This window comes from Rhea pennata, chromosome 2, assembly GCF_028389875.1.
Source record: "Rhea pennata isolate bPtePen1 chromosome 2, bPtePen1.pri, whole genome shotgun sequence".
NCBI lineage: Eukaryota > Metazoa > Chordata > Aves > Rheiformes > Rheidae > Rhea > Rhea pennata.
Genome location: NC_084664.1, coordinates 99,198,791 through 99,342,969, shown reverse-complemented (window position 1 = coordinate 99,342,969; position 144,179 = coordinate 99,198,791). Strand labels below are relative to the sequence as shown.

At 38.7% G+C, this 144,179-nt stretch overlaps 3 protein-coding genes and 1 long non-coding RNA gene across 8 annotated transcripts in view; 1 reads left to right on the top strand and 3 right to left on the bottom strand.

The window, feature by feature from the left end:
• Positions 1-1,926, bottom strand: part of PXDC1 (PX domain containing 1) — a 21,217-nt gene extending 19,291 nt beyond the window's left edge. Inside the window, exon 1 of the mRNA XM_062570019.1 lies at positions 1,562-1,926. Coding sequence (XP_062426003.1) covers positions 1,562-1,817 — 256 coding nt within the window. The 5' untranslated portion in view covers positions 1,818-1,926. The remainder of the gene's footprint in view (positions 1-1,561) is intronic.
• A 48,042-nt stretch (positions 1,927-49,968) lies between these two features.
• LOC134136289 (zinc finger protein 235-like) lies at positions 49,969-94,748 on the bottom strand. Its single transcript, XM_062568073.1, is given in 6 exon segments — positions 49,969-50,002; positions 50,568-50,673; positions 86,303-86,426; positions 89,213-89,346; positions 94,534-94,561; positions 94,564-94,748. Coding segments are annotated over 5 exon segments (492 nt in total). The 5' UTR covers positions 94,745-94,748; the 3' UTR covers positions 49,969-50,002; positions 50,568-50,648.
• Positions 94,749-95,026: 278 nt separating this feature from the next.
• Positions 95,027-104,400, bottom strand: LOC134137254 (uncharacterized). The gene is made up of 3 exons (XR_009957652.1): positions 104,155-104,400; positions 102,619-103,720; positions 95,027-96,584 (listed from the first exon to the last, which is right to left on the bottom strand). It is a non-coding gene; the product is annotated as an uncharacterized LOC134137254 (long non-coding RNA).
• Positions 104,401-104,527: 127 nt separating this feature from the next.
• Positions 104,528-130,147, top strand: PRP4K (pre-mRNA processing factor kinase PRP4K). Of its 5 annotated transcripts, XM_062570015.1 has the most exons (20): positions 105,571-105,663; positions 108,349-109,539; positions 112,473-112,646; positions 112,881-113,036; positions 113,708-113,789; positions 114,001-114,211; positions 116,539-116,612; positions 118,079-118,169; positions 118,630-118,777; positions 120,024-120,161; positions 121,225-121,378; positions 124,011-124,125; positions 124,625-124,776; positions 125,241-125,327; positions 126,033-126,310; positions 126,647-126,781; positions 127,291-127,336; positions 127,854-127,939; positions 128,759-128,804; positions 129,966-130,147. In XM_062570015.1, exons 1-15 carry the CDS (start codon positions 105,620-105,622, stop codon positions 126,234-126,236), a joined length of 3,021 nt encoding a protein of 1,006 aa, XP_062425999.1. In that variant the 5' UTR covers positions 105,571-105,619; the 3' UTR covers positions 126,237-126,310; positions 126,647-126,781; positions 127,291-127,336; positions 127,854-127,939; positions 128,759-128,804; positions 129,966-130,147. The 5 variants fall into 5 exon arrangements, with proteins under 5 accessions (XP_062426002.1, XP_062425999.1, XP_062425997.1 ...); XM_062570018.1 differs by lacking the exon at positions 105,571-105,663 and adding an exon at positions 104,528-104,698 and having other exon boundaries at positions 126,033-126,781; XM_062570013.1 differs by having other exon boundaries at positions 126,033-126,781.
• Positions 130,148-144,179: the final 14,032 nt, after the last annotated feature.

Genomic DNA, 144,179 nt, shown 5'->3' with positions numbered 1-144,179 from the left:
AGCTGAGAAGAGATGCCACATCCAAGGAATGAGAATGAGCAAGAGCAACCCGAATGAGTCATTTTCCATTACCAGCGGGTGAAAGGACAGCGACTCCTACGACCACGGAGCACAGCAGAAAGAAGGTTAGGAGAGGAAAAGATATAAATATGTTTAAACCAAACAAAAAAGAGACACCATCAGAGGTTAGTGATGTGGTAGGAGAAAAGAAGCAACTGCAAGTGACAGAGCCCACAAAACATGTCTCACTTTAAATACCTGTCAGAAAACACACTTGGCTACTTAACCTGGGAAACACCCTCTCAATGCTACCTTCTGTCTCAAGCAACAGAAGCTGCTTCCATAAAAGTAAGTCTCAGAAATAAATCCGGTGGATTTATATCGGTATCAGCCCCTAAAATTTCAAAACTCAGTTGCTTTGCAAAGGGGTTCACGTTTGCAAGGTTTAAAGAGAAACTGAGAGCAGCAGAGAATTTCCCCATTCTCCCAGAGGAAAAAAAAAATGTACACAACATATTGGCTTCTCCCTGTTCCCGTTTAATCAAATCATTTAAATGGTTACTCAGACAAGTGGAGAGACTGGAAATGATAAGCACACATCAGGTTTTAGATAAGCAGATCCTCCACACCATCTTATATGCTTGAAATATTTCAGAACAAAACCCATGAGATGAACCTAAAAGAAAGATCCCCAAAGCACCAAGCAAATTAAAACCAAATCCCACAAAGATTAACAGGTACATTTTGCCTCTGCACCCATGGGCCTGAGCATGAGTGATATCCCTTGAACTTGGTTCTTTGGAAGCTAATACAGAAGAGGAATATGGCTTTAACTGCTGGTGCAATTCCTCTGTTTTCAAGAAAGTTATGTGAGGAATTATTTTAGCTCCCTGAGTTGCTCCATCCACTGGCAAGCGCTGCAGCTTTTTTTTTTTTTCCTCCTTGTGGCAAACAACATACATACCAATGCGCAGAGATTTTTCAGCTCCAGCCCTGCTCCCGCCACCAAAATCCCCCCTCACACATCCCTGGGGAAACGTCGGGGAGATGCTGACAGCAAGGAGGGCAGCAACAAGGCCCCCTTTGACCCCCCAAAACACAGCCCACGCCACCACATCCCCTCGCAGATGGGGACACCCGGGGGGGGGGGTGTCTGGGCCACCTTCCTGCGGGAACCCCGACTTCCCCTCTTCTGTGGGGGCTCACCCCCGGGACTGCAGGGCAGCCTTTCACCTCCGCTTTGCATTTATTAAAAAAAAATAGTAAAATAAAGCCCCAAGAGGGACTTCCAAGCCCAAAACGCCTCCGTGGCTTTCCTGCCCCCCGCCCCGCGCGCCCGGTGCCGTCCCACAGGCGGAGGCTATTCGGGCCCCGCTCTCCCCACGCGGGGTGGGGGGCAGCCGCCCGGCCGCCTCCACCCGCCCCGGGCAGAGGCAGCGGCCGAAAGCAAGCACGCAAAAGGGGAAAGAAAGAAAGCAAAGAAGAAAGAAAGAAAGAAAAAGAAATAAAAAAAAAAGGAGAAGAAGAAGAAGCGGGGCTCGGCCCCCGGGGGTGCTCAAACCTTGGAGCAAGGGGGACCGGGACAGCTCGGGCCGGTCCTCGGGGAAGGAGTCCAGGAGGCGCTTGAAGAGGCGGCCCAGGTCGGAGTAGCTGCGGTGCAGGTAGAGGACGTTGCGGTCCGACCACTCCGTGCGGATCTCGTAAAACTCCTCCTCGTCGCCCCGCCGGCTGATGATGAGCCGCCGGATGCCGTTCACCCAGCAGCCCCGCACGTACATGTTCACCAGCGAGGTGCCCTCAAACACGGCCGAGGCCATCCCGCCGCCGCCGCCGGCGGAGGGCGAAGCGCACCGCCCCGCGCTGCCGGGGCGCTCCCAAGTTAAGAGGAGGAGGAGGAGGAGGAGGAGGAGGAGGAAGGCGGGACGGCGGTGCCACCCCCCTGCCGCTGCCACTGCCCGCCGCGGCCGAGCCGCCTCCCGGCGCTGGAGGCAGGGCCCGGCGGCGGCGGCCCGCAGACGGCGGCGGCCCCGCGGCCGCCCCCTCTCCCCCGGCGGGGCCCGGGCGCCCCCGCCGCCGCCGCCCCCGGGAAGGCGGAGCCCCGACGGGGCTGCGCCCCCCGCCCCGCCGAGGGGCCGCGGGACCCTCCTCTTCCTCCTCGGGACCACTTCGCCGACGCCACGCACACGACGAGGTCCCCCCCCCCCCCAGTGACCTTAGAAGTTGTTTCTTTTTCTTTCTTTTTTTTTTTTTAAAAAAAAAAAAAAAAAAAAAAAAAAAAAAAACTTCCAGCTCGGCCAGCTGAGGAAGGAAGGGAGGGAGAAAAACAAAACAGTTTATGCTGCCTCTAGCTTCTTCATGGGAGACTGTCAGCCCCCAGCACTCTACGCAGTCTAAAGGCAGTTCTCTGTGCTGTGAGGTTCCTACAGGGAGACCCCAGCAGCAGAGCCAGCACCTCCCGAGAAAGCGGGCTTAGGGGGGGCTGCAGCAGGGGCAGAGCCTTGGAGCAGGGCTGTCCCGGGACTGGAAGCTCATCCGTCACCTACCGGAAAAGCAAGCGGAAGAGCAGAAGTTGCTGATGGCTGGGATATGCTTGGCCTTTTCTGAACAGGCCTGTGGGACAACATCCCCGAGGAAGACTGCAGCTGTGTCGCTTTCGAGCGGGAGGCCTGCGCTCGCAAGCACTTGCCCTCCTTCCAACGCAGACTCCAAGCAGGGTCTTAACAGATACGGGGTGTGCGGAGAGCTCGCCAGGGCTGCCACCGGCTGGCTGCACCTGAAGCAGTCAAAGCCAGTCATCTGTCAAAGCTAGAGAGAGGGGGGCATTTTACAGCAAGGAAGTGTGGAGGAGACACCTGGATGTCTGAAAACCTCTAAAAGTTGCAAAGTTAAGATACAATTACTGAACATGAAGTAAATGACAGCACAGAGCTGTAGGATGCATCCCCCAGGACTGGCCTCCACTTGCAGGTTGGGGCCTCTGGCACTGAGCTTTGCGCTTTGCTGGGGCTTGGCCGTGCTGGCGGCGACTTTCCTGGCTTATTCATTCAGTGGTTGAGGACGGAAGAGATCCTTCCTGTTGGGGTGTTTTTGAGAGGCTGGAGGTTGTTGTACTCACACTCTGCGTTATCGAAATAAAGCTGGTTTGCCAGCGTGACATCTGCAGGTCCTGAGGCCAGGAATTCACACGGTAATGGTTCAGTTACTGTTTAACAACTCAGAAAAATCAGCAGAGCCCACAGACAAGAGCCCTGTTACAGATACCAACCAGCCAAGTGGTACTGGGAAAACACCCCAGCTGGATCAGCTTGGGACAGTACAAATAAGCACAAGCTGCGTGAGGCAGGGGATATACAGAGGGGAAAGATGTTTAACAGCTTTTGGAAAGTGCAGGGAATAGCTGAATCATACACTTTTCATTGTATAGGATATTGCTGATAATTGGCTAAATCATTCTGAAGCCTCATGACATGATGATAAATCAATGCCAAACCAAAGAATAGTAACATGCCCCAGTCTCCCTATTCAAATAATTGCATTTTAGTTCACTTTGAAGCGTAATCATATGGTAAGAAAACAAACAACTGAGCCATACTATTCCAAACAGAAATGCACTTGTCTGTTTACTATTTTCCCACTCTACAACATTGGCAGACTTTTCATTAGAAGAGAAATCTAAATTTTTTAAAACAGGTTCAGTGATACTGAAGCTGTTGAACCGGGACCTGAAGCATGCTGAGCCGATTCCCACCAAACTGACTTCACTGAAAACAGGATTGGGCCTGTAGCTACTACATAGAAGTAAACTAAATAGACGACCTAAAGGCATATGCAGAGCAGAATAATATACTCTGGCATGGAGTAAAACGTGGGTAAGTGCTCACCCACTTCACCTTGGCTCACCACAAAAGGGTTTGCACAACACCAGCAGGCTAGACACCTCTTGTGTACTGGGTATTAGCTGTTCAGGGTATTCAGTGTGGTTTCACAGGAGAGGAATTGCTTTGCAGCGTAAGAAGATCTCAACACAGTTCTTTTTGTTCGAGAGAGGCCTTGGTAATCTCTCCTCTTGTTCCAGTACATGGTGGTCTCCCTGGTTCTTCCATGTAAAAACAAAACAAGAAAATAAGATGCCTTCTCTTCTAACAGTCACTGTGGTAGCCCAAAATAACCACACGTCCTAAGGAAGTGAAACTTCTCGGAAGAGAACTGCAAGACTAACTCCCCCCCTTTTTTTGGTTTTGTTTTGTTTAAGATGCCAGCCTTGTGTTACTTATAACTGTTTAAGCAGCGAAAACACTTGACTTGTGAGCGTTATTCACTCCTACTGGTATTTTTCTCCTTCACAATAGAATGAATTTTGCCATTGTCAGTCTGCCCATGTGTAACTCAGCAGACCTCAAAGGCTCTCAGCAGCTTGGAAGAGCTCATGCTACGGCCTGATTCTGCAAGATCTTGGTCAGGGGTCCTCAGCTTCGGCTGGGTTATGGGTGGCATCCACCATCCTATAAGCTTAGGCCAGCTCCAGTATTAAATATTTGATTCTGTTTTTCAGTATTGGTGCTGCCCTTCCAACTGAATTAAAATATTCAAATCACACAGATCCTATGTGCCTGTCACTGCCTGCTCCTGGAAAATGAGCCTGTGCCAAAAATTTTGCATCTAAAGTGCTTGACGCTGACAAACTGACGCCAGCTCCTGATTTTTAGAAGTACAAAAGGTAGAAGTACTCACATGCCTAATGCCTCACAGGTACACAAGCATTTGCTGGATGGGTTCCTTATTCCCCAGTGACTACGGTATTGCTGCAGAAAAAGGAATCTTAATCCAGTAAGTGCATGAAGCATGAGATACCCTTTTCAGAGTGCAAGGATAAACTGTGGCAGAGCTGTAAAACCTATCACAGACCACTTCTGCCATGGCCACCTTGTTGCCTGCGGCCTGGTTGATGACCACTGTAATTTAATCTTGTTCTCAGCTCAAGCAGCTGGATACATCCTTCTACCTACCAGGTACACTCTTGAGCCTCTCTATCACAGCATTGTGGTCCAAGCCAGCCACTGAATCTGGGTAAAACTGCTGTACCTGAAGGCTGGCTTAGTAATAACTCTGTTACTGATTGGCTGCATAAAAGTTCTGCTGGAAAATGTTCACACACAGAAAATAAATATTTGCAGTAGAGCACTGGTCCAAAGAGCAAGGCAGGTCTCACAAGATTATCTGCACCATGGGATGGAAAATGGATATTTGCAAGGATGGATAATCACAAGGGACACAAACATTTTGCAAATAAAAATATCTCTTACTATCAGCACCTTCTATTGTTGCTATTCAAATTGTATTTGTTGTGCACTTTTAAAAGTAAATAGAGAGTGGTCATTTGCATTGGGCTAGTCTTTCATGTATATGCAGCATGGGCAGAGACACTACATCTGCTCTTCATCAGAAAATGGGAAACATATTTGTCTTTTCTTTAAAAATGGCTTTTATTAGAAGACATGCATATTCCTTTGTGTGTGACATGTAGGTTACTATTTTCAATTTTAACTGTAGAGACAAAAATAATTAATAGCAATTGCACCTTAGAGATTAAAGATGGCAGCTAAGTATGCATTTTATCCCCTGTATTGTTGCGATCTTATTTGCTTGTTACATTCAAAAAATACTACTGGAATATATGTATTTTCTTGGCCAGTTATTATTTTAATTTCTACCCAAAATGTTTCCAGTTTTGCATTTTACTATCACATACTGGTAATCAGTTTCATGCATTTAAAACACATGCACCATACCTACCACCCATAATGTTAATTTGTTAAATGGGTTGCTAAAATGATCCAGGCCCTGCGAAGATTACTCTAGCCACAAATTGACTTTCAAATCTTCAAATGATGAAAACAAAAAGTGGTGCAGCAAAATTACCTAAATTGCAGAAAAGACTTGGGCCAAATCTCCATCTTTGGCCTGGGTTACAGAGGTGAGAGGTGTTGCAGAGTGTCTCTGGAGATAGTTCTCATGGAAGAGCCAAGACTGAGCTCAAGAACAGAGAAAGGCTGTGACTTGAAAGCAGCCTGATTTTGGCAGCACTATTAGGAGATCCTTCTGCACCACAGTAACTGCTCCGGTGCATATGGCTGCTGGGATCTGGGTAAAAACCACAGTGTTGTGGCATGGAGCAGAAGTGAGGAGCCAGGGGCAGATAGGTACTCCTTCAGCTGCTACTGCCACCTCAGCTGGACTTTGGGGAAAAGCTGACTTGAGGAAGGAGTCTAAATAGCTGAGATGCATGACCCTGGGAACAGGCTAGAGGTGAGGTGAGGATAATGCCTGTGATGGGGAAAAGAGGTTTTTCTGGTTGTTAAAGTTTTCATTTGCTCAAGGAAGCCGACTTTACACATTCTTGAAAATAACCAAAAATTGCATCCAGGGAGTCTGGCTCCATCACTAATTTCTCATTCTAACTGGAATGGACATTCAAGACTCAAATATTTTAGCAAGCCACTTAAGTCAAAAAGCAGTAGCAGCTCCTGTGCCTGGAGTCACCAGAGATCTTCTGCCTCTCCTGCGGTTTTGGAAGATCATTCCTGCTGTGAAAAAATGCACAGTGAAGAATATTTCTAGGACTCCCTCCTCCAGCAGATTTGTAAACACAGGAGACCTGAACCTTTGCAAAGAGAGTCAGTTAATCTCATTCTGCTCTGCTGTCACTGCAGTACTGAAACAATTGAAAAAAAATTCACCTATTCCTCATGTTCTACAGTACCAAAAGATCATTTGGAAAGCCACAGGGACTGAAGCTTTATCCACTTACACAAATAGTGAAAAGAAGATAATGAGCTTTAAAAGGCAGTGCATGTAATACCTGCAAACAAGTGGGTGCTCATATTCAGTTCTCCCATGATGGGCACCCTTTTATTATTATTATTATTATTATTATTATTATTTACATGCAATCCCAAGGCAAGGCAGCCTCCGTTTTAGTCTTAAGTTCGTATGTCAAGATCTTCCCTCCTGAATGCCTCTGGTGAAAGGGAGCCCTGGATTAAACAAGCTAGTGACTGAAAAATCCTTTCACACTCCTGTGGGGTGGTTTGACTGCGAAAGGTTTGAATGCACCGTCAGAGCACATTCTCACTTTGTTCTCTTCCTCACTCCTCCAGGCTGATTCTGTGAAGTACTGAGTCCTCAGGAGCCAATGGGAGTTTAAAAAGTGCTCAATATCCTTCTAACTCTGGCTACCTCATAATGTAGCCATTAATGTAAGCACAACCTATTTTTAGAATCCATAACATGTTTTCTGGGTAAAAAAAAATGCTTGAAATACTCTTTTCTCTCCCTCAGAGTTGACATTGATTTTGATTTAATAGAAGAGCCTGAAATTCTTTCCATTAAAAAGTGTATTATAAATGCTCAAGGAGCTGTAACTGTATTTGAAGCTAGGTATATTCCTGCCAAAGGGGTAAACTAGCTTCGTCTAACAGGAAAATATTTCTAGTTCAACAATTTACCCTTTATGAACCTTTTTCCTTGAGACAACACAGAACATATATCTTCACTATGTTTCTGGCAGAGAAAATAAATTAAATCTACCTACAGATTACTAAAAATCAGTGGCATAAAAACTATCTACATATTTGAACTCTTAGCCTAATATAGTCTACCAACTGGGTGCTGAAAGGTCCACAGTACTGAGTTTCAGTACTGTTTGAAAAGATCCCTCATACAGCTTGACACTGCCAATTCGTACTACACATTAGAATAGGAAGCCCTGAAGTGTACTACAGAGACAAGCATCGGTATCTGGAGTCTACAGAAGGGGAGGCAGAGCCACAGAGCAGAGAAAGCAACTTGCCTAAGACTGCAAAAAGATGCTGTCCTAAAGGTCATATTCTCAGCATTTGGCATATGGACATGTATACAACCTCCAGAAAACATACTTTTTCACAGGGGAAAAAAATCACATTGCATATGTCCCTTAGCTCCTTAAATATGCAACAAAGCAACATGCACACACTGTGTTTTGAAAATCATGATGCTGCTCTGATGTTCTTCCATTTTTTTTTTCTCATTAGTGTGAAGAAAAATCACTCAGTTTAAAAATAGTAGGCTGAAAATAATAACTTCAGATAAGGTATTTTGTTGCTACTGTTGTTAATAACTGGCAGTGCTTCCTTTTCTCTCCGTACATGACCCTGGAATAAGCAGTTGGCCTTATTTTAGACCTTCAGAAAACTGGCTCCATCCTAATCAATGATCGTCTCACATAAAGTACACAAGCAGTCCAGCTGAACTGCAGTAGGCTATTCTTGCACATCAAATCAAGGGCACATGTTAAATGCTTTACTGTGTGAATATGGAGCCCTTCAGCATCTGCACATGGTGAGGAAAAGTTCTCAGTGAAAGAAATACATGAAGAAGCCACAGCAACAGGAATGTGGAGTATGAAAGAAATGCACGATCGCACCCTGAGCCTGAAGAACAAGTATTACTTAGTTGCATTCATTCACATAGCTGCATCCATACGATACAGCTCAACTATGTTTGCTGCTTCAAATTCTTTAAGTCAAAACAAGCATGAGTGATTTGATGTGTCTACATGGCATAATTAAAGATGTAAACAATGACTGCCATAGGAGAAACTGGAGCAATATGCTAAGTAATTACCTGAGTTATTTCAGTCTAGCTATATTCTGCATCATTAGTAATAATTACAGGAATTAAATTCAGGCCGAGCGTACCTTTCATAGTTCAACTTGTGCATAACAACCTGTCCTCAGTTTTTAGGATGTTTCCTCCATCGGCAGGGTGGCCCTTGCTCTCTCCCATTTTTAATTATCTGAGCCATAAAGGAAAGACCCATTAACCAAAACAAGGTTAATTATACTTTTATCAGAAAAGTTTCAGAAAAGATTTCTTCTAAAAAACAGCAGGGTGAGGAGTCCATTCATTCTATCCCCTCTTCCTCTAAAAAATAAAATAAAACCAGACACTGAATGTCTCTATTTACATTTCAGAGTTCTTTTCATCCCTGGTATGTCTATGTGAATGTATCAGATACGAATGAAGCGTGAATAATATGCAACTACTTTTTCCTTTTTTTCCTATTTTGCTCAGAGCTCTATTTTTCTAACTCTTCCCAAAAGCAAGAAGGAAACCATTTCCCTGCCCCCTTCTTCTTTGTTTCTTTTCCTTCTTTTTCAGGAAGAGGCTTGTAGTGAATCTGTTAGAACTACTGTGCTATACTCATCAGTTCTACTTAGCGCAGCTCCTGTGTGAATCCAGGCTCTTTTCTCTGTGAGAAAAGATATTTCCCTTTATACTGTTCTAAGTCAATTACTATGTTGGCTTTATGTACTTTTTCTCCAAGCCAGACATATGATAAGTATTTTCCCTACAGCTCTTCTTATTATTTGTCATATTATAAAGATGGGAGTACCTTAAACATACATATGGTTTGGTTCATATACACATTACACAAATTGAGTGAGAAAGGTCACAAAAGGTAACATAGCACCTTCTCCTTATGAATAAAGATCAAGATCTGGTGGGCAAGTCTTACTGCACTCGATATAAGGAGGTTATTAAAGCATCTACAATTTTTTTTGTGTTTGCATGGGATAGAGATGATTTCTGCCTTAACAAAGTCAGTTACTTCAACCAACAGTTGAATCTTACTCAGATATGCTGCGAAGCCTCAGAGGAACATGAACAATGAAGCAAGAGACATGCGATGGTTTCAGTACGGATGAATGTTGGAAAGACAACCTCTAAGTACAGTAAAAGCCGTTGGTCTTGATTGTTCAGCAGCTCCAAACACAAACATACACAGGGTTTCAACATTAGCGATTTGCTGTGGATTTCTTTTGGAAGAAAGTGGGACACAAAGTCAGTGGGAACTGCCATGCTTTTGTTTCTGTACGATTCAGGTCTAAAGCTCATTATATGCTTCTGATAATCCCACTATCCACCAGCTTAAGTTTCAAGTGCAGTGAGGCCCCTGTTAGACCAACTAAAAGAACCTACAGAAGCCACCTGGTATCAGTGTCTTCACATCCCCTGGAGCAAACCAACAAAAATTACAGCACCAATCCAAATCATCTTGTGAGAGAGCGAGGGTCTTTACAGTCAGTGTTAGAAGTATAAGCCCTCAAAATCTTCTGCACACAAAGGCTATGCTAATGCAGAATCCTACTGCACAGTTACTCTAAGCTATTTTTCTTAGGCCTCCCCAGCACTGTTTAACCATTACTCATCACTACACAAGCCTAATGCAGTCCTCCATTCAAGACCATGACGTCTTTTGTTCCATTGAAACAAATAGAAATTAATTGTATTAGAAGATTCCAGTTGTGCATATGATTGTTGACCCCAGAAAATAGCTGGAAATCGAGAGAGTTCAAGGAGCCCTCCCGCAAAGAGATGTTTTAATGGTAATAGTTAAAATAAATTTGACTTAAAAGTTTTAAAGATGCAATGCAATAAGTACGGAATGATGCAATACGTATCACATCATGGGAAATTCATGTTATGAATAGCTACCAAATGAGAACAAAAATTAATTTAAGAAGAAATAATAGCTATTTGAAGATAAAGCAAAAGCTATTATGAAGTACTCAGGTAGTGGATTTATCAGCTAGAGTTGAAAACCTTAAATTTGAAGACTAAGTGTCAAAGAGATCACAACATCCATAGATGGGAATCTCTGCATAAACAGAGAGTCATGCGGAAGAAACACCATTTTGCTGCTGGGCACTTCTTTCAGCTAGACACTAATAGTTTAATCGTTTAACATAAAATGATTTACTTATATAAAGCAAAGGGATAAAACAATACAATTGTATCTTAATCTAAATATGGTAAAAATGTATCTACTGGTTAGTTTGTTGGTCAAGCTGGTTCTCTCAGTTGTTGTCTGGAAAAAACTTCAGCTTGTTTTTCTCTCCTGATGCTTAGGTTTCTTGGTAATCAAATTTCCCGTTAGTCTAACTCAAGCTAAGTTGACAAAAACTGCCTAGAACAGTTACTTGTAGATGCTAAACTAGAATTCTGATTTTTTCACTTCCTATGGCTGATGAACATCATATCCTAGTTCTTATGTTATTTCATGGTAACTGCTACACATAGGCCTAAAAAGTTAAGATTAAATGAGAGTCATAGGCAATGAGCTGGATGTTTCTTCACTGAACAAGAGATGTAAATTCCACTGTCATGTGCAAGTCTCCTTAAGATGTATTTATTTCTGGAAAGCTGACAAACAGTGAAGAAACAGCCTTAGAAAAGCATGTGCTCTGGTTCAAAAAATTATAGTACTGCTTTCACAAGAATAAGTTCTTACTGAGTTTCAGTTGCCTTCATATAGCATTTGTGAACCAAAAAGCACAAGGCTGTGCTTGTGTAGCAAAGCTCCCCGACAAAATGGATCTGGAAATATAAGCACCATTAATATTAGTTTACTCAGAGGATCCCAAATGCAAAGTAAGATTCATTAGTTGCTGCAAGAATTTTCTTGTCATTCAGCTTGCAGGAGCGGATGGGAATAGAGGGATAACAATCTTTGTGAGGACAAATGGCAGCAGAAGCTGCCTTCTCCCCCAGCTCTAGTAATGCCCTCCATAAGCACTGGAAGGTTCACTGCATCTGAGAGCTTTATCAGTGCAAATCACTAAGGAGCTCTGGCTGCACCCATGTCAAACCCCTCTGCCAACATAGCTAAATAAAGGTGCCAATAAGGCACACGAAGAAGTAGGCATAGATTCAGAGCATTATACTAAAATCCTTCAATAGGGCAAAGATTTGAAATTTCCTTTCTAGAGAGGAGGAACCAGGAAGAATCTAGGGAAGACAGAGGCATCTGCATAGCTGAAAAGGAAATGAGAGACTTAGGGAAGACCTACGGGGAATAAGAAGACTGACAGCCCAAAGCTTCAAAAGCACAGCAGCATTCTTGTCTTTTTTAGCTGCACAGAAAAATCAATGCTAGGGCTCTGTAGCATCCTATTCTGAAAGGAAGCAAGAAACACAAAGGCAAAAGGCATAAATATCAGCCATCTGCTTGCAGGGAGCTGTCAGTTGCATGGTTTCCAATCAGTGCTGGACTGAAGCAAGCCCTTCCTTCTGGCAGGTGGGGTAGGGACTAGCTTTTGTTCTTGCCTTGGCTTGATTCAGAAGTGCTATGCTCTCTTGAACAAGAAGTTCAGCAACTTCTCTCTTTAGAGTGGCTGAATTCTTATCACATGCCATAAAAAAGTTTTTATATATATTCAGGCCTATACACAGCAGCTCAGTAAAACAAGGGAAACTAAATTTTGACTTCCTCTCCTCCACAGTTTTAATTTCAAAAAGTGGGTGTCAAGGGGAGATTCATCTGCCTCCTAATTGTTCCCCAGCTTCCTGTCAAAAAAATCCAGACCTAAATCCCAGGAAACTTCTCACTCCCTGTCTGAGTCAGAACTCAGCAGAACAATAGCTGGCTACAATCAATCGTGCTGCAGCAGAGATTTGCTAAAATAGACATTTGCATTCCTACGTGCTACTGAGAAGTTTCAACATATAATAGCAGCACACAACAGTTACAGCACAAATGTATTAGTAATTCTAAGTGCTGAAAATCACCAACTAATTTATCTTTTAGCTTCTCTGATGCCTGCTAACAAGAATTATCTCCCTTTAATAAGAAAACCAGATGGATGAAATAAAAAGATCTCCAAAGAAATTTGCTACAGTACAGAGCAAAACCATGGCATAGTCTTGTTTAAAATGTAAGAGTTCATTTTCCCCAACAGCATTATTTTTCATCTTGATGTCAGTTCCCAAGACTGATGATTCCATAATGCCTGGGATGGTGAAATTGGTTGGCCCTAAAGTCATTATTTTTCAGATCCTTCTTGATGCTGTATCACAACTTTCCAAATTGATTAGCAGTTTCTTTCAGTGCAAGCTCAAAAATTGCGTATCTCAAAACCCTAAAAGTACTTTTGCAAAGCCATAATTGATACCCAAATAAACTGGCTGAATTTCCCAGCAAAAGCAGCACTTCTTTCCTTTCTGGAGTAATGACAAACCTGTCTAGCATGGAAGACAGAGCATGTGCTGCTAACTCCTTCACATGGTTGCCAGGATCAGACAAGAGATCCCGCCATGACTGAGGGAAAAAAAATTAGGATACATAACAGACTGTCCTTCTATAAAGTCTCAGTCTTATTACCTACCATTGTCAGCATAAAACTAGTAAAAATTACATATTTTATTCCAGGTTGCTTCAGTAAACCTGAAAAGATTTCCCCTCTAAATGTCTCCCTCTTCAAATCCTGCTAAGGCTTCCTCTAATAGCAGGGGACACAAAAAGAAAAGCAAATTTGAGGCTGACTTCTTTGAGAAGGTGAAGTGTCACCCCTTATATTTCTCTTGCATTGCTGACAGTCATTGAGTCTCATGCTCAACACTGGGAACATCCAAAGTATCAGCTCTTCCAATTGATCTAGAAACTTGAAAAATCAATTCTGAAAACAATGAACTGGACTGGAGACCCAAATTGTGCTTGTCTGGCATTAAGAGAGAGCAACACCATGAATCAGTCCTTCTGGTCCTACAGTCTGAAAAAGAAAAAAAGGCAAAAAAGCAGCGCAGATGCGATTGTATAAACATCAGTGGCTTGCTTAGGGAGATCCAGTCAGACCACAGCACATCAGGTAAATTAAGAGGCCAAGTACAGCACAACTTTTTCTGTCCTTTTGAGGACTGGGAATATCAATGATCAAACTCTCTGAAAATCAGACTACTTAGTAAGAGCATCTCTGCATATGCGTCTGTTGCCTACCCACGGGCAATCAGGCTTGACCAACTCATACAGCCTAAAAATGCCAAGTTCACCTAGGAATTCTGTGAAAAAACAGGAATAAAACCCTTATTGTCCTATCACAACAAGGCTTTCTTTCTTCCTTTGTTAGAGTAATGCATTTTGTACAGATTTAACAAGCTAAATCTTAAAGTCCTTCCTAAAACATCATTTGCAGTCCTTCCTAAAACATTTGCATCCAAGCTATACTGCCTGTTAACTAGTATAACCAAAATAAGAATCTGGACTTCCATTCTTCTTCATCCCTTACTAGATAGCCTCCTGTCTCCTTCAAAATAAAGTGTATTTCTCAATTACAGAATTAAGTTTGTCTCTACATGAGTAATTAAGAGGATATGTTTGCAATACTTTTTGCTTTAATAATAGCAGTATGGTATGTTTGAAAAGTAGTGGTGGCTGTTACTACTAACGACCATTTTAGTAATGGCAGTATCGCTTCATTTGGCTTTTCCTATTAGAATCCTGCGTATGCAGTAGAAGCCCCTGAGCACATCTCAGTCTCCTGTGGAGATCATTACCAGCACGCACGTTTTTCATGGACGCATCATCACCACCTTACTACTTCAGTGGACAGAAAAGACTGCTGTAATGCAGTCATAACAATTACTAGACCACAGGTTGCATGTACTGAGAAAGGATCATTGAGATCTTACCTCCTTAAAGAGATGATCATCAGAAAGCTCAAGGGCCTGCTTCTAACCTGGAGAGGATAACCTCTGGTCACAGTATAGGCTGGGGGCAGTCCAGCCAGGGAGTAGCACTGCTGAGAGGGTACTGGAGTGGTGGTGGGCAGCGAGCTGGGGAGGAGCCAGCAGTGAGCCCTGGCAGCCAGGCAGGACAACAGCCTGGCTTGTCATCCTGGAGGCTTTGGAGGGATTTAATAGAGGTCCAGCACCTCCGGGAAGATTACAGAAAAGGTGGAGACAGGCACTTTATGGAGGTGCACAGCAGAAGAACAAAAGATGATGGTTGCAAATTGAAGCAGGGGAGGTTCCAAGTAGATATAAGGGTTTAAAAATAAATAAATAAATAAATAAATAAATAAATAAATAAATAAATAAATAACGCATGAGGACAGTTAAGCAATGAAGCAAGTTGCCCAGAGACTGTGCAGTCCCTGTACTTGAAGGTTTTCAAGACCTGACTGGACAAAGCCCTGAGCAACCTGGTCTGATCTCATTACTAACCCTGCTTTGAGCAGAGCATTGGGACTAGAGACCTACTGAAGCCACTTCTAACCTGAACGAGTCTATAAAAAACTCTGAGGCAATAAAAGATGCAAGATACCTATACATACAGAAAACATTCACCCCTTGTCACAGTAGAGCTGCAAAATTTTAGGAAGCTGGATTCTTCAGATGTGATGTAAAAACCAAAAACAATAACCCCTTTCTTCCTCAAAAACATGTAATATTGAGCCATTATACTACAATCTACTGCAGATATCACTCTCTGATCAATCTTTTTGGAGATTTGTTCTGATCAGTCTCTTTGGAGATAATGAGTATGAGATTCAGAAGAAAGAATTCCTTTCCTTTCTTCTGGCAGATATTCAATGGTAAAGCAAAGAAGGGAGTGTACTATTAAAGCTTAGCTGCTGTTTAAGCTTTTGAAATAAGTCTTCTGCCTGTCTCTTCCAAGAAAATCCCTCTTACCTGCTCTACAAACATAAAACCAAACTAAATCCACTAGTGTTGTCCAGGGGGATTCTTACCTTGTTTACATTGGGCTAAGCCTGAACAACTCCCCAAGAAAGAAATTCCACTTGATACACACCACAGGGTCTGAGAAATAAAATACTAAACTCATACAATGCCTTTTCAAAAACCAGTCCTTCAAAAAGTGACATTTTCATCTGTTCAGGTGGTAGAAAGCCCTGTCCATGAATTTTCCCTGCTTTGAAGTCGCAGCATTTCTGCAAAATAGGAAAAATTGAATCTGGAACATAGGGACTCTAATCATACTCCATCATTCAAAGTAAGAGGGAATAAAAAGCACATGCTTTCTTGAATCTTAAAGCTATAATGGCCATGACCATGGAGGAGATAGTAGAGTCTCAGGACAGAATTCCAGCTTTACTGAAGCTGACAAGGGCTCTCCACAAGACTTCACTCTGAGAGCTTGAATGTGGCCTTGTGCTGGTGCAGCTCTGCTAGTTTTAATGACAGTGTGCAATGACACACGATTCTCAAATTTCAAAAGGAAAACATCTGGACCAAAACTCTTCCTCTGCCTCACACACAGATGAAAAAGCATCCAAGTCTTTTGTTCAGTAAATGATATATAGAATTTTGAATAAATAAAAAAGATTTTTGTGTGTTCAAGAACAAATTTCAGTTCTAGGTAATATTTAGCAGCCTGTAATTACAAGAAATTTATGAAGCTTTTCTTCAAAAACGTGAGGGAGATTTTTTTCTTCCTTCAGAGAAAATGTGGTATCATTCAGACCAAACCAAATTTACGTATGTGGCTGAAGAAGAATTTTATTACATGTATGGATATACAAATTCTTTTCAGAAAGGTGCTGTGTATATTTAATATGCCCCTGTGTACAGGGAAATACCACCTTCCAGGAAGGGGTATAGTGTTTATAATGGGGGAAGGTAAATTATCACGAAAGATTGCATAAAACAAAGACTAAAAATAGGTACTTTTACATGGTATAATGTCAGAGAAAATGTAAGAAGGAACTATTAGAACGCAGAGGGTTAAGTTCTTCTCTGTGTTACGTTCCTAGTGAGAATTTTTGGAGTTCCTACTAATAATCAGTGTCAGAAAGAAGATTAGAAAGGAAAACCCATTCCTCAATTTTGCTTGTCTATGGAGGAAACAAAGGAAGACAGAGGTGGCTGAAAGAGCAAGAGAGTGCTTCTCTACTAGTGGTGGGAACCTGAAGAGAACTTGCGAGGTTCTTGCTGGCAACCTCCTGGGCGCAGTCCCGGAGCACTACGCAGCAGCAGTCCTAAGCTGGCTTTCTCTGTTAGGGGCAATTTCACCTTCACTGTGCTGATCCACGATAAGTGAAACCTTTAATAAACTGTGCCTCATTGCAACACGCTGTTGTGCCCAAGCAGCATCATGTGTGATAATATACTAAAGATCAGTGAATCAGATCAGACGTGATAAATACTTACCACTCAGTTCATACCTGTCATCATCATCCAGTAACTAAAGGAAGCACATTTTAACACTCCTGCTATGTAGTCTTATTATAAACTTCTTGTTAGTCATTCATTCCTTTCTTGCAAATTTTGTTTTGCATCATGTTTGTAACCCTGTTATTCTGGTTGGATTAGATCCCCTGCCATGGATTGTTACCAAGACCTGCTCAGAAGTCCTACAGTCATAAAGCTGTTATAGAAGTTTCACAAATTGTTCCTAGTTACCTCTTCTTAGTTCTGTTACAGGACTATAACTACAACCCAAAAGCATCTACTGGCATATGGCATGTCATATAATACAATATATTCCATCTGGCACATAATTTACTTACTGCTTTGCAACAGGTAATAGTTCTATTATGTCTTGGGTAAACTTTGGCAAGATACTACAAACATTTCAATATTAGATTTATCCTTAAAGACATTCTCCTTGGGAAGTTCTCATGCCCCATAATTTACCTTCATTTTAATCTATTTTTAAGGATGAAATCCCAGGTGTCTTTGTTGTACCCAGAGAGAATTAAATATAATGGAAATGCTAAAGCCTGTAATATCATCTTCTCTTTTGCCATGTTTATGGTCATTCCCCGTCCTTCGATATATGAAGCAGTCATTTCTCTTAAAGCCTAATTAGGAAAGTATAAAAGGAAACAGACTTTCTTAAACCATTGTTTTGCCTTAAATGATGCAAAACACTTATGGTCATTGACTATGAGTAACCAAGTTGTCATTTAAGTGGCCGTAAGCCCTATTTTGGGACTAGGTTAACTTTTATGTGCTTAGACTAATAAATGAAGTAAGACCTTTCCCTCGTTTCTATTCTCAATAAGGAGAGATCAAATTATTTTAGAAAGGTACAATTTAATATTATTACAGAATGTAATAATGCTTCCAAACTCATGTTGACCTCTCCCTTTGCTGCTCTAGTGCTCTTAGGGGAGATATCTAGGACAAAAGCTTTGGCATAAAATCTTCTACCATATAGAATACATCCACATAGTCTTACAAAGAATCTCACAAAGTCTGACAATGAGTTCAAGCACTTCAAAATTTTACAGTAGTTTGAAATTAAATAGTCCTTATACCAGATAGTCCTGCTACTATGCTGGCAGAACAAATGTAGTCCAAAAGAAATTAGGAGAAGATAATCATCTACTGAATGTTCCATGTTGTTGTTTTCATTCAGAGGACTTATTATTTGTCTCACTGTAGGGCTTAGACACTCCAGGAGGGAAAAAAAAAAAAAATTAGGGTCTAAAGAAAGACAGAAGAAGATAGTTCTTTTTCTGTGTGCCTATTAGAAGATAAAAGATTTTGGTTCATGTTTTTTTTAAATTCTGCCTGAAGAAAGATACTCTGCTGACCAGGATCTAAACTGTTCAGAAGGCAACACTGAGGGCCTAACAATAATAGAATTATCACTATTTTGTAATTAAGGAAATGAAAACAGCAAGGCTGAAGGTGCTATGGAACCCCAAAGCCACCTTGGTATCACCTCAGACATCCACTGTTGTGTGCTTCAGGCAAATACAACTAGAAAAACTCTCTGCCCCAAAAAGTTTACTTGTCCAGTACTGTGCTATGTAAGATTTTAAGTTATTGCTATTCATCTATTTCTAGAGTGTAAACTCTCTAGTGCAGTAATATTATTCCTTAGGTGGTACGCTGCTTATTACGTACACTTAGGACATAAATCACGCACTTATTTTCTGCTTAGGATTTATAGTTTTCCTCAAATTTCTCCATGATAATTTCACATGGTTCAGTTGTACTCTGTCCAAGAACACAATTTCAGCAATTTTTTTAGATCATTGGAGTAGGAAAGCGTTCTGCTTTTCTTCACCGTAAGTATGGAGTCTAATTAGCCTGTTTCTCCAACTTAATTTAGTCAATCATAACTACTGGAGAGGAATATGACATCTGACTCACTTCCACAGTAATTAATTGTGATTTCATAAAAGCATCATTATGTTATTGATTCAGATAGAAGGAAGTCAAAATAGATAAATAATAGTTAACAATTACACATGTACTATAATCATGCTGTGTACTTGTAAAACCCTTCAGTCAAGGAATTCAGTTACACAACCTCTGATTAAATGCAATAGAAGAAGATACATAGAAAGCATACACAACTGCTCTGGAGCAGGGGCAAGTGTTCGTACTTGCAAGTATACCACAGACAGGCTGTCAAAAAGCTTCATTCAGAATGAAACACTGAACTAGGGTCAAGGAGATCCATCTCTAACTCAACACCAAAATTCTGAAACTTTGAACAAGTCTCTTCTAATTAACATTTAGTGGGAAATTGTTTTCTTTGGTCTAAGAAACTCTAGTATTTTAGCAATTTTCCCTATTTTGTGTCACCATCAAAGGCTCTTTTCTGAGTTAGCAGAGACCAGACTTGAAGGCCTTGATACAGATGAAGAACTTGAATCTCATCTTGGTGGGCTTACGCACACCACCATGAAGTACACATTTAGCTGTACTGAGGCAAAACCCTCCGTAAACCAGCATGTTCAGGATCCCAAGAATACAGCACCATTTACGCTGCCTCCAGAACAAAGCCAAGTTTAGTATGTTATGGTCCTTTCTTACCCACAAAAAGCAATTAATTACCCTGTAAGTTGTCCTAATGAAACTATTGTGGGACCAGTCCACACTGCAAACTGGATGAGGTAAAAGAAGCCTCATGTTTGTAAAAAGGTGGTTTCATCTTTCTCATTCCATAGCATGGCCCCACAAGTAATTGTTCTGATGAAAATAGGAAGGCAGTAGAAAGAAACCACATTCTAATTTAGTAGCTCCATTATTGAGACTATTTCCATACTCTAGTTCAATTTTAGACAGTAGCAAATCTTGAATTTACTGTATCTTAGGTCTATGCATGTTTGCTTCTATTTGTCACTTCAAAAGCTCAGTTTGTCATAGCAGGTTCTTACGCTGAGTTTCCCTACAGCATTTTAAATGATGTCTGTCTAGACACTACTTCTGTATATTAGGTCAAAATTATTATCCCAGTTGTGCTTAGTTCTGGGCAATAACTCCCTCCTATGTGTTAGATGCTACAAAGACCTTCCCCTTCAAAAACTGAAGGGAGGATAAAAGGGGTATTTTACTCACACAGAAGTAGGCCACTCCTTATTAAGCCCAAAGAAAAGTGTTTAAAAATGAATTTTCATTGCATTTTTTCCACATTCATTTATCTACATTTTCATGTGGAGATATCTTACAGAAAGAAGCAGAAGAACAAGTTCTTGTATTTGGGTGTTTGTTTTGAAATCCATCAATTTTTTTTTCCTCCTCAGTTTCACATCCAAATAGATTTTCCAGGAAAATAACATAAAAAGTAATAGACTAAAACCACTGTTTCTCTCCCTTCCACTATGGGGAAAAAAAATCTAAGAGGAAATTATGGGCTCTCTACACACATATATACACTAACTCTTTCATCTTCTCCATTAGAAATCTAGCATATTTAAGAGTTTTTTACTACCTGAACTACATTTCCCTTCATTATTGTATTGATGTTTGCAGAAAATGGAGTCTATTTTCAGTCAGCATTCCATAAGAGCATAAACATTTTAAAGGCTGGTTTGGTAGAACACCTTATCAGAACTTGTTCCTGTTCCATAGGAGTCAAACAAAAAATTCCCAGGCACAGAACTAGCTTGTCCTGTAAACAGCTAAGTAAAGAAAGTGAGTTACGACTTTGTCCATGAGCTCTCCTTAAAATATAATTAACTGAAGAGTTGAAATTTCAAGAGCTGGTATGCGTTCAGCAAAGATTAATGGGTTATGTTCTGCCTTAGGCAGCAATGAGTTAACTCCACCCTAGATGAGCATGATAGTTATTGACAGTATAAAGGAGCCTGGAACACCTTCAAAGGCAGATTCAGCCCTTGGCTCACTGATGCAAATGCAGAGAAATTCCTTGTATCTATGGAATCGCATTAATGTCATTAATGTCCCATGCTAGAGGACCAGATTTGGCCCGCGTATTTCAGTGAAACAGTTCTCAAGTCCAAACTTTGCTAGTTGGGACTGTAAAGCTATTTGGGTAGATCAGGAAGCCAGCACAGCACCAGCCTGTGCATGACTGAGATGTAATGAATGCCTCTGTGAGGGGGAGAGGAAAAGTAAATTCTTTGCCCGTATACAAATGGAATTTTTGTCATTTGAAAAGAGTTCTTTTAAGGACATTCAGTGAGGACAGGTTCTGTGGGTTTTTGATAGCTGCTATGTCACTTCCTTCTTTTCTAGAAAGATGAATTGATGCTTTTTGACATACTCATGCTCACAGCTCAGATAATTCCTAGCCAGCCATCACATACCATACCATTTAAAACAGCACAAAATAAAGTAAAGTCAAAGGTTTAGGGGTTTTAAGAACAACCTTTTATAATTTCAGCTAAAACTTGCTGCCACCAAAAAGGGTTGGTGCTCTGGGGCTTGCAACAGTAACACACTTAGCTTACAGTTCTGGACGCTTGATCCAAAAAGAGCTAACACACAGGTCAGTTCTTTGAAAGTCTAAGAGGAATGGTAGAGGACACTATTACCTATACTCTCTTGTATTTGCAGTTATAAGCTATTTTTTTGCTAGGGAATACTGGAAAATATCCTCACTGGGCTTGCTTGGAGAATGCTGAAAATCTGAATGAGGAAAAAAGATAAAAAAGATCTCTTTGTACAACTGCAAATTGTCCTGCTGCTTTGGGTGTGTTCTGCAGACTGCAGAACTGCAAACCCCATCAACTGCAAACCTGGACTTAATGGACTCAGTAATGGAAGGCAGCAACAGAGAGTTGCACTGTAAGAAAGAAGATCTATAGAAAAAAAAAGACATAGAGGTCTAAGCACAACCCAACAAAAAGTCATTCTTGGTACCTGAACATTCCATGGGAGAGTTTAATTAGAGGCTGCAAGAAAAAGACCATGCCTTCTCTGAAAATCCTTACTTTACTAAAAGTGAAGCATTTATTTTAACGTGTTCAGCATATCCTTTTGAGATCCTATTCTCCACATGCATTACATTGTTACTGCTGTGTTAAAACCATCAATACCCCAGATATATCAAGTGCTGTAGCCTGAATAAAATGAGAGCTATTGATACAGAAAGGGCCACAGAAACAAACTTCATATGTTCAACCTGACGGTTTGTGGCATTTTGTCTTCTGACAGGGCTGAATATCATCACTTCTGACATCTTACGGAAAGTTAGAGATGTCCATGGGCAGAAATCTATTGATCTGGGTTGGCACAGGTATCGTTCCCTCCCCAACAAGTACAAGATATGGAATCACTAGTACCTGGTTAGCAGGCTCAGACAGATTTGCAGTGGTACACAGATCATGGAACGGCAGGCGTTAATACTCCACTCTGCCACCGCTCCCTCCCTTAACCTCAGCTCTGCTTATCTCCTGGCACATACCCTGAAATGTCAAATGAGGTAGGGAAAAACTGGGCAGTCTGGGGCTCACCAGAAACTCCTGGCAGAAAGGAGCAGGGTAGTGAGGAAAGAGGCAGTCAGACAGAAAACACACGCACCCCAGAGAGCAAAGAGGAAGTTGCTCCACAGCAAAGGACAGTACTCGCGCAGCCCCTGCCAAGCAGCTGAAGGACACATGCTCTGAAAAGGAGGGTGGTGAGATACACATGAAGTTTGTAGTCACAGGAAGCACTGGAATGCAAAAGTCCTCACAAATGCAATCAAATACAGCCCATGGCAGCAACAAAGCGGGTAACATTGTAGTTCAAATTCAAGCCAAGTTATGCCACTTCTCACTAGGCGACCACTTAGATGTGTGTACACATGCATAACAAGATGAGACAGTTGTGTGCAAAGGAAAAGCCAGCGCCACTGATCCAATATAAAGAGACAAGTATTTTCAAAATAATGGTATTGTTTCAGATGAGATTAACAGGCTTTTAGGGCAAACTGTTGCAGTCCCTCTGATTGCACAATGGCCATAGAGGTGTAGAGCTGGAAACTATGAATTAAATCTGAATATGGCTCTAGCTCAATTTTAACAAAAGTTTCCAGAAAATACTTCAAAGTGACAACAGCCACTCTGAGAAGAGTTCCAGGGTTGTACAAGGTTCTTCCCAGTTCCCACCCCACCTGATAAAATACATGCATATATGCAGCAGGGAGAAGCACAGTGCACAACTCCAACTTCTCTCCAGGGGAAAGGAAAATAGCAAGAGGCAAGACAAGTAAGAGATTCCATGTAAAATCATGAGGAGGTGGTTGCAATAAGTGTATCTGCCCATGAACAACACTTCCCAGCTTGGAAGCAATAGGACTGCTATTGCTTTAGCAGTGTTAGCAAGATCTAAGGAGTGAGAAAGTCAGAAAGGTTAACTGCCAAGAGGAAAAACACCAGATGTGAAGCCTCTGCTCATGAAATCACATGAGTTCTGCCATTGATTTCATGAGCAGCTAAGCTTTTGCTGTAGGATCCTTTAAGGAGAGCTATGGTAATTTCCTTAAGCTGTAAAGGAAAGTGTGGAATTCCTTCCCCTTTCCCTCCCTTGAGGCATTTTCAAGTTTACTGAATAAGGTATCATGAGGCCTGTGCATAAGCCAGGGTAAAACAGCCTTTACGAAACTTCCTCTGAATCTGCTGGAATCCCATTCACACCAGAGTTAACTTTGGCCCATAATCCCAACAGATGTCTCGCTAATGTTGGCAGTCCCTAGCAGTGTTTGTTCCTGTTGCAATGCATTATCTAGAAATCTCAGGTCTCTGTTAAAGCCTGACTTCCAAACATCTCTTACGTCAAATTCGTTATTCTGCAGAGTACAGCCACATCATTTTAAAACTGTCCTTTCCATGATAAATGATCTGTCCGGATAAAGAGTGAAGTGCCGCAACCCCTATTTTTCATAATTTCTCCACTTGTTACATCTTTATCAGGGCACTTTCCCCACAGTTCTGGTTTCAAACTGGAAATCCTATATTTTCTTCATAGGAAAATCAAAAATAATTCTTTGCTCTTGAACAGCTCACAGGAGCCTGAACATAGCTTCTCCAACAGAGAGAGATCAATACTTTAACAGAGAAGGAAAATAATGGTCAGATTAACACTGTGACTAGTACTCAAAGATACTGATCAGTGAATAACATCCAACATTCTTCTAGACAGAAATGAAATCTAAATGAATCTCTTGTTTTATCTCCCCAAAATTCATAATCCATGCACAACAATGAAGGCACAGATCTAGAAAGAATTCTCATGGCCACTTTCTGTAGGGAAATCACATTATTTTCCCTGCAGGTTCTCAGAAGACCTGTAAATTGCCTGTTTGTACTATAGCAAAGGATAGTAAGTGCTACATTTGGGACTGTTGTCTTAGTTGAATCTTTATTGTACTGATTCTACTTTCTTACTTAATGTGCTTGTTTGTTCAAAACATGAACTTGTGAGAAGAGAAGCTTGCTGGCTACTATTATATTATTTCCTGCAGTGTCTACAGAGCATATTACAATGTTGATAATTATAATTTTAGATTATAACAGCAGCAATTCTGGTAATTGAAAAAGAGACAGAGGGGAGTACTACAACAAAAACTAGCAGCAGAAATTCCTGATTAAGCCAAGCTGAATTTTCTCAACTTCATAAGGACTTTGAAGAACACTGCAGAAAGGATTTTGAGAGATACTTGGTTTTAAATTGTTTACATTGACCTGAAATCAGCTAAATCACTGTTTATACTATTAGAAAATTCACCTGACGCATAGACAATTTTTTCAGCCTGATAATTTCAAACCTTTTTTGCCTTTTTTATACTTGCTATGTCTCTCACCTGGAGTTCATATAAGTTTTAAAGAATTCCATCCCTCACTTGAAGCTTTCAGGTGAAGAGAAAACGTCATGATCACATTACTCTTCTTTGGGTTGCAGCTGCCAAGTAAAGAAAAATGGCTTCTGTTTTAAAATATTTTCCTTTCCCAGATGTTCTCAATGAATATCAGTAACTCAGTGCTAAGTAGTTACTCTAGAAGGCTCATCAGGATGCAGCACTCACATGACAAATTCTTAGGGGACAAAAAGAAAAAAGAAATTATGAAAGACTATCTCCAGTGGGCGTTACTGCTACTCAGTCAACAGTGGGGAATCAAAGTGTCTTCTTCTTACCTGGAGGCTTAAATAATTGTATTGTGCCATCTTCTTTGCCTCTGCCAGCTCACAGAAATAATAACCCAGAGCTGCTCCTGCACTCTGCCATGATCTCAGGCTTGCTCAGGATCCCAAGCAAGCTCCTGTTTTGACTCACGTGGCATAGTGTTAAGCACCAGTCTTCATCCTCTGCACTGACTGTGAAGCAGATGGAAAACAACAAAAACTCATCACTTATTAAAGGGTTCCCTTTCACTTTAGATTGCAACGCTTGGAGTTAAGTTTTATTGCTATCATATCAACATGGGAAGCCTTTGGTCTATTAAATCATTTATCCTCCCAGCATTTTCCCTCTTGGATTTATGTCCTTTAGCCAAGCCAATCTTACAAGTATTTCACAATGCTGCAATTATCAGTGTCTCCTAACATCAAAGCAAATGCACAGTGAAGAAGCCTGTGTTGCTAACCACAGGAATAGCTTAGGAGAGTTGGGAGAGTCAAATTTGGCAAGCAGCACTGAATGACATTACCTCCTGCTTCTTGGAGGGGTTCAGCTGGCTTCCCAGCCTGCACACCTTTCCTTCAGGCAAAAAGGAGGAGTCATCAGTAAGTGCTATCTACTCCTGCTACTATTTATGATCCTAATACACACTTTGAGGTAGTTTCATAATTTACACAGAGAACTTATATTAAGTTCCAGTGTATCTACTTACAGGAAAGAGCACTGGGCACAAAAGTAGAAAAAAGCACCACAGTCTAGATTTTTAAAGGTAATTAGATGATATTCATTAGCACTGAGAGGCCTAAATGTCACTTTCAGGAGTAACTTTGGTCTGTGGAACAAAGTCTCAAGGACATTCAAGGGCCACTGAGTCAAAGATTGAACTGAACTTTAGCTGCCCACATACGCTTTGCAAAAAGTGGAATGACACCCCATTACCTGTAAAATATGAGTCTAGGCCCTTCATTCATTTCCAGCACTACCAATCTTAGCAATCTACCGTTTAGTTCTTTTCAAAGAAAGAGATTCACTCATTTACTCTTCATAGTACTGGGAACAAATTACTGATTAATGGATGAGCCTACTAGATGACACGCCTGGCTAATCATCTGATGATCTATCAGATTCAATTTGTTTTAAAATATACAGGCATTCTGTTCTTTTCAAATTATGAGCCAATTAGTAATAATACAAAATATCTATTTTGGAGCTATGGGTATTTGGAAGGGGAATGGGATTTATCTACAGATCTTTACTCTATTGTCTCCAAAGACCCCTCAGAAAGCATTCCTTTATGTGTCTGGATCAAAGGAAAAAAAGGGTGCATAAAAAATCATTTAGTCACTTGGGTGAATAGAGGCCATTCAATAGTACATGAAACATTAATGACACAAGTTCTGCAACATAAAGAAAGTCTGAATGTTTAAGAAAAACTGTAAGTAAAAAACTGTTCTTGGGAGCATCAAAAATGGCTGAAGCATGTGATTTGTAGTAACAGATTCTCAAAATTGTTTTCAGACTGCATCTCATTAAAAAACTCAGATTACAGAACAGTTTGCTACCTCTGTGGACAAACTAGGTCCTGATTTCCAGAAGCATTGCTTTCACTAGAGTCACAACTTCATGGCTGTTCTACTGTAGATCATACAGAAAGAGCAAGAAATAAGATGAAATGTTCCCTTCAAGTTTCCCAAGAATGTTATGAAATACTTGAAAACTGCCCACAGTTTGTCAGTGGAAGCCTGGGCCCCTGGCAGTCTTTTATATGAAAAGCCTGCTAAAACAGACTATAAAAAAGCACTCATGCTTTACAAAAGGCCTGGCCCTGTCAGATACAAGCTATCACCTAAGAGGAACACTCCTAGGCAAGGACATCCAGCAGGGTACAGGAGCAACCCATAAGCAGGAAAACATTGGACTGTAATGAAGTACAAGAACCAGATAATACGCTTTTGCTACAGTTTCTCATAAAGGCCCTAGGCCCTTTCCAAAACACCCTGTTCCTTTAAGCATATGCCCAAAGCCTTTTCCTGAATTAAGGCCATCTGAGGCAATGAAGTAGATCCTGGTAATGGAAGCGACATGAGGAGAAGGAAACAGAAAAACCAAACAATACCCATGAAAACTGAAACCACTAGAATACCATTTATTTCCCCCCAAAAGTAAATTCTGTGCATGCTCCGAAGATTCTGTGCATCTCCCCAGCCCAAAGACAGCCAGTTCCTATATGGCACAAGGGCCAGATCAAAATAATCACACTCACAAAACTGCTCTGGTCCTGCAAGTTCTGCCAATGTTAATCTGGGTATAGACTTTCCTATAAAATACACTCCTTCCACACATAGTTGGGTTCATTTGCAGGCTAGCAAGCATTTCCAGGGGGTCAGATAAGACCTATGGGATAAGGCTCACAACCTAGAGCCAGCCCCATAATGCTAGTAACTTGGATCACATGCATTTTCTCTTGAAGACAGACTTCTGGCTACAGGCAGTGATTATGTAGACCAGTGCATCCAAGCAAATGTCACATCTGAGGTAGGAACTGGGAACTGTTGTAGGTAACAAGAAGGGATGGAGCTGATCTGTGACGCATCTACCCATTATGGAGGTTATTTCTGCAGCTGGTGAAAAAGCTCTTGGATACACTGAAGAACAACAATGATGCCACACTCCTCCTTCGCAGGGGCATCAGTATATCATGGTCACTTAGTGATAAAAAACGACTTTAGAACTTAGACAGCTGCAAAACATTTCTAGAAAGGTCTGTATTGTTGTAATAGTCATAACTGCATTGGGGACACAGGTTCTGTAGGCTCACAAGGCCTCCAGTGTATTTTTATAGGAAGTGCTGAATGTTTCACAGATGCCTGGAGAGAAAATAAATGGTTCTGAGCCAAAGATAGTACACAGGAGTCAGGAGCTTCAGTGAAGTTTCCAACTCATTGCCTTTCAGATCCCTTTTCTGTAAACTAAGAGTGAAGTTTCTCTAATTCACGTGTGTTTTGAGAACAAGCTAATGTTTATGAAATGCTTTGAAAGCAGAATAGTCTAAGTATTATTTTATTAAATTCATCTTCTCAGTTCCCGGGAATCATTGCGTTGTAACAAGCTCTCTCACTTACTTTCATTCTCTGAACAACTGTTGCTTTACTACTGCCTAACTGTTCAAAACAGACGCATATGTGAATTCTTGCTAATCAAGAAAGATCAAAGGTTGTGGCCAGATCTTCATCTAGACCATTAAATGGCAACTATTTCAGGCAAAAATCTTGATGCACCCATAGCCCTCCATTATTTTAATCTATGGCTCGAACTGTGTCCATGGACATGCTATAGCATCTGCACACAGAGCAGGAAAAATGTCCTCTGAATGCTCCTGGGAACTGACTGCAGAAGAAGTAATGAAACAAACCACAAACAAAAATATGTCTGAGTCTTTGCTCACAGAAATGATCCCTAGGGTCTGTTACAGGTGTTTCTGCTGCTGAGAAGAATCTTAGGTTTAGGGCATCTGAGCAGGTCATCCACCCTTCAGGTTCAAGCAGACACTACACATCATACACAGGAAGCAAAAATAGACTTTCTAGGAATATAGAGAGTGTCTACAGGAGCTGTTGGAATGAAACTGAAGCTATCATAGCTAATAGCTAATGAAAAATCGATAATGCTTTTACAAAATAAAAACCCACAACAGAGAAAACACATTATAGTCACATACTATGACTTTTCATACATGTGAAAAAAAAGGCAAAACTCACTCATTGCCAGCCAATGCACCTAAGTAGAAATCTTTTTCCTCTCCCACACAACTAATTAAAAATAGACATCGTGTTGTGGGACATCTGTAATTGGCCTTGTGTTGAAGCTTTGTATTCCACTGGTAATTAAAATTATTCTCTTACTGCAACTGACTTCAGCTTCACTAAATCATCTATTTATTTTCTCAGCTGCCAGGGTCATGGCTGAAAACACAAGAACTATTCAACTTCCATCCTCCTCTTTCACACTGTATTATACAAGAAACATCTACATATTCTTCCTTTTATTCCTTTAACTTAGAGGAAATTTCCTCCAACAATGTGCACATTCAAGGCAAAATCCAGCACCTTCTGGATGGCAGGCTTTAAATGCAAAATAATTCTTTGCTTTTTTCCCATAGTTACATCTCTCCTTTCAAAGTGTTACTGGAACAAACCCCAAGGTGCAACATGAAATGCCACTGAAAATGTCCAGACCCCACATCAAGCTGCAGTCTTTAACACAGGTTGGGCTTTCAGCCCCTGTCAGAGCTTGGCAGTTTCACACGAGATTCATAGTAACAAAAACTTGCATTGCTCTGCTTTTAAGGACTTCCTTCAAAACAGATTTTTGCAGACGGAGTTCTAAATTTGGCTTCAGTGCAAGTCAAATTCACCAGAAGTGACCTTATTTATTATTCCTCACAGAAAAGAAAAAAGCCTGCAACTCTTTGTAAAGTCATTCAATTGCAGGGGAAGTGACAGACTTTTAAAGCAAAGGACCAAGACACTTGTTCCTGGGGATTTTGCTGGCGAAGATTTTTTGTGAGGAGGAAAAAAATAGTACACGGAGGATTGTATAGGAATCTGAATTCCTATTGAGAAAAGAGTGACTAAAAAGGAAGCGAGACAATGCTGCTTGTTCACACCAGGATCTAGGCACATTTTAGGGGTAAAGTCATCAAAATACAGTAAAATAATATACTGTATTAACCAAAATATTATATAAAATGCACAAAATATTCAATTAACAAAAATATCACTGAAAACGCAGTTTGGGGGAAGGAGAAGTGACTTGAAAATTTGGAACAAAATCAAAGATTATTTTAAGTAAAAAGAAAAAAGGAATGAAAAAGTAAGAGAGCAAAAAATGTATTTTGACATCCTCAAATAACTTTTCTTTCCATTTTGAAAATTGACCAAATATAACTTTAAAAGGGAATCAAAGACAGTTCAACCAAATTTAAATGCCTCAAAAAAACTTGGATGCTACCAAAATATTTTATCCAGTCAAAAGAGTTGGTTTTGTTTTCTCAAGAGAAAATGGGCAATTGGGAAGAACTTGCTTTCGTTCGTGCTTCCCACATATGAAAATAAGCAGTTTTCAGTGTGGTGTTGGAGTCACCAGTTAATGTCACGTCTTGTGACTTGACGTGACTAACCCGCACAAGGTCTAGTGGCTTGTGGCTAGCTGCTACTGCTGTGGGAGCACTCACCAGCCCCCCCGTGCAAACCCTCTGAACCAGCAAGGAAAACTATTCCTCCTCCGACGCATGAAACCATGCGCCCTTGCAGCACCGGGGTTCAGCCTTGCGCTCGCAGCATTGCTGTAATCTGAATTCATGCCTACAATGACAAAATATAAGGCTTTAATTAAGTTGTTTTTAAACACTCGCCCTTCCTGAGATTTCCTCCCAGTGAATTTCTGGTCTATTTTAGCACCCCTGCTGCAGCCGTGCCTGCAGCGGTGGCACTGGAGCTGCTAGCAGGGCAGGGACTAGTGTGGACCGTCACCTGTCCACCAAAAAAGATGGTGTTTGTTACGCTTTCTGTGCAGCTTCTTCCTTCCTCTCTGAAGCACGACACAGAGGCAAAACAAGGCAACGTCATGGCTGGGCTTGCAAGTGGCACAGGGCAGAGGCTCAGGAGCCCACGGCCCTCGGCGATGGGAGCGTTGTGCCAGGAAAGGGACAATGTGGATGTGACCAGCCACAGGAGGGGCAAAGGACTCAGTCCAGAAACAAGTGCTGGTCGGCGGCATTACTGAGGGAGGCAAAGCAGTAAAACACAGCGACCTCCCCGTCGAGGTTTTCTTCTGCAAGAGGTCGCAGAGGCTGCCTCGGCGATGGTAGGACCTTGGCACCAACCAGCTTTCTCAAAGACACTGGGCAGGCAGAGCCAGAGAGGTTTGTTGGCCAAAATAAACACATTTCTTCTTAGCCTCCTCACCTGCAGCAGCAGGGCAACGAAAGGAGCTCTGTTGCTGCTGTCCTGGCCGAGGCTGCTGGCACAGCTTACTCCAGCCAACTGGTGGCCGCAGCTCACCATCTGCAAGCCATCACCACCTCGCCCTGAAAAGCGTGGCACGCAGCCGGCCGGCGCCATTTCTCCCACTCCTTCCTCAGTTGTTCTTTTCTTTTTTTCTAATGCGTGCTATGATTATCACTGCCTGCTTCTGCCCTTTCTTCTTCCTCCTGACTCGGTTCCACAGCTGTGCCATTCACATTACAGCTGACCTTCCCGGCCGCTCCGCGGCGGCTGCTTCCCTTCCGGCAATGCTGGGCCACGCAGCCCCACGCCCTAAGTTAGAGCGGCCAGAGGCTGCTTCGCTTTACGCACTGCTTGCACATACTGCAAATGAGCACAGTTAGGAAGGAAGCTCGCGTGCCAGAAGAGTAGTCTCACTGACTACGTCTCTTCTTTCAAATACCTTTTCCTACACTATGCTCCCCTCCAGTGCAATATGCGGAGCCTGGAAGAGCGACCTGCCTTATAGTCAAAATGACGGTAGCAACCCAGGTCTCTTTGGAGCACATACCCTCTTTTGCCCCGGCATGATTTGTCTGTGGTCCAGATTTCGCTCTTTCTAGAACAGAGCTGAACACCTGAGCCACACTGCAGAGACCAAAACTGGGATTTTTTCAGTTATTTTATCAAGAAGATCATAATGTAAGTAAAAGAATCAATGTGCTTTTGTAAAATATTTTCTACATTTTGAGCCTATCATTTCAGAAAATGGCTTTCCACCAGCTTGCCACAAGGTATATCTTTTCAGATGGCTCTACTAAGCCAGTAAAACATTGCTACTAACATTAAATAAGTGCATTCCCTAAAAACTGGACACATTGGACCTGAATAAGCAAATAAAACAGCAATAGTGCTGATACCCCATAAATTTATACAAACCAAGTTTAAAAGACCAGCTTTGAAATTAGTACATATTTAAGTATGTACTAATACATACTATCACTTAGGCAGTGATAACTTAAGTTTGTTCTCCACCAGAATAACTCTATCAGTTTTATCCTGGAACATGTAAGAAGAATCAGGCACTATCAATAATTTTTAATTTATGCTTATATTGTAGCAGCTGCATTGTCCTAAGTGCAATCTACTGAGCTGAACTGAAGCATGAAGTAGATTTCACAAAGTTTTATCAGCCAAACTACTGAGTGGGCTTTAAGCGAAAGATCTAATTTGAAAGGAAAATATGTCAATGCAAGCATTTTGCTTTTCCACCTAATGTCTTCTGAAGTACCAGAAACACAATCTCAGGAACCCAAGGATAAAGGATCTCAGGCTGTAAAGAGTAACTGGCAGCTTCCTTGTCATTATTCGGGGAAAAAAAAAAAAAGATAAATTCTGTGCTAGTTTTGTGCTTACAGAGTTCCCAGGACTTGTTGCCTAGGTATAACCCCTATTTTTAAGAAAGGAAAAAATAAGATCCAGCCAATCAAACCTGCATCTGCAATCAGCTAAGAAATGTAAAGAAGTTTAAATACTCCTTACAATATTAAATACTCCTTACTGTTTATAAATTTTTTTACAGATACATAATCATCCCTGTTCAGATGGGATTTTTCTCCAATACTTTCACCTATTTCTCTTGATATAATTCACGTATCCATATCTTCCACTTGACTAGTCGTTACTGATAAACCTTACAAGACTATGTCTGGTGTTATTCTGCAAGCCTGCCAAGGAACTGAACTGCTTCTGCCTCCAAGAATCACTTGGCAACACTTCTGGCAGCAAGGGCTGCGTTTTCCAAGGCCTGGGACAGGATGCCGAAGCGCTGAGGTCATTCGCCTGAACTGCCAGGCCCTTCTTTTCCTGTTTCTCTTCTCTCAACAAACTCCTGAATCATTCCAGCTCCACCATGTGACTCAGACCTTGTTCCATAAATAATTGGAAGTAGGAGGGAGCTGAGAGCAATAAGAACAGAACCAAAAAGTGGTGGAATGAGATTGGTTGCCTTGGTGTTGTGGGGCATTTTTTTTCCTTTCCATAAGGAAATCTGCTCTTTAAAAAGGAAAAGTCATCTGTTTTATTTAGCAAGAGCTAGCAATACACGCTTTGTTCCCTGCAAGAGGCCAAGCTGATGTCACCAGCAGCAGCAGCTGGCTGATAAATATTTTTCAACATAGCTTCAGGTATTCCACAAATCCTTATATTGAAGTTGTGATGAGACGATTCCAAGTTGACTGGGCTGAATATGAGCCAAAGGAAAAAGCTCCTCCGATGGCTTCATTCTGTGCTATTGAAGGTATTCAGTAGGCATCCAGTACCCCACTTACAATAGCGGTAAGGCCTCATAATCCCCTAGCATCTTGCAGCCAATACTCAGCAAATATCAATTACATTAACCTTCAAACACTCATGTAAAGTAAAGCAAAATCTTTATCTATCTTGTCCCAAATTTAAACAGAAGAGAATGAAGTAAGGGCAAGAACAGACTTTTATGCATACATATCCAATAAACCTGCTCTAAAAATATGAGTAGAATAAAAGGACAGGATTTTCTTATCCATCACATAATGCATATTAAACTGAAAAGGACTTTATTAGGCAGATTGGATGAATTACACAATGTTATCTAAGCACATGGAGCAAGGAGAGGTATCACAGAATTTGGACATATCATAAAAACAAACAATCATCTCCAACTCATTTACAACACGAAGGTTTTATTGATTATATACTGGTATTACATGTACACCCAAAATTGGCCTATATTCATTTCTTGAGACATTGTTGATTTGTGTGGGCAGTTTCTACTCGACAGATCACATCTGAATGTACCCTATAATCTGTTCTAAAACTCTGTTCTCTTACTAGTTTCTGTTTTGCCAAATTAATTTGGCTGACCCACAGCCTATGGCAGATTTACAATACGTGCAAGCATGAAAACTCTGCTTCAAGTCTGGCAGGCCTGCATTTGTACAGCAGAAATGTTGTTACTGTGGGAGCATGCTGTGCAAAGCAGCTGTGTTTGTAGATGGCTGTACGTGAGGTGCCCATTTCCTTTTGAACACCTCCAAATCGCCTCTGCAATTATCCATTCATCTAAGATTGCAAGCTGTGTTACCCATTATTATAGATTCATGAGCAAAATCAAAACTGGTGTCAGAGTACTGGCAAATCTCTGCTAGGAAAGGGACAAAGTCATCCCTTGATGACTTGAAGTCATCACAAGAAAAAAAATCAAAAATATATAAAAATAATCATGAAGCAGGAACAGAAATAAAACAGTAAAAATTCTCCACAGTTTTCATTTGTGTGTCATGGAGAACTATTCTTCAGTGTTTCTGCCACTGAGTGCTTTAAGGCATTTCTTCCACCTCCAACACTGAACAATGTTCAGAGGATCAGCCATACAGGTCGGTAGGGTCTCACCTTCTCATGGCCTGGGTATTACTCATGAGTTAGACCAGCTCCATCTTCCACAGAAAGGCACTAGTCTCTCCATTTTCTTCGAAGTCTATTTTTTCTGCCAAACTCTGCCGCTGACATCCTCTGGGCATGATTCAGCCAATCCTTTCATTGAACCTGACTCTACATCAAGAGGATAATTTCTCCTCACAGCTTCTGGGAACATCAATTGAAATTGGAAAGTCAGTTACTGGACCCCATTTTTCTTATTTTTAGGGCAGCCTAAGTCTAGAGCACACTGCATCTGCTTTCTTTTCATTTCTCTCAGCCTGCATCAACTCACTCTTTTCCACTGGTTTTCTTCTACAAAATAATCTGCTTTGTCCTACTATATGGCTAGAAAGCCACCAGCATGGTTTGATCTGCAGAGTCATCCCAAATTTTTTTTGTGTGGAATTCTTCAGGTGCACAAACAAACTGCTTTTATGCAGATACCACTGCCTGGGCCCTTTAATAATTCTGCTTGCTGAAAACTCTGCAGGAAAATACCAGTATTAGAGCAGATGGGTTTTGCAGGCTCTGTAAGCCAGGAATGTCTGGTCAAACTGTATTCTAGGATAGGTAGGCTCCTTCACACCCGTTTTACTTCTCCTCTGCAGTTGCACCCTCCACAGTGGCAGAGCAGCTTCTTTAACTCTGCAAAAGGAATTGAAAAAGTTTTCCAAGCGTCCCTCCCACAAAAATCTTCATGGGATCCAGGTCCTGAATCTGACTTCCTTAGGATGTTTGAGGTCCTCTATAGAGAAGGCAGATAAGAGCTATCCTCAACATGCATCATCTCTAGAAACATTAGGAATCTTTACCTAAGGAAATGGTCAAATCAGGAGATACTGCAGTCCATAGCAAAAGAAGATTTAAAATTAGGGGGAGAAGCTCTAGCTAAAGGAAGGGATCTGCTGATGTGTATCTCACTGTCATCACAGTATAATCTCCAAAACAGTTTTTCTGCACAGTGATGGCAGGAGCACAGAACTCGCAGGGACCTGCTGAGTCGCTCTATCTAGCTCACTGCTATTACAAGCACCATACCGCCCTTCCCCATTCGTAACCACAGCAAGAGCCATCTTAAAAGCAATCATGAATCCCATTTGTGGGGCTACTGTTCTAATGCCTAGAAACGGTTTTCAAATTTCAGCTTAAATTTATTCCTAGTCATTTGTATTCTAAAGCATCAGTGGCCTCTTTCCTCCTCACTAGTATTTATCCGCCTGATGTATTTCCAGACAGCAAACATATCCTACTTCTGCTTTTGTTTTGCAAGATTAAACAAATCATTCCCTTCAATTTCCTGCTGTAAAGCAGGACTCCCATTCTGCTGATCTTTTCAGTGCTCTTTTATGCATCTGCCTGTTCCAGTTCAGCTTTCTTCAAAAAGAGTGATCAGAACTGAATGTGATGTTCAAGGTGCCCCCCCTCCCAGGTCACTCTCCCCTCACCTAACCCCATACCCCCATTTTAGCCCTGCCCAGGACCATCAGTTCCTGTCCTGCAACACAGCAGCTCTACCAGCACCAGCTCCACCACAGCCCTTGCCCTGCCTGGCCGTGGGCCTCGTCAGATTCAACCCACGGGCCAACTGCCTGGCCTGGCCTCAGCCTGGCCCCATCACCATGGATTTGCCTGGCCCTCATCAGACCTGATGCAAACCACAGCCTGTGGATTGACTGCCCAGCTTGACCTTGGAGCTGCTTCACCAATGTGATATTGCCTTATAATCCGGACTTCTGTTTGGACCTGGCAACTATCCACAGTATCCCATTCAGATACTGTGGGACCAGCACTGGCTGGTGAAGCCCCAGCCCTGCTGGCAACATTATCCCCCTCGGCTCCCCATTCCTTAGGGACCAGCCAGCCTGTGCTGCACCCTCATACAGCGAATCAGAGTGGATTGCTTCAAAGTCTTTTTGTTTGGAGATACTTGGAATATACAGGTATCTTGCAGTAAACATCTGATGGCCTTACCCAGACATCAATGAAACCAAAGAGAGGTCACAATTTGAAAGAAAATCAGTTGGATAGGAAGGCTGTGAGTGTTGGTACTATTTTCCTGCAGAAGAAAATGTGTCTGTACACATCTTTATTGATGAGCAGAATAATAACAGAAGGCAGAAATCTAACTGAGTTTAAAATTTGTTTACTACTCTTTTCTTGACCTAAGGTCCATCTTACTGGCAATTACTAGAAAGAAAAGCACTAAAGTCGTAGTAACTACAAAAATTCTGGTGGAAGGATAGAAGCCAACTCATAAGGCTAAGCCTTTCCCTCAAGAAGTCTATAGCAGTCTAGTACTGGGAGCAGGATTTGAGTCATCTAACAGTACTTAGTGCTTCACAAATAGATCCTTAGCCTCCACTCCGGTTTCTCATTCTCATTAGAAGGATCTACTAATTCAACTGCCTTAGACAAGAAAGCTCCACTAGTAAATTCAAGTATGCTCACTGTTTGGCATGCACTTCACCAAATCGGTAAGGTTGGAAGGGACCTCGGGAGATCATCTAGTCCAACCTCCCTGCTCAAGCAGAGTCATGGTAGGCAGGGTTGCGTCCAGGTGAGCTTTGAATATCTCCAGAGAAGGAGACTGCACAACCTCTCTGGGCGACCTGTTCCAGTGCTCTGTCACTCACAGTTAAAGAAATTCCTCCTCACATTCAGGCAGAACTTCCTGAGTTTCAGTTTTTGTCCTTTGCCTCTTGTCCTGTCACACAGGACAACTGAAAAGAGTTTGTCCCCGTCCCCTTGACACCCTCCCTTCAGGTACTTGTACACATTGATAAGATCCCCCCTCAGTCTTCCCTTCCCCAGGCTGAAGAGGCCCAGCTCTCGCAGCCGTTCCTCATAGGGCAGATGCTCAAGCCCTTTGATCATCTTCGTACCGCTATGCTGGACTCTCTCCAGTAGCTCCATGTCTGTCTTGTACTGGGGAGCCCAGAACTGGACACAGTACTTGAGATGAGGCCTCACCAGGGCTGAGTAGAGGGGCAGGATAACATTGGCCTTCCTGGCACATTGCTGCCTCATAGTCAACTTGTCATCCACCAGCATTACCAGGTCTTTCTCTGCAGAGCTGCTTTCCAGCAGGTCAGCCCCCAGCTTGTACTGGTGCATGGAGTTATTCCTCCCTAAGTGCAGAACCCTGCACCTGCTCTTGTTGAACCTCATGAGGTTCCTCTCTGCGCAGCTCTCCAGCCTGTCCAGGTCTCTCTGAATAGCAGCACAGCCCTCAGGTGTGTCAGGCACTCCTCCCAGCTTGGCATCATCAGCAAACTCGCTGAGGAGGAACTCTGTCCCTTCGCCCAGGTCATTGATAAGTAAGTTGAACAGGATGGGACCTGGAGAACTCCACTAGCCACAGGCCTCCAACTGGACTCTGTGCCACTGATGACAACCTTAACCACTGGAACATGGTTACCTATGCTAATAAAATGTGAGAGAGTTCCCTTACAGGAATGTAACCCATTCCAGCTAGTGCTTCCCAAACAACTTCTGGACCTGTTCTGGTACCTGGAGTGTGCCAGGAGCCATGCACAAGCATTTTGCTTGCAGCCATCAAACCCAGTTCACCAGCATAGATACAGACTGTTCCATGCCAGTCTGCCTCAGTAGCTGGGATTGTTCCCAGGCACATTTAATTTAGTAGTATAAACTGAGTCTGTCTTCTTCAGTCCTTCTACAAAATTACAAAGCCAAATCAAATTGTCACTGAAAAGCTGTTACACACATTGTATTAATAGCACACTATTTTGTAAGTGTTTGGCATATTATGGGCTCACTACACTAATAGCATGCTCCAGTTATACACTGCTACAATTTTACAGTTAACAGTGGAGCTATTGTGACACAGAATTCCAAAAAGGCTGTGATGAATTAAGTCCTTCAGAACAACAGGTGTTGAAAAACACTCTCTAAAGTCAGTTCTGACCATGACCTAAGTTGCTATTAGGAAAACCTTTCTACATGTGACAACCTCATGATAATTCTTTGCTGTGTCATTACAAATGGCTCCCACAACCTCCAACAGCTAGGCACCACATGAAACAATTTTAAGAAGGCAACTGCTCTCCTGTTGTAAGATAGTAGAGTTGTAAACACAGCTGTGATTGAGGTCTGACAATCTAAAGTGTATTATTTTTTTTTAAGTCCAGTCACAAGATTTAGGGTCTCATTAAATTTCTGAAATAAAGGTAATACCTTATTTTCTTCAAATACAACATATAATCATTCAGGTTGGAAGGGACCTCCAGAGATCTCTAGTCCAATCTGCTGCTCAAAACAGATCCAATTAAAGTAGGTTGCTCAGGGTCTTGTCCAGTTGCACTTTGAACATTCCCAAGGGCGGAGAGCACACAGCTTCTCTGGAAATCCATTTGAACACATTAATGGTAAAAAAAAAAAAAAAAAAAAAAAAAAAAACCATATATGAAGTCAGAATTTCCCATGTTCCAGTGAGTGTCCATTGCCTCTCATCCTGCCATGCTGTACCTCCAAGCACAGTCTGGCCCAACCTTCTCTGTAACATCCTGTTAGCTAGTTGCAGACTAGTAAGGACAGTAAGATCTCACCTCAGCCTTCTCTTCCCCATGTGGGACAAACCACAGTCTCTCAGTCTGTCCTTATACATCTTGGGCTCCAGACCTCTAATCATCTTGGTGACCCTCCACTGAACTCTCTTCAGTGTGTCAATATCCATCTTTTAGAGGGAGCCCAAAACTGCACATAATACTCCAGATATGGTCTCACAAGTTCCTTCCCAGGGACTCAGATGTTTCTGACCAACCCGTAGCACCCTGGTTTGTCCTTTTTTCCCTTGTTGAAGGTGGGTTTGATGTTTGCCTTTTCCCAGTCACCAGGATCCTACCCTAATCGCTATGACCTTTCAAAGATGGTAGAGAGCAGTCTCACAATGACATAAATGTGTCACCTCCCACACTCTTGGGTGTATTTCATCTGGTCCCACAGACTTCCATATGTCTGATTGCCTTAGTACTCCCTACTGTATCTTCTTCTACGACTGTAGCAACATTTGCACATTCCCACAAATGCTATTATACACAGGACTCAGGGAACTAGGAAGAAAAAAATTAGATGGTTCTGGTCTCTGTTACCTTTTAAATATACATCTGATCTGACACATGCACTGAAATTTTAAGAGTTCTGTGAAGGAATTGTATGTGGCCACGTCAAGAAAGACTTTATTCTACTTTCTGTCCAAATGGGCCAAATTCAGATTGCACAGCAATCTAATTCTTGTTTTTCTTAGTTTCCAAAAGCTAGATTTTGGCAAAGCTTTTTCAGTGCAGGATTTAGTATGTATTTGTAATACAAAGAATTCAAGATCGAATATCCAAAGCTATAAAGCTGAAAGCCTGTCTCTCACACTGTCTTACAAATTAGAGACACACATAAGCAAGGCCAAATAAATCTTCTTCTTTTTTATGTTTATGTGCACATACACGATTCTGGTTGTTTAGGCATTCACCAATAAACACTAATGAAAATGTGAAGTATTCTTTAGCAGAGGAGCTTTATGAGATTCGATTTGGCCTTTAAAACATTTGGCCCTGGGCTTTCACAGTAAGGACAGCTCAGCTCAGTTTGGTTCACTGTGACTAAAGATAATCCTGATTGCTTCCATTAACAGGCTTGCTACAGTATGAAGAAAAAAAAATGCCTTTACTTGGAGAACTCATATCATATACCATGTAATAAAACACAAACCCACCAGACATGTCTACTGCCTCCATTAAAACACTTTGCTGGCAGGGCTGGAGATGATAACACCATTCACTGACAATTCAGGCCAGCGTAGGCATGTTCCATCAAATGATTTGGCCCAAAGCGTAACATCAAAGATTAATTACGAGATTTCTTTTTAACAAAGATTCAAAACCTTGTGATAGAAGATAATACTGTATCCTGACTGCTATTGAATTTATTTCTGTATAGACTGCTAATGGACTTTCTTATTTAGCCTACATCTTCAGCAGTGACTCATTTTGTGAGACATTTGTCTGGGGAACACTCATATATACAGAAATACATGCATAGGACAAACAGGCACAGTATTAAAAAGGAAGGTCAAATTATGATTCCATTAACCTTGAGAGCATCTTTTGAAAAGGAGACGAAAACCAAAAACAACAACCAACCAAACCAAACCTCCAGTTAAAAATAGAAGCTCTTCAGTTGAGTTCTTTTGTACTGGAGCAAATATTTACAGGTTGCTCAGAAATCCTGAATAATGGGGGTTTTAATGAACACTGACATGTTCTTAGCTAAAATGGTGCTAACGGATACCATCATAAGGGTTCTGTACCCTTTAACAATCGCTAAAACCATGCATAATTCAGGCTACAAAATGACTGCTCAGAGTAAAGCAGATGATCCTTCCTGCAGCTAAACCGCAAAGTAAGTAAATAAATAAAACCTATAGCTTTCAGATTTTTGTCCCATTAACCAGAAAAATCTCAAAGTAAAATGCAGAGAGAAGGAATTGTTAAAAACAAAAGTACAAAAATAGCGTGTTTTTGACTGGTATGCATCTGCAACTGGAATTAATGAGGAGTTTGGGCAGAGGGAATGGCTCACTGCAACTCCAAAAACTGTCAAGAAATGAGCAAGAGACCTGCAAAGTTTAAATCAAGATCTGAGCTTCTGCAGAAATTCAGACTATGCCATAGAAATGGTCTACAGTTTGCCTTTAGCCCATTGCAGAGACAGGAGCTGCAGCATTGCTAGTAACGTACCTTCACCATGCAATTTTGGCCTGTTCTTACAGGAGGATGCATTACCCAAACTGTTAAATTCAGCAGTGTGGCCAAAGTGAAACGCTCAAAGGCCAAGGTAAATGCACTTTTACCACCTCTAATGGAGGCAAAATAAGCCTGCCATTCACTGACCTGCAGAGAGCACCAAACTGGCAAGTTTATTGCCAGTCCTTTAATTTGTCTCTGGGTAAGAAGGCTCTCACCCTTCCACTACCATTCCCAGGTGATAGGGCAGAGTTTTGAGAGTGGAGCTCTTATACCCTCCAGCGTCTTTCCACCATACATTAAAAATATAGCTTCGTCCAGCCCTCGGGCGAGTTCCTCTGACAACAGTAGACAACTTTGAGTGTGTTTAAACAACTCAGAAGCTAAATCCCATGGAAAAATTATGGGTTCTATTTCCTGCTAGTAGCATTAATAAACCATTTCCTATTCCTTCCTTGCAACCCAGTCCTGACTCTTTTTTTAGGGCACAAGATGTCCCAGGGGCCAACTACGTAATTCAGGTCTCAACGTCAATCCAAAGGTCTGAGCTACTAGAGTTTAGATCTGGCTAATTATACAGAGACGAGATAGCAACAAGGACAAGAACCAGGTCTAAACCTGGATATCTTCAGGATTCAGCATGCCCACAGTCCAGATCTAGAATACCTGTTCACTTCCATTTCTACAGAAGATACTGGAGTCTGTTTTAGAGAGTAATTAACAGTTACAGATACAGAAGATCTGGTATTAATACCTCCTATTAAATTTATCCACCCATTTCAGACTGATTTTGTTTATGATACTATCACCAAGATAATTTTGGAAGGTTTTATTCTAGTGATTCCAAAGCATTCCTTTGCTCTTGTGAAAACATTAGTAATTCAATGACAAATTTCTGTCCTTTGGGTGTGGAATATAACTTGGATATAAATTTTGGCTAGGGGCTAAAAGTAACTAAGAAGAGTGTGAATGAAATTTTCCAATAATGACCTTTCTTATTCCCCTCAATAATTACTGTGAACATCTTAGATTCTAAATTTTGAAATAATACAGACTAAAATATGTGCTAAAAGGCTAAAAAGTACATTGAAAAGTACGGCTCCTTCCAATACTGGCTTTAGAAAAGTTCGCTACAAGAAACTGGCTTTAAACCAGTAAGTAAATAATGCCTTTTGTTTTGTTTTGTATCAGAAAGGTGGAGAGGGTAGCTGAATGACAGTTCAAAACCTGACAAAATCAAGTCCACTATTCCTTTTAGCTTAATAAACAAGCTTTAACCATTTCATCCTCTTGATAATAGCTTCAAAATAATGATTGCTTGAGGAATTCACTGCCTTTAAACACGACACCTCATTGACTTTGCCTATCATTAAATTTTCTCTGAGTGTCAGTCATAGTAACAATATGTACCAGCTACTGTCCTTCTCACAAGTGACTGCCTTCCAGTAACTCCGGCTATATTCAACTTATAGAGTGTGTGAGGAATTTGGAGAATGAAAAATCTCCAGCAGATTACTTTGCACTGGTCTGTATCAGAAGTTTGAGACTTACCCCTGCATTTCCTAATTCACAGAAATACAGAAATACTTATATTTTTGGCCTCTGTATAGTATGCAACACCTAAAATTCATCTAGACCATGGCTCCTGGGCATCTGTTTTAGTAGCAGTGCTCATGTGAACCTCCATCAACCTCCATCCTCGTCAAAATTGTTCATTTGCACTACTCCCCATCCCCCTTAGTGGTGCCAGAGACTTGTTGGTTTAAAAACTCTTATTTCAACAAACCTCAGGTGGTATCATTTTACTCTAAAGGAACACTTATTCAGGATGGGGTTATATAACTCAGCTATAAACATGACAAGGTGAACTGATCCAAGAATGGATCCAGTTTTAAATAGGGCTATTTTTAAGCTAAATTGGTTTCCTGATCTGATCCACCAATATAACTAAAGAAAGGAATGAGACAAAAAATGAGGCAACAGGTGGTGTCAAGGCTGGCACCAGCATCAAGAGAAAAGTTCATAGATGTCTCAAATTCTCTTTTTATGCCTACAACCCTCTACCAAGCTGCTTTATTGGAGGTCTTAATTCCTTTTTCCCATCTGCTTATGGACCACTTTGATTCCTCTGTAGACCAAGAAATAAACTTAAATGCAGCTTTCCAAGCAAGAACAAGGAAGGCAGTCAAGGAGTCAAACCTTTGCCACTGACACTAGGTTCAGATGATAATGTGATGATCATGAGTAGTGTTATGCCTCCTCCCATGCCCAGCATGTCACCAGACAGCCATCCCTCTGGCTGCCAGTGATCATGAACTGGATAAAGTAGATGGGAAAGACTCCAGAGCATATCTCAGGCTCTAGCACTTCAGTACAGTACAAGTGAAGGATTCACACAGTCTAAATTTAAGCTGCTTGTGTAGTGAATGGCTTCCTCATCTAGGCACTCCAACCACTCTCTGGAGATCCCACTGGCTGCATATGATGCCTGCAATTTTATATTAGGCCCATAAGCTAGATGAGTATAGTTGGACAGTGTGAATATTCTATATATGTCTTTGTACTTACCTTGTTCTTGTCACTTTGAAGGCTAAACAAAATTAACAGAGGTGCACGTACACATGCACCCTAACATTGCAGATGGTTTAAGTTCCCCCAAAGCTATTTACAAATCTGTATTTGCAAAAACCATCAAACAGCAGTATGTAACAAATTGTTCTGAACAAGAAAACCTTCACTTAGTTGTAGAAAATTAGGTCTTTGACTGTTCTCTTATAGCAGTTTTTCGTATGATCACTGGACATCTGTAATTTCACCTGGACACCATACAAGCATGATTTCCATCTTCCTTACATTCATTCTGTACTTTGTCATATACAGAGTTCATCTGGATCCCAGCGTGAATTTTGTACCTTACACCTCTTTCTGTTAAGACTGCAGACATTACAGATAATCCACAGGTGTTAAGATTTCCAGCCCATTCTAGCAGAATGTTACAATTCTGAAACTTTTTTTTTCCTCAGTCAAATCTCCCATTAACTGAATAGAGCGAGGATACATACCTCCGAGTTTGGTCCTCTGTAAACACACTCATTTTCTTTTTCGTCAAAGATGCAGTTAAGAAAACTAGCTTCTTAAACAGCTGAGGAAGGCGAACAATTTCAGCAACCATGATTATGAAGTGCAACAGTCAGAGGTTCTTACCTGTGGGATAACAGGGTCCACCTACACCACAGTTTTATAAACTACACTAAAATCTTTCTTTGTCATTCTGTCTTAACAGTATAAAGCAGGGGTGCCTTAACGCATCAGAGCTAGCTTGTGAAAAAGAGGTACCATGCAATAAATTTTCATACATTTTGTTTATTTATTAATGCTTTAATGTCATGCTTTCTGCACCTGTGCAGCAGGCCTTAGTAAGGATTTTGATGGGTATCCCAAAGTCAGAGACAGGCACGTGGCAACTTGGGCTGAGCACAAAAAGGAACACATAGGAAAGAGTTACAAGGTCTTTAAATGTTAATGGTCATTTTTTTCTGTTTTGCAATGTGTAACTCATCTTGTTAGTACAATCTCAGTAATAAATAACCTAGACTGTTTTTTTCTTTCATATTGCTCTCCTAAATCTCCATTGCATTACACTTGCATGCACACACATTCTGAAGCTACTGCAAAATTTTCTGTTCTGATTCCACAAGCTAAGAAGCATCAGAGCCACCGATACCAGCAGAGAAGGGAAGGAAGTACAGCTTATTTTTTAAGAGTGATGTTAAACAAGTTATTAATTAGAATTTGTTATGATCAGCTTCATTCCAGAACCCTAAAATTTTATTGAAGACATATTAGAAGTCTGTCCTTTCTAAAATATTTTCTCCTGTAAGACATACATTCATGCAGAATGCAAATGTACATTTATGGTTTGTTGCTTTTCAATAAATAAGTGGCCACTACAATTAAAAATTAACAACATGGAGAAAGCAACAGATGTGAACCCAGTTTCTAAGAAAACAAAAGGAATTTTCCTGCTATGAGGATATAACACTTGAACAGAACATCTGTTGTGTATAATCTGATAGCAGTTTAGTTTTTGTGGTGCACAAAGAGACCACAATGTCTCTTTAACCACAACGCAGATGTGTGGTTAAAGACTGTGCACAGGATGGTACCCATCCTGTTCTATACTCTCTTGTTAGACAGAAGAATAAAACCTTGCTCCTGCCAGAGCCTGGACTCACTGTCAGTCCATGTTTGGACAGCCAAACCCGAAGGCTTGTTTATGGAGTACTAGTCTTGTATCAGTCAACCTGAGCCTTTGTCCTTGTGAAATCATGTCAAAAACTGCTAGGGCTAGGGACAGATGTTCTTTGTTCCAGAACAGATGCGTCCTTGCTTTGTCCACTTTCTTTCATGGTCTCCTGGCTGGAACTGCAATGGCATCCCGTCCCCTAATGTACCGTGTCTGACATCTGCCATAGCTGTAAAGGAGACATTCTTGCCTAGATTTATAGCAGCTGTGTAAGCTGTAACAGCACTGCTGTCACACAACTCACTCACTGCTGCCTGTGTACGTGGGTGCAAGAGGGGCTGTTTGCCTTTGCATCTGTGTTTCCTGACTGCAGCAGGTGCCAAGTCAGTGAATGCTTGTGATTCAAACTAGTGATATTAGCGTCAAGGATATAAAGCAGCAAAACATGGGGAAACATTAGAATCACTACAGCTGAGTCAGCAAGCCCCAGCCACTCTTGTACCAGTCTATCTTTTAGCAGTCTGTGCAAAAAGACCATTATACCACACTTGCTCAGTACATCAGAAGAGTGCATTCAAATGACCTCCATTCTCTGAAAGCAGAACAAATTATGTTAGTTTACAGCTATAAGCTAGCTATTTCTTCTCTGTTCTTGGCAAGGCAGAACTTCACTTGAATTTCATCCTTTACAGGACCTCCAAGACATTCTTAGAGAACTCATCAATGTAGACAAAAACAAAAAAAAAACTAATTCTATTTCCCAGTAGAGTTCAGATCTTTTTATCATCATCTGGAAACAAACTGTCCTCACAACTCTTAAAAAATCCCTATCCAATGGTTAGTATGGAATCGCTATGGCTGTGTCTAACCTTACTTTCAGCACATTGCAGCATTCTGTCTTGTCCAGATTTTCTATCTTTTGTAGACTGTCTCCCTTATCTTACTACCTTATCTTGTCTACCTTATCTTTTATGTTAGCATTAAGTGCTATGACAACCAAAAACTGAGCCAGCTCAAAGAGCTAAAAATCAATCTTTTACTTTTTTGCTAAACTGTTGTTTTGGTCATATCAACCCCAGGAACCACTCCACTGCTTGGTAATAGTACCTGGGGTAGGAAGGAGCATCATCTGCTGGCTGGTTGGATTTGGACTGGTTTCAGTCACTGTTAAACTAAGGAGATCTCAGTCAAGGCGTGATTCACACAATGATCTGGAAGGATTAAGAAATATGTGGTGAGTGACAGCAGTAAAGTCTTGGCATAGAAAAAAGGAGGAAGGAAGAGCAATACTCAATGAAGTAAGGTGTTGCAGTTCCTGAGTTCTGCTGTGTGGCCAACCCACTTGATGGGGCATGTTGTGTCTCTCTCTTCACACACACAGTGGGTCAGTTCCTTGATGACTGAGAACTGAGCTTTCTAATTTCTAAACTCTGCCTAGTGTGACAAGGACTTGCTAGATACACCTTTTGCAAGGAGTTTAGGAAGCTCTTGGTATTACATGGTCTGTGCACCCAACCACAGTCACATCTATGAAGCTCAAACAGAGAAATATCTTAAGATACCAGGAGGAAGAAGAGCTTCCTGTGAAAGATGGGACAGCTAAATGCTCATGGAATTGAAGAGAGAGGATCTGAGTCTGTCCTGAAAGAGTGGGGAGAAAATACCACCATTTTCATAGAGAAAATATCTTAACGTACTTCCATCGCAGCCCTGGAGTTGAAAACTGTGGAGTGATTTGAAAGGCATTGGTGAGGGGGGGGAAGGAAGAACATGTCTCTGATCGCAACTGTTCTCCTGAAGCACATATGGTTGTTCTGCTTTTGATGTTTGTATCACATCTTTAGGTCTTAAGCTGCAAGTTGTGGTAAATGAGGGCAAACGAAGACAATATTCTCTGGCTCTTATGGCATCTGAAATAACTTCCATCTTGGAAAAAAGAACATTAGATTGAAGTGCTCTTGCTTCCTCAGAGGCCTAACTTACACAGCAAATTCTTTGGATCCTCCTACTTGTAATGGTGACAACAGGAGTTTCAAAATTACAGAATCACAGAATGGTTGAGGTTGGAAGGGACCTCTGGAGATCATCTAGTTCAACCCCCCTGCTCAAGCAGGGTTACCTAGGGCATGTTGCCCAGGACTGTGTCAAGACAGTTTTTAAGTATCTCCTTGGAAGGAGACTCCACAACCTCTCTGGGCAACCTGTTCCAGTGCTTAGTCATCTTCACAGTAAAGAAGTTTTCCTCATATTCAGATGGATCTTCCGGTGTTTCAGTTTGTGCCTGTTGCCTCTTCTCCTATCACTGGGCACAAACGGGAAGAGTCTGGCCACATCCTCTCTACAGTCTCCCTTCAGATACTTATAGACATTGATAAGATCACCTCTCAGTCTTCTCTTCTCTAGGCTGAACAGGCCCAGCTCTCGCAGCTTTTCCTCATAAGAGGGATGCTCCAGTCCCTTCATCATCTTCGTAGCTCTTCACTGGACTCTCTCCAGTAATGCCATGTCTCTCTTGTATTGGGGAGCCCAGAACTGGCCTCATCAGGGCTGAGTAGAAGGGGAGGATCACCTCCCTCAACCTGCTGGCAACACTCTTCCTAATGCACCCCAGGATGCCATTGACCTTCTTGGCCACATGGGCACATTAGTGGCTTATGGTCAGCCTGCAGTCCACCAGGACCTGCAGGTCCTTCTCCTCAGAGCTGCTTTCCAGCAGGTTAGCTTTAAGCCTGTACTGGTACATAGGTTTATTGCTCCCTAGGTGCAGGACCCTGCACTTGCCTTTGTTGAATTTCATGAGGTTCCTCTCTGCCCATCCCTCCAGTTTGTCCAGGTGACAACACAGCCCTTTGGTCTATCAGCCACTCCACCCTGTTTGCTTTTATCAGCAAACTTCCTGAGGAGGCACTCTGTCCCTTCATCCAGGTCATTGATGAAGAAGTTGAAGAATATCAGACCCAGTACTGAGCCCTGGGGAACGTGGCTAGCTACAGGCCTCCAACTAGACTTTATGCCATTGAGCACAACTCTCTGAGCTCTGCAATTCAGCCAGTTTTCAGTCCACTTCACTGTCTGCTCTTTTAGCCCATACTTCATCAGCTTGCCTATGAGGACGTTATAGGAGACAGTGCCTTGCTGAAGTTAAGGTAGAAAACATCCACTGCGCTCCCCTCATCTACTCAGCCAGTCATTCCATCATAGAAGGCTATCAGGTTGGTTAAGCATGATTTCTCCTTTGTGAATCCATGCTAACTACTCCTGATCACCTTATTTTTCACATGCTTATAGATGCCATCCAGAGCTGTTCCATCACCTTTCCAGGGATGGAGGTGAGGCTGACAAGCATGCAGTTTCCTGGGTCCTGCTTCTTGCTCTTTTTGAAGACTGGAGTGACACTAGCTTTCTTCCAATCCTCAGGCACCTATCCTGTTCTCTATGACCTTTCAAAGATGATTGACACTAACCTTGCAATGACATCCACTAGCTCTCTTAGCACTCGTGGGTGCATTCCATTAGGGCCCATGGATTTGTGGGTGTGAAGTTTGCCTAAATGATCTCAAATCCATTCCTCCTCCAGCACGGAAAAGTCTTCCTTTCTCCAGACTTTCTCCTTGGTCTCCAGGATCTTGGGTTCCTCAGGGCTACTCTTAGTAGTAAAGACTGAAGCAAAGGCATTCAGTATCTCTGCCTTTCTGTATCCTTTTTCACCAGAGTCTCTGCCTCATCCAGCAGTTTTCCCTAGTCTTCCTTTTATAGCTAATGTACTTAAAGAAGCCCTTCTTGCTTTCCTTGAAATCCCTTACCAGGTTAAACTCCAAATGGGCCTTGGCCTTCCTAGCCCCATCCCTGCATACTCAGACAATGTCTTTATATACCTCTCAAGTGGCCTGTCACTGCTTCCACCTTCTGTTTGAGTTTTGCCAGGAACTTCTTGTTTATCCATGCAGGTCTTCTGCCCCCTTTGCTCAACTTCTTGCTCCTTGGGATGTACCCTTCTTGAGCTTTGAAGAGGTGATCCTTGAATATCAATAAGCTTTCTTGGACCCCTCTTCCTTCTAGGACCCTATCCCATGGGATTCTTCCAAGAAGGTCCCTGAAGAGGACAGTTTGTTCTCCTGAAGTCCAGGGTTGTGATCCTACATTTTGCTTTGCTTTCTCCTTGCAAGATCCTGAACTCCACCATCTCATGGTCACCGCAGTCAAGCCATGCCCTTCCTTGTTCGTTAGTATAAGGTACAGCAGCATACCTCTCCTCATTGTTTCCTCCATTACCTGTGTCAAAAAGTTATCATCAATGCTTTCCAGGAACCTCCTAGATGGCTTGTGCCTTGCTGTGCTTTTCCTCCAGCAGATATCAGGGTGGTTAAAGTTCCTCGTGAGAACCAGGGCCTGTGATCATGAGGCAACATCCAGCTGTCTGTAGAGGGTAAAATAATAAGTTTACCACATTTTCTGTAATAATCTTTCTTACTCAGAAAATAGAGATTCAGAACTGAGTTCACATTCAGAACTAGCTCCTGCCCCAGCACAGTCATTGTACACAACTGTTTTTTTCTTCCAGTAGCTGAAGACAAGGAGAACATGTATCATCATGCAACATCAGCCTAGAGATTAGGGCCAGCAGATAAAACATCAAAAATTAGGCTTCTCTCTCTTTCTCTAGCATAGATTAAAGCTTCATATCCTTTAACTACCCAGCTCCTAAAGATTATCTTTAATATACAACTTCAAGCAGATTAATCTCCACTGCTCTTTAGACTGTATAATACTGTCTTCAAACAACAGGTGTAAATAGCATGTTTATATGTTCTCTCCTCACCCCTCCTACATGAACAGCCAAGAGACCAGCACTGAATAGAGACTTAGAGCTTGGATTTGGTTTACACACTGCAATAAAATGGTTTTCCTCAGAGATTCTCTTGGAAACTCAGGACAAATAACTTCCTCTTCAGACAAAGAATTTTCTATCTTTTCTGAATTACCTGTTGCTTTTCCTTAGCTTGCTACTTGGTTTTCAGACACAACCTCTTTCCTTGAAAAGCTCTCAAAGGCCTTTGGTGCAGCTAGCATTGACTGTCATGGAAAAACCTGTCAGTGCAAAGGAAGAGGAGGTGATGTTAACAGTACAAAACAATTGGGTGGCTCTTAGCCAACAAGAAGCAAGGTCCAAGGGTCGCGGATGTGCTGCTCTGCTGCCTATTGTGAATGAAAACTAAAAATCCCCAAAACACAGCAGTTGCTATAACCTTGTACTTCAGGGTCTTTGCTGCTGTTTCAAGATTTTTTTTTTTTAATTCTTATTTTTCTGTCCACAACTTACATGTGTTTTTCCTGAAGTTGGTGGATGGTCAATTAACTAGAGTTTGGAATTTCAGCAATTTTTTGTTTGCAAGTATTCAGGCAAATCGCAAGTGTGGCTTCAATCTGAGTTGATTTACAAAAACACTACTAAAACAAACATAATTATAACACTGCCTGGTTCAGAGTCAACTGCATATTCAGCTCTGGAAGTCCTGCATGATTTTTAGGTAAAAATATAAACCAGTCAAAATGCACTTCATGTTTTAAAGAGATTCATTACCATATGGGCCTGCTTTTGAGCCAAAGAATGATGCACTTTTAGACTGTGCTCACACTTCTCTCCTGAAAGCAGCAGCATCAGTTCAGTGAAAATGTTCACAGCGTAAAAGCTGAAGTCTGAACAGGAAAGCCTCAGAATTTAGTGTTTTGGGTTAACACCATTTATTTGGATTCTGCATTGACTGGTCAGTAGAAAATATCCTTCGAAGAGTGCCTAAAACTGCTGCTTACTCTCCCATTTCCCCTATTCCTCACTCCACACTGTTCATTTTCACCTGTGCTGTAATGCCTGTTTGCAGGGCCAAACTGCAAAACTGATCAGGGAATGAGTCCAGATTAAAAAGGCGTATGGAAATTTGGGGGAGAGAAGGAGAATTGGGAGTTATAACCCACATTTTTTCCCTTTTCCCATTTATAGTGGGATTGCTTATACTGTTGTGTTAATCCAACAGAGTAGGCAGTACAGAAGTGAGACTGGGTAACAAGGCCAGGAAGAAATGGAGCCACTACTGCCACTGAGGACAACATCAAACTGTGACATGAGTGGGCAGTGCACTGCAAGACCAAGACAGGAGCTCTTTAAGCCAGTTTTGTTGCTGAAGCACCCATCTGATCATGTCACACCACTGGGGAGCCTGAGAATCAATTTTAGCCCCCTGTGGGCCTTAGAAAGCAGATATAACATCTGTAACATCTGCTTAGAAAGCAGAGACAGTTTGCCTTTATGATTAGATACTGATCTAAAGTCCACTGAAGTTCATTTGAAAGACTGTCACTGAGGTCACTGCTTTGGGTCCAGACTTCAGATCTAATGTTTTAAATACTTATCAATTTTTCCATTGGATTCAAAGTACTGAGGAGGAAGCATGGAAAAAAGATATAAAAAGGATAAAGAAACAGAGACAGACAGAAACAGCTGTACACTATTGCAACAGGATGTTACTGTAAGATACAGTTTATAATAATTAGTTGATCAACATGCTAAGCAAGGGATTTTTTTCCATTTTGAACCAGTAGATGCACAGATGGAGTCTATAATAGAACTGGCATGTGTCTGGATTTTTTTTTTTTAAGGCAGCAGAATTTTACAACCACTACTAACATTCGTGTATGTGGATATAATGGTATGTGTACTAAAACTACAGAGAATTAACATCGTCATCACTGGGATTCCTGCCCATCCAGTAACATTTAAATAACTGTCTCTGAAGCAGCAGGTAGTGGTTACAGCCAGATGTCAGACTGGATAAATCCACAAACTGATCCTAAATGGTGATAGTAATAAAAACTGTGACAATCAGAAGTAATTAAAGAAATGTCATTTTTCTCATTCTCATAGAAGTACAGTGATAGGTGACTTGATGAAGCTCAAGCAACAGATTCACTTTTGAGGCACAATTAGAAACGAGCTTTTCCAACTCCTCCTCCATGGATTCACATGGCGTCCATGTGAAAGAGCATCAGATACTATGCGTTTAGGCCACATCTACCAAGAAGATTCAAGACCATTCCAAGGAAAAGAGGAGGATCCTCTTGACCAGCTGATTATCAGACTGTCCCCTCTGTCACAAATTTAGCCTATTCCAGCCAGCACTTTCCTCAAACACAGTTTCACAGTTAGGATGACCTAAGGACACTTCCCAAGAGGCAGTTTGCCTGTGGCGATCCTATTTTGGAGGTGAAGATAGTTTCCTAGCCCAGAAGTAGGTTGTTGGACACATGAAACAGAGAGCTCCATTGACCAGTGCAGAGGTGGCCATAGAGGCCACTTTACAAAGGCTTCTTCTGATTCCCACTTCACAGCCTTCCTAAGTGGCCATATTTTCTATGGAAAGTTTGAAGAGAAATCGTTATCCTTTGCTCATTTGTTTCTATCAAAGAGAACTGAAAAAAATGAATAAAACAACACCAGCAGGAATAAAGTCTCAGAAAATGCAACATACTTCAGAAGATGTTTATTCAGTCTATCTCCAAGTACAATGCATGCAGGACATTTTGTTCTAGGATTTCCACGAGGAAGCAATTAACTCTTGGAGATTAGCAAATAAATATGAGTCAAGATTTTAAAACTTGGATGCGTTAAAAATGATCAGCACTCAGGAAACTCACATAAATACACATTAAAAATTCCTTCAGTGCTAACTTCAATTCAGCTAAGTCCACCAACTCACACTAAGTGCAGGGGTCCTCTAAACAATTTAGCACCTTTCAAATACTTATTTAAAAGTCCAGCAATAGCCAGTAAAGCCTGTTCTTAAACTATGTCTCTATCGGAGACCTATACATAAAAATGTTACATTAAAAGAAGCTATTCTGACATTTGGTCACTTCTAAGACAGATCTAATTTATGCTGTAAAAATATCAGGTGATGTGTCTGATCCCTGAAACACAACTCAGTTGTGATATGCAGTAATGTAACTGTATATGACAGTATTTCAAAAAGAAAGGCCTGTATATGGCTAATCTGATCAATTCAACAGCTAAGAGCTTAAATGATAAAACTGCAGAGTTTTAGTATGTTCTTTAATATCACACAGCTCTTAAAATCTCTGACATATATCCTGAAATCTAAAAGTGGTTCTTGACACCTACTTTTAAAAACATGGCTTTCTGAGACAGGAAAGTAATAGAGTAAAAATACAGTAATAACTGAGAGCAACCACGATCCAATAATTTAACTAATAATCAAGAGCGTCTTTGAAGGGTTTGCTAATGTGTTAGTTTCTACTGGTCCCTTTTTTTTTTTTTTTTTTTTTTGGCAGCAATGTCACTGAATCAACAACCTTAACAGCTGAGGCTAGTACAGGCAGCCACTGCACAACACCACACCAGGAAGAACATTACCACTCAAAAAGTTACATAAATTCTGGAACACCAACTGAAAAAGAAAAACAAATTTTTTTAAGAGAGACAGACAGAATTCAAGCTCAGGAGCAGCTAAGAGATGAAGAAATTGATGTATCAGTAAAGCCACAGGTTTTTTTTTTCCCCAGTATGTTTGTCACTGAGATACTGAACTGCTGGTAGCTAAATTCTCATCTCACAAAAGCTTTTGGAGGGAAATCCCTCATAGATAGTCCACTTTCACATGTTTTTCTTCATTTCTTAGCTCTGCAGAAGGCCTACCCACAATTCTGGCTACCTACTGCAGCTCTGTATTTTCTTAAAGTTCTTTTCTTTCTCAGCTATTTACAGCTTCCAGTTAGTGCAAAATGTCTGCAGGGCTCATCACAATTTAAAAAAAATAGAAAAATCTTTATCTCAGTGCTGAGATCAAATTTGGAAAGATACAAATATTTCAAAATATATCCTATCTTCTTTTTTGTTTGGTTGGGTTTTTGTCCTCTGTCCTGACCACATTCAAAATGTTTATCCATGATGGGTAAACACAAGAAATACACCATCATCTTTAGCAGCAATTCTCAGTGTGAGATTTCTGAACCATCAGACATCCAAGATGTTTTTCCTCAAGAGGTGTCAGAGTAATCCTCAGAGAGAAAGGGTTGCAGACATACTGGTGTAGCTTTAGTGAAAACCATAATAAGGACCATCTTTTGTGGCATTATGAAGTGATTTTACAAACAGTGGAATTTTTATTCAAATAACAAGTCCCCGTGATAACTCGTGAAAGCACTTCATAGTTCCATGAAGGTATATATGCTGAAATTACACCTCTGTATTCTGGGTCACCTACTTTAGACTGTTCTACCTGAAACTTAGACTGCAGAGGAGAAGATGACATACTGCTTAGTTTAATGTAATGATTATTTTCATGCTTCATAATACCTGTTTCCTATCTTCAGTCTACCCCCTTATACTGGTACATGCATTAATTGATGTTGCATAATACTGTTACCTCAAAAGTTCCTATGTCACAGTTGTCTCTTAGCCTTGGAAAACACATTCTTAGTTGCATTGCCATTTTATTACACTGTGATGCAATTATAAAATGGCATATATTAGTACTAGTAGAAATAATAACTCCCCCACACACAAACAATAAAATCTTCTTATAGAGTGTATTTACCTTTCATCACTTTAGTAGGTTAACTCATGAAAAACAGAAGCAGTATCCTCATTATTTACCCAGTCTAACTTGAAGCATGCTCTAGCCAGTTCCTTCCAGGAAGAAGGATGTGACTACTGAAGTCCAGAGTGACTTCTTCTAGTATTCTGTATTGTTAAAAGGATCCTTACCAAAGGAAGAGGAATAGGATTTTTAAGAGTTGCCATTCATTAAAGATAGTTTCACAAAATCATTAAGTTTCTTGAAGGAAACAGGTCACAAATTGTTACGGAACTTGAATCAAAACATGGGTAAAGCAGAGTCATGAAAAACTGCTCCTGGGTTTGAACTCTGTGCTTCATAAGGATTCCCTGGGCATTACTCTAAAAAATGTCTTTGTGAGAAACAGGCAATAGAAGCACCACCAGCTTTTAACATTTTTAGCATTAAAATTTTAGCATTATCATTTTAAATGACTACAATAACCCTTTTTTCCCTCTAGTTCAGTTCCTTAGCAAATCTGATAGCCGTTTAAAAGACACAATGAACAAACAGATCTGAGATGCAATCAGCTCTAGAGGCAGCATTTGGAAGATAGCCGAGACGCAAACTATTTTTAATCAGATCCTAATAAAATAAGAGTTGACTGTGCTCTTGAGTGGGATTTTGGCTTGGGCTCTCCTCCAGTCTAAAAAAGTGAGGCAAAATGAAATCAATGCTCACAGGAATGCAAATGAGAAAGCTAGGATTGTAATTAGCTATTAACTAAAGAACTAGGGTTGCCCTTTCCCCCGTCCCAGCGCTGCCTCGTTCAGCTGTGGCCCACTGCCAGCTGTTCTTGTTCCCCTTGCTGGCGCAGCCAAGTCTGACTGTCATTGTGGCAGACTGCGAAATTCACCCCAAGAGACTGCCTGTGCTGCTGCCCCCAGTACTTTTACAGTAACTTTGCCAAGTCAAAAGAGCTTTGCAGTTTTGCAAGGCGGTGCAAGGGAGACAGCAGAGTACGTAAGGGAAAAGTCCAGCCACGGTTGCGGTTCCCCATCCCTCTCGTCCTGCCCCCGTAATAGCTTCATTATCGGAAACGACGATGAAGTGCAGGGCCACATTCATTCTGACTCCCAAGTGCAGTTCCCACTGATTTCAAACTTCTGTTGTAAAGATCACATTCCAAGGCGCATTTAACTAGCTGCAAGCCCCTGGGCCCACTTAACAAAGCAGTACCAATTATTAATGAATGATAATACATAATTGATAGCAATACTAAGAAGCAATTCTGTTTTGCGTTAGTCTGGCTACTAGCTAATGAAATTTTACACTGAAGCATGCTAGCAGATGAATTTTAAGATGATATCATCATTTAAGGGTCATTTTAGCATATGTTTCTGGGGTAACCATGAGGCAACAACTTTTACGGTGTCCAGTACTGGCCAAGCATATCCATGCTAAAATTCATAAACGTATTTATTAGCATTGTGACATAGAACGTTGTGTGAATTATACAACATAGCCAGAAACAGACTTTCTCAGTGCTATAAATGGCCTGGGTGATGGCTGGGTAACACTGATGAGATAGCAGTACGCACATACACAGGCTTCTGTTTGCCAGTGGATCCAGAATAACCAGCCAGCCCCTCTGCTTTTGCTTTCCAAAGGTATGCTGTTACGGCTCATCACAGCAGCCATAGTGCTACTGCTACTGAGGAGGATGCTGAGGAAGATGAGGCATGGCGTACGGCTGGCCTGTAGTTCACTGGCAGGGCAAAGCACAGCAGCCAGGCCCCTCACGCTCTGGGGTCACATCCTATCGAGTCAGTCACCTTGCAAAAATATGGGGAACGCTGCCTTTGTAGCGCTTCCTACGCAAGCAGGGCAGAGAGAGGATGCTAATCCTGCCTGCTCAGGACTTTCCTCAAGCACTGTGCTCACTCCAGAAGTATTTACTGAAAGGATTTATAATTCAAATCTGCCCTCACGGCCTTCATCATTAACTACTATCATTAACTACTGCAGCTTTCAAAACCACAAGATAAATTGAATACAGATGAGCAAAACCAAAGCCACGGATAATGAAAGAGCCCAGCAGCAGCAGATGAGAGTTTACTAGAAAACCACAATTCAGAGCCATTCAAATCCTGCTGGTGCCCACTGAAGAGTGACAGCAATGGCTCTGTTTTCGGGATAAGAACTGTGCTTGGAAGAGCACTTCATGAAGGAAGTCTAGCACTAGCCTATCTGTAATGGTTCACTTTTGCTCATGCCTTGATTTTTGCTGGAAAGAGATTTTAACAGCATCACAGGAAATTCATCTGGGACTTTTTACATAGCTTGCTATAGCCAGACTGACTCCCGCCCAGTGATAGATGTACAACAACTTGTTTTAAAGTCAGCTCTTGAATTTTTCAAAGCACAAAAAGCATTTCCCTCTCCTGCTGGGAGTAAGGCTACATATTGCTGATCACAGTGACTTCTCAGAGAGATCACTTTCAGAGACAGTAAAATAAACTACAGTTTGTATCAGCGTTTACTGACCAAAAGGCTTTAGCAGTTGAAAAAGGTTATTTCATACATGTGCAAATTTCAGTTATAAACTCGTAATGTTTTTTCTCTCTTCTTGCTAGCTTTCTCAAATATTTTGAGCAGAAAACTTATTCCTGTACATCTACAGCTGATCCAAACCCAAACTGCTTTCAGGTTCTGAATGAATGCAAACACACTTTCAACATTTTAAGCCTCGTCTAACCTCTAAGCCCTTGCTACATGTCAAGCACAGATTTGAATCTCAAGACAGAAACCGTAAATTTCCAGAAATCCACTTTCACTCAGATATGGCACAAAATACTCTAGACTAAAACTAATCTTATGAACCTTCCTCTGCTTCAGCCCGGAGACAGCTCAGAGACTTCTAAGCAGTGCTATTTTTTCAATTTCTACAATGAAAAACTTCTACAAAAATCTTACTGAATTCTGTCCCCCATTTTCCTCCTTGGAATAAATTATGTAGCTCATGAGTCCCTTCTGATGTGCCATATTAATGAAATGGAGTTCAGTACAAAATTCCTGTTTACAATAGTCAAAAAGAATCAGTACATATGCCTTATTTTTCTTGGTATTTATTTTACAAGCCATTAATGTTTTTTGCACATACATAACAGCAGTCTCAGACCTTTATTACTGATGAGAGTTATCTGATCCAGGATTTTTAGACTGATTACATCTAAACTGATATAGTCTAGTCATAGTCCTGCTTTCAAGATCCCCTTCAACGCATACACCTAATACAACTGCACTCACTCTTCTAACTGCACTGTATAAGGCCCTATGTCTGGAAGGAACTTTTTCCCAGCAATAGCATCAGGTTACTATGGAAAAGATACTTCAGAAGTCCCAGATGCACTACAGAGCCCAGAAGAATATTCAGGATTATAGTGTGCAGAATTTCAGTTTCTCCCTTTATCAGATTGTAAAGCCATCGTCTACTCTGAACTCTACGGTACTTGCAAACTGCTTTTGCCAGAGGTTAAATACTTTTTATTCACACAGCACAAAGTCTCCTCTGTGCAACAGTGCCAGAAATACCTCAGAATTCTGTTTGGCTTCATTTATATCTCTATGGACATTGTATATGCTATATTTTCATACATTAAGATTTTCTATAGAATTTATCACTAGCCATAATGGTTTCCAGGAAAATCACAGGCACAGCTGTAAGAGCAAGCAGCTTCAACCTTCATTGAGTACTTCTGTCAGGCTAGGATCAAATCTAGATATTCTTTTGATTTTTCTTTTAGTGGATCATCTTAGCCTCTGACATACAGGATTAAGAGATCTATTTTTGTTCAAGGCCCCAAACACATACATAAGCACTGTAATTTAGTACCTAATGGCAGCTCTTTCAAGGCAGAAGTAACCACAATCATGCCCTTTTTGAAAAGTTTTTGTCTCCAGAAATAAAAAACACATAACTGAGACACAGAGTGTGTGACCTTCAGATGCTTGATCTTCACAATGCACTGAACTGTGAAGATTGAAAATCCCACTGCAATACAGGAGGATCTACACAGCCCCTTTTCATCCAGTTAACTGAAGGAGATTATAAAGAACAGCAACAATTTTTCACCTGCTCCATCTTGTAAATATGGTTTGCTTAGCTGTCTCGAAGATTTCAGAGGTCAAATTCAACCACCGAGTTCCAGGAGTTACAGGGTTCCAGCAGGCTTTAGTACAGTGAAGGGCTTTTGAATACTGTTGAGGATACAATGTATGCAGAGGCAATGAAATGAAATTACAGACCAGAGAAGGCTTCATTTACTGATATTCTTTTAACAGCAATACGATAAATTCCTAAGAGTCTAGTGTATTCTCTTAGTTGAACTGGTGAAAAAAAGATCAGATTATTTTCCATGGAGGCTTTATAACAGACCAGGAAGGGGTTTCTAAAGGAACATAGTTTCTGTTTTTAATTTACCAAACAACAAGCAAAAACATTTTCTGCTATAAGGACTTCTGAAATGTTTTCATTTTTAGTGAAAAATCCTTTTTAGACCAAAAAAAAAAGGGTGAGGGCGGAGGGAGTTGAACAGCTTCTGCAAATATCCTTGGGTTTAGCTTTGCCTTCTAGTAGAGCCATGGCATGCTAGAAGACAATATACCCAGGATATTTTGCCAAGTGTACATTTAAATTTCCCTCTTCTTACTAACCTTATCATTAAGCTTGTACAAGCAACAGTCAGATAGGAAGAGTCTTCTGAAGCAGTGCTGTGCTCCTTGCAGGCCGGCACACTCAAGCACTCCTCACTCAACCCCTAATGTGGATTGTAGCAGCTCCAGAAGGATTTTGCTGCTCCATCCACAGTGAAACGACGATAATTTGTATATACCACTTTTCTTCTCTTTCCCCATGTTCCTGCAAAGAGCTACAAATGAAGCCCGTTTATCTAAGCATTGTGTTGGAATAGTGAATGTAGATCTTAAAAAAAAGGGGGGAGGCAAGACAAAGGACAACATTTTTGTTTGAAAGGATGGGTAAACACTGAAATATAGAAAGTACTTGTTAAAATGATTTCTTTAGCACATGAGGTTTTAACCTAAGAAACTTTATTAACAGAGTTTTATAAAGAGATATTAAGTCTCCAAATTATATTATATATCCGTTATATATCCATTTCTGTGAGCCAGAAACAGAGTTAATGAGTTAAACAAGAGTTAAATTGCTTCTACTAACAACAGTAGATTTTTCTTAAAATAAATGCTATGAAAGCACCAGTCCCTAGGGTAATATTTAGTACTCTGGAGCCAAAATCCTTTCTATTTAGACACAAATCTAGGGGCCTTATTCGCAGGGTACCAATTGCCTTTGACTCCCTTCCCAAAGCTTGCTCTCTCCATCACCTCAGGTACAACTCAACATCTGGAGTCAGGCTGTGGCTCTTGGTGGACATATTCCAGAGATATGTCAGGATAACCACATTTGGAGCTTAGTTCTCATGCTCACAGCTAATGAAAGCCTGATGTTGTAAAGGCTAATATACCAGTGGAGGCCAGAGATATCTGAACAGGGGGTCGCTTAAATTACAACGTACTAGTGTTCAGACTCCTTTTACAGCAATAAGAAAAAAATCTTTTGAATTTCACTCAAGAAATGCAATTTTACTACTTATAACCCAAGGAGATACAGTATGTCTGTGTGTGTGAACTGCAAATGCTATTAGAAAAGAACAGATTCCTATTATGACAGGCTGAGTAAGCATTGGTTTCACTGGTATGCTCTTAATTACATATTCCCTCTTTCATAAAACGAAAAAAAAAAAAAAAATCTCATGTAGTGTCCACAGAAGGAGCCTGCAGATTTGTACAGAATGAAACCAGCAATGACAAATATCAGCAGTGTCACACACTGATGCCATGAATAATGCATAGCACAGAAGTGTGGAAATAAAAGCAATCAAAACTGCAGGTCTTTTTTTTTTTTAAGGCAGATAAAGTCTAACTTTCTGAACACTTGAAACTCAACCAGTTTTAAGAGTTCTGTTTTGGAGAGAGGGAACTGAGATAAGGTCATATTAGCTTCCTCTTCTAGGTCATCAGCTCCGGTCTGGTGGGGCAGTCAAGCACTATCTGCTGACCTACACTCTGGCCCCTGACAGGAGCCGGCACTCTCTTCAGCTGTCACAAGCAAAGGTCAAGATTTACCTGCTCGTTCCCCTCTGGGGAAGGTGCCCTCAGGATAGTGGTGGGGCAGATCAGAGGAAACGTAGAAAGTCACCGCTCTCCAGTGTATTACTTTGGTTTCTAAAATTTCCCATGTCAGCTGGAAGCCCTCTAAAAGGCTGTTTCCAAGCCATCGCTGTGGATGGAGGAGCCATCCCCACATTCTGTTCAAAGCCAGCCAGACTATATCCACAAATGATACCATCTGAGTTACTGAGTCGCGCTTTCTGACAGCCTGGCCAGGTAGATGGTACCACAAAAGTGCCAGATCAGGAGTTAATACTTTCCTGCTGGATATAGGAAGCACTGCAACTGCCTGAGCTGAGGGCTTGCTTTGATAAGCATTTGATTAAATAAATGGATGCCCACTGATTTCAGAAGGCATTGGCACATGGTCTTACAGAGAAGATTAGCATAATCAGGCTCCTTGAAGGAAAAAAAAACAAAACATCCCAAAGGAGGGATGTACTGGGGAAAGCTGGGCTGGAAAGAGGCACTATAGATCTGCACAGATCTCTAGGGAAAGATCTCAGGCTGAACAGTTCAGAAAAATGCTTTCTACTATCATGACTACTGTCAAATTCATACTTGAATTTGAATTAAATCTGACTTGAATGAGGAAGCAGTGATCTAATTCTCCACTGATACTATTCTGCACTGTAACACAACCAAGGAAGGTCATGTCTCCACAACCGTCTCAAGTGGAAGAGGGGGGAGTTATTATTTAGGTCAAAGCCAAAGCACATTCACTGCATAGGAAGCTGTATTTTATTCAGCATCATCTTACCTAGCTGATTATTTCCATCACCTATCTTCTCCCCTACATGGTTTGTGTGTATATGTGCAAGCATGTACACATTACATAGCTTTTAAACGGTGATTCACTCTAAGTACTACCTGTCTCTTTCCTTGGATAGAAGATCTACATAGAAACTACCACTAAGAATCTCAAGAGGGTTTTTAATTAGGTGTATTATGCACTGTGATAGATAACTGTCATTTGATCACATGCTGTTGAATCCATAGGAACCTTGTCCTGTTCCTGCCATGGAAAGATAGCATTTGGAATGCAGTAACATTTTAGTATCTTTATGGTTCTGGGTATGACTGCATATTTTACACAATATTATCCTGGAAATTCAGTAACAGTTCTCAGTAGCACGATTTGCTGCACAATTCTGCATCATTTTGTCCAGTTTGAACAACGCTTTCTGCAGAAAGAATTAAAATAATCATTTTAATTAGACACCGAATTGTAACACATACCCTCAAAGGGAGCAGAATTAAACTTGCACAGGTGACATGTTTTGAAGCATTTCCTGCCTTTTAAGAACTTTGTAATATCATTCCAGTGACTTTTTTAAAAATGGAAAGTCCTGGAAACAGGGCAAGTTGTTTTTAATATAGAAATTCCATCATGTGAAATGACAGCATTCGGTCTAGTAATACAAACTCCTTTGCTCAATGCAGGTTTTGGGAAGATAAACCAGGACTCTCCAGGAATATTGCTTTATTCCACAAACATCATCACAGACTATCTAACAAGGGCCTTTATATATTAAAATGCAACATTCTTATGCATGCATGTGCAAATACAATAGAATACTGAGAGACTGTCTGTTCAACGGAGATTGCCATACAATTTATGTACGCATGCATGGGCAAGGCTAATGAAACATAGAGACAACTTTGTTTATTGTATGACCAATAACAGTATATACAAATGAAATAGTTTTTAAAAGACTGCTATTCAGCCTCCTCAGAACTTGTTTCCTCCCAGAACGAAAAGATTTGCCAGATGCTTCGAGATGATCAGTTTAGGAAAATTATTAAGCCTGTGCTCAGTATCAGGCTTATGCTAATATGTTCTAATTCCAATTACTATCAGAAGCTCAAAGTTCAGATCACACTTAAGAATTTTTTTCCTTAATTGGTGTCTTGGTTTCTGTCAATTACATTTCCATAGTCTCCTGTTGAGGCTGAAATCAGTATAAGCAAATGCTACAGAGTTTTTTCTGGAGGAGAAAAAACAAAGCTTTTTGTTTGCTTAGGAGGTTTTTTTTGCTTCTTGAAAACCGCTAAACTTTGATAGAAGGAAAAAAATTGTTGCACCAAGAACAAGTGGAACAAGTATCAGCCAAAGAAGGACATGCTGGATGAGACTATCTGAAGAGCATGAAATGAATGCTTAGCAACCAGCTAAGGACTTGCATCCTCCCAGGTGCCAAAACAAACTGGCCAGAATAGAATATCCACTTCCCACATTTCATCAAATGATACTTTTACCATTCCTCATTTTCAAATGGAAACTCCACAGTCTCTCCCCCTTGCATATTTTTAAACAAATGAGTAATAGCAAAGAGCAAAAGCATTGCAGAAAGTCTGTATTAATGCCAGAAAAAATATAATTTAATATACATTGTATAGTGCTGAGGATCTTAAGGAATTTGATCTTTTAGCACAATTCTGCCACTCTGCTCTGTGGCATTAAGTATTGGGCTTTTGTCCGCACAGCAGAAAACAGCTAAGAGAATGGAGAACTCACAGATTTTGAGCTTGTGACTTCAGAGCTTGTCGCTTCAGAGGTTGCAATTAACTATCATATGCCTCAGTTTCCACTACTGTAAACTGCAAATCAACTTTCCTACTAGCAAACATATTACCTGCTACAGAGTCCCTAAACTGTGCTATGTGTAGCACTGAAGGGACACAAGCTACTGCTGATAGTGTATTTATATACTGTAGCTCTTTTGGTAGCTGCTCACTAAATTTGGAATTGTAGTTTTTCCAGACAGGTTGTTAGAAGTTCAGCACAAATTACCAAAAAAGGACTGAAACCCAAAATACTCACGCTATCCTCATTTTGCATGTCCCTTGCAACTGTACTTACAACCACAACATAAATGTGCAACTAGAGATGAGAAAGAATAGGAGCAAAGCTATAGCAGTGATGACTTTGGCATAGATTACAATTCTGACAAAGAAAGCCCCAATCTTTTGGGGTCCTTCTAGACTTTGCTGTCTGTACAAGTGTGTATCACTCCCAAAGCTTTGGATCAGAGAGTCTGAGTTTGAACCAGAACTACTTTAAATCCCATCATTGCAGAGAGGTAATTCATGCTGTCTTTCCAGTCAGGAAGCAACCTGGCCTTTGAGCACGAGTTAAAATTTCTCTTTAAGATGAGGAGAGGAGGCACTGAAATGGATATGTGCACATAACCTTCTATTCTGGGTACCTACAATTCACAGGACAAGAGTGAGAGCTGGAAAAACCAAAAGAGTTGAGATCAGATTGCTGTTGTTCTGTATGCTGTACAGTCTTCTACTATGTTATTTTGCTTTGGTAGAACATCACCCCAGGTACATGACTGGAGATGCAGTTCAGTGAGATCTCAGTTTTATCTACCCTGGAGTTTTTCTCCACCACAATAATTATCTAGTGTATCTGCACTAGAGCAAATGCCTCACACACATGGCGTGCAAATTGGTCTGCTCTGGTGCAGCATGCCCTGAGGCACAACCTTGGCACCCTGTTCCTCCCGCTTTGGGGGAGCGGTCAGAAGTAAAGCTGTAGAGGTAGGGCTAAAGAGTTACCATGTACACAAAGCAGTTTAGATCTGTGCTAATAAGAACCTGCAAAAGCTAACAAAAACCTTCAAAATATGTTTTCCCCTCAACCTGCTATCTGCTTCCTCCCCTTTCCTGCCTTAATCACAAGAAACTTTTCTTTCCTACAGTGATGAATTGCCCAACAACAGGCAATGTATGGCTATGCTCTGTATGTTCATTCTTCAAGCTAAAATAGAGGAAACTTCTGGCAAAGTTTCCTCCTCTGGTGAACAAGAACTTACCTTCTCAACCATTTTTTTCCAGCACTATGTTAGTTTAAAGTGCTTTCTCCCTTTGGAAACACTGCATGGATTTAGGTCAAATGCTAACTTAGCTGAAATCTCAACCTTTCCAAAATCAAGGAGAAAATTTGACATCAAGTACAGCAAGGTCATGATGTCAACTATGATCTCTGCTGGATATTAGCCACAGCAGATACTCTCAAACAACTGCAGCAACATAGGTGAATTATGACGCATCAGGAACAGTCCCCTGAGGAGAAATCCAGAAGAGCAATTATAGCGACGCTGCTCAGAATTGTGGATGAACCATCAGGGGCCTCTCAGACTGCTGGCTGCATCATGTCTGCCTCCGGCTTGCACTATCCTCTTCTTGCTAATGAGAACGACAGAACCCATCCAACCAAAGTAGTTCAGTTCTACATTATAACTCTTAGGAGAACATATGCCTCCAAATACTCTAAGAATAGCTCAAATATCCACACAGATCTTCTACCCTGGAAGTCACAAAACTAATTAGTCTTCTTTAGGGGTACTTTCCAGTTCCAAGTGAGTGGTAGATTTTTTTTTTCAATCATATCAGATCAGTGTGAGCTATAGCAGTTCTTTTTTTAAAAAAAGTTTTTCCTACCTCTAGTTTTAAAACCTGTCTTTTGTTCAAGGCAGTCAAATTTCTCATCCTCACATAACCTCCTCTCTGTTTCAGATAGCTAATCAGTCCTGTGCCATACTGCACATTTCCTGAATGAATCCATTTTTAAGTCCCTCCATCAATAACTAGGGAGAAAGTAAGTTTGGAGAGAAGATGACTTAACAGACTCCCACATAAAAATCAGATTTTTGAGATTTCAACAGTAGAGGCCTGTAACTTGCATAGCTTCCAATTATGAAAACTCACTTGGATGTTAGAAAGCTCCTCTCTGAAGAGTTAGGTTCCCAAGATGTCAATCACATCTAGGGGCAAGAGGTTGATTGGTTGTTTTTTCCATACCATGAAAGCAGCCAACTGGACCTTTCATTTTCAGACATTTTAGCTGGTTTTGGTATAAACTGAGTTAAAGACATATATGTCATGCAGGCTAAAGAGTATGAAAGCTATAGAAGTAACATTCTTTTCTCCAAAACTTATTAAACACAACATCACAACCACATTGACCTAATGGAAATGCTTGCATTGAAGGTCTGGAGGTTTCATATACTAAAGTCATTTCCATAGTAAGAACATGGAGTTCTATAAAGTCCATCTGACATAGATTTTTTTTTTATTAAAGCAAAAAGAGCTTCCTCATGGACTAGCAGTCTGCTTGAACATCTCCTATGGTAAAAGAGTACAAAAAAGTTCAGTGGTGTTAATTTTGACCAGTGACACAGCAGAAGCCAAACTATAGCAGACATCCCACATCAAACTATTTCAAAACTGATTTCCCTTGGCTCTCACAAGAGACACTGTATCCGCAAATAGAAAACTTAAAGGAAAAAAAAAATAATTTAATTCCCTACGGAACATCTACTTATCAGGTGCACTCTGGAAATTTCAGCCGTTTGTTTCAAACATAGATTTCAAATACAGAAACACAGACTTTGATCAGTGAGAAGACAGCAAGTGGTTTCTACAATCTTGATACTTAACTCTTACTGCTCTTTCCTATGAAACATTTGAACATGTGGATCATCGGTGGGAATTCAGTACATCACAGGATCAGGCCATAGGATCCTTCACAGCCCAGTAGCATAGTACAGACTCATTTTCCATCCTTTTGCATTTTGTTAAAAATGAGTTTAAGAGTTCCAGACATGTCGCACAGTAACAGAACCTCAAGGTTTCTGCAATTGTGCAAACCCAGTGCTGTTCCCAGAGCAGCTCTTCCCAGTGCTGTAGCAGTTTTCCTCGTACCTTAGCTTCACTAGTCCTTAACCTCATTTCAGAGCACACATACAGAAATCTTTCTCTATGCTTTTGGCTCAAGAGGTTTTTTTCTTGTCTTTTGATATTTTTCTCTGCAATATCTTATTTAATTTGGTAACATACTCAGGGAGATGCCTTAAGTCAAACGAAGGGACAGAATTAATAAAACTAGCTTACGGAATAAGAGATATTAAAAATTCAAAGGCTGCTTTATTAAACGTATGTTTCAGCAGAGGCCTGTTTCAAATTCTACTGGTAAATGGCCACAGTTATCGTGCCTTAGCTGAGTAATAATCATTACGACCTATCTAATAAGGGTTACGTTGCATTGACTGGAATACAACAAATCCCAGATACATGCAAGCCATACTTAGAGTGGAGGGATGTGAATCTTTCCAGGCATCCATAAACCAGAGATTAATGCAAGTGCTAATATACATATCAGAACAAATATGTCCTACTTTCCCCATTATGCCATCAGTATCAGTGCCTAGATTGCAAAAACCTCACCAAATTATGATACAGAAGAGTTGTAACTTCTCTAAGAATCTCTGTGTTGGATGCAAAAGCTGCAAAGTCTATTGCTAAAATGAAGCAAAAAGCTAGAAAAAAGTTAGCTTTTCTTTCTCTTTTCTCTGGGAAAAGAGCTTGTTCATTTTTTATTAGTTCAATTATTATTAGCTCTACTTATCCTTTGTTCTGGAGCCATATTCTACAAGGCAAAGGTCACCAGCATTTCTTCCCAACTAGAAGAAAGGCTTCATAAATAAAAAAAAAAAAAAAAAAAAAAAAGGAGGAGGAAAAGAGCACTGAGATACGGCTCTCTTCCCAGGAAAGCAAGCAACTCCAGGATAAGCCTCATGGATGGGCTCCAAAAACACTGAGTTAGACTGCAGGGTAATCATCCTTATTTAGATGAGGTGCAGTGTTCCCTTCTCTTCTATTTTATAACATTGCTCAAATCCAAATGCTGCTTCATGCTTTTAAATCCTTGCAAACATTCCTACTTTCCCTGTCATCATATAGCATGTATTCTAATAACTTTTGGCAAAAACAAATTAAAAAAAACACTACACACAAAAAAACCCACTACTGGCTTATGAGCAGAACACATATACTCTTTTTATTCTATTTTTCCTCTATGTTGCACTTACAGGGAGGCACTTTAATTACTGCTTCACAAATGCCATGCAGGACAGGCTGTTTTTTTGGCAGCTCTGACCTGTCTTCTAAAGTTTGCTGAGAAACTCAGATTCTTTATTTGCCTAAAGCCTGCTAATTATTAACTGCTGCAACAAAGGAGGCAGCTCTTCAAAGACATGTGCCTGATCTATACTAACAGGACCTTTTGCTGGGGTAACTATTTCGGTCTGTTCAGCCAGCAGAGCAGCCCTCACATGGATGCAACCTGCAGCAGCAAAACCGCTGTATTTGCCAACCCTTCTGAAAGTCACTCAGGCAAAAAAAATAGTTATGCTAGGATAACTGCATTTGTATTAGGAGATTTTCCTGGCACAGCTCCATCGGTCAGAGATCACACCTCTTCATATCCCTGGCTGATATTGCTGTGCCAGCAAAAGTCTGCAACACAGATCTGGCCACAGATCTTCCTACTGTGTGGCTCTCCAAAGGGACGTTGCTCCTGTCAAATAGCACAACTAAATTTACAGTATGCAAAAGTATTTATAAACTACTATGGTAACCTAGTACCATCCCTTATTAGAAAGGTAACAGCAGGTTCTGTAGAAGAGGCCTAGAGACTCCAATATAGACCATCGATCTCTTCATTTATACCAGTGCAGAACCAGTGTAAGCCCACTAATTTCTCTGACTAAGACCCAGATTTACACAGGTGCAAAAAGAGAAGACAACTTGGCTTTTAATCCAACGCAGTTGCATTGTTTGGTGATGGTGATACTGAATTTGGGTTTATTTTGCTTTTAAAGGTGGTTGGGTTCTTTTCAGCTGGCTCCAAGCTCTATCTTTACCAGAAGATACATTTTTCCCCCAAAATTATCTAAGTGTCTAGGATTTTTGCTTCATGTTAATGAAGACAAATTGCTTTGCAGTTTCTATGTGATTTAGAAAGATGAGTTAAGGAACATGAGGGAAATTGGCATCAATTTTTTTTTTTTTTTTAGCTACCACAGTTCATACCACCTGCAGATACAACCTTCAAAACCATGGTGACATACACATTGCAGATCAAACAGCACAAGACAATGCCATTGCTCATGGTCCCAAAGTGCTGCTGAAAGAAGGCTTATTTCCCACATTTGCTTGGGAGATGCATCAATGACAGGTCTGGGTACATATTAGTTTTTTCTCATTTTGTAGGCTTCCTGCTACTTCTGCCACATAGGCACAATGTTACAATGAAACTGTTCTCTGCATTGTTACCAGCCCTGAGGAAACCACTATGGCACATGCCCCACACACTTCTCAGCCCTGTTTAGCAGTTCCTCATTTTTTTGAAGTTGCAACTGGACAGGGAGATGTTTAAATTGTTCTCTCACTTACTGGATGGCAGCCAGCACAACCTACAATTTGTCAGGTTTGACTGAGAGCCAAACAGTGCAAAAGCTTTTCATGAAAAGAAAATAAAAAAGAATGAAATGATTTATTACTAATAGCGTCATCCCTTCTGCTTTTTAGCAAATGACATCATAACCAAACCTAGGAGTTCAAGTCAGAAGGCAAAGTCAAAGTGAACTTGCGAGATTTACCTTCTACCCAAAGTGTATATGAACTTCAATCCTCTATGCAGAATACACAGTGCACCACCAATATATATATATATATATATATATATATATATTATATATATATAATGAACCATAATAACAGAGCAGAAAAAGATCCTGAGGATGAAGAGGGGAGCTGATGAAGGGTGTAGAGCTGCACTCTTCTTACAGCCAGAGCACTCTGCTTCTGTATTGACTCTGCTATCATCATCTCACCCGTGTCTGAGTTCCTGCAGAGCTCTCCAGGGTTTTGCTGGATCTACAAGTTCAGCTTTTCTCAGCCCTCGCTAAGCTTTATTTTTACCCCTGATCTGATATAGTTGGTGCACCACATAAAATACAGTGGAGCTTATGAAAAGCATATCATTATATAACTTCCTTCCTATGGAGATTTACCAACTCGTGTCACTCACTAAGGTCATGCAAAATATAGACGTGGAATGATATGGCTTTAAAAAATACGTTTTCTTCTAGATGAGGAAATAAACACAACCTTCTAGCAAGTCTACTTGAGAATGGTTTGACTCACTCATCACTCCTATGTTGGAACAGCTGTCATTTCTGCTTCCCAGCTCTGAAGTGCTACTCATCTCCAAACAGGACTTTTACTTAAACTCCACCTATCCTTTCAAACTCCTTGCCCAACCACAAAGCAACTAGGTATTTCTCTCAAAGATCTCAAATGCTGTTAGAAGTATCCCCAAATAGAGAGCAGTGAAAAACAGAAATTAATCTCTCATCTCAGAGAAAGGTATTTGCTGTACACTGATGATCTGTCTACAGTAAGAAAAAACAGAAGAAATACCAGGCTTAGTTAATGTGTTAAAGAATCCCTTGCCTACAGAATATACAGGGTATGTTTTGGTTCGGTTTGGTGTTTTTTTTTTTTTTTTTTTTACCTTTATTTGCCAACGTCACATTACCTGAACTCACCTTCCTTACCCAACCTGGACAAGACCTGAGATATCTGTACTGCCAGGTCAAACCCTCACATCAAACTCAAGGTGGAGATAAATGCTAAGTGACTTTGCAAAGGAGTAAAATCCTGCTTAAGCATGGACTAAAATTAAGGTTCCATTAGTTTTGATATCAACATTCCAGTAAAATAACAGGGCCAAGTTCTTACCTTTTAGAGCAAGTTTTCATTGTCCAGGTATAAAAACACATAACACACTGGTGACTCATGTTTGGGAAACAGGTAACATGCCTACATGCAAGAATTTTCTCAGGAAATTGTGCTGCAACTAAACATTTGACTTAATAGCTGTCTGAATACTTCTGACTCTATACCTCTATCCCACCACTACCAGTGACACTCTAACACAGACTGTATAGTATTAAAAAAGCAACAAATCAGTTGCCAGTTGCTGACATCTACATGTCTATAGAGTTAGAATTACAAGTAGTTGTCTCAGGCTCAGTCCCTCTGTCTTTATTCAGGTAAGACTCCCACAGAACCCCAAAGCCTTTCAGAATTTGTGCTCAGTGCTGAATCCCTCACAATTTTTTTCATTAGTCTTTGCCATCTGAAGAATAGAAGAACGACACTTGTCTTATCCAGCTCCAGCTACCTAAATAAATCAGATTTGGGGGCAGCCTGCTGGTTAGTAGCAAGGCACAGGGATTGGTGGGACATGTTCAGCCCTACGTTTTCTTTATCTCTTTGGCCAAGCAACAAAAAGCCTTCTTTTCCAAAAAGGAAGTAGCTGGTGCCATGCACAGCTTAAAGACTAATTTATGTAGAAGTTCAAATATAAAATTGAAATATTTGTTTGCACAAATATGCAAATTTCTTATAGGCCAGTTTGGGTGGCTGATGGTCCATTTAAAACATGGCAACAGAAGCCAACCCTGTGCTGTACAACACATTAAATATTTTAGAGACCCTGACCAGGGCCACACTGAAGTAGGAATAAGACAAAATCTCTTGCAGGTACACAACTTTTGACTTGACTGTTTTCATCACTAACTATTCTCCTTCTTCATTACAGTGATAATTTAAAACATATTTTGAGAACCCTGGAGGGAAATCACATGGTCCCAATCCAAGGTAATATGCTCAAAGTTAGTTTTAGAATGTTCTTAAAAGTGTACTATTCTTGAACTTGGCATCATTTCTAAGGTCAATACGCACCTGTGTCAAGCACTGCTCTTAAAGGAAGTCTTGCCTGCAATGTGGGCTTACCAGATATCACACAGAAATATTCCTGTTGCTTCTTGTTGCTTACAACCCCGCAGAAGAAAGCATGCCCTCTGGAAAAGCATTCTCAAGAGGAACACCACAGAGAGAAAGAAGAGTTCTAACAGCAAATGCAAATAAACACCAAAATATAGAGAATGGGCCTAGGATGTCTGCAGGGAATGAAAAGGCTTCAAATCACAAGACAAAGAGAACTCTGGAACAGCTTTCCATTAGGGCAAAAAATGACAACTGTAAGATAGAATTTGATAAATTAATTAGAACTCTTGAGAGAGTAGGGATAGGACTCAGTGACCTTGTAGTCCTGTATTTCAGAAGTGACTGTTTTGTGACAACTTTAGCTGAGCGTTTTAGGTCACATACATAGTTTAACTATATTAATGATGTCCATCATGTCCATCAGGTGCCTTTTCCTCATACCTCACTCAAGCATGAGACGGGCAGGAACAGACATTAAAAATCATTTGGGACTGAAGCCAAGGGACAGAGAAAAAGCATATTTTTTCAATGTAGGACTCCTGCCAGCAGTTCCGGAAGCTGGAGCTGTTGTCCTTATGCTTAGCAATACAGACACACACCACCACTTCATTTCACTCCATGGAGCATATGGTCCGTCTAGCATGCACTTGAACCACTGCCATTTCATTCTAGCCCAGCTGTTTTGTAACAACAATAGAATCTGACTTTCAACTCATCCATTTAACTAGTAGCATCTTCTTAAACCCATACAACTCATCACCCAGACAGAGGCATGCTTGCAGCCAGCTGAGTTTAACTTTTCTCTGCAGCGGTGCAGGAAAAAAAAGAAAAAAGATCTGACAGTATGTAATCACTTAATGCACAAGGTTAAAATATTTCTAAAAAAAAAAAAAAAGACACCAGTACACATTGCATAATTAACGTTTAGCCATAAAGTGACATAGTCAACCTGACTCTACTGATCATCCTCAGAAAGCAAGGATTATATATATCTCTGTGTCTGCGTGGAACAGTTACTGTTCTGTAAGCAAGAAGGTTCAGAAGTGAAAGAGATCACACTCACGAGTCAGACAGACACGCAAACAGAACTGGTACAAATATTTACACAGGAAAAATATAGTAGAATGACTACTCTGGATAAAATAGACACAAGCTGTAAACTTGACCAGATTTGTTCATTATTGTAGTGTTTATAAAACAAAAAAAAACCAACAACTAAAAACCACCACTTCGCCACTTACGAGGGCATTTTAAAATTAAAATCTGATCAAATTAATAAATGCTCTTTCCACTTATAGTTTTAAATCTTGTGAATCAAATTTGCCAGACAAATTAACATAACAGAAGTGCCCTGTTGCTTCTTCAGTGGAGGGCAATGAGTTGAATCAATCAGGATCACTAATCACATGAAAAAAATTACAAAAAGAAACAGCTGGCAATAATAAATTTAAATTCATCTTCATAGAGAAAAAAATGGGAATGTGTTGTGATAGACCAACATCTTAATGAATGCACACACTGCTTGACTTCAAGTAAGGCATTTGAGGATCTCAAAGGAACAGCATGATTTGACAAATGCTTGCTAATGAATGCAGGAGCTGTAAAAGGAAAACTAAAGATAAATATTATAAAAATGCAACTTCAGACATCAGCTGTTTTACAGCTTGTACTGTACTAACATCTTCACAGCCACATTGGAAAACCAAGCTGACGTTGCCATTCTCACATTATTGTATGTTTTTATTGTGCAAAGCAGACAGGAAGCAGGATATCATGCTCTTTCTGTAGGTTCTGTGCCAGTCAGAAAACATACTATAGACTGGTTCTGGGGAGTAATTTATAAACCGTTTTTTGACTACACTGACTGCAATTACACAGTGAAGAACAGAGCCAGAGTTATTTGAAGGGCAGAGAAAATGCTTTACCAAAGAGTGGACTAAAGAGTTCAATGTTTCTGGTTTATCAAAAAGAAAATCAAAGATGATTTTATTATGGTGCATATATACCTTCATGGAGAAAAACAGTTGGTCTCAAAGGTTTGTCTAATCTAGTAGAAAAATGCACTGCAAGAATTAATAACAAGAAATTAAAGCTAAAAATAATAATCAAAAATTAGAAATAAAATAAGCAATATTTTAACTGTGACACATTGTTGAGACAGACTATGAACTTCTGTTGATAAGCTGTAGATTCTGTCTGTTTATAGTTTTCCGGTGAGATAATATCTTCACAAAACAAAAGCTATCTCTTGTCTAATGGGAGTTGACACAAAGAAGTTCTGTGGAGTGGGCTACAGAGAACAGGCAAGGTGAGAGAGCTAACACAGGCTTCTGAGCTTTTCTGGACCAAATACATTTTGAGATCAGTCATTTAGTATTCTGGCACATCACCAACCCCCTAACTCTCAATTTTTAGTCAAGTTTCCTACGAAAATAAAGCATATATCACTGGGCTGTATATACACATCACTGTCCATGGCCGCTTGGTAATTCTTTAGCCCAGTAACCAACCTTAATCAGAAAGGTGTGGGCAAGTTCTAAAACACTAAGTAATTCATGAAAACACACAAGAGAGATACCTAATATTCACCGCAGAGGAACACACCACAGCACGTGCTCAACAGCTAGTACCTATCATAGAATCCACAGGCGAAGCAGCAAAACATGTGCAAACACACATGCACACACACGCATACAAACATTTTGGAAAAAAGGCTTCATTAGTTCTGCTAACTACTTGTTAAGTGAGAATATTACGAGAGCAATGTTACTCTATGGCTAATGATCATTTGTCTTCTGAGCTAATAGTGGTCTGTAGGCTATCTGGAAAACATTGATTTAATGAAGTCTTCTAGCCTTAAATCTGTAATACGGATCTGTTACTTTTTCTTCAAATCAGTCATATAGCACAGGTCTTGCACCAATCTTACACAGAGAGATTCCATAATGGACAGAGCAAAATATTAAGGAAAATACCACTTTTCTTACTTTGAATTCCACATTCAGCATCAGGCTATAGGGACTGTTCTTTTTTTATGCTAGAGCAATCATCAGACAAATCCCAAGAGTTTTAAAAACTAGTTTGTCTGTTGACAACTTATATTTAACAGAAAATCTAACCATCTAACCTGAAAAAAGGATCCCTTAGCAGATCATTTGTAGTGTCAGGTTTGCAGAGAGCAGATGCACTAGCTGTTAGCACAGTTCATGCTGTGGCTACTTTTAGGAGGCAGTCACCTTGCTACACCAACCCTCCTACCAGGGTAGGGTTAATTACAAAGTACACATGGTTCTCCACTGGCTGTAGAAGGAAGCCAAGCACCTAATTTTAGACAGAATGTGTGACTTTTTTAGGCTACTGAAGTTTGGAAGTTTGGGAAGATTAGCCTCATGCCTGGCTTCAGAGGAAGCTGAAGCTTGTTTGTTCCCTTGCTGTTCTTTAGTCAGCACAAAACATCTATAAACCACAATGCAGCTATTTACCATTATATGGAATCTTCTAATCCAAATCTTCTAGTATTTGTAACACTAGTACTGGACACACCCACTCCTAAAAGTTAGGAGCCAAAGAGAGACACTGTCTCACAGTGAGTGAGTCAATAGCAAAAAATCAGGGAAAAAGCCCCCTAAGCAATCTCATTCTGGACAACAATTGCTAATACATATAACCACAGTGGTAGTGCCAATGGGGAGACACACAGGACAAGCAGCCACAATTTTCTGACAATCCATATTGGCAAGAAACAGTAAAATTCTAGTCAAAGGAATGCTACAGATTCCTTTCCCCAGGGGTAAGAATTACAAATAATTACAGCAACATGCACTGTTCTTGGGCAAGACTTGAATCAGCAATGCTCTGAGCCCCACCTATAAAGGGCAAAATTCCTCTGCTCCTGCTAAGAGCTGTTAACCAGTACAAATTAGAGCAGAACAAGTTAACACCAACTAGATGCAGTCAGCACATTCAGCCACAGATTATGAGCATCCCTTTGAATATGCAGGTTAGGAACACAAAAGGAGGTTCCTTCTCCTTCATCTATGATGGCTTGTCACTGATGTATTGCCATATTACTCATTGGGTGCGGAGGGATCAAGGCAATGACGCAGAAGAATGATGAATATAAATTTACAGAGCAGAACTTTCACCTTCACAAGACCTGCTGGTTCGTCTTCACATGTCACCTCTTGGTATATGTCTTTTATATGCAAGATTCTACAAGTATCCATTTATTGTGAAAATAATCAATACATTGTGAATGAGGAAAAATAACCCAAGGATGTTTTGGAGATACTTTCTGCAGATGCTGTTGCTGTGCTTATAGCAAATTTGTATCTGTTGACCTTTTACATATCCAGTTACGTGCAGAATGCCCTTCCAAAGAAAACTATCAAGTTAAAAATGTACCACTTAATTCAAGTTTATTGAAAAATCTATCCAAGAAGTTTCACACAATGCAATGCAAGAATATGCACCACACATACCATTAAACCTGCTCAGCCATGATCAAGAAAGGAAATAGCATACTAATATAATACATCATCTTGCAGAGCACAAAGTTAATGCTTGTCTTCAGACAAGCAAATCTGATTTGAGCAATTCCATCTGACTTGGACTTCTCCTGGTTACTTTATTAGTTTTACAAGCCATCATGAATTTGTTTTTAAGTATCACCTTCTAGGGGAGAGAGGGAAGGTAAGGAAGTTCATTCTTTATTTTGTACTAAAAAAAAAAAAAAAAAAGCACAGGTATATTTAAAAAGATTGATGTAAGAGACTATTTTTCCCCTACTTACTTTCTGACCCACTTGCTTTGCAACCTCATGGAAGGAAAAGCTGAAAATCCTCTTCTGTCTAAGGATATTCCTATCAAACGTAAAAAAAGAATGTACCCTGACCACAAAGGTAGAAGAACTTCTATCTAAAACCACAGCCAATTCAGTATCTATCAAGGAAAAAAAAAAAAAAAAAAAAAAAAAAAAGGAGAGATTGTCTACACAACACAGCATTTAGGATGTGCTCAGTGGAATGATGACATCTAATCCCTGTTCCATTTACTCTATAAATTTAAATATTCTCTGGAATAAAAAAAAATAAAGCCTTAGTCTCCTCATGTATAAATAACGCTTTTACAGGAGGACTTGATAATACCCTTATCCGAACAACTTTATTCTTCTACACTCTTTCAAGAAAGGAACATAAATCTCCATTCTCTTGCGCAAAGGAAGGATCTGAGCTGTCACATGGCATCTAAATACAGGCAAACAATTAAAAGCATGGACTTTTTCTGGCTGTGTTTTATTAGAACAAACTCCAAGCATCAAACAACAAGGGAGAGTTCCTGAATGAATCCCAACTAGGGAGAGGCACATAATTCTGAAGATTTGGATCAAAATATGCTCCTGCATTCAGTCTTGCCTTGAGGGTTCAGAGTGTCAACATATTCTGGAGAGGACTCTGAGCCACCCAGCTCACCTGCAGCTCAATACACAAGCACTCCAGGGCACTAAGTTGTTCAAGACATTCAAAGGTTGGGATCTGATGCTCCTGCATCATTTTGTGGAACCTGTCCTCAGTCACTTTCAGAAGGATCCCACATTGCCTAGGAGCTCTGTAAACTTTTAAGCAGCCTGAATTATTCTTCATAGAAGTGAGCTAAGTATATGTTGCTTGGGCTTGCCGAGCACAAATAGTAGGAGATTGGGGTACCCAAACTGGACAAAATAACATTAGCATTAATTTGATAATATGGACTATCCTAATCTGTTCCCCATTTTTTTCCACAGATCTGCAAGTTGGGGAGGAGGAAAGGGTGCTCATTCACTATCCTAGTATCTATCAAATAGGAAAAAAAAAGTCCAAACCTCTACTCTTCATTATTAAATCTGTTTAAAACAAGATTGGTGAGCATCTGTAGATACAAATGATGCAAATTAAAGTAAAATTAATCTAGTCCAAAGCAAGCTAATAGCTTTCAAACAGATTTACATTCAAACATTTATGCAACATTTAGGAAACTGTTAGACATCTTTATTGAAGTTTGTAGGCTGTTATGTTTAGAACAAGTCTTAAGGGTGTGGCTTTAAATCAGTTTAATTACAATGGTATAAAAAGCTGTTTTCTTCCTTTTAGATGTGATTACTGTTCCAGCTTCATGAAATATCTGAGTATCAGCTTAGCCACAGTTATTGTGCATTCAAGCCTAAACCAGTGGCAAACATCTGCACAAGTGTGATTAATCCCACAGAAATCTGGGAATAAATGACTATGTTTTATTATCTGTTTTTAAACTCATCCCCTGCTAATAGTTAAATTATTTCCAATAGGTACAGTGTACAATCCTATTAACAGTGACCAAGGAAAACAGAACATCGAACTCTTAACATCAGCAGGCACCCAGTCTTGCGATTGCTTTACAACAGTGTTTTAAGGGTAACTACTTTCACAATACACAGTGATAGAAATACCCAATTTAACTAGATATGACATTTGTTTTAACTTCCAGGAAGGAAGTCATTAGTGTAGGTAATACTAAAAAATAAACAAACCAACCAACCACCCACTCATTCGGCTTACACGTTGAGTGCACAACACCTTCCCCAAATTTGCCCCAACAGATTACACTGAAATCAACAAGCCTGTACAGACAGATATTTCCATGCACAGTTTCCAATTAAAATATGCATTATTTATAGCAGTAGAATCTTTACGTGAATAAGGTGACAGAGTCTCCTTTGTCAACTCTGTTAAAGCTCCTATCTATGCTAAGAATACACCTTGTGGAACTAGTACTCTATGAAACATATCTCCCGACAGTAAAGGGAAGTAGAAGGAAAGGAAAGGCAACAGACAGTGTATTACTCTAAGTTAACACAGAAAAATTTTCTTGTATTGCTGTTAGCTCAGTTTCCCCTCCTACTCCACACTGAAACACACCACACTACTTTTAGGTTTATTGGTCTACATAGAAAGAAGAAAAAAGAAAAAGCAAGCAACTAATTCACATTTCTGGAAAAACTGCTTAAAAACTGAAGTGGATTCAGAAGATTTGTATTATATATATTACAGTTGAAACTAGAAACTACTTGTTTACTGATCTAATCATATTTAAAATGCTTTAAACCAGCAAACAACAGTTTTACATGATGACTACTTCTGTCTTCCATTAATAGCTACTCTTGAATAACTAGGGTGCATGGACTTTCAGTAAAAGGCTAGAATGAGATGTCTTATACTACAGACAAGAAGTATGTCTAGATCATTCTCTGTAACTGATTTTTGATCCTTTTCTAGAGAACAAGGAAGGATTTTTGCTAGACTATGTCATATTCTAACTGAAAGATCACTTACAAGCACATATCAAAATACTTCATTTCACTGCAAAATACCTGTACTGCCTAAAGCTAGTACAAAGAACAGATTAGAATTACTCTAAAAATTATACCTTATACGTACAAAAATGCTATCAGCAGTCTTTTTAATAAAGTATCTAATGTTGAATATTTCTGTCCATTTACAATACACTAATAAACACATTAAAAAGAAATAAAACACTTATTTTATATCCAAGACCCAATTGTTAATTAATCAAGATTGCTACAAAGCCTGTACAAGCAACAGTGTGTGTTACAAATTCTAGTGGGCATGCAACTGCACCATGCTACTATGCCTGCAGCTCTGCTATTCCAAGCTGTACTTGCCTGTTCTCAGAAGCCACGCAAGGCTGAGATTAGTGCTTAGATGAAAGACACAAACAGGACAACATGCTGCCAGCAGACATCTCTAGTAATTTAGTAGGTGGTGTAGACCTCCCTTCAAGATATCACCAAATAAATGCCCCAGAGTAGGTACTACACTGCCTACACCACAACTGTCAAGGTGATACCAAAACTAAAGTTCAATCTACTTACTACTATTAAAAGTCCCCTTGTGCAGTTTGCAAAATAGAAACTGTTGAACTGAGTATTGGCCAAATTCCAGTTTGGTTAATTAGATTCCACATAGCCACATCCCCTCTGCAGTTCATGCCTTTTAGTATTGCTGAACGCTATTAAATTACTATTAAGTCAGCTTCCTTGGGGGGCCTAACATCAGCAAGCATCAAAATATTTCCCACATGCAAAGTTGACAAAATGCTGTTGGAATCCTGGGGGGTAAAGTACCACTACTGTCATAAATGAGTATTTATCATTCAGGCAATTTCAAGTTAAAAAACTATCATAATATTGTACAAACCAGTCAAAATACAGTTTACAAAGTAAACTGTACTATGGAAAGAAAACTTCTTGTTAATGATGTGCTCAATTGCAGATGTCCAACTATTATACATCATGAAAAGGAACCATGTGCTTATGTTTGATATGCATTTCCAACATTTTCTGTTCAAACTATAGAACAGGAAGATAGTTTCTATCATTAGTTTCCAAGTACATTTTCTTTCCAAAATAGTTCCTCTTTAATTCTCAATTTGTAATATTTTAGTCACACACACAAACAAGATTCTACCTACAACTTGCCAAAGCTACTCTCCACAACTCCTTTTACTAACATTTTCATTTAAATGCAGAACCATTAGATTTACCTGAAGGGAAATCTTTATCGTGGTAAAGTAGTGAATTCTCTACAATTGCATTTAAGAAAATAGTACATACACACTTACTTGTGTCTAGTAGGAAGTTATGATGTTAGGGTTTTTTGTATTTTTAGTAGGGGCTACATTTCCTGGCAGCATTCATTACTAATAACTAACTTTACAAAACTACCACAGTAAAGAATGAATATGCAGTCTTAAAACTGGCCCTATAATGGCCTCAAATTATAAAGTATTTTACTCTTAATTTGATCTTTAATTAAAATGAGCAATCTTTTTTATCTAAATAAAGCACAGATGTATTTAATCACTGAATTTAAGTTAAGTTTATGTCTTATTTTAAATAGTATTTTTACTTTAGCATTGGATTAGTTTATGATAACAGATGCATCTTATTAAAAAAGTAACAGTTTTAGCCTGATATGAGAGTTACCACATCAGCAGATTTTCTTTAATCATTTACTACTTTATATACAGAACTATATTTAAAACAAGTGAAATGTAGTACAGAAACCACTTGCAGGATTCTTACTAAGCTTAGGTACATTTCAACAGATTCTGCCTTCAAATATCAAACTCCTCCTTTTGTAAGTAAGCGCAGCATAGCGGGAAGCTGTAACTGGAATAAAAATCAGCATATTCATGCCTTGTGCAACACAAACCTCCAAGCTCCTCTCAGCAAACCAAAGTTACAACTTGTATGGTAACAAAGCTTTGGGGGAAGACTGTCCTAAGCATCTGATTTAACTATGTTTACTAGTGCTTTTAAGCCCCATAAGGGCTGGGTCTTCTCTTTCTCCAGATAATCTCTGGCTTTTAGCACAACACTTGCAGCACCAATAGCTTCTTCATTTGTTGGGATGCTCTGGTGGATGTTTGAGCTTGAAGAGCCTGATGTTCCACAGGAAGGGATTTGATGGTAGAAGTGAGCTGGGAAGTGGTTAACAAGGTTTCTGAACCCAGATGGTATTTCTTAACATGTTTTCAGAAAAGTTGTTCGTTATGGAAAGAATAGCAGCAAAAGCTACAACCAAGCACCTCAGCAGTGTGATGTTTGTGTATGTGGAGGCCCAAGCTCTTTTTCTGAATGCTATAATAAATTAAAAAGGTATCACAACTTCTTTGAGGGGAAAACAAGTCACTAGCACAAACAGCAGCACTGAGCACTGCACAAACACAGGTAGTCAGTCTTTACCTAGAACATTTACAAATCCAAAATAGCAGAATAGTAGGTTGGGGCGAGTCCTTCCTAGCAAGATCATATGGCTCTGCCAATGACAGAGCTAGATCAGAACATAGCTCTTCTGACTTCTACTCCAATGCATTCAGTTACAACATGCTGCCTTCTGAAGTGAAGGTTTCTAGACCTAAAATGTCTCATATTGCACAAGGAACACTACACCTACCAACAGATCTCTAGCCTGTCACTGAAATAAGGCAGTGGAGTTTGCACTACATTTTCAGCCAGATTTCTATTTTAAGTTCAGTTGCATATATGTGGATATATCTATCTATGTGCAAGTCTCCCAATTTACTCTTTTCTCTCAATGACTTGTACACACTTATGTATTTAAGACTGAATTGTTCCCGCCCGCAGGCGCACACATCACAGATGTAAACATTTGCATATAAGTGTATCTGCATATAACCAGCTCAATGTAGTGAAAGCTGCAAATCAGTCTGAACATACTGAAAAGTTTTGACTTAGTATCTATAATTACATTCTTATCCATTTTTCATTATGATATTAGATTCTTGATTTCTGAGATGTCCCTTTATAACACAAGTACTGCTAAGAATTTCATATTAAAATGTGAGGTCAGCTACATACTTGCTATAGGTCTAAAATCATGCTCTGTTTGAGTCAGTGGAATTATTATTTGGTCCTTTTCAAAACCTCAGTTGTCTCAGATTGGAGGGAATGCCAGACTTAGGGTCTAAAACTTGTTTTTGGTACTTTCCCTATATTCCCTATATTAGGCTAACCTAGAAGACAATTGTATAGAAGCTGTAAGAGAATCTGGATTGAGGTAACTTGTGGGTTAACCTCAGCATTTGTTACCTAACATCAACTGGTCTTAAAGCTTGTCAAGATGCAATGTAAGCTTCTCTGGGTTTAGGGGGTTCCTCTCCCCTCACCCCGATGGCATACAGTTCTGCTTACTTTGGCAACAACTACTAACAGTCCTATGAGCTAGGAATCAAAAACAATCTCCCATAGGAGGATCCAGCCCAGATAATGTTAGCTAATTTAGAAGTTAGGTGTATTATCTTCTAGGTGCTCTTCATATAGTGACCTGGAGGCAGTAAGTAACTTCTAGGATGTGGATTAGAAATGTCTCATGGGAATGCCATCTCTGTCCATTGACAACAGAAGGAGAACTACTGAGAGCTCAGACTAAAGACCCAACTTGAAGTTAGCTAAGATTAATTCTCAGATATCAAACCAGTTTAAAAATCTCATGTAATAAGATTTTTTTGTAATGAAAATATTTATGAGTTTTCTATATTCAAAGTTGTGGTATTTAGGCAGTCGTGTTTTTATATGAATGGAACAAGCAAAAGACTGGACTTCAAGGTACATTTAATCAAATAAACATATCTAACTCTCCTTTCTCCTCACCACCCAACAAAAAATTTCATCAGTTGATCTGGCATGTGAGAAAATATCCTACTGTGAAGGCAGAGGAAAACCTTGGGCTTGAAAGTTGAGATTTACACAAAAGATGATATATTTTCCCACAGATTTTAACTAAAGCAGCATAGAACTCTTTAAATTCCTGTTTGTATTATCATCAGAAGGATACAACTTTCAGGAAATCCTGCTGCAGTTTTTCTTCAACAAATCTATTGAAAATAAGACCATGACAGATTCCATTCCATCATAGGCAGTAATCAAACTCTGCACAATCACTAAGCAAGGCAAATATCTCAAGCAAATTTACATTTCTCTTTCTACATAGCTTTGACTTTTGATATTACTAAAAGCTTAAAGTGAAAATGCTCACATGTAGTAAACAATGCAGTTTATACAAAATTTAAGTCTCAGGTTCCTTATACATACACTATATATATGAAAATATACAAAATTAATGCATGCAGTGACATACTTTACAAATAAATTTCAGCATATGGCTGAATTCTGATGAGGAGTTACCACTTCAGATTTCACTCTATTTTTCACTAGTGTGACATTGATGCCAATGTCTCTGCTAAGCAAAAATAATATTAACAGGTGACAATTTGAATAATAAAACTGTTTTCTAACTGGGTATCAGTGAAAAATGCGTTTTTATTCTCAAACTAAATCATTTAGTTTAGAGATGACACTTTTCTGTGGACTTCACTAGTGCATTATGCTATCTCTTGCTTGCACTCAGATCTGCTTGTTCATGTTTGATTTCTACTCCTTTACACATCACTTTTAAATACAGCCCACTGAGATCATCCTAATCGGTTTACATGGGTGTAAACTACATGCCTGAGGACTGAAAGAGTTGTTGGTTGTTTTCCTTCTTACAGATTTTGTTCTACTCCTGATACAATTTCAAAAATAGAGGGTGTTATATTCTATTGTACTTAATCTTAAGAAAATCAAGATCTGAAATAGATAACTTAAAAAAAAAAAAAAAAAAAAAAACAAAAAAAAAACAGCCCTTAACTGTATTTACACAGTTCAAGCAACTGTTTCACAAGTGGCTATTCGAAAATCCGAACTATTTAGGTCTGAAATACAAAACAGGCATTTGCACTTACCATTATTTAAGTATGAATCAAATATTTTGTAGGTACAGATTCTACATACAAGAGAGCACTTTCAGACAGTGATACCATTTACTCTTACAGAATTATTTATTCATAAACATTTACTTCCTGATCCTACGGACTTACATATAGTAAGTTTTTCAATTTCCTAAAGAAACTTTCTATTCATTTCTGTAGCACTATTTCCACCACAGAAGTTAAGCATGCAACTGTTTGCATTTCAAGGGCTAATGTGCATTTAACTAGGCAAAATAGGTTGGTGGAAGGGAGTGCATTGTTAATTCACAAGTAACAGGAACTTCGATCCTAATTATTAGGGCTGACTTATAACAAATAAATGAAAGAGTATATGCTTGTAAAGTTATATTGCAAAAGAGACAAAAATACTATGAAAAGCATTATGACATGGTTTATTTAAAAAATTAGATTTTTAGTAACACAAGGCTTATCAACAGCTCCTGTCACATTTAACTATACCCTATAACTAAACCTATTCTGACATGACAGGAAACTGGATTTCCTGTGCCTCCTATAGTAATGCGTAAAAAGTAGGTTACCACTGATCCACGTTACTGTCCATAGAGTTTACTGTAACTACCCCTCGAGTTCTCCAACTCCTCTTTTCACCTGCTCATATAATGGGATATATGCAATACTTCCTAGAAAGTAAACGTCTGAGAACAAATGTCTCTGGCTTTTGTAACAGGGCCAGTAAGCAAATATTCCATTATTTAAGTTTCCTTCATTTTTTGTTACAAAAATTAGATAATGTTTATATTCAATAATGTTTATCTAATGTTTACATTATCCAACTTTATCCAAATAGTGTTTACAACTAAATTTTTATATAGCTGCCATAAAAATTTAGGAAAACATATTTTTCCCTGTTATTCCATTACTCAGTTGCCAAAAAGCTCTCAGTAAGGAGGGAATTTACTTCAAGCTCAAGGTTTCCCTTATAACATTTGATAGGTGTATTTCCAGATTTGAATTCTGGCATCATAGGACCCTGCAAAAGGAACATTCATTTTCTAGGCAGAAATAATTTTTCCTATGAAGGATAAAGAAACACAACAAATGAAGTTTTCCCCGTTAAGCAACAAATCAACCCATCTCTCTATTACTTTTGGACATCAGCTTATCTCAGTTTAAACCTTTGGAGTTTAAGAAATAAAGCAAACAGTACATCATTTAGTGTACAGAGTTTAAATACACAAGAATTTAACATTTAAACAGTCTCTCAGGCTGCTAAGTACATACTTTCAACATGTACTTCAGCTTTTCTAAGACTAGCTAATGCTCACACTCATCACATGATGCAGTCTGCCAACACTGCAAAACGAACAGAAGCGTGATGTATGGTTTCACAACGGGAAATGTGTTAGCACTGTCCAAAATGTGATCATTTCCTCAACCGGGGAGTGAGGAGGGGGAAATCAAAACATTACAAGGAAAGCAATACGTGAAGTCAATGGGAGAAGCAGCTTGGTATAGCTAATGCAGCAGAATAAGAGACACAGTTAGTAAACGAATACAAAAAAAATGCAAGTCGCTCATTCATACCAGTGCTTTTCCATGCACAGATATTATCACCTTCTCTCTCTCAAGTATTTTGGTATTTATTATATTGCTGTTCCACACTTCTTCTAGCTCAGCCTATATGTATAAGTATACAGGAAGAGCTGGAGAGAGGGGATAGAAAACAACTTAAAACAAAAAAAAGCCTTTATACAACCCAGCTGCTTACAGAAGTATATTTAAACACATGACTTTCACTTATTAAAGGATAGGAGTGCACAATTTGTGGGGGGAGGGGAGGACGCCTTAAAAAAAAAAAAAAAAAGACAATAATTTATGTGCAAAACTTGTCCCAGAGAGGAATTATTTACACTTACCAACTATACAAACAGAGCTGACATTTGTATGGCCTCTCACTGGTGTGTATATGGAAGTGCTGCTGCAGATACCTTGCATCAATGGAGGCATAAGAGCAAACTTCACATTTGAAAGGCTTCTCACCTATGAGGAAATGGAAAGCAAGTATGAAGGACAGAATATCTTCTATACGAACGCAAAGGGGAAAAAATACATAGAAAGAGAAAACGAAAATCAGAGAATTAACATTTAAAACACACCCTCAAACCACACCTCATCTTTCATGTGATCTAATTGCTAATGAACCACAATCTTACATAATGGTCTAGGCAGTTAAAGATTATGGTCCATTTTATCATCAGGAGACTCATTGCATTTAAATTTGACTTCCACCACAAGCATAATCAAGAAAATCTAGCCAAAGCCATTTTCAAATTTAGTTTTGACCTTTTCCCTGAATCAGAAAGTTCAGACAGTTGACTTGAGCCTGCTCTATGCCACCAATTAAAAAAAAAACACACCACCTCAGAAAGGGGAAATGTGGCAGAACAGGAAGTTATCAAGAAGCACAAGGAAACAACATTAAGAGAAAGTCATTTTAACTTAACGAAGAAAAACAAACAAAGAATTTTCTGTAAAGATAGCAAAGATACTACTTAGGTCACAAATATATAGAAAAAACTGCGACAGAAACATTGAGAGCTACATTCTTAAAGGACTAGGTTCTCTTTTGTCTGCATCCCCAATAAAATTTCAAATTTATGATATTTATCTGCATATTTTTCTCAAGTACTAAAATTTTGAAATAATAGCCTAATAGTAGAGTATCTGCAATGAATCTAACCCCCCCCAAAAAATCCCCTCAAAATAAGTAGATCTATTTTCACTTTTCAAACCAAAATCAAGCACACAAATAAATAAATTTCAGTTTTGTAAGATAATAAAAAGAGTTAAAAGAAAAGTGTCATCTTTTAAGAGTTAATGTAGTGGATACCATATTATGTACTCACTGCACAGTCAGCATGATGTGGAATAAAAGTATATTTTATGTTTACCTCCAATCATCAACACAGAAGCAAGCAGGGGGAGGTTAATGATATTTTCAGAAGCAGTTGTCAATGGTTTGATATCTAGATAATAGACTGTATTTTCATAGGTAATAAGCAACTTCCTCAAACTCATTATATGTGTTTGCTGAAGGTTACATAGCAAGTCAGCAGCAGAATTGGGAACAGAAGATAATTTTGAATTTGCAGTCCCTATTCTAGACAATGACTTACTTTATTTTCCGCAAAAGTTGAATTCATTTAGCATGTATTTGGTCAGGTATCTGCTCATGTACATGAACATCATTAGCAATAGCTGGCTACATTCTCTAGTCAGCCTCCCAGGAAAAGTCAAGTTTCTTCTTTAGGTATGACTGTCTTCCCTGTATCTTTTGAAGCTCATGCTAGTCAATTGCCTTCTACATAATCTAAGAATATTTAATAGGGCAAATGTCTGTCTTTCAAGACATAGCATACTTGCTACCTCATAGACTGGCAGCCATCTGTCCCAGTAGCATGAGATGTCTATCAGTCCTCTTCACACCTATGTTTTCTGCCAGAGATCTGCCTACTCAGTCTAACAACGTGTTATGCCTGGTTCCAACACTGCAGGATGGAGCACCACTCACACTGCTCAAGTGTCAGAGCCCTGTATTCCTGCCAAACCACTGTAAAACAATTTTATTTCTGAAACTTGCTGAAAAGTTAATTTTGCCAGTGTGAACAAAAGTGGATATTCCCTCTCTGTTACACTGCCAGGTCCTACAGGACAGGTTCTCCACATGCTGATTTATGTAAATATTGTCGCAAGCAGGTAATTGGCTTCCCACTGGCCTATCCACTCCCTTGTTCCACATGTTAAATAGCAAATTTCAGAAGGCTGTAAATGAAACATAGCACGTTCCTATACCATTTATTCAATTTAACCTCTTATTTTCTAAATCTGTAATACGCTTAGTTCAAAAAAAAAAAAAAAAAAAGGCTTTACTTTTTAAATACCTACCAGATGGAACAGATCTGAAAGTTCCAAACAGAGAATGATACAAAGAATACTCTTATGTGGAAAATTTTAGAATTTCTAATACAAAAACGCCTTTTTGGAAAGGATGATGGACTTCACATAACCATAGCAACATGAGGTCTGTATAACAGATTTCTTGCACAAAACAAAGAACCCTAGAGCATCCCTCAGAGAAAAACTGGGCCTTCCAATAGAATGCTTGACATCAAACTTGAAAACAGAAAACCAAAGGAGAAAGTTTCATAAAATATGAAAACAAAACAGTTAGCAGAGCAAGAAAATTAAGAGCCTATTATATTAAAAAACTTGAAATACACAAATACGAGCAAATTGATTTAAAAAGTTTAGAGAATACATTCTCATTCTTTCCTGGCCACAGTGTATCCGTTCAGAAAAAAAAAAAAATCCAAATTGGCTGGAAGACCACGTCCCTCTGAACTAACAAAGACTTTCTTCTCAATTAACATGCCAGGGATGCCAGCTGTCTCTGGGTAAGGCTTTGCAGGTGAAAGTAAGTAGAGGTGCTTCTTTGCAGTACTATACCTTGTCATAGCTGTCTTACAATATAAATCTTAAGTCAGGTTTTCAGTAAGTAGATCGACTTCCAGGACAGTAACTCAAGCATATCCTTAAAGAACAATATCCCTAATGCCACAAAAATACACTTAAGTTAAAAATTTGCCTGTTCTGTTAAATCAGGATCAGAATGAAAAAAAAATTTAAAAACCCTTTCTTCTAGAAATGCTTTTTCCAGCACAAAGGAGGTACTCCTAAACAGCATTCAATATTCAACTGTACAGCTCTTTCTTTCACGCTCCCTTATGGGGGCTCATCTTAACTGGTAACACAGACATAGAACTCACCGGCATGGATTCCCATATGCTGCATCAGGGAGGCCTTGAGCCTTTGTTGGTACACGCGGTGCTGGCAATGAAGAATTCTGATGCCAGCACGGATTCCCCAGTATCCTTGCAGAGCTAGATTTGAAAAACACCTCCTGTCAGAAGGGAAATAAGCCTTGTCACAGCTGGAAAATTATCATCTATTTTTCCTGTATAAGTGGTCTGAAAGGATGGCATTTCTCAGCTACTTTGTTAGTTTAGGCTTTTAATGACTTATCATGCATATTTAAGGCTATAAGTTAAATAGGAAAGATTAGTATCAACAGGGAAAAGATGAGAGCACAAGAATTCCCATTAGACCTCACTATAATCACATACTTCAGTTATTATCTTTCAACTATCTATTTATATTCCCAGAATATTCACTCTCCTGTGCTGAAGTAATTTATGAGCAACAAATAGTGCATAATGCAACATAATCGTACCAGATTGTTGTATTTTATCCAAATGGTCCAGCTAAGCTTCTAGAATTTCTTCATCTGGATGAGGACAGAATTACCATGGCATAACCCACAATTCTTTCAGGCCTGCGAATGGAATAGTAACGCATATTATAATTACATGTGCACTTAGAGAAAGGATTTCTAGGAAAGAAAATTGTAAAGCATTTGAAAAGGTCTATACAGAGCACAGATTTTCTGTTCCAAATTCCTTATCTGCCAGATTCTTCCCTATACCCTGCTTATAATACTTCAAAACTGTCCAGCTTTCTCAAGCACCTAAAGTTCCTCAATCTCAGCAACAACAATGGAATCCCTGGATGTTCACAAATTCAAACACATGTCACATATCACATATCATAAAGCACATATCCCGTCTTTACCACAAAGTAACTTTAAAGGGAGAAATATAAGTATAAACATGGAACAACTCTAAAATTCTTCTCCTACTGAAGTTTACTATAGCAGGTTAAGAAGCACTTACATCAGATTCTTGATCAGCACTCAACAAAATAAAACAATGCCCTTTCGAATCATACCTGTAAATAATTAATTACTAAGTAAATACTAATTCCAAATACACACACTACAATCACATGCTGCAAGTAATAAACACTGTTACTCATTCCTTAAACTCTCTACAACAAGAACACAGCTATTTTCATGACACATTTGTGAAGGCACTTAAAGTCTTGCTATCCTAAAAACAATGTAATTAAAAAAAAACCCACTAAACTGTTTTACATTATACTTAGGACTTCTACTGGTGAAAGTATTCCTGTTAATTCTAAATTAGAAGTGAATCATTCAGCTACTGTTTTACTGCAGTATTCAGAACAAGAAAGATGCAAAAATAGAATTAATTCTCAGCTATGTGTGTGACTTAACACTTTCTTGCCCCAGAGAAATAAAGCTTACATGATCACAGAATAAGTTTGCATGAGGGAACTAAAATACTTAGAGCAGTTGTTAAAACCTGTTCTGTTTATACAAGGTGTGAAAATTTGAACAAAGAACCACAACCCCCAAGAAAAAATCTGGGATTTAAATAGTGGGCTTCAAGATGAAAGCCATCTTGACAGGCAGCTATGCCATTCTGAATAACTTCTGTATTAATTTTTCCCTTCTTTCCTGAAGATTTGTGATCATTCGAGGAAAAAGGCTAATATAAAAAAAAAAAGAAAGAAAGAAAAGAGTCTAGAATTCTAAACTACTACATGATACAAAAAAATTTTTTTTTTTGCGCGTTATGAAACAGAAACAGAGACCAGACCAAATATGGAGTTTTTCTCCAAATTTCTTCAATATCTTTGCGAATTCAACACAAGCACAGTAGTTCTGCAGTATAATGTACCAAATCATGGAACAAGAAAATATCTTTTGTTATCATTTCTATTCATTGAAATTACAATTAAAACTGTACTTTTTATGCATCACAATGACAAAGCAGAATAACTTTGCTCTGATTACATGTTTTGTAGAAAAGTAGAGCTATTTGGATTTTCTAGCTTTTTTTAATTACTCCCCTCCCCACCCCCCAAAAAAAAAAAATTAAACATAGCTGTCTATTTGCAGCAGATTAATAGTTTAAATGCAGATTTCAGAATTCTGGTAGTTTTGTGTGTGGTGCTGATCTAATTCAGTTTTGAGGGTGCAAACTGACCTGCAAATACTGACATGTATTCTTTTTTCTTTAAAGAAATGAAAGAGGAAAGAAGACTATTATGGGAGGATTGGTTTAACCATGTAAGGATAAGAGGCAAAACTCAAAGGAGTTTTGGCACATTCAGAAACCTTAAGACCGTAAAGGTCCCAAATATTCCAAGAGAAAGGAAAAATGTTTTCAAAGGCATAGAATAGCAAAGGAAAAGGCTAACTGGAAAAATTCTAACTTTTAGAAAGATTTAGACTCTTCTTCCCCAGTATTTAAACACTCCCTTCCAAAGAAGTTTATCATGTTGTAAACACAATCATCCGGCAGGTATCAGCATGGTACCCTCTAGCACTATACAACCATTTTTGACTACAATTTTTACATGCTAGCAACTCTTAAGTGTCCTTTGTTCATACTAAAAAAAAATGCTAATTATAGTTGAAAAACATTCTGAAGTTTATTTTTCCACAATTTATGATGCCTTTCTTACTATCCCTTGTACTCCCTTTCAGTTGAGGCCTTTGAAATTACACGCACAGTCAGTAGAAAACGTAAGACATCCTTGTAAAGTAGATACATGAACTGAAAACATCACTATACTGAATGGATTCTCAGCTTCATTTTCTGATGGGAGAAAAAAAATGGCCATATGAGCAATTTAATTGTCATATTAATTTAACTTGAACTGTGGAAAATCAGTATTTGAAAGAAGTGAGCAAGCCCTAGGTGATTTCAACTTTTAAACAACAATGTTACTGGGTTCCATTTAGTAAATCCCATTGTTTAAAACTAAAAAAAAAAAAAAAAAAACTAAAAAAAAATAAATAAAAAAAAGCAATTCACATATTATGCGAATTATCCTTGTAGCAAATGAGTTAGGTCGAAACAATCATTTTAAACTGAAACTCTGACACCAGTAGGTAGCCTGTACTGAGGTTTACGAGCACAGAGGAATACTGAGAACATTTGAAAAGTAAAATCCAGTATAATGCTGTTCCTTTGCTGCCCTCTTCTGGAAAAAAAAAGAGGAAACAGACAGGAATATAGCTGTTCCCTGTATACCATCACTTGCAGTTCTCTGACAATTCAGCAGTGAGAGCAGTTTAAAGGAATAAAAAAAAGTTTTAAAATTAAAGTATATTACAAAATACACTTCCCAAATGAATCTATTTATCCAGGTATGATTAAAGCTGGTTCTGGGAAGAGGGGGAAATAAGCCTACTGGAGCTCTGCATGGGAGCACATCCTCCGCATTCAGAGTCACAATCCATAAGCAGGGATACCTCTACGCCAGTCTGCCACCAGCTAACTAACCTGAGTTCTGGGACGTGACTGAGATGGCTGACATCCACAACATATTCGATTCTGCCAGGCCAACGTCAGGGCCTTTAGTGGAAGGAAGTTAAAAAAAAGAAACAAACAAACAAAAAAAAAAACACAGTACAGGTTGTTAATACAGCTATTTACTAGTTTCATTAGTTTGCTGCTCTAAGAAATTCTAAGAAAGAAGCAGTGTTAACCAAGTTTGTTTTGCTGTACAGATATCACAGCAAAACTCAAGTCAGTTGCTAGGTACAAAAAATACAAAGAGATTCTTAATTCTTAATCTTTGCAATTATGATCATCACTTTTCAGGGGCTGCTCAAAAAACCCATTCAATAAGCACTGGTTTTGCTTCTAAAAGAGAGGTTATGCATTCAGATATCCATACATCTCATATGTACCCCCAGAATAAAACCTGTGGTGCCTTACACTCCTTGTCCAAAATAAGTTTTAACGATATAGTGATGTAAATGCTTAACCTTGTAAAATAACACCTCTCAAGCATTTTAAAATTGAGACAAGCTATTTCAAAATATTTCACTATGAATATCAGAGCAACTTGCATTTCTGCTTTGTCAATTTGCTATGACTGAAACATGCGTTGACTATGATAATACTTCTTAGTCTACTACTTAATTTAAAAATAAAAAAAGAGATGTCTATGTCAAAGACTTATCTGCATGTCAGTCTACTCTGTATCTATTATCAAAGCTGCTAGTTCACTACAAGCGTTCAGACCGTCGACTATCCAAGTGCCAATGTTTTTAAACACTAATTTCAGTAAGCTACCAGAATATGTATTTATTTAGACAACCAATAATAACTTCTAAGTGTGCAAACCCAGATTTGCTACAGACTGACAATGACTTCAGTCCTAAGAAAAGGTGGGGTGGTAGGTGGAGTCCAGAACATAAACCATTTGGAAAAGGAACTCTGTCAGTGTGAGTCACTTGGATTGTAATACGTAACTTTAAAAATTCCAGACAACTTTAAATTCGTCTGGTTAAACTGAAGATGTCCATGGTGAAAGTGTTTCTAATATTGTAAAAGAAACATGTATGGTCACATACCACAAGAAAGAACATCACCAAAACAGAACACTTAGAAGAAAACAAGAGAAACAAAGTACACTGCACTAATTTTTTTAAAAGTTTCTCCTAAATGCTGGGATAACTCTCATGTGAATACCATGTGACGTCAACTCATTGTCAGTACTATCGAAGATCACTGTCTTCATTATTAAAGAAAAAAGGAAAGACCTTTTTTGAAGAGCAAAGTGTTAGCTTACTTTATTGGAGGAAAACCTCAGATGTCTTCTCAAATTCTTTGGAAGAAAGGATGCAGTTGAGGTCAGGCTAAGTCTTAAAGTAAACTCTTAAGACTGCATCGAAAATGAATTTTATGTTAGCAGATAAAACTACCGCTTCAGCAAATATGCCTCTTACAAATCTAACCGCAGAGGAAACTGAACGTTGTGACTTTTTTTTTCATCTAGTTTATGTGCAAAATTCCAATAAGCCTCATAGTACTACAAACACAGCATGTCTCTTGGCTCTTCAAAGAACACATCTCATTGAAAGGTTTTCTCCTTTTACATTTTACTAAAAGCAACAGGAAAAAAGAGCCAATCAACCCTGTGTCTTTACTGAGAAGAATCATACTATCACAGACCTACAGAAGACACAGCTACTTGAATAGCATACCTAATTCTTTGTTTAGGCTATCTGTGGACAAGTTTCAAAAGCTGGGAGGGGGTGAGCCTTTGACTACATTTGTACAGTTCTCTATTAATTACTCTGTAATGAAGATCTACAGAACTATCTGGAGCACAACAAAATACAGTTTTGCTATAATATAGGTTATACCTACTGCAGATGCTGCATGCAAATTCACTCGAATTCTTCTTTTAGTTGCTTTTGTGTTGGAGCACACAGGATTATCATCAGCTTGCTTTCTTTTCTCTTCCTCTCTTCCACTTCGTTTTTTCTGATGGATGTGTTTGTGATGCCTGTTCATCTGACATGTGGTTTTGAATGCCTGATCACATAATGAACACAAACTCTCCAGAATTCTCATGTTTTCTCACACTCTTTCAACTCTGCTATGAATAGCCAAGGAAGAAATAAGTAAACAAACTAATTCAAAAAGAAACTCAAGATACAATATTAATCACTATTTTACATTACTGAAAAGACTTAATAATTTGGGATAAAAAGCTTTCAGGTGAAAGTTTTAAATGAATTTTTGAAATATTGTAACTCTCATAAATGAATATACTGAGAGAAAACACCTTGCAGATTACCTTGTGTTATGCTCACAACACAAGAAAAGAGCTCCCCAAGATAGCTAGACAAGCTGTTTGATTTTTTTATTAAAAGTATAGAACAGAATTAGAGCTAAGTTGTTAAGTATAGGTAATGCTGAGGATATAACTGCTCTATTGTACTTTTGCACATATTGTAAATACAATGAAGAAGTAGATGATTTAACAGCAAAGTTTACTTGCCATTCACAGACACACACTGGAAGTACAGATCACCGTTCTTGGATGTACACTTTCATTGTAAAATTGCCACAGTTTTTACTCAGCACAAAGAGAAAAGGAAATGAAACGAGCACAACTGACAATGATATAAATAACATTTGGAAAGTCACTACAGTGGAAGGCAGACTTAGGATCACAATAAATATCCCCGGGTTTTAAACATGACAAAGCCAGAAGGAAAAACATGTTTTTCAGGATTTCAGGATTTGACCTGAATCCATTGAATTTACCAGAATTAAGCATTTTTACCATCATACAAAAGCCTCAACTAACAATACACATTTTTATTAAGTCTTTTCTAACTTACCTCAATTTGATTTCCAAAGGACATCATATACGTAGAAAAAGAACAAGCAACATATTTACATAATATAACTGTTTATTTTGTATGGAATTAATTTATTCTGATCAGTTTATTGAGTTCAGAATATCCAAATATTATTTTTATACTGTTGTCAGAGTAACACAAAATACTAATTACATTGTAAAGACTAACACCAAGATCAAATGAAATGACAGCCATCTACAATCCAAAATATGAACTTAAAAGTGTGCTGCATATACATTCAAACACACAGCACATTTTTTAAGAAATATGCCTGTTACGTGACTGAGAAGATAGTCAGAACTGGTTTCAGAGGAAAGGGAAGCTTATGCACTCATGTCACTTAAGGAAAGAAGCATTGCATCTCTGACAAAGAATACTTTCATCCATGGAAAATATAAGTTGGCACTTGATATAGTTTGTGTTTTATTGGTTTCGGATGAGCCAGATATTTCAGCAACAAAGTACCAAAAATTCTCTTGTTTGCCTACTGTTGGGAAGAGTGATGATAGTTGTTGTATAAATTGATCAACCCCAAAACAGTTGTATCAACTCCAAAAAGCAAGTTGTAAAAACCCATCATCTTCAGCAGTAGGTCTCAACACACCCCAGGGCTTAGTAATGAAAGACATTTCAGTACATTGCTGTTTAAAGGAGGAAAAAGTGATTTTTCTTCACCCACTATCATCCAGCCTTAGTTATATTGCCAATTCTTTTTAATATGATGGAACAGCAAACAACCATATTACAAATACTGCTGGATTATGAAGCCTATACAGTGGCAGGGGAAAGAGGGGAGAAGAAGCTGCCAATTTTATGACTATTCATAGATAAAATAATATTTTTAAGTATCTTATGCTTTTTTTGAGATAGGATACTCAAGACAGCATTATGAGTAAACAAACACTTGACCTTCCATTCAGTGCACCCAGCTCCATGCTCCAGCAGGGTTCAGTGGGCAATGCAGCATCATTTACACAGTACATGTTGGGATGTCATGATGGAGTTGCAGCCAGCGACGCAAGAGGGTCTACATGTCCCAGGACCTAAGGAAGAAATTTTGCATTTAAAATTACATTGTGATTTTAAAATTTGTTAATGACTTGGTTACAAAGAACATTCAACACATACTGCTAAAATTGATAGATTTTCTGGTAACTTGGGCAGCAGATGATGTTGTATAGTCTTCTACCAATTTAAATAAAATAAATTCTACATTAAAGGTAAACAAAATCCAAGCTCATTAAGGTTGCTATACCAAGAAGCAAAAAAAATCGGGAATTGCCAAAATTAAAGTTGCATTGGTAACCTCAAATTCACTTTTTTGTGTATATATTCTGTGCTCATAGCCAAAATTAACAATGCACTATCCAGACTATGCACTGAATTTAGGAGGCAACATGGCGGGCGGAGGGGGAAGTATAGAACATCAGTTGTACTAACTGAAGATTATGCAAGAGTATCCATCCACACAGATGATGGGTGTTTGACTTCAGCTTTTGTTGTTTGATGTTTTGTTAGTTTTTTTAAAAAACGTGTAAATGTTTAGAGCTTTAATATTTGAAACAAAACATGAGAAGTTGAAAAATTAAGAAATTCCAAATTTCAAAATGGAGACATACATGGGCCACTAGCACTGCTGGAACCTTTAAAGGTTCCACTAGAAACCTCTGCTGTTTGACGTAATTGCAGCTTGAGTAATAACAGCAATAATAAATAAGGGTGACCCCGTATCCCATTATATAGTGCTGGGTCACTTACTTGAGACTCAACATCCCTCTCCTCCACTTCAGGCCACTCTGTCACATCAGTTAGTTCTGCTCTCTGAGACTCCCTGGTTTATTTCATTCTCTGCCCACTCCACCTAGCTCCAGTTTTTCTAACGTGCCAAGTCTGCTCCAGATCATCTCCTCATGACCTCTCACAACTCCTCACAGGTTTTCTAGCCCCACTGGTCTTTAGTATCCCACTGTGTTTTTAAAGCACTCTGTGAAAGAACTCAAAACCTCTGAGGCCAGGGACCAAAAGAAAACAACGAGTTTTCATAGTTCTTGTCCCTGCTTCCTTAAAGCAGTCTACTACAGTTAGCTTCCTACAGTCAGGGATCTTCACCACTCACTCCGTTTTTCAGAGGCTGTGAAGAGGCCACATCTCAGTACACTTTTGCATCAGGTGTGCGCCTTTCTGCAAATGAAAGGCACCATCCGAGAAATGCTCAAACCATAGCTCATTAGGCCTTTTTAAATAAAAGGTATCCCCACTCTTCTTACTGTTTCTACTTCTTAAACATGATAATGAGTATAAATGCATTCTAGAAAAATGGTTGAACCATTCTGATTTATCTCTTTTTAAAGCAAAACTATCAATTGGAGGCAAAGAACTAACATGAAAAATTACAGCCAATATAGCTGAAACAATTAAAAAAAAAAAAGCACAAGCAAGTAAAAACAGTATCACAGTATCTTTTAAATAAAAGGCAATCTCAGTATCAAAGCAGAGCATCCAGAGTAGTACAGAAATGCCATGGGGCTTTATATAAATATGCAGTAAGCACTTAAAAAAAAAGGGGGGGGGCATAAGATGTGTAACAGATATAGGCAGATATCATGAATACATTTCACTTCTGTTTTCAGAGGAAGATAATCTGATTCAAGATAATCTTAGGGAAAACAGTTTCCTCACTTATTTACCAGCAAGAAGAGGAACTGTTCCTGGAGACATATAGCTTCTGCCAGTATTTAATAGTTAAATTTGATGGTGGCAAAATTATGCAAAAAATGTGCAGCTTCACTCTTCTGTTCAAGCTGCAAGAGACAAAGCTGTATAGACTCCCTAGAAAACTGTTTAATTGCCTGAGAAATTCTGTACTTAAGTACTTGCTCTTTTGATAGAACTGAAGTAAGACCATATAGGCTGACAGACTGCTACACATTGCCCTACTACTCACCCCGCTATTAATCTCCTTTAACTCGCCTAGCTTTGCTAACGTGTATGCTACAAAGCTAGGGATAGACTGTTAATTTTAATAGTATTTCTATACTAGTATTTAGTATTAGTATTTACTACCTATGAGGAAAAAATAATGAAATTAACTAAAGACAGCAGTCAAAAAATCACAAAAGCATTGGCAACTTTCTCCACATAGCTCTATTCTAACCATCGCAAGTCTAGAACTTTGTAGGTTGAGTTCTGAGGAGTTGGAATTACTGATAGTTAGAACTATGGCATGCATCTTTGGCATCATTAAAAGTCTAAAAGGAATCAGGAGATAAAATTCTTTTTTATGACTAGATCTAAATTGTAGTTTGAATCTAGCTAGCTAGCTATAGAAAGCTAACCTTTATTTGGAATATTATAGTTCTGATGTTATTTCAGTCGCAGCACAGATCTGAAAACAGCAAAGTTGCAGACCTGAAGCATCCTTTAGCATTAAGGTCTTAGACAATATAGTATTTTTCTCCCACCTAAATGAAAGGCCTAGCTTGATAATTATTATTATACTAAATAATAATAAAATTCTAAGGTGTTACAGAGCCTTCTTTGTACAAAATAGTGATATCTATATACTGAAGATGGAAAGAAACCTCTTACAGGCTAAGAGGAAGGAGAGTGATGGCTGAAGATGACCTTGCAGCTACTAACTTTAAAGAAAAAAAAAATCTTCAGTTGTCAAATTAACAGATAAATCATTACCTAACCAAGCAATTCATTGCCAAAACCAATAGTTATGGTAATTGCCAAAACAAGCCAGCCCAAACCCCAGAATTGAAATCAACACAAAAAATAGCAAAAAGTCGTATGTCTCATGATGCCCTGCATCTCACTGCACTGTCTTCTTTTCTCCTCTTCCTAAAAGACGGACAGGGAGATGAATGCAGCTATTATATCCATTACTACCAATAACACTTGAAGATGGGGATCCTTGTTTAGTGCCTTCAAGATATTTGTAAAAATTCCCTGATCTTTTCTTTCCCTATCCCCTAAACCTCAATTTCCATCTGTATTTTCATCCACTAGCAACAGATGAACCGTAAAGCCTCCTTCCACTGATTAAAACAAATTTACTATTATACATACTTGCTTTTAGTATGTATTTAGCATTGCTAAACTCACCTCCACTCTATAAAAGCAGATAGAAGTGAAACATTTCATTAAAAAATCTAGCACATTTTTAATGTAATGTTTATAAAACATTTGTTGCACTTTACAAACCAAACAATTAAAAAAAAAGAAAAAAAGAGAGAGAAAAGGAGAATGAGATATAGTAGAGAGAAAAAAAAATCAACCTATATTTGTAAGAAGCATCTCACATTCAGCAGTTTGGAATGGTAACCATCAGTGAGCAGGTGCTTGCAGACCTTGATTCATTGCCTATCTGTATTAAAAGCCACAGTTCATTAAAATTTTGTAATCATATTAAATGCATTAACTCAAAACAGAAGAAAAAGATATTGCTCTACATTCAACTCCTGTGTAGTTTTACAAAGTTTAACCTATATGATGCTATAATTGGCTCCAATATTCCATATCCTTGAAAGGAAAGAGTAATTGTTAATTCAGAAAATATAGTTCGGTCAAAGAGGGGCTCTGGTGGCCAAAACAAGGCTAGCTCAGTACTAGGGACACTCTTTTTACCATTGCTTCCAAAGAAAGCTTATAGAGCACTGTAAATTGGTTCCAAATTCCACTCCTCTCCCAAAACAAACTAAAAAAAAAAAAAAAGGTTAACAAACAGTTCTCAAACATTTCAAATCCCAGTTTAAAATGAGTTATCAAAATATATACTTGCAGTGAAGTTATTTTGATTCTAATTACAGATCCTAAATATACTCAGGAAATAAGCATAATACCCAAGCTTCAAGAAACCATTTTTAGCAGTGACATACAATACTGCTTCCATGGTCATTTTGTTTTAAGCACATATGCTGACAGTCTAAATTTGTCAGCTGGAAGAAGCATTGGTTTTATATCGCTGGTTTTGCATAGAAAATTTCTGTTTAACAGGGAACACAATCAAGACCACTAACTCTTTCACATAAAGGTTTGAATATAAAACCTCATATGCTATGAACCTCATAGCAAATACTGGACTCTTTTCTAAGATTAAGATTCAGAGACCAAAAAAAAAGACAGAGAACATGACTAGCCTTCAGGTATTTGCTTCTATTCCTGATGTAGCTGTTAAAGTACACAGCCTAACAATTATTTTAATTTAGACAAATAACAAATAATATCCAGATAACTGCATAGAAGAAGCCCTCAGCTTAGCAAATTGATAGTTTTGACTTAAATAAATATTTAAGAAGAAACTAAGGTGTACTCCACTGAAATATTTTATCAGTTCATACATTTTTCCATTAACCAATTAAGCCTTCGTGTATAGTAAAAGATAAAACAAGAAAACTGCACCAAAAATGGTTAGCAGTTGTACCTAAAACTTGACGCTAAGGGCCAAGAAGTTGAACATAGGTTTAGGACTAAGAAGCTTCACGACAGTGGAAATTCATTTCAAGTACTACTGTTACAGCAAGCAGGAATACTTGCATACTCACAGTTTCAGCTCCACAAGCATAATAAAATGGCAGGAAGAAAAAACTATTTGTAATGTTATGGTAAAACTCCATCTTTAATGGAATTAGATAACTGAAAAATATTAGCAATCTCAAGAAGCCTCTCACAACTTCTTTAATATTTCTCCATCAAAGTGTATACAGAAATCAGCACAGTAATAATATATTTAAAGGGGCTTTCTTTGTTCACAGTTACCAGAAAAATGTAAATATATAGAACAAGCATCTAAAATATTTACAAAGTAATGACCCAGGTAATTCAGTAATACTATTAAAAATTTACAACTTGAATAGGTTATATACAAAGTTTTCAACAGGAAGGTAAGATTACGGAAAACATACAGAAAGTTTTCTTAACAGTTAAGGGTAAGTTATAACCTTCAAAATTCATTGGCTCAGGGAATACAATGGAAAAGGTATGAAAGTATCCAAGCAAACCTAACTCCAGGATACTTTCCCACTGCAGTTTTAAGGCAGAAGAGTATCAAACTGGGAGGGAAATTACCTTTGAAGAGAGAAATTAAAATTTGTCAATACAGCGCAGTTCTCCTCTCACTTAGGGAAACATGTTGTTCATATAGGTACTCATAAGTCTTTTCACTATTGTAGTCATTCCTATTTTGAAATACTGTGAAAGCTGCTATAACACTTTCAGTTCTTTTTTTATATGCTCTCCTTCCCAGCCTCTTAAGAGAAAAAGTTAGACTGGAGAGCAGGTTCACTGCCTGCTTACAGTTGCACACAATTAAATGGAGATGATATATATTGTTGTGAATAAAATAAGAAAAAATAGTTCTGCAAATGACTTTAAGTTACTTCTCTTGCAGAAATTCTGCAATTCTCCTTTGAAAATTCTACTTCTGGCCATTTTAGGTAGTTGAATATCAGAACAACCTTACCTACTCCAAAGACAGACAAGATAATGTTAGGTGTAGACTGCATCACCCATGATGTCCTCTGTTACTACCAAACCCTTCAAAACCTATACTGCAACACATGTGCAATGTCCAGCCCAGCTATGATGACAGGAATCCCTGTTATTCTGCATTACCCATATCTAACATTGACTATTCAATTACCTGACTATTGCCACAAACTCCAGAGCACTACTGTAAGCCATCACCTTATTTCACAAGGATTATCTGCTATTGCACCAGGCTCAGTCAGAACCAAACCAGCCGTTCAACTCAGAAGCAAGAGTTTTGTGTGCATCAACAGCAGCAGCCATTGGAACCTTGCTAAAAACAGACACACGGACAAAGTTACTTTGCCAAAGTCATCCATTTATAAATATAGTATTTAGCTATTAGCCGCTTCACACAATTTAAAGATAGAAAGCATTAATCTTGATATACATTTATAATAATGTTACAGAGCCACCAAAAATTAGTAAGATTAAAATTAACAGAATATTAAGGTCAACTCCTAGAAATATTCAGAATTCACAGTATAAATTTTGTGAGATGCAGGAACATCAAAAAGGGAACAGGGAGATTTCTTATCTGCTCACTTTCAAATGATGAACATTCTGTGCACCAAAAGACATGGGGTCTTCACTGATGACTGTTTTTGTGCATTTTCCAGGCACTGTGTGACATGAAAAACACTTTCACAGATCAGGCACTAGAAGATTCCTTTTACCTGCTTATGTGTTTTTAACTGATTTCCCATTAAGTCCCATTCAGTCATGTGACAACTACAATAAATACATTAAAAACACAGTCCACATCATGACACTTTTCATGGACTTTATGAACATCTTTTATCTTCTGAATCAGGGCTAAGTTGCATATGTTGCAGAAAGCTGCGTTCTCTCAGAATCTGGCTTTAAAATGTAAGTATCTTTCAAAGAATGAGATAATCGTTTATTGTCAAGTCTAGTCTTCTTCCCATTTTTATAAATGTCATGTCTCACTTCAGCATTAGAGGTTTTTACCTTCCCAACTAAGGTCCAAGTTTTAATACTGGAAATGCAACACAGGCCAAGAGACAGATGCCGAAGCTAGGTTTCTTCCTCTTTGCTCTTTTTAGAATCACTGAGCCCATGGAACATGGAAGAGAATTAGACAGTGCAGAACAGTGCACCTCGATCTGAAAATGACCTTTTTCTTCTCCAAACAAGGTGTTCACTTCAGAGAAGCAATAGGCATGAGAATCATCACCAACTCCCCAGGCTCACATTAAAATAGTGAGAACTCATTTTGAAGCATCCAACACAAGGGCAACAAGGAGGACATCTTTGCAAGATTTTCTTTATTTTCTTGATTAACTTCACTAACTATACAATATATCTCATTTTCATCTTGGTCTGGCCTCATTTCAGGATAGTCTGAAACTTGATATGCTGTATATATCATACATGTTAATCAGATGGATCCTGATCTTACTTTTTGATGCTGCTTGTAAACAGACAAGATTTGCACCTACGTATCTTCACTAGAAATATTCCTACCAGGCCAGCAATTTGGGCTTCAAAACCCTCGAGACAGCAGCACACCACTGGGATGTGGTGATTTCCTCAGGGAAGTGCAGCTTTGTTGATGGAACACCTTGGTATTTGAATTCAAATTCATTCATCTTCAGTAGTGGTTGGTATGTAAATCTACAAAAAACTATAAACAAAACAGTTAAGAGCTGCTTGATTTCAAGTATCTTATCGAATTTATAACCCACAATCTAAACCTAGGTTCAGATTCTTATCTTAGGGACATCTGCAGATCTTACACCACCCAAAGGAGAGAGGGGTTTGCTACAAGAGAAACCAGAACAATCAATTATTCAAATGACTTTTCAAAATGAGTAATAATAATGTTGTTTTGTGTAAACTTATAACGTTCTCTGTAAAAAAACACGGATTATAAATCTCATAGCAAAAAATGCTGGTGAGAAAACCAACCACTAATACACTGGTATCCCCGGGATGCAATACTTTACAAACGTAAACACAGCACAGCGAGCTATCATTAACGGCATACCGAACCTTTTTATACAGCGTGGCACAGTTGGAAAAAAAGTAGTAATTAAGAGAAGTAAAAAAAAAACTTACGAAAGAAAAATCACAACTGCGAAGAACCTGTAGCTAAACGCTAATGAAGCCACAGGCGCCCCGGGCACCAGCTCTTCCCGCGGGCTGCAGCAGCAGCAGCTCCCTCCTTCCCCAGGCTTCTTTTAAGCTCCGCCAGCTACAAGCGGCGCCGCGGCTCTCCCCGCGGAACCGCCGATCCGCGCCGAACCGGACTAGACCGGAACGCGCCGCTCCCGCCGCACGCAACGGGGCCTCCCGCGCCCTCCGGCAGGCCCCGCCCCGCGGCGCGCGCAGCCGTCCCGCCCCGCCAGGCCCCGCCCCCCCGGCGCGCGCAGCCCCGCCCCGGTAGGGGGCGGAGCCGCCGGCTCCCTCCCTGCCCCAGCACGCGGGGTTCACTTCCGGCGGCTGAGCTGCCCCCGCCTCAACCCTCCCCCCCTGGCCCGGCGTGGCCCGGCCCGGCTCCTCAGTGCGCGTGCGCCGCGGTCCCGCGTCTCCCCAGCGGCAGCGAAGGAGTTTGGAAGTTCAAAATGGCCGCCGCGGCGGAGCCCGAGCTGCGACCGCCTGAGTAAGAGACCCGGCTAGGAGGCTCCTCGCGATGGCGCCGCAGGGACGAGGCGGCAGAGGCGGAGGAGAAGAGCGGGCGCGGGGAAGGAGGGGAAGCGGGCGGAGGAAGAGAAGCGGCCGGAGCGGAGATCGCGAGGGCGGCGGGATGTGGAGGGGAGAAAGCGGCCGCTCCGGGGCAGCGGGGTGCGGGAGCGGTTGCTAGGAGCCGTTCGGCGGCCGCGCGGAGCGAGGCGGCCCGGCCCGGCCGGGCGCGGCGCCTCCCGCCAGCCGGGCGGGGGGGAGGGGAGCGCGGGAGGGCGCTCGTTGGGCGCGCGCGAGCTGGGCCGTTGGGGGGGGGGGGGGGGGGAAGGGAGGGGAAGCGGCGCCGGGACCTGCGGGCGGGTGTGCTCGGCCCCGCGTGCTCCGTCCGCCCGCCGCAGCGCCGCCGCCGCTGGGGGGGCTCCGCCGCGCTGCCCGGCGCGTCCTGCCCCTCCCCTGGGGCAGCGCGTTCGCTGCGGGGAGGGAAATTCTTGTCCGCCGCGTGGTTGCGAGGCCGCTACCGCCGCGGGCCGGGCGGGGCGCGGAGCTCGGGCATCCTTGAGGTCGTTAGCCGGCTCCGTGCCGCTGCGGGCCGCGGCTCCTTGCCCGAACGAGGCCTCCCCGGAGGCGCGGGGAGGGGAGCCGGGCCAGCCGGTGCCTCGGGGACTCTCCGTCGTCTGCCGCCGCCTCAGTAGCCCGCGACGCCGCTGCCCGCCCTGCGGCGAGCCCACCTCCCCCGAGTCCCGGGCTCTCTCGCGGTATAAAAAGTGCCTGTGCTAGTGGAAGCAAAAAGCGATTTGTTGTCGCCAGCCCCTCCTTCCTGTCCTCAAAATGACTGGCAACTCCCGGCTCCCGTGGCGAAGTGAACACCGAGCTGCCGACTCCCCGCCGAAACGGGGCTCGGATGGTGTCTTTTCCAGGCATCGTGTTTAGTACCCTAGGATTTAGGTTTGTCGAAACTCCGGAGCTCGTGAACGCTTTGTGTGAAAGTTTTGCCAGGAGTTGACAACCTGATACCTGTGTTATTGCTCCTCTTCACACTACACATATTTGTAGGCATATAAACTGCACTCTGTATTTTTTTACTCCCTTACATTAACAAGTAGTCACTTGAGGATTATTTTTCTTCACTTAATCGTGGGAGTAAAAAAAAAGAAAAAAAATGGAGAGGAGGAAAATTGGTGTAACTGTAAAACCATGTAAAAGGTTAGCACGAGAATAAGAGGTCTTGGTCTTCTGCAGAGAAATATAACTAAGAGTAATGAGGTGAAAGCTGGTAATAGAAAGCCTGAATACAGTTTAAAAAATGGATGGAATCTCTTTGCATGTCTCTGAATTCAAAAAAATAAGGGAAAGTGAGGTGGTAACAGGAACCTGTCACAATTCCTCTCTATATGAGACCACTAGCTTCCTAAATGTGCAGATGTCTGCCTCATAAGCTTCTGAAATCTTTAAATTCCTGCAAATAAAGCTGTGCAGCATTTAAATAAGCAAAAGTTTACTGATATTTTATGAAATAAACAGAGAGAGTTTCCAGTGCACAAAGAAACTCTGAAGTATTAATACTAACAGAAGTTAATTATAACTTTTTTATTTCAGATAGAAATATAAAGAAAATTAGCAGTCATATTAGCAGTGTCTTGAGATAATGCAATGGTAATGCATATTATCTGCAGCATTTGTTACCAGCTTACTTCTAGAGAGTGTAAAGTGAGATTGTTACATAACATTGAAGTAAATTAAATTGCAGAATAACTTCCATTTAGCTCTTAGTATCACTTTCTGGTATTAAGAGTAGGAAGACTTGTCCAGAGCAGCTCATATTTTGTTTGCCTGTAATATCTTTGTAATGTTGTAAAGTACCATTAATGCCTTAATGGGGAACTTGTACAGCTTTCTAAAAAGACCCCCTAAAATTCCTGTTTTAGCATTTCTTTGCCCTTTAACCAATTTATATCACTGGCAATATTTGCCCTGGATTGCAAATCCAAAGTGAAAAAAATTTAATACTTTTTCCTTCTTTTGGTGCCTTTTGTACCAAAGGTAGGAGAACTCATATGGCAGTTTCCTTTCTCCTTGTTGTCTCCTTGATATTCTGCTGTCATAATGATATGCAACATCAGGGATGCTTGAGGAAAAATGCCTTTCTATATGCTTTGATTGAATATGATTGAATAACCAGTAATAATTGGAGAGATGGCTTTAAAAAAATTCTCACTTACATTTCTGAATGTTGTGTATTTTTCACTCAGTCTGGCTGTCCTCTTGCATGTTTTCTCATTTCGGAGTAATAAAGTGGCAATGACTTTAACAAATTATTCTAGTATATGTTCCAGAGAAATATGTAGATTGTTTTCCTGTATCTGATTTTATGTTAACTCAAAACAGGAAAGAAGCAGTAACCATGTGCTTGTTACAGATTCTATTAATGAGAGAGAGAGAGAATTTGTGTAGCTTGCCATCCTTTAGACCTGACTTAGAAGGCTTCAGATATATTTAAACTATTGGATTGGTAATTCATTGGAGACTTCTGTCTTTAGAAACTAGCAGAGTTTGGAGGAAATCTCAACAGTTCTGTGTACTTCCCCACCACCACTCTTGACTTTCATGTTTAGGCAATTTAATTGCTGTAAGTGAGGCTTGGGGTACAGAAGGAGCTTTATTTACGTTTTTAAAATGTTGACTAGGAAATTCTGAAGTTGCAGTATAGATCAGACAAGTTTGTAGAAATGTTAACTGTGATACCTATAATGTGAATTAGTAGGCAGATTTCAAAAGACAGACATCTGTCATGGACAGTTCCTTAATTGATATTTTGAAGGCAATGGGATGCATTTGCTGAATAACTTGAAAAATCTATTAGTAAGTCAGTTTCAGCTTCTAAGGAAGATAAAATAGGAGAATGCCTAACATGTCAAGACTGAGTTTTATTATTTTTGAAGCCATTAAATGTACTAATTAAATTGCTTGTTGCTCTGGCTAGCTAAATTGAAAGAAGTTCTTTTTAATAGAAAGGATCTAGATGATTAATAACCCTCTTTATACTTTCTGATGTTTTGCATGAATGCCGTTTTACAGGTATAAGATTTTGGGGGGAGGGGGAAGCTGACAATTATTATATATTATCAGGAGACTCTGAAATTACAGACTTCCCTGATTTATCCTATTCTTTAATACTGTTTCCTGTATCACATAAATGAAAAAAAATTCTGCTAACAGATATGTACACTTGCAGAAAAAAGTTACAATAGTTAGTCTGCTTTGCATGGGATTGTGCAAGATGGTCAGAATAATTAGGTGGTCAGAATCATCCTCTGATAAAATTGTTTTGCCCTTCAGAGTACAACTGAGTGTTGTGCATTTTGAAAATATTTTGAAAAGTTAGGCATAGGAATAGAACAGCAACTAAGAAAGGCGATACACTAACGGGATACATAAGTATGCAGCATTGTTGTGTACTGTTAAGAGATATTATCAGTGTTGAACCTTAAAGTATAAAATTGATTTCACATATGTATTATCTTGTTAGTGCGTTTGTACACTTTTTCCTTTTGCAGCACTCTCCTCCCCTCCCCCCTTTTTTAAGCACTGCAGTGAGTTGATGGTGCTGATCTGTATTTTTTGTTTTTGCAGGGTTGAGGAGGCTATGTCTGAGAAAAGTGTAAATGAAGAAAATGGGGAAATATCAGAGGGAGACCAACCTCAGAACAAGCACAGCCGACACAAAAAAAAGAAACACAAACATCGAAGTAAACACAAGAAACACAAACATTCTTCAGAAGAAGATAAGGACAAAAAACATAAACACAGACACAAACATAAGAAGCATAAACGGAAAGAGGTAGTTGATACCTCTGACAAAGAAGATGGACCAGCTAAAAGAACTAAAATTGATTTTTTAGCTCCTCTGGAAGACTTGGAGAAACAAAGAGCATTATTGAAAGCTGAACTTGAAAATGAATTAATGGAAGGAAAAGTCCAGTCTGGGATGGGATTAATATTGCAAGGTTATGAGTCAGGCTCTGAAGAAGAGGGGGAGATTAATGAAAAAGTGCGAAATGGAAATAGACCTACGGTTAAATCCAACACTAAGGGGAAATTAGAACCTGTGGACAATAAAACTAGCTCCAAGAAAGGAAGCAAGAGTGAATCAAAAGAAAGGACTAGACACAGATCTGACAAAAAGAAAAGCAAGGCAGGAATTGATGGAATCAAAGAGAAAACAACAAGAAGCAAATCAAAAGAGAGGAGAAAATCCAAAAGTCCGTACAAAAGAAGCAAGTCTCAAGATCAGACAAGGAAATCAAGATCTCCAATGCTTAAAAGACGATCTCAGGAGAAAAATAGAAAGTCTAAGTCTCCCCCAGAGGATAGGAATAAGGCAGATGATAAAAGTAAGTCAAGGGATCGCAGAAAGTCTCCAGTTGTAAATGAAAGCAAAAGTCGAGATCGTGGCAGAAGATCCAGGTCTCCAATTGAACTGAGAAGCAAGTCCAAAGATAGACGATCACGGTCCAAAGATAGAAAATCTAGGAGAATAGAGACTGACAAAGAAAAAAAGCCAATTAAATCCCCTTCTAAAGATGCTTCTTCAGGGAAAGAAAACAGGTCTCCCAGAAGACCTGGCCGGAGCCCGAAAGGAAGAAGTTTATCTCCAAAACAACGTGAAAAGTCAAGAAGAAGCAGATCCCCTCTCTTTAATGATCGTAGATCTAAACAGAGTAAATCCCCTTCTCGAACCCAGTCTCCAGGCAGAAGAGTAAGGAGTAGATCTGCAGAAAGGAAAAGAAGAGAATCAGAAAGGAGGCGTCTGTCTTCACCCAGGTAACTTAAAGATGTCAAGAACTATCAAAAAATTCATTATAGGATGAACTATCTCGTAGTTTAGTGTTTACCTCTTTGATTTATTCTGAAAGTAGCTATTAAAATGGGCAGTCCAATTGCTCTTTGTTATGAACTTCTTTCGTATGTATTCAGTTTTCAGAAACATTCACCCACCTGTTAGACATACAGGTTTAGCTTGGGTTGTTAAAGTTGGACTGGGTTATTTTTGGTGCTCACCTCATTACTGGAAACAAGGTTTGTAGTTCAGGTCTTTTTATCTCAAGCTATTTGATTTAGATTTTGATCTCTATTTCTTAATTAATAGTTCTGTAGTTTTCAGGAATTTTTGTGAAGCTGGAGTCCCTTGCACTCTTGTATGTTAGTGTTGGCTAACAGTAGATAATTAAAACCCCAAAATGATATACAATCAGCGTGTGCAAATTACTCAAATCTTTAATATCAAGCTGCCTTTTTCAGTCATTTTTTCTTAAAAAAAAAGTCTCTGTTTTCATTTGCTAGAGGTATGATAATACTGTTTTACTGCTTTATTATAGGTCTGTCTTGGTGGTGGGGTTAATGTTGTATACAATTACCATATTTTACATACACCTGAATGAGAGGGGAGAGACTGAAATCTTTTATTTAATGTATTTTCAGTCTTTGGACTTCTAAAGGCAATTTTGTCTGTGAAAACAGTTATGTAGAAATTGTAATATAATCATCAGAAAATACTAGCATCTCTTTCTCTGAAACTGCTTAGATGTGGGTAGTAAGTTCCCAACCAGAGAGCAATTAAGTGTATTACTTTTTTGAAGTTAATTCATTAAATATAATAATTTTAACTTGGTAATTGTAATTACTTTTTATGGTAAGGTTTAGCTTAGCGTATTTGGGGACTTAAGAACAAAAGTACAAATTTGAAAATTTCCACTAGAACCATAAAGAGCTAACTTGGTAAATAAGTGCCTTAAAAAATGTGGAAGTTTTTCTGCCTGCACTGCACCCTGTTCTAGGTATGGAGTAGGTTCTATAGGCATAATTGGCAGCTTTGTCTGTGTTACATTTTAGCAATAGTACCGATACTTTGGAGGGTGGTCCCAATGGTGATAACTAGATTAATCAAGTATTATAAATGCTAGCAGTTTATCTAGCTGCTTCCTGGTAACTCAGGAAAGTAACAGCGCACCATTAAAAGTTTCTTTTATGACATATTTGACTTTGTTCTTAGCATTTTGCATCTTTCAGTTTTCACTTCTCATGACAGCTTGCATTGCAGCCAGTTTGAATTACTTATCTAAACATCATTTCAAGTGAGTAGTGCATGTATTTAGAATTCTTCTGTTGAATTCTTACTGAAGTAATTTTGGCAATGCGGTGTTCTATTGTACTGTGGTGAGCGCTCAGCACGTGAGTGGGGGACTGCTAAGCAATACTTTCTGCTGGAAGTGTTAGCCAGACAGTAAGAGTCCCTTGTGGGACAGATTGAAATGATTTTTCTTAGTTGGAGTCTTAACCACCTGTAACTACTTCAGGCTACCAGAGAATTTCAAGATCTTTAATGAACAGTTTTAACCACAAATAATAATTTTTCCTGTTTACACTTCCCAGGTTCTGATCATGTTAAATACTTCTAAATTCTTTAACTGAAACTAATTCTTATAAAACATTGCTATGAATGTCAGCCTAATCAGCCTCTACTTCTTATGGCATGCTTGTCATCTCTGAACTGATTTTTTTTAAAGGTATTTTGGTTGGCTTTTGGCAGTACAACCACTTTCTTAACCAAGAAGCATGGAACTGTCAGTTTATCTTGTGATTTGTCTTTTTTTAGTATTATTCAAAAGAACATAATATAAATCAGTTGGATCAGTCTGTTCCAACATTTGCATCTACAGTAATAGCTACAGAAACTAGCACTTCTTCTACCTATACATAAGTTTTCCTTCCTTCCTATTGTTTACTATTATGCATCAGTTCTATATACATGTTCATGATACATAGCAGAGATAATTGGAGCTGATTTAAAAGTCATAAAAAGTATCGTTACAGAATGGATGGAATTAATCTTTCAGATTTTGTTTGTTGATGAGATACAGCACCTAAAATAACTTGTTCCAATTTAATTAAAAAAGAAGATAAAGTAGCAACTTTCCTCATTTATTTTGAACAGTGTTGTGGAAAGATTTTTTTCAAGAATTTCTGTTGCAGACTCTTTAGAATAGTTGTCAAATATTTTTAACTTTTACGCTTTACAATGTTGAATTGAAGTCTTCTGTCATGGAGTACAGTTACACTTTTTGATGCAGCCAGTAGCCCATTAAGGAGTTTTTTCTTACATAATTGTGAATCTACACAGTGTCAAACTCCATTTTTTTAATCTGATAAGGGCTAATTTTCATGTTAATTAAGAATTGTGATTTTCAGCTGTTGTATTAGAATGTTTTAAATGTTGAAACTGTCTAGTTCTAGTCTTCAAATTGAAATAGGCATTACAGTCAGTGTTGTGGAATAGTTGAATCTTAAATTTCAACTCTGCTGTAAAGTTGTGGAGAAGATTCTCACAAATTATTTTTTCATATTTTATTTACTATTAATACTGTTTCTGATAAACTTGAAAAGTGGCCACTATTAATGCAAGACATAAACACAAGCTTTGTTTTAAACCTCTCTTAGCATTATGATAGTAATTAACAAGCTCTGTTTCCAGAGTTGTCCTGAACTAGACCTATGTATGGGCACATATTTCCCAGGGTGGGGAGATGCACACAAGGAGGGCAACCAGCTTTGCAACATACTTATTCATCCCTGCCTCAGAAGCCCACCTGGTGGACCCTCTTTTGCAGTAAGATTTTAAAGTGAGCTTTTAGAGGGAATTGTGATTTTTATTTTCAGCTTGCTCTTGCTTTACTGCCGTTCTCTTTCTTTATTTTAAGAACGCGGACAAGAGATGATATTTTATCTAGGCGTGAAAGATCAAAAGATGTCAGCCCACCTAGTAGATGGTCCCCATCCAGAAGAAGGTCTCGGTCCCCCATTAGAAGGAGGTCTCGTTCACCACTCCGACGGAGCCGATCTCCAAGAAGGCGGAGTAGGTCTCCTCGAAGGAGGTAAAAACTCACATTGCATTTTTTTTGTTTTATAAAATACAGATAAACTTAAATTGATAGTTCATACGTAAAATGATCATGGATTTCAGTTTTTGTCCAGGATATATATCGTAGCAAGATCAAATTAATTTTGTCATGCATTAATTCATTTATTTTAGTACTTTGAGTTGCTGAGCTGTATGTATGTTTTACGAACAGATTTTCCTCCTCTTAAAATACTCTTCTGTTCATCAGAGATAGAGTCAGAAGAAGTAGATCTCGTCTTCGAAGGAGATCCAGATCACGGGGAGGCCATAGACGTAGGAGTAGAAGCAAAGTTAAAGAAGACAAATTTAAAGGTAGCCTTTCTGAAGGTATGAAGGCTGAGCAGGAGTCCTCATCAGATGAAAAGTAAGTATTAACTTCTGGCTTCCGCTCATTATCTAAAAATATGGATCTACTGATAATTAACTAAAATTTATCTTCATATAGTAAAAGCTTTTTGGAGTTGTGGTTTAAAACTGTAGCATGTTTCAGTACTGGTGATATTGTCCATCTGCTGTTGGTGTGATCTGTGTTTAATCTGAAAAATTTTGGAGTATGTGAGAACAATCAAGACCTCTTGGCTAGTAGACAGATTTTGGGGATGGTATGGGGTTTGGTTCCTAAATGCAGCTTGATCCATATCATGTGAAAACTGTTTAGTCTGTGCATACTTCAGTGTATCCTCTTGAAAAACTGTAACACCTGAAAAGGTGAATTGCTACCTGTATGTTGGTTTTTATTGTTTTTTATGTTTGCTGAATCGCTACTTAATCCAATTGCACAGGAATATCCATTTTTCAACAGTCGCATTTTCACTATGAGAAATAGTGATGGTAAAGAACAATACATTTTCTTAGTGAGAAGATACGAATATATCCACTGGGATTTAATATACTCTTGCTTTCTGAGTTAAGTGAGCAGTTACTGTTTGGTATTAAATTATGTGTGTTCTAGACCCTGGAACAGCATTTGTTAAAATTCAGTATGTAATCATATGTGTTTATAGTGGTACTTAAAAACTAATGCTCTCTTTGTAGTCTTGAAGACTTTGATTTGGAAGAAGAGGATGAAGAAGCGGAAATAAGACAAAGGAGGCTACAGCGGCAAGCAATTGTTCAGGTACCATGTGAATTTACAGAATCAGTATATATACACTCTTAAGAAGTTGTGAGCCCTACTTTCATTAGTAGGGCAAGGCTCTTAGCCTATTACTGATTGACACTCACCCCCATTTATTTATTGTAAATATTAGTTTTGTCTAACCATTGCAGCAGCATTACTTCTGAGACTGAAAGTATAATGCTGAGATTAATGATTTTTTTTTTTGTAGAAATACAAAGGCCAGGCAGAAGACAGTAATATGTCTGTACCATCTGAACCAAGCAGTCCTCAAAGTAGTACACGTAGTCGCTCAAATTCACCAGATGACATCTTAGAAAGAGTAGCTGCTGATGTTAAAGAGTATGAGCGGGAAAATGTTGACACATTTGAGGCATCAGTAAAAGCCAAGCACAACCTAATGACAGTTGAACAGAACAACGGTAAGAATCTGAAATTTCATTCTGTATTGTTATTTATGAAAGCTTAACTCATAAGCAGATTGTTGTAAAATAGACATTTTATTTAATTTCCTGATATACTTCCAGACTTGGAAGTACAATGACTTTTCAGGCGTATTTTGAGCATTTACCTGAATTATTGTAGTACTTAAAACATACCATTTAAATTAAAGCTCTTTTGCTAGGGAGCATGATATGAGTAGAACATGTTTTCTGTATTTCTAATAAATTTTGATGCAGTTAATGCTATACATTTGGGAAGCAGATATCGATGCCTGTCTTTATAGTTAAGAAACATCCTTTTTAACTTTACAGTTTTTCTTTTCAGTCTATTTTTTCTTTTTTTCTTTATCAAAGCCACTGTTTGTGAAGAATGTACATGGTTCTATAGTCATTTAGATTGTCAAAATGGACTTAGAGCTTTTGAGAGTCATGCTAATCAGAGTAATTGTTGGTGAGGGAAGTTTCTTCATCTTCCTCCCCAAGCATAAGTTATTGGACAACAATGTTGAAATATGTTGTCACATAAAACCTGCATTGTGCCTGGTGCACTAGGAGATTATCTGTGCTCCTTTTGCTGCATCTTGTAGTATTGAAAGCTTCTACTTCCGGTAACTGCTTCCAGTAATCTAAAAGAGAAAAGATTACTACTTTACATCTTCCCAGCAGTCAAAGGTATGCATTTAGCCCATGTGCAGACATAGTTGAGGTAGTTTTAACTGTTTCAGTTACTCTTTACAGTTTTATTGCAACAGCATACTGTTCAACTAGGGCTATGAAACCTTCCTGTTCCCCAGTAAATAGTTGGAGGGTTAGCTTGTATTTAATGTCATGCTCTAGATGTATCCTTGGGGGCTAAATGTGGTATGTTGCGGTGGATGCTTCCCTTTGAAGTAATGCTACTTCTCTTTGAGACTGCTCTGTTGCACTGGAATCTGTCCTTTTGCTTCACTTAACAGTATGCTTACAGATTGTTCTCCTGCATTGTAGATGAAAAGAACTTCTTTATATATTTTTTTCTGTATTTACATACCACTAAGACCAAGTCTTTTTCTGTATAATATATAATTTCTTTTGTCAGAGGTGTACACTACTTTCAAAATTTGTCCAATGAAGTGTATGAAAACATAACTGTTAACTACAAAGACATTTCTTAAGCTATGAAAGAATATATATATATATAAAAAAAATAGGTCAGTTATGCTTATAAAATTGTGGATTTTTCCTGTTTTGGTAGAATTCTGGGTTGGGGTGGCTATAGCAAAAGATGGGAAGGTGGAAAAGAGTGGTAAGTTTTTGTTTTTGTTTTTTTTTTTTTTTTTTTTTGAGAGAAAGAGAGAGGGAGATTGACCTTGCAAAGAGTGATAAGTTGTACTTGTAGCCTAGTGAAACTCTAAGTTACTTGAACTAAAAAGAAAATCTTAAGAGGATGCCAAAAGTGTCTGTATCTTGAAACATGGTATCATATCAGCATGATTGATGGCAGTTTTCAATGTTTTGAGAAGATTTTGATCTGGTTATCTTTTTGTATTAAAGCAGTGGGCTATGTGCATTGTGAAAATTGGAGTATTCTGGGGTTAACCATTTATTTTCTCCATTGCTTTATACCATTAAGGGAATTTTTGTGATTTATCATGGTCGTGATGGAATGCTACCAAAATATGTTATGAAATAGTTTGAAGTTTACTTGCTTTCACTAACATATGTACTTAATTTATATTTCTTTGTTTTTATCTTATCAACCAAATAAAATGTCTTTGGGACTTTAAAGATGATTAAAAGGTGAGAAAGGGATAATCTTGCCTGCATTAAAAATGTTTCTCTTTTAAACATAATAATAATTAGCTTCATCTTTGACTATAAGCTACCTACAAGCTCCTTTTTGGCAGGAAAAATTTTGAAGAAAACACTGCCTAAAGAAAAGACTTCTGGGCTTTACAATGTTTAGCAGAAAACCCTAGAATTGTATATTGAATACACAAGTTCACTACCTGAAATAATCACGTAAAATACAGGATTTTTTTTTCTTTCTGTATGAATCATTTGAAATCTGTTATGTGTATCTTTTTTTCAAGGAGTATGAGTATTTTGAGTGCACTGAAAAAATTGACCGATCTGAGCTTTCTATTTGTAGAATTTTTAATTACGTAAAACGGCATTTTCCGAAAGCAATATTAGAGCCACCTCTTTACCACCATATTGATCTTGGATTATATTGTAAAGGTATTAAGACACAAGTTACATTAGTGTGATAGTTGTTATCAGTTTGTCCTTGTTTTTGTGTTGAATAATCTAAATTTTCTTTTAAGGTTCAGCTCAGAAGAAGTTGCTGGCTCCTGATATGTTCACAGAATCAGATGATATGTTTGCTGCATACTTTGATGTAGGTAATTCTTAGAGGTGAAAATATGGATTTCTGCTTACCTTTTTGTTAAGGAGTTATTGTCACTTGAGTTTTGTAGGAATTTGGATTATCAGTGTGTAACTAGGTGGGCAATACTGTCTGAATTTTTAAATCAGCTGAGGCAGACAAAGTAGTTCTTAATGTTTCACCCAATTAAAACTTACTGAAATCAGTGGGAGTTTTGTCTGACTGAATGCTTGGAGGTTTCACCTGCTGTTTGAATAGGATGTGTGGTGGGAAACAGTAACAAAGTTCTTTGTATGTTAAGCTTTTACATTAATATTGTGTACTTCTCTAAATATATACCCTCTTCAAAGGGTCATGCGTGGTTAATTAAGTGTGTAATGTGTTTTAATTCAATGATGATGTGGTATAGGACTAAGCTAGTAGCTTCTTTCTAGATGATGAGATGCATTTCTTGTTTTTACTTCTGCACTATTCCGTCAGCTTTTCTCTAAATACACTGCCCTAGCCTGCAGACCGCAGTAATTCACTTAATTGTTTTGAGACTTTGCATGCAATTCTTTGTACACTTTCTTAGTTATTGTTGATACCCAACCAATGAGAGATACATCAGGACCAGAATTTTCTTAACTCAGAAATTCTCCAGTTAATTTTGTTATATGGTAAACAGAATTCATTAGTTATGGTGGAAGTATTGGTGACAAAAGGCTGCTGCAGTGTACTCTTAACACCATAAAAAGGAAGAAAAAATAAATCCTTTGACCTGGAAAATAAATTAATATTTAATCTTGGATTTTTTTTTTAATTTGTGTTCTTAAAAATTTGAAATTAAAGGTAGGGACTTGAGTGGATTGTGAGTAAGCAGTTCTCCCTTCTAGGAACTAGTGTCCAACTGAAGATACTCTGAACTACATAGATTTGAATTTGAATAATATTTTACCAAATCTGTTAAAGGATATCGGCAACAATTGTAATAATTTTATGATCATAAACATAGTAGTATGACTTTTTGAAGTGACACAGAATGGACAAAAATTCAAGTGGCACAGAATGGACAAAAATTCAAGCCTTAGGCCACTAAATTTACCTCTCAAATTGCTAGATTTTGTTTCTACAAATGTACTATAGGTAAAAACCTACAGAGTGTGCATTCTAATTTAACTTGTTCATATTCTTTGTGGGTAATAACTGAAACTCTGCCTGCTTCTAATATTTAGTAATAGTTTTATTGATTGTTCCTACTCTCTTCCTCTGCAACAGTCTGCAAATATTTGTGTTTAAATAGTCTTTTTTTTTTTTTTTTTCCCAGTACTTTATCTCCTAAAAGATAAGTGTGTTTGTACTGTGGAGAGGAACAGTATTTCAGTGCAAAAAAGTGCCTAATCATGTGGGCTTTTGGGTTTCTTAAGTAAACATCAAAGCAAAAAGCACATATTTAGATCACAAAATTAAAGCTTTTGTTTTTGTCCTTTTCATTTCAGAGTGCTCGTTTAAGGGCTGCTGGGTTTGGAAAAGATTTTAAGGAAAACCCCAATCTCAGGGATAACTGGACTGATGCAGAAGGCTATTATCGTAAGTTTTATGTGTCGATTTGTACTTAAATTGGAAAAGAGAATGCTAAAGAGAAAACATGCTCATTTGAAAACAGTGAAATGTTATTCTAAAGTAACCGCACTGCAGGACCCTCACTTAGTTTGACATATTTGGGCAGATACTAAAGTGAGCATATTTCACTTCATAGCTCAATGTTAAAATCATTTGCAGTAGTAAAAGTCAGAAGAAATACTGTTGTAATGGATGAAATAGGGATGCAGCTTTTAACCTCAGTTATGAAAAGACTCCAGACTTACAGAATCACAATTTCAGTCCCACAGAATTTTCACACAAGTAAATATAAAATGTATGCTATGAAGTTTTTAAGTGACTATCCTTTTCCCATTTCTGAACTATACAGAATTTTTTTTTTTCATAAAATACTTTATGTATATCACTCATAATTTTTACTGTAAATTGCTTGATTTTTATTCTTCAGGTGTTAACATAGGCGAAGTTCTAGATAAACGGTACAACGTCTATGGTTATACGGGCCAGGGAGTCTTTAGTAACGTAGTGCGAGCCAGGGATATGGCAAGAGCAAATCAAGAAGTAGCTGTTAAAATCATCAGGAACAACGAACTTATGTAAGTAATGTTTTTGCATAATAATAATAAAGCAAATGTAACAGTTGGAAGTTTTTCATTATGTGATTTGAATCTCCCTTTGTTTCAAGCAAAATAACAGATTACAGCTGTGATTCCTGCTTTTCTGCTAATATGAGCCATATAATTGGAAGCATTTGAGGACTTTGTATCCACACTTTACAGCTATCACAGGAGAAGGGTACTTGTGTTTTTGTCAGGCACTTTCTCATTTGGAAAACTACCAGGAACAGTGGTGGCAAAGAACAAGTTTATAGTTGATTGTATGGCCTGCCCAAGTGTAAAACTTTTGAGATGGGAGAACAGAAGAGTGCTAGCTCTGGACTGTATATAATTTTGTTTTGATAGACCAAATCCATTTAACAGGCTGTAGATTGGATCCTAATGAAATACCTGCAGCTTGTTTTTAATATATTTTGTGTGCTTGCGCATGTATGTGCATATGCACATGCCTGTGCATAGAGGAAAGGAATGGGACTGTGGCTATAGAGGCGTTGAAGGTCTTTGAGATTAAGTGAACATTAATTAGTGCGATGTTACATTAGACTACATCATCTGTGTGAGGACTCATCTGTAATATATGTTTTCAGTATCTGCTGCAGTGTTGCTGATATCACCTGTTATGTCCTCTGCCATTAAAGACAACTTATAAGAAAGTCTTTCCTATGCATTTTACTTTGGAAGTTTTAAAACTGGCATTGTTAAATTTTTAACTGGGTTACTTTAGTTTATACGAATAAGTACTTAGAAATGATAAATGAGCAATAAATTATTTCAATTTGGTATTCTGTGTAGATAATTCAGCTTGGGTGTGTACTTTCACTTTGTACTCAATTTGGCTTAAAATTTATTTAATAATATACATGGTTAAATACTTAAAAGAAAAAAAAAAGAGTAAACTTATGAAATAAGTGTTCCATAAAACTCATCTGTACTGTATTACAGGAGAAAATCCAATTTCAGCTTTAAATGCAATCATGAGGGAGGAGGAAAGTGCAAGTAGGTTACAAAGTCATAGATAGTGCTCAAAGAATGGAATAAGTTTACCCACTGAATAGACACTGCCAGTAAACCACAAATTACTTTTTTTAACTGGTGCTACGTTAAGGAAGCACAAAACACTTCTTGTTTCCTGATAATTATACTCAGCCAGGTGAATGTCTAGGTTAAAAGAAAGTACTAGAATTTTAAACATTTTGTTTTTTTAATGGTTTTGCTTTGTTTTCAGGCAAAAAACTGGCTTAAAAGAACTGGAATTTTTGAAGAAGCTCAATGATGCAGATCCTGATGACAAGTTTCATTGTCTACGATTATTCAGGCATTTCTACCACAAACAGCATCTCTGTCTTGTATTTGAGCCACTCAGGTAAGATGACAAATGTATGGGACTGACTCTCTCAAAAAAAAAGAAAAGAAAAAAGAAAAAAAAAAAAGTTCAGTTAAGTGATCTTGAACATTCTGCTCTTGACTGTTGTTTTCATTTTAATATCTATCTTGATCCATTGCCAAGATTCAAGAATGCAAGGAATTTTATTCAAAATAAAAAGCACAAGCCCACAGTGGCTGAACTACTTCAGATTTGAAGCATTATTACGAACCAGCTGCCTAGTCCATATTTGAAACAAAACAATATATTATTAAAGATGGTTCACCTTACTGCTGGTAGTCTTAATTTTTTTTGTCACCATATTGTTCTTAGCTTTCATAATTCTTTATTTTATGGGTTTGGATTCAGATTGCATTCCCAGAGTGGTTCAACAAATGCTATATGTTAAGATTACATATATAACAGTGCTTTAAGGAAGAAAATTGTTCAAGTACTTTGTATAGTCACTTTTGCTTTAAGTAGTCAGGTTCTTTTGATAGTTAATTGCAGACAGTGTGTTTTATGATAGATCTGGATATATTCAGTGCCTTAGTTTCCATTTTTACTTAGATGGAGACATACTGTTGTTCATACCCTAAGTTTTCTTGTGTGTCATATTTTAATATTTCCCATGAGCTTTCGAGGTGAAGTTTTAGGGGGCTTTTTGCGTGTGTTTTTTTCTGAAACAGTGCAAGTTTTCAAAATAGCCATTATATTTTGATTAACATCTCCTCAACCTTCTTTTTTTTAAGAAAAAAAGGTACAAAGACAGTATAGTTGTTAAGAAAATACAGTTCCTGTGCAAAGTAATCCTATAAATTAATTTTGATTTAAAAACATGTTCTGAACTGTAAGTCAGTCTAGTCACTACTATACAGTATATAGCAGATCTGATTGACCAGTAGTTCTGCTTCATTGCTAAACCTTAAGAAGAATGTATTTTAAGTTGAATACTGCTTTTCACCAAATGTCTAAAGCTAACTAGTTTCTTCATATTTATCTTAAAATTGAGAGGGCTAAAACACTTTTCTTTGTTAAGCTGTCTTCTGTTCCCTCTTAATAGTATGAATTTACGAGAAGTGTTGAAAAAGTATGGGAAAGATGTTGGTCTCCATATTAAAGCTGTGCGTTCCTACAGCCAGCAGTTGTTCTTGGCATTAAAACTTCTTAAAAGATGCAATATCCTGCATGCAGACATTAAACCAGATAATATTTTGGTAAGTAATACATAATATAAACTTACTTTGCACAGTCTGTAGTGTAAAAAGTATTTGAAATTAATACTGTTTCTCTGAATTCTGTGAATTTAGATGAAGTCAGAAATTTATTCCTGAAAACTTTTAATTTCATGTTTTGAAATTAAAATTTGAAATGCCATCATGTTATAGATAATAAACAAGAAATATAATACAATCAAATATTTAAATTGCAACTAAGCTTACAAATAAAATCTTTCACCTACTACAGTCTTTCTCAAACTAACCTACATCCACTTATACTTCTACATCTTTTTATAAAGCAGATCTGCTGTAGTCTCAGCATTTTTCCTTTAACAGTTGAAAAATGCTCTTACTTTCTGCAATATTTAATTAAGCTGATTGAATTTGGATGGAGATTTTGTTTATTTGGATGAGACAATGGAAAAAGTGCTTAACAGTTAAAATCAAACATGAGTTGACTTTGGATTTTTTTTTTTCTCGTGGTCATCCATGTGATGCATTCAGATTTTTATTTTACTCAAAATGTTCACTTCTTGACACTGTAGCCCTAAAGTTTACTATCTAAACTTGAGATATGTGAATAATATGCTGTTTTATGAGGCATTCTGGGTACTGGAGCTCTAATAGTTACAATTTCAGTACCTAGAATGAAGGTCCAGCAAGGATATTCTTCCGTATTTTCTGGAGAATTAGAAATCATTTGTGGTCTCTTTTCCTGCCACTGAGTCATTGTAGGCTTTTCCAGAAGGCTTTTCTATACATTTCACTGGTTGAAATAGTCTGTAACAGATTCAGTAACAAATACACAGGACTAGTCTTTACCAAGTAGATGTTGAATGATTAAGCAGGAATATGAAAGGGTAGTTCTAATAACAGAAAGTCTTTTCATGTAACCAGTATTACTGAAAACAATTTTACCTATCTTTGTACATCTTGGGCTTTGACAATTTGAGATAAAAATATTAGATGCTTCCTGCTATGAAATACTGTATTTATTCAGGGTTCTCTCCATGTCTTGCAAATTTTTGAATTTTGTTCTGAAGTCTTACATATCTTTCACTTTATTGCATTTCTGTAATTGATATTAGCAAATTACCAATGTTGCTTTTTATGGTATTAAAAAATAAGAATCTGGGGAGGAGAGAAGTTCCTATTTCTTACGCTTCCTTCTCAAGACTAAACTTTGAAGTGCCTTGACACCCAACATGCTAGTATTCATGTAGATTCTTAAACTGTGTTGCTTCATATTAGAAAAATAACCAGTTTATGAAGCTGAATACAATAATACTATTTTTAGATAACCTAAATAATTGACCTATATATTGTTTATAATTAAATCCTTAATATGGAGCCACCCATAGAAATGAATATATACAAATATTTTTTAAAATGTAATCCAGAAGTCAGATAATTTGGTCTTTAATGAGTAGAGGCTTTGCCAGATGTGTTTTTCTGTGATTTATTTCCTGTGCATGTTAGATACATGTTTCTAATGATAAGGTAACATTGTTACAGCACTGTTTTTCTTGCAAGATTTGTCACTGGAAGATGATTTGAATGACAAAATACAGACAGGTTAATAACTAATTGTGATCATAGCTTTTTTTTACTACTACAGGATATTAATAAATGAATTGGTATTGTTATTTTAAGTGTCAGGTTATTTGTGCTGCAATAAGGCATGTTTAGCTTTGAAGGTAGCTTCTGATTGTCTTTAACATAGGATGGTCTCCTATGTCTCAATGGTCTCAATTACGCTGCAAAGGTGACTCACTTATTTCCCAAGTGATGTTTGATATGCCTTCAATCACATCCTGGACTAATCTTTAAGTAGTGTATTGTCTGCTTATTGGAAGTTGTTAACTTTAATTCTCCAGAGACACAGGTAATATTTAGGGGGTGCATAAGGGATTACTTCTTCAATTAACTTCGTACCAAGCCAGATGAAGTAAAGCAAAATCAGTGCCCTAATGCCATGAAGAGTTAGCTGAGTACTGCCCGTGTGTGTGTGTGTGTGTCATATACCTCTGTTTAAAAGTACTTTGAAGTATGTATATAGGACTTTACTGGCATGTTAATATTCCTTTTGAAAGAAATGGGAACTTTTTAATATAAACTATGTTCACTTAGTTACCGGGTGCATATGTCAAAAGCTATGGAAGTACATTTCCAGCTTTCTCAGCAGGTGTCACTGTGTGCATCAGAGAAATGTTAAAATAAAAAATGCAATTTTGGGGGCATGATTTTTGTTTAACTTCTGATTATCTTGACAGAAGCAGTTAAATAACATTCAAAGTTATCTTTTTCCTCCTGCTTTACAATACACATGAGACATGTAGGACTAATGAAATAACAGAAATGAAAAAGAGTGAAATAGATAAGGGAAAAGTACATAAAAGTCACCTTTTCGGTATTTCACATGATCTGTAAATATTAACTGTCACTTCATTTTAAGAAGGCTTTACTGTTTCTTTAGGATATAGAGGAAGGATTGAGACATGAGAAGAATTTGAAATTTAAAGACTGGATGTTTTCCTTCTCTCTGACACAAATGCATTGATAATTGCACAGTGCTATTGGCAATCATATCTACAAACAGTGCTAATGTATATTTATTTTTAACTTGCAGGTGAATGAGTCTAAAACTATATTAAAGCTTTGTGATTTTGGATCAGCTTCACATGTTGCAGATAATGATATCACACCGTATCTTGTCAGTAGATTTTATCGAGCTCCTGAAATCAGTAAGTAAATTCGGATTGGCTGCGCTCATCCTAAGCAGTAGCTGGATATACCACTGTGGGCAAATGAGAATTTGCCTTGAGTTGATTTATCCTCTGTACAGTCCCAGAATAATATCACTTCGTACACTTATGATAGTCAGAAGTTTGAACTTTGAAAGCATGTTTGTGTGACTCTTCATGTGTGTTAGTAGTCAGCTCAGTAAGGATAGGGATAAGTCATTCTGATTATAGTTTTATTTTAATTCTGAGGTATTGTTCTGACTTTTTGTGTTTTAATAACTTAATTTGTTTGGTGTTAGGTAAAAACCTCCCTTTCAAAAACAGGTGTTTTGTAAAAGTGAGAAGGAAGGTTGCTTCTTTCTTTTATGGTGCCTTCTTATTCCTAAGAGTAGGAACACCAACATAGTTTCCAAATCAGAATTTTCTCATCTTTTTACTTTTGTGATAATTTATCTTTATGGCTGCCTTTATGGAATTAACTTGATTTGCTCTGTTTCAGTTATAGGAAAAATCTATGACTATGGTATAGATATGTGGTCTGTAGGCTGCACATTATATGAACTTTATACAGGAAAAATACTCTTTCCTGGCAAAACCAATAACCATATGCTGAAACTAGCCATGGATCTCAAAGGAAAGATGCCAAACAAGGTAAGAAAAATAAGTATAGAATTTTCACTGATATCTGAAACTACTGAATTGAACATACTTTCTTTTTTCTCCTTTAATTCTGTTTTTTATCGTATACATCTTCTCTTAACAGCCAGTAAATATCAGACATCCCTCTGACTGTATAATTTATATTGATTTAAAATCTTATGAAGTGAAAGTGTACAGCTTCTTTTTCATAGACTAAGTATAAAGTGAAAGCAGAAACCTTCTAAGCAGTGACCTGAAAAAAATACGTAAGTCAATGGAAGATACTGTGTCCTTTTTCAGCTGGTTTGAACTGTATTTTTTTTCATTCAATCTCTAGTCATTTCTCACTGTCCTTTTGATATGTTTTTTAGAAGTACTAAATTATTCATGTTTCAATCAGTTAGTAGATGTTGATGTTAATTGTGGAATTTGTAAGACTTAACTTACCTAAAACTCTTGCCTCTCTTATTTTCTAGATGATTCGAAAAGGTGTGTTCAAAGATCAGCACTTTGATCAAAATCTCAACTTTATGTATATAGAAGTAGATAAAGTGACAGAAAGGGTAAGTCCTTAATGTCCAACTAAGCTATTCCTTTCTTCCCAAGTTTTTCTACTACAGTGATGTTTTCAACATACCTTAATTAAAAATAAGACTTTGGAAGACATTCTGATTTCTTATGGAGGCAGTGTAGATAGAGTATATGATCATAATCTGGCAATAAAGATTTTTTTATAATTTAAATACGTTGGTGTTTAAGAGAAAGCAGTTTCATCTTTTTATGTATAGATGTTTTCATATAAACTATCTTGAAATTACTAATAAAAAATATTCTGTCCTCCTGTTAGAGAAGAGTGGCTGACTGAAGTATGACCTGCTTGTCGTAGGAGGTTGCTGTTTATTATTTTCTTTGCAGTTTTAATAATGGAAACTTGTCAATTATCCCAGTATTAATGATCAGATGTGGGATGCTTTTTGTGCAGACTTCTGATCATGTTCTTGGTTAACTGAGGCTAACTGCCTAAACTGAGGTTTACTGAGGCTAACTGCACCTACTGTTGATGAAAAATAGTCTGGCCTTCCCCTGACTGCTTATTTCAACGCTTTCCCTTTGCTTGTGTGAGGATTTATGAGGCCTTATGATGAACCATGCTGGGGAACTGATCAGATATAACCCTGCAAAAAGGTTGCTTCTCAAGCCCTGTAAAACCAAGGAGGGTTGTGCACTACTACTGTTTTACAATAAGGTTACCGTTTTTGTATTCGTAGGAGAAGGTTACTGTTATGAGCACCATTAATCCAACCAAGGACCTGTTAGCAGACTTGATTGGGTGCCAACGACTCCCTGAAGACCAGCGTAAAAAAGTACACCAGCTAAAGGACTTGTTGGACCAGATTCTAATGTTAGACCCGGCTAAACGGATTAGCATCAACCAGGCTCTTCAGCATGCCTTCATCCAGGAAAAAATATAAACCAGATGAAGAAGTTCAAAGGGTTTGAGTAATTAAGATACAAAGACTGAAGAAATTTCACAGCAATTATTAATGTATATAAACATAAATATTTCCCCTGCAAAGTTGAGGAAGAAATGATACATTTGAATTAACATCAAGGCTGATATTTCTTTTAGAAATGTTAGAGTAATTCTGTTTTGTGTCTTATGTGAAAATTTTCACTGTAGAACTGTTTTAATTGCCAAGACTGCACAGAAGTACAATGCTAATGTATATCGTTGCAGTTCATATATATTATAAAAAGAAAAAGCATCTGTTATAAAAGAGCAGTAATACTGGGTGGTTGATTTGTTTTTAGCAGACTTGGCTTCATTTTTGTCTTTAAAAAATGGCCAGCATAAATGCTGTTTATATTCACATTTTCCTAGGTGTGTGTGTGCAGGCCACAGCAGCATGCCCTTGGTGTAGTCAGTGCCGAAGGGGGTCTGTTCCTTCTTGAGCCTGCCCGCAGGGATGGTCTCCTCTTTTAAAGCAGGTTGTGTACAACTTTCAGTACACTGAAGGTAAGCTAACCCATCAACATCACCGGTGTTTAAGCTGTTATTTTACTGGAACAACTGACAAATGAGAGACGATAGCATTGTGGCAGAATTCCCTGCATGTTTGATAAATGATCTTGTTTTATTTTCTGGCATTACAACTGTGGCATAGTTACAGCTTCTGTTGTGTTCATCACATTTAAAATTTTGAGAGCGCGCACTTGATGGATAGAGCGCCTTCAGTGTACTGTTTCTTATTACTTTAATTTTTTTAATCAACTTGCTATAGACTTTGTATACATTTTGTTAAATACAGTTCGCTATGACATATGACACTTACAGAAGAGTTTTCATTTAGTAATTACATATGTTGGGATCTCATTGAAAAGAACTTATATCTAAAGAATAGATAGACAACATAATGAAATTTTTAACTATTTGTATGTCATTTTGAAAGTGTACTGCTTTATGCTAAAAGTGTTTCATTTGTTCATTGTTTTCATTATTTGTGATCATGTTGTCTTTCAATACAGGCATAAACCTTCCACTCTTGAACAAAGCAGCTGCTTTTTAAAAGCGGTAATTGCTTCTTTACCTTTTATTTCTTTTGTAAATGAAGCTTTTCTTTAAGAAATGTGACTTTAAAGTGTTGTCTCTTGCATAAAACAGTTGACACTTACTTATTGTAAAGTGAAGATTGTTCTGCTGCATGTAAAGTGGACCATGCAGATTTCTGTATGTTTTCAGTATGCATCATTAGATAATAAAGTCTTTTGTGAACAAGGCATTTGTAGCCATTTTTAAAAGAATCTGTCTTCAGTGATGGTAAATCAGGTAATTTATAAGAACCACCCCTGCATTTTCTATTAATCAATTTAATTGAAGGGTTTATTAAAAATTAGGATCTTTGGAAGTACTATAGGCTATGTTAATTAGATATATAATTATCACTGCTTAAAGAAAACAAAAACCCTACAGATACTGTCTGTCTGCTTTCATTGTAATGAAATTATTCCTGTAGGACATGGGATTAAATTCAGGATTTAACTAATGTTTGTGCTGTTTTTCTCACTTTTCCTTTTGATGGTGCTGAAAGAGAAAAAGGAAAGCGAGTCACAGGCCACTCAACGCCTACTCCATGGGTCTGATTTGCTGAGACACCAACTTCACCTTCCTAACAAGGTTATTTCTGACAGCATGTGTAGATAAACATTTAGCAACAAGTTAAAAACAGCTTGAACCATTTGTGAGTTGGTTATGCAACATGAGGAAACCAAAATCAAAATTTTCAGGTCCATACTGCTGTTTAATAATTCTCTCCTGCAATATTAAGTTCATCTTTTCATTTTCGTTAATCTATTCTGAAAAGTTGTGCAAAACCCACTGGTTTCACATATTTTATAGTACTTCTTTAAACTAAGGAGGGTTTTTGTATCCATCTAGGTACATAATGGCAACAATCATGCACTCTTAGTGCACTCAAGAATGGAAAAATGAGGCAAAGCAGTCATTCTGCTGGTGGGAGATACCCCACCAAGGAGGTGTAATGAACTAACTACAAAAACAGCCAGGAGATGGGTGGTTTTGTATGCTATTTGGAACCTTCAACCTGTCTCTTCTCAATTTATATTCTAATATTTTTATTAAAAAGTAATTTGTTCTTACTTCCACATACTAAGGTACTTGTTCATACAGGAAATAGAAAATGCAGCTTTCACATTTAATGAAATATTAATTGCTTGCTCGTTAAATGTAGAAAGTTAACTTGCCCTTGCACAACATAGGCAGCACTTCTGATGGCAATTTTACACAGATGTAGTAAGAGCCTATTCTTTCTGTTGCTTTGTATTTTATTCTTAACATAGGAATATAAAACAATGAAATGAGTTGGTGATACAGAAACAATGCAATAGAAACAATGCACCTTAATACCTACAGAACTGTCTTAAGCTAATCTGAAGAAGCATAAAGTTGCTCGTTTACTTGTTCTTTGTGTTGTAGGTGCAGCTCAAAAGAAGATGATGACTACCAGAAGACATGAACAAAGGTTTCTGTCCTATAAAAGATATGAAAAATATTCTTCATGTAATTCTGTCTAATCTTTTGGTTTCCAGCATTCCAATTTAGATTTGATTAACACTGCTGCTGTATTCTTACTACTTAGAATATACTTATTGTATTAGTATTTGTTACACAGATGTGTTTGTTTTCTGAATGAAATTTTTTTATTGTGATTAAATGTAGGTAAATAAACATTATTATTTAATGTGATTTTTCTTAAAATGGTAAAATGACCAGTGCAAAACCTGTCTTTTAGGAAAAGAGCCTGTTATGTTTGGTTAAAATACATCTGTTCTAACTAGTAAATATATAAGCAGATGATGCATTTTATTTTTTCCTTGAACTTCAGCAGGTTCCTTATTTATTTTAATTCTGTCAAACTTCATTGTTGATAAACCAGAGACTGGCTGACAGGGGACTGTTCAAAAAAGCAAGTGGATTTCAGTCCTCTGCCCTGTTCCATCTTCAGCTTTTTTCTGTTGGCAGCAATGGAAACTCTCTTAATTCTGGCTTCAAAAGCCTGTGGAATAGAAAACTTGACACTGTCAAGGAACTTCTCCAGTGTTAGGCAATACCTGTCCCTTGTAGCCTTTGGTTTCTGAGGATAGCAGAGAAGTTATTAGTGTCACTGCAGTTAGCTGAATTCCAGTGCTTGCAGCTCAGTACAAGTAGAACAGCTGTGCAGCAGGATTTTCTTATTGAACTATTCTTCAGCTAATCTAGGAAGGATAATTTATCTGTTCCTGCTATGCATAAGAATATAATTTGTATCTTTTGGTCCTGCATATAGAATGTTTGGGTACATCTACTGTGCCAACTTCTGTTCCCTTCTCTCTAATGGTGAAAGGAGCTTCACATGTTTAACGTGTGGTTTGCCAAGCATCCAGAAAAACCATGCTACGCATGCCATTTGCAGTTTTTTAACTCAAATTCCTGAGGACAGAAATGAAATGCCCTGCCTTTTTTAGTGCTGAGTCAAGTACATAGTCAGTTAGAATCTCTCTCTCTATCTCTTTGTATGTATGTATGTATATATAAAACCACAGTGTATGCTACTTTAAAAATTAAAACTGTTTAAGAGCATTTGATAATACAGTATCATGATTCTTTTAAAACTTTTTTAATAATACTTTATCTCCATACATAGGGTAAGTGGCATTATACCTCTGAAGAACCTTTACACATACTGATCCACACACAGAAGGCAAGCCAGTTTGTGAGACCACTGGAGAAAGCAATCTTCTACAGTATGCATCAAATTGTAACTCAGTGTAGAAAATGTTGAGAATTGGCAATTGCTTGAAGTTAATAAAAGAAGCTTAAAACTTACTTGTATCTTGTCTTCTGTTCTGCTTACAAATATGATATTAAAAAGCTTCTAAATATTTTAAAATTTTTGAAATACCTGAGCAGACAACTCTATTTGAAGAACTGTGCTTCAGTTTTATCAGAGATGTTAAAGATCTTGGAGATGCATTGATACAGCTATTAATTTATGGGAGAATGTACTGTTTGGTAGAGATTACTAATGAACTCCTTTGTTGATAATATAGCTGGCCTTTATAAAGAAGGCTGTCACATGCTCTTTATGTCACATGGCCCATGATGGAAAATGGGAAACTTATTCTATAGCTTCTCTGTGCAAGTCTGAAAAATCTCAAATGAATAAGGATACAAAAATACCTTACCAGGCAACCCCAGAACACCTACTACTTGGACTGTTCCAGTGATCTTTTTCTTGAAAAGATCCCATTTGTATGAAAGTGTCTTCCTGTATAACTATATATAGGAACTACATAGATACCTAAAATAAATCTGTGTGTGTGTGTGTGTGTGTATGGAGAGAGAGATAGATATATGGAATATTTTCCAAGTATAATCTTACATATGTCTATTAAATTGAGCTGTTTTCTTAACAGTTGTTTACCTCCAGATGTTTAAGTCCTGTCAGCAACAAAAAGCTTTTGCAGATTTCACTTTGATTTCCCCTTGCTTGCTTGCTTGCTTGCTTCCCCACTCCTCTTTCCCCTCACCTTCTCATCCAGCCCTTTTAGCCCTTTTTCTGGGAGATACTAACCTGTATGGATTATGAAGTGAAAGACTTGCACTGTATTACATTGAGGGAAACCATGTAAGTGCTGAAGATGTATCTATAGATAATAAGAAAGAAGTGAGGGCAGTCAAATGGGAGAGTCAGCTTATAGAAATGAGATGGAGTATGTGTGTTTTCAAAGGTATAACTCATAAATTGTCCCTTAAATCATTACTCTAAGAAAACTGGTTATACTTACTGTGTGGATAATAATGGGAAGTATCAAGCATATCTCCTTCCCAAGGAGATATGTGTTGAGAACTTAAAAGCTGCAGCATTTTTGAGGGTAAGGCTTTTACAAGATAAAGGTTTTAACATTGCTTGTAACCTTTCCTAAATGAGTATGTGGTTGTCATTTGATTGTAGGGATAGTGTCTGCAGAATGGATACTAATTTAAAATGAGCAATGCCTGGAAAGATCCACAGAAAACATTAAGTGCCTGGAAGATCTGGTGTATAACACTCATGCAAATCTGAACTTTTCAAATGTATCACATTTGTTAGTCAATACTGTGGTCTTCCTGCTCAAGCTGTGTTTTGTGTAGATGAATTCAAGTCACAGGTTTCTCCTACATTTCCACTTCTTAGTTTTGTACATCCATATGTTTAAATAAATAAAGCTTAGTTTAAACTTGTGACTAATGATTGCTTTCTCTAAATTGCAGAATTTGGTCCTCCTTGCATAATACACATTTTGAGTTCTTCATTGCCTCAAGTATTTCTTCACAAACACCAATGTTGAATGTGGCCCAGATTTTCCTATGAGGTAGGTGTGAGCTAACTTCGTAAAAGAGCAAAACCACATGAAGACAGTTCTGCAAATATACTTTTTTAATGTCCCAATAACTTAAATTGAGTGTTTTAAAGCTACATATGGACAGATAAAAGTAAATACTTGGAAGATAACAAAAAATGATCAGTACACATCTGTACTATTTATTCCTGACCATGTTTTTCTGCAGTATGTCACCAATAGAGCAAGCAGTCTTTTCATTTTTCCTCTTGCATTTTCTGAATTAGAGCTTTCATCAACTGTGATCACAGGCAAAGCAGTTCTTTGTAACAACACAGTCTGAATCTGTTTTTTAAAATCATTGAAATTCTCAAGCTTTCAAGCTTCTGAAGGAGAGTACATATGAAGGTATTTGTTTATTCAAGGCAGTTTTCCAGTCCTTTGGTTGGCACAGCAGGATGTATTTAAAGCCCTTAATATCTATGTTTTGTGAGTCAATAGAAAATTCTTGCACCAGAAATGTAGTAAGAGTCCAGGTGGTTATTGATAATAGTCATGGTTACTTTCTAGCTGTTGGTTCACTCAGCAGTGCAGCTTTTCAAGTGAGAAAGCAACAGCTGTGACTTTTCTTTGGTGTTCTGGAGGATTTTATTTTGTACCCCTCACTTCTGCCACTGAGATTCTTAGTATTTTATTTGTACAGGATACAGATACCTTGTTGTAATTGAATACAGATGTACATCAACTTCTGCTCTGAGAACCATCTGAGAATGTCTGAGATGCTGTAGACCCACACAGATGAGTTTGGATTTTTTTTTTTTTCATCTTTTAGTCTGATTTTGAACTATTACAGCACAGAACGAAAGGTCTGTAGGGTTCTCTATCAAAGGATTCAATTTCAGATTTTGGAGATGCATAAAACAAACCTAACTCCCAGTTTCAAATTACATTTTGCAGCTGTGACTTTCTATCAAAGTATTTATTTTCATGGTACTGTCCAGTAATCACAGATAATACTGAAGCTTGGTATGGTAGGTGTAATTGTGTCCAAAAAAATGAAATAGTCTTGCACCTAGTGAGGAATAACCCCATGCATCAGTACAGGCTGGGGTCTGACCTGTTAGAGAGCAGCTCTGCAGAGAAGGACCTGGGAGTCCTGGTGGACAACAGGTTGACCATGAGCCAGCAGTGTGCTCTTGTGGCCAAGAAGGCCAATGTTTTTCTGGGGTGCATTAGGAAGAGTGTTGCCAGCAGGTCGAGGGAGGTGATCCTGTGGCTCTGCTCAGCCCTGGTGAAGCCACGCCTGGAGTACTGCATCCATTTCTGGGCTCCCCGGTGCAAAAGAGACATGGAGCTACTGCAGAGAGTCCAGCATAGGGCTACAAAGATGATCAGAGGGCTGGAGCACCTGCTCTGTGAGGAATGGCTGTGAGAGCTGGGATTCTTCATCCTAGAGAGAGAAAACCAAGAGGGGCTCTTACAATATCTACAGATAACTTAAGGTGGACGGGGTGTCAAGAGGATGGGGACAGGCTCTTTTCAGTGGTGCCTAGCATCAGGACAAGAGGCAACGGGCAAAAGCTGAAACACAGGGGGTTCTACCTGAAAATATATATTATATATATTTATATGTATATATATTATAAATATATTTATAATAAACTTTGTATATAATAAATTTCTTTACTGTGAGAGTGACAGAGTTCTGGAACAGGTTGCCCAGAGAGGTTGTGGAGTCTTTCTCTGGAGATACTCAAAGCCCACCTGGATGTGATCCTGTCCCTGACCCTGTTTGAGCAGGGCAGTTGGACTAGGTGATCTCCAGAGGTCCCATCCAAACACAACTATTCTGTGATCCTGTGATTCCACTAGTTTTACATAGTGCTTGATATAAGTGTGCTAAGTAATAAAATTGCAATTAACAACAGGTGCATATGCTGCATTTTATTGCTTTACAAACATTAGAAAAAAATGTAATTGTAGCAAGGATAAGCACTTTGAAGACAGCTGTTTGCTAGCTTATTTTGTAAAGAGGTCTTACAAAATGTCTCAAAGATGCTGGCACATAAAATGAATGAAACTTGAGGCTTTTTTATTTTTGATTTTTTAATAACAAAGTCATGAGCTATTTCCCATCGTCTTAAGTACAAACACAGTTAAAATAGAAGTTCTGAACAAGACTCACTCATAAAAAATAGGAATTCAAGAAAATAATGTTTTTCAGTATTAGTATGTTTCTTCTTTGGCGCTGCAAGAGAGAGATTTTAACTTTTTGATAACACAAAGGCTTACTCTTCACTGCTCTTTCTGAAGAGGTTTGTTTTGGTCCTAGGTTGTTCGTGTATAATGCTGTCTTTTTCAGAGAAAGGGTAGGCGGCATGTGTACTTGGTGGCAGTAACCTTGTTTTAACAGCTGAATGAGATCTTGGTTCAGCAACGGAGCAAGAGGAAAACCTCCTCGAGCATGTGGTATGAGTTTAAAATTGTGGGCGTCTTGGAGTTCTTTGAAGAACTGCTCTAACTTCCCTTAAGGGTGAACTCCCTGTGGTGGGTGTTCCAGCATGCCACCTGCCTCCCCCACAGCATCACCAAACACTTTTTGAACAGTTCAGCTCGCATGTACAGCAGCTGGAATGGTTACACTTCTTGACTAAAAGCTGTCTGAGGACAGGGAGAATCAAATAGATCTATGATGTACAGATTTTGAAGAAATAGGTTGATGGCTGACTACCATCAGGGGAGACAGCGTCTGGTCTTGGTCTTCTCACTGAATGAAGCTAAATGCTGCATTCTTTCCACTTCCAGTAGATCAGAGAATAGTTTTGTATCAGAGCCTTCTGGGGACAAATCAAAGCCTAACTTATGTTTACCTTATTTTGACACAGCTCTCTTTTGTAAAGACTAGTGAAGGGTCTGGGGAGAGAGGAGAAGAGGAAATCAGAGTATGGAGATATTTTCATGTCTAAAAATTAGTTTCTCGGTTCTTTTCTACAGCTTCTGGTTTTAAGTTCAAATCTACATTTTTGAAATATTTTGGTTATTATTATGTTAATTAACAAGAACATTAATAATAATTTTTAGGATGGCAAACCATCATCACTTGTCTTTTCATTCTCAGATGCATTACTTTCTTCATTTAAAAGACTGCCCTCAGTGATAGCATTTTATACCTTCTCAGATTCCAGTAAAATATTGGGTTATCTTCAATACTACATGCAGCAGTAGAATCAAAATTGGAAAAATATGGCTTCAACTCTAGCACTGAAAAAAATTCCTGTCTCCTTTTGTCAGTAGGTTACTAATGATGTCTGCTGAAGATCTCAATAAAGTGCTGTTTAATATTTGTTCACATGACCTCCCACAGCATGATTAACAGCAAAGAAGTTTAAGTGTGCATGTTGGAGGGAGTTTCCATCGCAGGTGTACTAGTGTGTCTGAGGAAGGAAAAAAGAAGAGAGATGTAAGCTAGGGAATTCCAATTAAAGGAATAAAAGGCACTGAAGTTGAAATAGTGGTCATGCTGAATTAAATAAGGATCTTGGCCTTGATTGTGTTATGTAAGCTGAGGATGCAGCTGTTAGTGTATTTCAAGCTATAAGAAGGAAAGCAGTACTCTACTCACTCTATTTGGAATTTGCTGCTATTTGATTTAATCAAATAGCACCTGTGAACTACCTGCTTAGACTGGTTTTCAATGCCTACATGCAACTAAAAGCCAACTCTGCTTCCCTCGCATATAAAAGCAAGATTGCTATTTTTTATTAAATATCAAAAGCTAAATGTCCTGTTGCATTACCTTTCTTCTGTTTTTCTCTTCAGCGTTGTACATATTTAACTTTTGACTCATCCATTGTATTGTAATAAAAATGTAATGTAAATTTTATTATTAAAAGATCTTATCCTGTGCTATCTTCTACATGAAAATGGGTGTTCCCAAAAGGAATGTTTGTTTTCTTAGTCTACGTGAGTCATGTTCAGCTCCAAAAGACCGAACCAACCCTGTGTGACAGACTTTCAAGTTATTTCAAGACTCCCACAGACGACGCATCCAGTTTAGCTTTTTGTGTCCTGTGGCCACAAAAAAGCGGTGGTGAGAGAGGAGATGGAAGGGACCGTTGTTGTACAGCTCCTAATGGAATCACAACACAATTGCTTTTCTAATAGACCATAAAAGCAAAGCAAATACTAGCATACACTGGGATATCAAAACACAGCTAACAAGCTACTGCAACCGTGCGTTGCCTTTTGGTCTGTTTCTTTACAGTTGACACTGCATGAAAGAATTTTTACTGTAGCAAAGCACAGTCTTGTTCAAAGTATGTATTGCAAAGTTTTGAATGAAAAACTATCACGTGCCACAATACAGCAAGATACTGGGCAAAAAATAATAAAACCCACAGCAGTCTGATTTTATTTTCAGAAACTGCTCTAGCCCAATCTCCTTTCTCCCAATAGCCAGGAGAAGCCCATTACCCTGTGATGAATATCTGTGGCACTAATGAAAGAAATAAGTTCAGTTTGATACTGTCTTTGACAAATATAGGCTGTGTTTTGTTCTATTTTACAGAATAGGGAGGAAATTTCCAAGAAACTCTCCAATAACTTGATGTACTTTCTGCTACATCTTCTTGTACAATAGTAGGCTCTGATAAAAAATCTTGAATGTGTAAGGTTGTCCTTGTATCACATCAGAAAAGTAAAAGTATTTAGAGGATCAGGGCTAATGGAATAGTATGATCACACCTTAGTTTCTGCCCTTTTGTTCCTTAAATATTCATTTTTTAAAAAAGTTTAAGATTGTTCCTCAAATAGAACAGTATTCAGCAATCCTGTAAGACAGCAAAAATACCCCTTTCAGCAATGCAAGTTGTAACAACTTGCAGGCAGTTTCATTATCTTTTTTTTTAAGATATGTTGTTACAAACAGCATTTAATTTCTCTAAGTAGTTTATTTTTTAATTCTTAAAGTATGCAAATCCTTTACATGGTATAATATATGATACATATCATATAATATATGGTCTGTACTATATTACTTTTACCTAATATACCAGATTAAAAATATATTTAGAATAGATAATGGCTGAAAACAATAAAATCTTGTATGTCATAAAAGCTTAATTTCATGTTAACATGAAGTATCATGAGGGATACGAACTGGAGATTCCATCAGTTTATTTACATGTACATTTAGAGAAAACTCTGTATATACATTAGTCAAAGTTCAAGTCTTCAACTGCATAGACACTTCCTGTACATTAGACCACACAGTGCACAAATAAAGAAATTTAGTTGTAATCTAAGGTACAGAAGAGGTTGCAAACAGGCACAAAGGTACTTTCTGACACTTAAGATCTTAACTACATTGGAAGAGAAAGACCAGTATTGAAAAAAAATAATCAAAACTCTCCTTTTCCTCTATATATATCTGCACTGCTCCTTTAATAATGAAAAACAAGGGCAGACAGAATACAGAGAATCCATGGAAGAAATTATGCTAATATTGGAGTTAATTAATTGTACACTTAGATATCTAACAGTTTTGTTTAAGTATCAGTGATACGTACCTCAGAATGAGCACAAGGAATACGAAATAAAACAAAATACCTAATTTGTGTTGTGCTACTCTCGTTTTTAGATGCCTTAGATCTGACATCCACTGGAAGTCTGTAAGAATCCTGTAAAAGACCACATCAATTTCAGCATCAAGTGCATGTGAAAACACTTCTCAATCATCACTTACTTTTCTTGGATCCTCTATTCTGGAAGTTCTTTTACTTGTTACAATCTCTGTTAGCTTCAGTGAGCTGAATTTGGCTTTTAATAGTGTACTTTAAAAGCTGTGTCCACATTTGAACAAGATGAGGATTTTAGGTTGGGAGAAATTTCTTCTATTAAATAGTTACCATAGTTGGAAAAAACAGATTTACTTTGGAGAACACAAGAAGAAACACCTACTTGCCAGAAAGGTTTTCTACTGTTTCCACTATACTAACCCCTACAACCAAGGATATTACCTCTTTCTACAAACCTTGGTTTGCTTATATTCTTAGCACATTATGTCTCTAGCGTAACATAGGTGAATGTAAACTTAGCACTCATGAAAAGTGCTGGTTTGTAAGGCCCACAAGAGAAATATTCCATATGGACAACTCTATTCAGAAAGAAAACTTCTTGTGCATGATGACAAGGCTAATATCACTTCATAGACTGCAGAATAGTTGGGCTTGGAAGGGACCTCTGGAAATCATCTGGTCCAAGCCCCTTGCTCCAGCATGGTCAACTAGAGCAGGTTGCCCTGGGTCCAGTTGGGCTTCATGTACCTCCAAGGCTGAAGCCGCCACAGTCTCTCTGGGGAACCTGCTCCAGTGTTCAACCACTCTCACAGTGAAGAATTTTTTTCATATGTTCAAGAATGTCCTGTTTCAGTGTGTGTGCACTGCCTTTTGTCCTGTCTCTGGGTACCACTGAGAAGAGTCTGACCTAGACTAGCCTTGTCCACCGCCCAATTTTTGTTGCCATACCTGCTCTGCTTCTTAACGCACCTCAGTCAGGTCAGCCCTGAACCCCCCCCACCCCCCGAGACAGCAGGGGGGGCTCCCGTAGAGCTGCACACCAGCTGACAGAGCTGCAACCCCTCAGTAGCAGTGCTGTTAGTCTCAGGCTATAAACACAGCTTGGCACTCCCTCAAACGACACGTCTCACCACTACTAACTTGAGGCACCGTGCTAGACGTAATGTGCTCACTCAGCGTGCTACTAGCTCTCAGCCTGACCTCTGGATGGCAATGAGAGGCGGAAAGTCTGGTTGTTTTCTTACAGAGAGAAGACACTTTGATCCTGAGAATCTCTACTGCCAGACAGGGTCCTACTGCATTTTCAGTTATAGTGATTTATATTCTTATTCCAAAGGTACAGACAGTGTGACCATAGCAATCTTAAGACTTTTTTTTTCAGCCCTCTGGAAACTCCAAACTAATCACCTTACAGAGTTTCGCATGCTTTGTTGACAGTTGTATTAATGTTCTTTTTGTGCAGTGGAAACTCCCCAGTGAGAAGCTGCTGAATGCTATCATCACATGCATGTTTCATTGCAACAAATTATTTAAGAAATACTATGCTTATATGAACCACTTTCAAATGTGCACATCCTGATTATTTTGAATGGAGAAATGATTATTAAGTCACAAAAAAAAGCAATTTTTTTCATATTTTGAGTTTTGCAAACTAGACTTATTCCATCTATTTAAAGCTAAAATGCACTGATACTGCATTCCATCTGTTAAAATACTGAGTGCATTTTAAAACTTGCCCAGTTGTAAATCAAGGAAAACTTATCCTCAAAGAAAAATTTGTAAATGGAAAAATTCTGCTCAGTTACTATGAAGAGATTATATAAAGCACACAATTGTCTGTCCATAAGTAGTTAGGATTGTTTATAAATGCAGGAAACCTTTCAAAAACAGTCATGGCTTAGTGTTTTTCATCATAAGTTGTTTGAAAAACTTCAAAGCTCATGTTTAGATCTGAGATCTATTACTTTACCTTCATGTAAGTGCATACATTCAGCTGGAACAAGGAAGAAGTACTTTAATACAGTGGAGTTGATATGGGTTATCTACAACTGAACTGTTAATTTGATGTTAAAAACAAAAGCTGGCATCATAATAGAGCCTGAACGTCCTCAATGCCTCAAGATGTGCAGCCACTTTAAAATGATGTAGTGTATCATTCATATTTTGTAATGGCCTTTTATGTGGGGTACCGCTTTTTTGACAGACTTTGGATTTCTACATGTGTAACTGTGCCAAGTGAGATCTGAATTCTACTGTATTCTGCATCCCCTGTTAGCAACACATCATACATACCCAATAGCAATATTCCAGAAGGAATGCACTTTTTGAAAGTAATGTTTGATGTCATCGTCACAATCCGATTATAATAAACATCATTAAAAGAGTGCTGTATTTCAGAAGAAATTCTCTGAAATTGTTTCCTTGTTAATTTATTATATGGAGTATATAGAAATGGTTTAAAGAGATTCAGCAGACATTTTTTTATTGGTTTTAATACCAGACACCTCTCAGAAATGCAAAAATGCCAATGCTGCTAGTCAGAAACAATCTTTTTTTGCAAATAAAAAAGAAAGAAGTGAGTCATTATTTGGGACAATCTATAGGAATGATTAATTCTGACTTGATTTCCCCAAAAATTAACTAAAAACACCAAAGAAGTATTCTAGAAGCAGTATTGATTTATTCTCATTATTTATTGCTAGTCACAAAACACTAGACCTAATTCATGAGAAAATCAGAGTTCATCTTCCATTACTGTAAAAGTGATATAATAGTATTTGCTATCAAGAAAACCCTATTTCTGTTATTATTTCATCCATTAACCAGTTATTAACAGGTGCATCTTTACCCTGGGCAAACAAATGCATCATAAACACACAAAGTCTATTTGGTGGCACAACTCATGCACTACTAAACCTAATAAATGCTGCCATTGATATAAGAGCTTTCAAAGACTGAAAAACTATTGTTTATCATTGCCCATGTCAACACTGTAAAAATTGTGTGTACCACCACTACAGTACTAGGTACCCATTAAAAAAAAAAGTATTTCCCTGACTCAAAGGGCATAGGCACAGCGTACTGGCAGAGCTGCCCTCCAAACTGGTGTTAGCACTTGGTCTCCAAAGTATAGCACAAATCCCAAGTCCTGCAAACGGTGTCACACTTGACTCCCAAATTCTCTTTGAATTTCTTATCGTGTCTTGATAGCTGGAATATCTTATTAAATGGAGTTGCATTAAAAAAATTGCAAGGTGACAAAGCTTTGGCTAGACTGTCTTGTCATTCTGCTTGTGAACGTAAGGTGAGGCTCCCAAGAAGGCAAGGTAAAATTTTATCTACAAAAAATCCAACGGACGTTACAATTTTAGCTGGTGCAACCTTATCACTACTGAAACAAACAGGGTCGAAGGAATGGATGTTTTGACATCAAAGAAAATGAAAAAAAAAAAAAAAAAGTATTGGCTAAGAAAAGAAGCTATAATGAAGGAGAGAGCAGTTCTCAGCAATAAGCATTTAAATCTGTGATGCCTGTAAGGCATGCTGTAATTATCTGGTATTACTCAGAGCAATTAATGTAGCAGATGATACATGACATGAAAAGTCAAACAACTTGTTGCCCAAGCAAAACAAGAAACAGCCCAGATGCTAGCTATGCCATCACACTCGTGCCACACCAGGTACTTCCAAATCCTCCTCAGCACACACGAGGTTACCACAAAGCCATGTTTTATCCGCAGCCTCAAAGCCACCGGCACAGCGGCGGACACGGCGCCATTTTGTGCGCCAGCCCCAGCGCCTCGCGCCTCCGGCCGCCCCCCTCCCCCCCGCGCGGCGCCCCCCGGCGCGGCCCAACGGCCGCCCGCGCGGCGCCTCGGCGGGGGGAGGGGGCAGGCGGGCGGCTCCGCGCCTTCCCGCCCCGCGCCCGCCCTCGGCCTTGTCCCTTCTTCTCGCTGCCCGCACCCCCCCCCACGCTGCCGCCGCGGCTCTGCCTTCCTCCGCCTCGGCCGCCGCCTGCCGCCGCGCTGGCGGCCCGGAGCTCTGCGGAGCGGGCCAGCCGCGCTCGGAAAGCCCAGTTGTGTCTTTTGCGGTTTCACATCCGCATGAAACGTGCCCTCCACCGGCTGGTTCCAAATCACTTCGTAATAGCAGGAAATTATTCTGGTTTCCTTCTCTTTCCCGGTCAGCACAGCGCACAGTGCTGCATTCTCTCAGGCGGTGTCACCCTGCCCTGTGCCTCTGCACCCCGTTACTCTCCTTTGGTGTGTGTTGTGTGTGTTGGTCCCGCTTTCCACCTTCATGAGCGTGACAGCAGACAGGTTTTTGCTGGTAATCTCTTGTGGCCTGCACCAGCTCTCATGGAGGGTTAAGGCAGGCACCAAATGCATATAATAGTGCTTAGCATCCAGTTTAACTACTGTACTGGAGCTGAGTAATACATGCCCACGTTTTGTTTTCTGTTCCATCTTTCACTTTTTGTTCTTCTTAGTTATATCACAATACCAGTGCACCATGATAGAGATGAGGATTTTAAAACCTGTTCACCTTGCGAGGCAGCTGTGGCTGTACACAACACCTGGGAGCAGGCGGGTGGGTGTCAGCTGCGCAGCACACACGTCTTGGCAGCGCCCAAAACGATTCATTTTTGGTCACCGGCTGTTCTGCTCCAGCTTATCTCTCCCCAGGGCTCTTGCCTCTGATGCTTTGGTACTAGCTTTGAGAAGAGACACCTGCATCTGCATCTCAACCTCTGCTTTGGGAAGGGTGTTCTCTCTCTACAGTCTCTGTAGGTATGTGCTGCACCAGGGCTTTTACGTGTGTGTGTACCTAACCACACTGGGCCAGAACTAGAAAGCCATTTTCTGACTATCATTTTTTAATTCATTTTATCTTGATTTTATTACTAAAGGTAGCTCTCTCGAGACCAGAATCCGGAGTAGTAAAATTGAAGTTTTCACAGCTATCATCTCTTTGCCACTGAGAGTCTTTTCTTGATGTGTAAGAGCATCTCCACAACTTCCTATTGTAACATGAGCTAAATTCTTACCTACCTTCAGCAGCCTGACCCTGCCCTGTTCCTGATAAACTCTCTACTATTTTGTGGGTGATAAAAGACATCTGTGCCCAATAGAGAAATCTTCTCTTGAAAGAAATTAGTTTGGTTATTTAACTCTCAAATGGCTGAAGTAAAAACTCAAACTGACCTTGACTGAATATTTCACAGAAAATAAGGGAAAGGGAAATACCAAGCTAATAAAAGAAAAATACATTTAAGATTAGAACTATAAAATTCACAACAAAATTGTTGCACGCGTTCTGGAAAAAAAAGTTACTAGGAGGGTCTTAGTCAAGTTTTCATAAGTCAGGACCAATCTTTGATGCCACAGTAACAATTATTCTTGTGTAAGAAATAACTAAGATGTAAAAAAGCAGGCCTAGTTCAAGTTAGTCAAAATAAGGCTTAACATCCTTAAGGTACAGAGCCAAAATTTCACATTTTTTTCATCATCCCAGTCAAATCAGAGTTTGAATGCAGATGACTGAAATTACATTTGTTCCATTGGATCTAGAGCTGTTGTGTTCATGAAGGCAAATTACCTTCTCTTTTCATGTGGGACTGTTTTTTCCAGATATAGACCGTCCTCGTGGTAGGCACAATCATTTCTGTTAGCGTGTCCAAACTGCTCCCTGATACGCTTTCAAATATTGTGTATTTATTTTTAACAGGATGAAAACTCAGTATCTAGTATTGTGGATGAGACCCAATACAGAGAAAACATTCTGGTCTGCCTCAATTTGTGCTTTAATTTACCAGTTCAGGTACCCTGTTTGCTTTCTTCATTCCAGTCTACTTTCTCTGTTCATGGAGTAAGAACTCTCAACTTTTTTCAACTTACTTTTCACCTTTTCTTTCCATACATAGTCCAAGTACTTTCAGAATTTCTTACAGGTTTACAGTTCCTTTTATGATTAAATTTCTTACTATGAAGCTTGTTTTCATGCAGGTAATGTAAATAACAAACAAGTAGTTCCACCAGCTAATCTTGGAAGATGTTCTTTCTCTGAAACTATTTGCTTCCATTTACTTTGTTCAGTATTCTTCACTATTTGTTGTTAAGCCTTGCTTATCCATTTAGCTTTGCATATTCACTTTTTATCTGAAACCCTACAAAACCTCATGTAAATGCAATACCTTCTGTTCAGATACTTGGTACTGTCAAGTTCCACTTTCTTTAATTGTTTATCAGTTACTGCCTTTACTTTAAAGTCCGTGGTTTTAGCACACTTGAAACATTTCTTCTTTGTACTATACACTGGCAATGATCAATTCAGTGAAATTTAGCCAGTTCTGTCACCCTAAATTGAAATGTTACCAGCTAGCAGTGCTCAGAAGGCATTTTATAAAGCCATCTTCTCTCTTTGTATACTGATGAATTCTGTCTGCTGAAAGCCTAACAACAGTTATAGAGTGACACCGTAAGTGAAAAAAACCTTTGTTTGGAGCCAATAAATAGAGGAAAATGGTTACTAGTAAAATTTAAGTCTAATAATTTGCTTCCTGATGGAACAGCAAATTATAAATTACACTCCCAAATAGGGTAGCAGTGCTCCACTAAGTGCATCTAAGCTGTTACTCCTTATTGGTATGCTGCTTTCAGAAATTAACATATGCCGTCCCTCATAAAGATGTCATGATCCAATCAACATCTCTGAAGAGGATTTGGAATATGTAGTTGAGTCAATGTGCACTGCAGACAACACATTTTACTGGTGTTGCTCACTGTTCAAATTCAAATGACAGTAAACAAGTAAATACCCAATTCCTGTATCTATTGCAGACTGCATTATTTGTAAAATTTGCATTTAAATTTCACAGATGGCATGCACTTCTGAAGATATTATTCCTCACCTGCATTAGAATAAATAAATACATATACACACATATACACACATTCATAC

Bases quoted from the DNA above. Each gene is read 5' to 3' on its own strand.
- PRP4K (XM_062570015.1), top strand. From the start codon at position 105,620: ATGGTGTCTTTTCCAGGCATCGTGTTTAGTACCCTAGGATTTAG. The intron at 118,170-118,629 runs GTAAGTTTTATG...TTTATTCTTCAG, and splicing joins TGATGCAGAAGGCTATTATC to GTGTTAACATAGGCGAAGTT. The intron at 120,162-121,224 runs GTAAGATGACAA...CCCTCTTAATAG, and splicing joins CTTGTATTTGAGCCACTCAG to TATGAATTTACGAGAAGTGT.